This window comes from Schistocerca americana, chromosome 5 (assembly GCF_021461395.2).
Source record: "Schistocerca americana isolate TAMUIC-IGC-003095 chromosome 5, iqSchAmer2.1, whole genome shotgun sequence".
Classification (NCBI taxonomy): Eukaryota; Metazoa; Arthropoda; class Insecta; order Orthoptera; family Acrididae; genus Schistocerca; species Schistocerca americana.
Window position 1 is genome coordinate 573,191,670 of NC_060123.1, and position 144,179 is coordinate 573,335,848.

Genomic DNA, 144,179 nt, shown 5'->3' on the forward strand with positions numbered 1-144,179 from the left:
TGTAATTTGACACCATTGTTTTCACCGAGCGAGGTGGCGCAACGTTTAGCACAGTGGACTCGCATTTGTAAGGACGACGGTCCAAACCCGCGTCCGGCCATCCTGATTTAGGCTTTCTGTGATTTCCCTAAATCGCATCAGGCAAATGCCAGGATGGTTCCTTTGAAAGGGCATGGTAGACTTCCTTCCTCATCCTTCCCTGATCCTACAGGACCGATGACCTCGCTGTTTGGTCCCCTCCCCCAAACCAACCAACCAACCAATCATCATTGTTTTTCCGAAAAGTTTTACTAAAATATTTTACTGATTAGGACGTTGACTGTCAGGCTCTTTCGTCGTATGCAGCATACTTATCCCAGACATCAATGTCATCCATCCCTCCTCAAGCGACAAGGTGATGGAGACTGGTGCTATGGGAACGACTTTGCACTGTCCAAATGCAGTTCTACCTAATAACCCTCAGTGGACACTTCCCCAGTTTACAGGTCCACGCAAACGGCTGATTTGTCGGATCCATGTCAGTTTGTCCAACTGCAAACATGTTACTATCTGTCAGACGCACTATCAGGGTGCTGATGGACGGACAGTTGCAAAATTCCTGTTTAATCACGCCTTTGCCTTCTGTGCATGAACTGCAACGAGTTGTGATAAATTTGAGATTCTTTTCGGTGCTGCGATGATAATAATATAATATCTTCTTCTAGTTTACTTGCCGTCTCGTTCAGAAGTTTCACATTAGTTGTAGCGAACATTTTTGTTTGTTTGTTTTTTTTGTGCATCCACATCAAATAACTTTACGTTCTTGTATCACTACAGTCTGAAACTTCCCATAAATGCGAGCCTTAAAATGAGTTATTTAAGAAGGATGGTGGATGCGCAGTTACTTTAATGTGTTCCTTCCTCGTATCGAGTCATGACATTTCGTTTTCAAATCCAATCCGATAAAGCAGCTATAACTTACATTTTACGATGCACTTGCAAAAGATCTTTGTAGACCTTATTTCGTATGTCTGTTGTGATACTGAGGGTTGACTTGGTCTCAAAGCCACATATTTCTCAGGAAAGACATCTTATTTCAAGAAACACCTCTGAGCTCCGTTAAAAACTTTATTGTTTGACATGTTTCTGGCCCAGAACATCACTTTGGAGATTGACAGAGAAGAAAATACAAAAGAACAAATACCAAACAAGTGGAAAACTTTGCCTCTGACCTACTGCGATAGCAACTAAACATTGGTACAAGACTAACAAAACATGTTATCTATTCGATACGGATATTCATTACAGCTGAAATAAGATAGTCCTGAAATTCATGCAAGTCACGGAGCATGGTGACAGCAAATTGTTTGCATACGTATCCTTCCCGGCATTCAGTTACTGCATTCATTGCACTCTTACCATCAGATTCATCGGTATCCATCTTCATTAACTTTTATGAGAGACATATTAACTAAACGGGAAATAACCACGGGACTTCATCACTGCGTACGAGACAGGAGTGTGGCGAAGAACTTCAGAGGCTCGTGCAAACGGAAGCTCTTTCCAGCTCCGTCCGTCACTGCACATGGACATTTTTTGAGCTAGCGGCTCTACACATGTGCCAAACAACAGAGCGAAGTTGGGCCAACCGCACGGTATTGGAATCCAACGAGTCAGATCCGATATCAAGTATGACTAACCGTACCACCCGTCGGAGGCTTATAGTTAGTCCCTGCTGACTAGCGAAAGGTCACAGGTAATGTTTTCCCATTTGAAGATGAGCCATGTATGCCATCTGAACGTTGCTTATAAAAGTTGCAAATTGCTTAAAAGTTGATACGGTATCGGAGCATTCTGTTACAGACATGCGCATAGTGAACATAGCACCATATCAACAGTTTTTTACTTTCACTTAGGATAATAATCGGTGCTAGAAGCATGGGTCGCAGCATATCGGAGATTACACGAGAACCCTGTTTCCTGATAAGATCAGTGGTGTTAAGAGTGGATTCGACATATCGCAGACAATGTTTCCATAAGATTAGGCCGCTATGCGTAATGATGTACTGATACAGCAGTTGCGCAGTATCACAGATAACTTTTCCAGCTGCACCATATGTAGTCTAGTGTATACTTAACCTGATGAGTTTATTATAATAAGATTCTGTTTAAAGCAAACAATTCAGTGTTTTGTTTCTTTTTACTTGTTACGTCGCCAGATATGATAGTCAGATGGTCGACACCCATCCACCGCAACGAGAATCCTGAGGCTGTACCACATCTGCTGCGACACTTAAGATCTAATAATGAAATAAAAGAATAAATTGAAATATGATGAATGACAGTAAAAATGTATCCATTCTTTTCTTTACCCCTATTAGTTCATTTTTGTGGAATCAGTCAAGACCTTTTGTTACGTGGCCTGTTTCACACCGTAGGTGAAAATAAACGGAGTAAAAGTGTTTGGAAATAATTAATAGTCAATGAATGATATATACTACCCTATTTATCCAAGAAGAATACTATTTCAGTTTTGTCAAGTGCTGTGTTTCTGGCGGTAACTACATTTGTTTATATTAAAATGCAGAAAAGTCCATGAATGAGATGACTACCAAAAGCAGGTGACGATATTAGATTTTGTCTGTATCTGGATCTGGGACATTTGCAAATTGTATGTATGTTGGTATTCCTTTTAGGGGTTCTGACAGTCAGTCTCACAGCCTTTTCGAAACGTGACTGGAATATCAAGCTGCACAATATTATTGAAATCGTTCAACATGTAAATATTGAGAGCCACAGAAATAAACAGTAGTGTTATGCGGTCAGATTTCGAAATACGTTTTGAGAAGGCACTGCTTCCGTTGTTTTGCAGTGATCTAATATTGTTTGTTCATCTCCATATTCAGTGTTGAAGAGATTAAGGCGAAGTGTTAATTTTATTAGAGTTTTGGATTCAAAATGAATAGTAATATTATGCAGTATTCCTCATCCCCAGTGAATAAAAAGATGATGTAGATGAGAGTGACAATGAAAATGGCACAGGTGATGAAAGTAAGAAAAAGTGTGGAAATAAAATAGTGTGCCGGAAATCTGCCATACACGTGCGGGCCTACTTCTTTAAACAGTGTTGATTGTGTACCTTATAGTTTCTTACGTCAATAATTTTTTAAACATTATCCATAAGCAATAGGTCACTCGGAGAACCATTTAACTTTTTTCCAGAAAGTCTGCACTGATTTTATCCATTATGAAACTTAACCCAACCGATTAGATGCGTATAAAAATTGTTTAACACTTAAATGGGTTAAAAACCAGAAGTATATCTTTGGATTTATACTTCGACTATGAGTACTTACCAAAGAATATTTCGGAGTTTACAAGGAAAGAGATGAACGCTGGTTGGTATGAAAAGCTTACTTTCGGGTTACTTGGGAAAGAATAATATCGTCCGTTAATGATGGAAAATATTAATTTCAAGTATAAATTCTAGCAGAGGTACCAACAATCCGCCGATAATGTTGAATGCATGGAGTGTCTGTTTAAACAGACTCTCTGATTACAGACTCGCTAGAATTTCTTTCGCAAATGAGGCAAACCTTCAAATATTCACGAATTTCACGAAATACAGTCAAATTGTATCTCACCTCTCGATTACGTCGCATAAACATGCGATGGTATTCACGTCTGGAGAGCTGTGTCGTTCGAACTCTCCAGAATGTTCCTCAGGCCAATCGCGAACAGTTGCGGCCAGGTGACGTGATGTCGTTGTTTGTGAGTAAGAAGTCCTTTAATGGTCTCCAAATAGCGAGCATAGACATTTGCAGTGAATGATCTGTTCAGCTGGAACAGTGGACCCAGTCCATTCCACGTATACACAGCCAACATCATTATGGAGCCATGACTGGCTATCACAGTGCCTAACTGACAACTTGCGTCCATGGTTTCACGGGGTCTGCGCCACACTCCAACCCTACCATCAGCTCTTACCAACAGAAATCGGGACTCGTCTGACCAATCCATGGTTTTTCAGTCGTCTAGGATGTAATCGATATGATAATGAGTCCAGGAAAGTATCTGCAAGTGATGTTGTCCTGTTAGCAAAGGTACCTGCGCCGGTCGTCTGTTACGATAACCCATTAATACTAATTTTCGCACATCGATTTGCTCATTTCACGCGGTGTTGCTTGTCTGTTAGAACTGAAAAAATGGTTCAAATGGGTCTGAGCACTATGGGACTTAACTTCTGAGGTCATCAGTCTCCTAGATCTTAGAACTACTTAAACCTAACTAACCTAAGGACATCACACACATCCATCCCCGAGGCAGGATTCGAATCTGCGACCGTAGCGGTCGCGCGGTTCCAGACTGTAGCTCCTAGAACCGCTCGGCCACGCCGGCCAGCTAGAACTGACAACTCTAAGTAAACGGTCGTTAAGTGAAAATCTTCGGCCACTGCGTTGTCCGTGGTGAGACGTTACGTCTGAAATTGGGTATTCTCGACACACTCTTGAAACTGTGGATCTCGGAAAACTGAATTCCCTAACGATGTCCCAAATGGAATGTCCCATGTGTATACCTCCAACTGCCATTAAGTGTTCAAAGGCTGATAATTACTGTGGTGTAGCCATAATCATGTCCGAACCCTGTTGACATGAATACCTGAGTACAACTGACAGTTCCGCCAATGCACTGAATTTTTATACCCTGTGTATGGAATACTACCGCCGTCTGTATATGTGCATATCGCTATCCCATGACATTCCTTACCCCAGTGTTGTTTGTGTGAGATATTTTATTACAACAAAGCTCTTCTGACGCGACGACTCTGCACAAAATGTTACAGCTCTGCGTTCCTAGATCTGGGCGAGCTGTGAGCCGCGTTGGCTGGTCAAAACGTATGTAGCTCAAATACTGAATGTTGTGGCAGTGTGGCTTATGGGAATAGGATCCAGTGGGGTGGTTTCCGTTCTTTTTATGAACTGCATTTATCTCGCTACAGGGTTTACGAAGTCGATATTTCTGCACCAAACACACTGTCTTACATGATTTTTCAATGAACGCTGAAGAACTGATCTTCGTGTTCGTGTGGGAAAGACAGCACGTGTTTCATGTCACTTTAATCGATGTGGGCTATACAGATTAGTATATATGAGGTACAACAGTAATTCTGAATTTTTTTCAAATCCAAACGTTTATTCCGCTCAATGAACGTTTTTGGAGGCAACACGTGGGAGTAGCTACAAGGCCTTGTACAAATGCTTTGTGTGAGAGTAATGAACTAAATATTTTCGTGGCCAGTTCCATTGGAAATGGAAATGTCGTGTGGCTAGGGCCTCCCGTCGGGTAGACCGTTCGCCTGGTGCAGGTCTTTCGATTTGACGCCACTTCGGCGACCTGCGTGTCGATGGGGATGAAATGATTATGATTAGGACAACACAACACCCAGTCCCTGAGAGGAGAAAATTTCCGACGCAGCCGGGAATCGAACCCGGGCCCTTGTCATTGACAGTCTGTCACGCTGACCACTCAGCTACCAGGGCGAACGCCAGTTCCATTAATGTTTCATTCATTACTCTTGCTCGCAGCGAATATTCAGAAACAAGCTACTCACTGTATTATTAAGTTTCTTGCTGGTGATACACAGTAATTCACATCAAGAACATCGACAATGCAGCTGCATCATATTCTGATTACATGTCTTGTGATACGATGATATTACAAGCTCATCATAGAGGAAGATGGTCACGTTATAAACAGGGTGAATCAGCTGCCCCTACCTATGGGGTTTCTGCAACCAGCAATGCCTTCAAAAACGAAGCACGATCTTTTCATATTCTCACACTTGCTACGCACAAAAAGTTAGTCCTATAGAAAAAATGAACAGTAATTTTTTGTAAGAAATTTAATGTTAAATGTTGTACTGGGGTACGTTTTCACTGGGAGCAACTGTTTTCTAGTCGTTCAAGAAAAAATCCATTTCAGTGTTTTAATTTTAAAAAATCTCACGGGATAGATAAGGATGGTTCATTTATTAAGGATGATAATATACAGTCACATCTCCTTGTACCTTAATATATTTTGTTAACACACCATCAATCTTAACCCAAATATTAATTCTCTCATTAGCATTAACAAGTCTTCTGTATCTTGTATACAAAGAAAACGGTTTATCTGTCAATACAACAGCTGTACCATAATTCCTATCGCCCTTAACTCCAATAGAGAAGGTACGATAAGCAACAATGTCTCTGTCATAATAAGCCTCCAAACCTTCTAAAGGCTTATCACTGCCTCTTACAATAGCAATAGTTAACCAACTATTACCAGTAACAACCTCTGTTGTCGTACATGAAAAATTAATCTTAGCTCCAACAAAAGTAATTGGGCCTGTAAGTAGCTCTTCTTGTGCAACATTATTAGCAGTCATAGAAAAAGTATCAATAATTAGAAAACTACGGCCTCTAGCGAAGACATATCCCTCTACAGAATTTAATTACATTACATTTCCTACAAAGAGGTCCTGTTCATTTTTGCTGTAGGATTAGTAGTACACACGTAGAGATTGAGAGAATATGAATATCTTCCTGGCGGTATTTGAAGTCATTGTGGGTTGCATAAAAACTATAGATATTTACAGATGTCTGAATGCACGAATTTGGACCACATGTTATTAATCAGAGAAAAGCTAAACACTAGAAAGATTCAATTTAGTTTTGTAAAAGTAACTTAACCAATGGGCAATATGAATTTATTTCAGATGTGAAACATAATGTCCATTGTGCTACTTAAGTGTAGATGCCTGAGAAGCGTAATTGAGAGTAGTCAGACTGAATTTTATTTATTGAGGCTAATTCATTTTTGTAGGAAGAGCAAAATACATCTGGGACTCAGTCACCACCGAGTGTTGCTATGTTAAGTACTCTGAGGTGACAAAATTCATCCGATAGCGATCTGCGAATATACAGATGGTGGTAGTATTGCGTACATAAGGTGTAAAAGGGCAGTGCATTGGTTGAGCTGTCATTTGTACTCAGGTGATTCATGTGAAAAGGTTTCCGACGTGTTTATGACTACACGACGGGAACTAACAGACTTTGCAAGCGATTTGGCAAATGGTGCTAGGCGCGTGGGACATTACATTTCGGAAATCGATAGGAATTTCAATATTTAGAGATCCACAGCGTCAAGATGTGGAGAGAATACCAAATTTCAGGCATTACCTCTCATCACAGACGATGCGGTGGCCGACGGCCTCCACTTAACGACCGAGAGCAGCGGCGTTTGCGTAGAAATTTCTGTGGCAACAGACAAACAGCACTGCGTGAAATAACCACAGAAATCAATGTGTAACGTAGACGAACGTCTGCATTAGGACAGTGAGGCAAAATTTGGCGTCGGGCTATGACAGCTGATGACCGACGCGAATGCCTTTGCTAATAGCATGACAGCACATGCAGCACCCCTCCTGGACTCATGGAATACCGTGGCCTGGTCAGGTGAGTCCCGATTTCAGTTGGTAAGAGCTGATGGCAGGTTTGGAGTGTGGCAGAGACCCCATGAGGCCATGGACGCAAGTTATGTACAAGACAATGTGTAAGCTAGTGGTGGCTCCATAATGACGTGGGCTGTGTTTACACGGAACAGAGTGAGTCTTCTGTTCCAACTAAACCGATTATAGACGGAAATGGTTATTTTCAGCTACAAACTTGGAGACCATCTGCAGCTATTCACGGACTTCACGCCCCCAAACAACGATGTCATGTCACTGCGCCGCAATTGTTCGTGATTGGTTTGAGAACATTCTGGACAAGTCTAGGGAATGATTTGGCCACCCAGACATGAATCCCTTCGAACATTTACGGTGCATAATCGACAGGCCACTTGGTGCACAAAATCCTTCACTGACAACATTTTCGAAATTATGGATGACTATAGAGGCACCATGGCTCAGTATTTCTGAAGGGTACTTCCAACGACTTGTTGAGTCCATGCCACGTCGCTTTGCTGCGCTGTGTTGCGAAAAAGGAGTTCCGAAAAGATATTTTGAGGTATTCCATGACTTTTGCCACCTCAATCTATGTCACTATACAGACACCATGCAGGCCGAAGGTGTCATCCCTACTACATAAAGAGGGGGATTGCGTGGTGACGTTAAAAAATTTTCATGGACGATGGAGAAGGATAAATTTATCGATCTGAGATAAGGAACCTTCATCCGGAAATGACCCAGTCGTAAAGTATAAGCGGAAATCGTTCTGACACCTCTGGCAGTGGAATATATACGTATACCGATACCGCTCTTGCTAAGGCTGAAGGCTCGGTAACTTCCTGAGGTCATTTTATGGACAGAAACAACAACAAAAATGTATAGTGTACGGGATCTAAAAGATATACTCCAAGATCTATTAGCACTTGTTCATCTTCAATATGGTGAAATGCATCTCTTCTACTGAACAACTGCCAGAGCTCTTACGGTACGCATTTTAGACACCAAGATTATTAAACACGTTGGTCCATATTACCATCTCCGAAAGTTGCCCACTCTACAGTCATAGCAACAACAGTAGCCGTACATGTTTTCCACTGTCAGAGGTATCAGAATGACTTTCGACTCTGTTTCTACCGGACCGGAGTCCCTAACCTCAGACTGATACTTTAACCCTTCTCCATCATCCGTAAAAGGTCGTAACATCATCACGGAATCATCCTCTACAGTAACAGGTGTCGTCTCATGACTCTCGAAAGATGTGCTAAGTAGGCGGGAAGTCTCTGTACCTCTTCAACACCTGTTTAGTATCAAGTGTTATTAGGCCGATCGATGACTGTTACTTATCAGTTGTTGGAATTTATGTTTACATGTTTATGCAGTGGGCAGTCGAGCTTTAATCTGTGGTCATGGTGGATGTGAGCGGTCATAATTACATTACTGAGGAGCGCTTAGTGACAAGTGTGTTGGTGCACGAATCGGTTCTAGGCGCTTCAGTCGGGAGCCGCGCAGCTCCTACGGTCGCAGATTCGAATCCTGCCTCGGGCATGGATGTGTGTGATGTCCTTAGGTTAGTTAGATTTAAGTAGTCCTACGTCTAGTGGACTGATGACCCCAGATCTTACACCCATAGTGCTTAGAGCCATTTGTACCATTTGGTGCACGAATGGCAACACACAGGGCAGACAATGGGACAGGTTACGGGCGAATTCCAGGAATTATTTAATATGTCTCCACCACGAAAGGTAACAATTCTAGATTGATTGGTTGATTTGGAGGAGGGGACCAAGCAGCGAGGTCATGGCTCCCATCGGATTAGGGAAGGATGGGGAAGGAAGACGGCTGTACCCTTTCAAAGGAACCATCCCGGCATTTGCCTGAATCGATTTAGGGAACTCACGGAAAACCTAAATCAGATGGCCGGACGCGGGTTTGAACAGTCGTCCTCCCGAATGCTCGTCCAGTGTGCTAACCACTGCGCCACTCCACTCGGTTTCTAAAGTGGGAAAGACGTGGTTTGGCAATATTAAAGACATGCCGCACAGTGCAAGCAAGAAGAAACGAGAAAAAACGTGCCGGAGTCTGCTTCGATTAAACAACCTCCTATGAAGTCGACACGCAAACGTGCTTCGAAGCTCGGTATACCTAGGATATCACTGCGAGATCACACGAAAAAAGACCTTAAGGTCAGATTCTTAAAACAAGTTATCAGATACAGACCAGAATGAGCGCGTTTTAGCATGCCGTGCTTCGTTAACTCAATTTCGAAATGCAGCGAACCGTGCGAATGTTGTTTTCAGATGGATGTGCTATTGATCGCAGTTCACCCGGTAGGTATAGTGTTGTTTGGACCAAAAAGAATCGATGGTACAGTCGAGGTAGGCAGGATCCCATCTCAGGTAATGTTAACGACAGCGATGACATCACAACATCTATTTGGTCCGTACTTTCTTGAAAAGACTGTGAATGGCCCAAATTATTTACACATGTTACATACATTATTAATATATCAGCTTGAAGGGCCTCACAGAACGCATAGGCTGGATTAAAACGGAGCACCTCCTCACTATGCCTTCACAGTAAGCGAGTTCCTAAATGAACACTTTAGACGGCGTTGGATAGGTCTTGGTTCGTCAGCGACCCTTGAAATGGCCACCGGGAAGTTTTCATCACACCACACGTGAAAACTATTTATACAGAGACATTGACGCGCGTGTACAAAGTGACAATCAATGAAATAAAATCGTCATAGCTTCTGAACGGTTTGTGTGAGGACGTTCAAAGTGAACGGTTGGGCCACTTTAATTTAGATGAGTTCGTCAATAAGCAAAACTAGCGCATTTGGGGGACTTAGAATCCGCACTTTGCGATCTAGAAGTCTCTTCAGCCTCAACGGGTGACTGTGTGCAGTGTCCAGTCACGGAATAATCGGTGCGATATTCCTTGATGGCACAGTGACTATCGAACTCTACGTGAAGGTTTTGGAAGATGATTTCATCCCCATTTTCCAAAGTGATCCTGATTGCGGCAAGATTTGGTTCGTGTTAGACGGAGGTCGACCCCATCGAAACAGGAAAGTGTTTGATGTCCTGGAGCAGCACTTTGGAGACCGCATTCTGACTTTGGGGTACCCAAAGGCCACTGTTATGGTCCACGATTGGCCGCCATATTCTCCGGATCCGAATACATGCGACTCCTTTTTGAGGGGCTACATTAAAGACAAAGTGTACAGCGATAATCCCAAAACCATTGCTGAGATGAAAAGAGCCATTTCTCAGATAATCGACAACATCGATGTTCCGACACTTCAACGGGTCACGCAGAATTTCGCTATTCGTCTGCGCCACATTATCGCCAACGAAGACAGGCATATCGAACACGTCATAACTTGAGTCTGAATGTGTGTGGTGACGTCAACATGCTGAATAAAGTGAGTGCCAGCCGTAGTGTGTGACTAATCTATGTTTTTTTCACGTACTTCAATAGTTGTCACCCTGTCGTTATGTTACAAACAATGAACTACGCAACGATGTTGGGGATATATTTCTCTTTACAACACCGGACATGCTCAAGAATATGTTAAAGTGGCTCTGAGCACTATGGAACTTAACTTGAGAGGTCATCAGTCCCCTAGAACGTAGAACTACTTAAACCTAACTAACATAAGAACATCACACACATCCATGCCCGAGGCAGGATTCGAACCTGCGACCGTGGCGGTCGCGCGGTTCCAGACTGAAGCGCCTAGAACCGCTCAGCCATACTGGCCGGCAAAAAAAATATGTCAAGAAGAACATGGAGGCAAATGGTAATGTGTTTTCAGCATGATGGGGAACATACCGATGTATTGGACACTTAATACGTAAGTAAGTATTTGTTTTAAAACAAATCAAATCAATTAGCTTTCGATACTAGGAGGTACGAGGATTTGTCGCCCACCCTGTGCGTACATACACTACTGGCCATTAAAATTGGTACACCACGAAGATGACGTGCTACAGACGCGAAATTTAACCGACAGGAAGAATGGCTCAAATGGTTCAAATGGTTCAAATGGCTCTGAGCACTATGGGACTTAACATCTGTGGTCATGAGTCCCCTAGAACTTAGAACTACTTAAACCTAACCAACCTAAGGACATCACACACAACCATGCCCGAGGCAGGATTCGAACCTGCGACCGTAGCAGTCGCGCGGTTCCGGACTGAGCGCCTAGAACCGAGAGACCACCACGGCCGGCGACAGGAAGAAGATGTTGTGATATGCAAATTGTTGGCTTTTTAGAGCATTCACACAAGGTTGGCGCCGGCGGCGACACCTACAATGTCCTGACATGAGGGATGTTTCCAAACGATTTCTCATACACATACAGCAGTTGACCGGCGTTGCCTGGTGAAACGTTGTTGTGATGCCTCGTGTAAGTAGGAGAAATGCGTACCATCACGTTTCCGACTTTGATAAAGGTCGGATTGTAGCCTATCGTGATTGCGGTTTATCGTTTCTTGACATTGCTACTCGCGTTGGTTGATATCCAGTGACTGTTAGTAGAATATGGAATCGGTGGGTTCAGGAGGGTAATACGGAACGCCGTGCTGGATCCCAACGGCCTCGTATCACTAGCAGTTGAGATGACAGGCATCTTATACACATGGCTGTAACGGATCGTGCAGTCACATATCGATTCCTGAGTCAACAAATGGGGACGTTTGCAAGACAACAACCATCTGCACGAACAGTTCGACGACGTTTGCAGCAGCACGGACTATCAGCTCTGAGACCATGGCTGCGGTTACCCTTGACGCTGCATCACAGATAGGAGTGCCTGCGATGGTGTATTCACCGAAGAACCTGGGTGCACGAATAGTAAAACGTCATTTTTTGGGATGAATCCAGGTTCTGTTTACAGCATCATGATGGTCGCATCCGTGTTTGGCGACATCGCGGTGAACGCACATTGGAAGCGTGTATTCGTCATCGCCATAGTGCCGTATCACCCGGCGTGATGGTATGGGGTGCCATTGGTTGTTCGCATTGACGGCTCTTCGAAAAGTGGACGTTACATTTCAGATGTGTTACGTGGCTCTACCCTTCATTCGATCTATCCGAAACACTACATTTGAGCAGGATAATGCACGACCGCATGTTGCACGTCCTGTAGGTGTCTTTCTGGCTACAGAAAATGTTCGACTGTTGCCCTAGCCAGCTCATTCTCCGGATCTCTCACCAACTGAAAACGTCTGGTCAATGGTGGCCGAGCAACTGGCTCGTCAAAATACGCCAGTCATTACTCTTGATGAACTGTGGTATCGTGTTGAAGCTACATGGGCATCTGTACCTGTACAGGCCATCCAAGCTGTGTTTGACTCAATACCCAGGCGTATCAAGGGGTACTGATTTCTCAGGATACATGCACCCAAATTGCGTGAAAATGTAATCACATGTCAGTTCTAGTATAATATATTTGTCCAAGGAATACCCGTTTGTCATCTGCATTTAATCTTGGTGTAGCAATTTTAATGGCCAGTATTGTAATATACTACACTACATATCTTGCAGCTGGCAAAGTTGTCTGTGATACTGTACGTCCGTTCGTCCGTTTATCTTCTGCATTTCATCTTGGTGTAGCAATTTTAATGGCCAGTAGTGTAATTGGTACGGGTTGCCTTAGGTGCGTGGCAGACTACTTGGGATTAAACCGGAGCAGAACGGAGTTTCGGGATATCTGCAAAGCGTTACCCTCGTACGAGCGTCCGCGCGCCTGAAGTGAAGAGCACGGTGGTGAGGGTATTTACGGGTGTGTGGCGAGCGCAGCGCCTGGCGAGTGGCAGGCAGCGTTCGCGGGCGATGCTATCTGCGCCGCTGTGCGAGCGGCGTGGCGCCGCGGCGGCGGCCTTGCGTTACGTAAGCTCCAGCGCGGCCAGCCACAGCAGGTGTCTCTCGGGCACACCGCAGCCCAGATGCCTCCCCGAGATAGCCGCGACGTGGGCGGCGCCAGTTCTGAGCTCACACGTAAACCAACACGTGCCGCTCTCGCCGCCGCCGGTCTGCACCGTATAAATACGACGAAGCTTAAAACACCCTCTGTGTTCTTTGCCAGATGAAATATTCCGAGTATGCGTATGTAACATGGACACCAAATATCTGAGGAAAACTACAACATTTGACGCAGTAATTACGTTTCAAAAACAACTCTGGTTATTAAGATTGCAACATCATGAAGATTGCATGCAATTAACGTCAAAATTTGCATACATGATCTGATATGGAAGTGATTAGCATTTCAACGTACCACACAAAGTAGATAGGAGTAAAACTTCCTGGCAGATTAAAGCAGTATGCCGGTCAGAGACTCGAACTCGGGACCTTTGCCTTTCGCGGGAAGACTGGAAGGTAGGAGAACAGGTAATGGCGGAAGTACAGCTGGGAGGACGGGTCGTTAGTCGCGCTTAGGGTACCTCGGCACTTGCTGTTGAAAAGAAAAGGTCCCGAGTTCGAGTCTCGGTCTGCCTCACACTTTTAATTTGCCAGGAAGTTTCATAATGGCGCACACTCCGCGTCAGAGTCGAAACATATATTCTAGGCACGACCAATTCCATTATGATACTTGTGGTGTGCGTACTGTAAGACCTTCGGTACACACACCATCAGATTATTTGAATTGTCGCTCTAACGAAGTAGGCGAGTGTCAGTAATATGTCTCGTGGTCTTATCGTGGCGTGTTTATCTTCTGCCGTTAGGTCAGATGACAGAAATGCCACTTGCACGCTTAGAGTAGCAGATTGACGGTGACCCAGTTTAAACAGAACTTGATTAATTTTCACACACATTTATTAAAATAATAACAAGCATAAAAATAACTTAAATTGGTTCTGGAGGCTATTTACAATTGACAATCTGAAGTTCCTTTGGTCTTGGTACGTTAATCTTATTCTCACATATCTCTGATACTTGAGAAAGTGTCTATTCATTTATCTTCATGGCTATGTACAGGAATATGATAATCTTATTAGGCGCAGACTGAAACTTGACTATAGACTGGTACAGACTAATGCAGACTGATTCATACTGACTAATCGGAGGTCTCTGCACTCGTTATAATACCTCGCGCGTTCAGGTATCACTGCGCGAGTATGATCCGCGAGGAGAAAAGGTTCTACGTTAGCAGCAATCTCATTGGCTGCGTGACATATTAATACGCGGATCGGCGGAAGCAGAATTTGGTCTGTCTCTAAGACAGCGCCATTTCGTAGTGCGGAGACGGACGAGCGCTGCACCTGCGCTGTTGTGCTTAGCGGGCGCGCTCTAGTGGGAAAGTTGTGTACGCGCTGACTACGCGGAACTATGTACACAACAATACTGCCTATATTATATCAGAGAACTGAGCTACAAATTGAAATAAAAACCCAGAATCCCTCTGTTCTGTGTATCCCTGACACGACAGTGAGACGTTTATTACTTAACATCATTCTCTCTGTACTACGTCTTCAGGCCACGAGTGGCCTACCGGGACCATCCGACCGCCGTGTCATCCTCAGTGGAGGATGCGGACAGGAGGAGCGTGGGATCAGCACACTGCTCTCCCGGTCGTTATGATGGTATTCTTGGCCGAAGTCGCTACTATTCGGTCGAGTAGCTCCTCAATTGGCATCACGAGGCTGATTGCACCACGAAAAATGGCACAGCGCATGGTGGCCTGGATGATCACCCATCCAAGTGCCGACCACGCCCAACAGCGTTTAACTTCGGTCATCTCACGGGAACTGGTGTATCCACCGCGGCAAGGCCGTTGCCATCATTCTCTCTGTACAGAAGTAATTTTGGGCCGCGATTTTGAAGCAACGCCTTTCGAACAGTAACTATTGGTGGTCACGCACAAAGTGGTATCCATCAGAGACGTTCCATGGTTTATAGAAGGACGCCAGGAGCGCACGGATACATTCCCAGGACACAGCCGGCAGCTAGGACCAGCCAGGTAATACCAACCCAACAGATAGGGAGCGTTCTCTCAGAACTCTCACAGTACCCGTGTCCTGGAGCAGTCAACACGTACCATTGCATAGGACCTCATGAACAACTGCCAGCCACCCTCGGCACAACAAGGCTAGATGCTACAGCCTACCGGCTAGGTATCCAACCATCATAATCCTCCACTGCTCCACCCACACTGTTAGCATCTCTTACTGATTACATTTTTTGAAGTTTCGTTATAATTGATGCTTGAAAACATATGAAATTGATATTGAACACTAGAGCATTCTTTTCTCCCATTCCCCTTCTCTGTGGTGTCATCATTACGTAAACTAACAAATCAGATGTCATCCTCTGGGTAAAAAAGTAGAAACCTGGCCAATTTCGTGCCTGAGAGACTTCTCTCCAGACAATAATGGTGGACGCTATCATCGTAAACCTTCTGATTTAATCTGAATCGGGCGCGGCGAGTAATCCGAGAAGATTTTATTCAAGACTAGGCCGCGGTAGTGTTCTAGATAGGTTAAAGGTGGCACCAAATCGAATACAGAAGTTTTCGCTGAACCAACGGGGTTAGTTCCATTATTAAACAGACCACGACCAGATGACATTAGTTTTCACACTAGTAGTCGCTGGGCCAAAGCATGTTTGTCTGCCTTACGTTTCGTCCCCTACTGTAGTTATCATAAAGACAGATTATTTTCATTCGTATATTTGTTCAGATTCGCAAAACTGCCAAATTATTTATTGATACGTGGGAACGATCAAGTTGTGACGTAATCCTACCCTCCCAATATCGTGGATTGGTGTTCACGCCTTCATGGAGTTCGTACAGTGAACACTGAGCACTGTTTGCTTTATTTAGCACACCTTCCGCACCATCAGGTTTTCTTCTTGTCTGTTGAAGTTGTGTTTTAATTCCTGGCACAAAGTCTACAGGAAGCCCTTATCATACAGAGAGATGCTGTCACGAAAACTGAGAGGGGCTGTCTCCTCTCATTTTTCTCAATTTCTTTTGATTTGATACCATTTTATTAATGTGTTTCAGTGGGGACAAACCGATAAAGGTCATTCCTGTAAATGAAACCGGTAATGATGCCCATCATTTTTATTCGTGGTATTTCAACAGTTATTGAGACATTACCTGCTCTTCTGTCCTTGTGCGGGTGATCTGAAGCTGTACGAGGCACCTGCGTTAAGTCTGGCAGAAAAACGTGACCTCTAGCTGGGCCGGCTTTCCTGCGAATACGATTGGGAATGGGAAAAACTGTAACTAGATAAAAGAATCGGTACTTCAATATCTGAATGAGGAGCTTGAAACTTTCAGCACATGGCAGGAGCATGTAGAGGAATTGTGGCTTATGGTTCAAGTTTAAAAGCATAGTTGACTATGCACTGGATTGATATGCACCAAGTAGAAGAGTTCATAGTGGGAAGGAACTTCCATGTTACACAGTCACTGTAAAGAGGCTTCTAAAGGAACAGAGACTACTGCATAATAAGTATAAAACAAAGCGTAGGGCTATAGATACAAAGACGCTGAATGAAACGCGTTTGGCTGTCAAGAGAGCAATCGTGATGACTTCCATGACTACCGTAGCAGAATGTTGTCAAATAATGTTTCACAAAAAAGCAAAGAAATACTGGTCGTGCGTAAAGGCTGTTAGTAGCACCAGCGTTGGTGTCCAGTCCCTAGCCAATGAGACAGAAATTAAAATTGAGGACAGAAAAGCAAAAGCTGAAATAACTAACTCGGTTTTCAAACGTTCCTTTACAAAGAAAACCTCTGGAGGGTTGCACCAATTTAATCTTTGTACCACTGGAAAGACGAACGAAATAAGTATTAGTATCAGTGGTGTTGAGAAACAGCTGAAATCGTTAAAATTGATCGAAGCTCCAGGGCCCGGTGGTATCCCTGTCATATTCTACACTGAATTTGCGGTTGAGTTAGCCCCTCTTCTAACTATAATATTTCGTGGATTCCTCGAAGAAACATCCGTGCCCAGTTCGTGAAAAAAAAACACAGGTCATACCCGTCTACATGAAGGATAGTAGAAGTGATCCACCAAACTACTGTCCAATATCCATGACATCGATTTGTTGTAGAATCTTAGAACATATTTTGAAGTCAAAGATAATGAGGTGTTTTGAACAGAATGACTTCCTCTATTCAATCAGCATCGATTCCGAAAACATCAGTCATGTGAGACCCAATTCTCAGTTTCCTCACATGACGTACTGAAAGCTTTGGATCAAGGCAGTATTCCTTGATTTCAGAATAACATTGGTCTCAGTGCCACACCTATGTCTGTTGTCAAAAGCACGACCCTATGGGGAATCAAGTGAAATTTGTCACTAGATAGAGGACTTATTAGCGGGTAGGGCGCATCTTCGATGGAGAGTCATCGTCAGGTGTACAATTAACTTAAAATGTGCCCCAGGGAAACATGTTGAGACCCTTGCCGTTCACGTTGTGTATTAATCATCATGGAGACAGTATTAATAGTAACTTTATATTTTTTGTAGATGAGGCAGATATCTATGATGAAGTGTTGTCTGAAAGAAGCTGCATATAAATTGTCAGGTCTTGATAGGATGTCAAAGTGGTGCAGAGATTGGCAACTTGCTCTAAATGTTCAGAAATGTAAAACTGTGCACTTCACGAAACGAAAAACTTAGTATTCTATGATTATAATAACAATGAGTCAGTTCGAATCGGCCAACTCATACAAATACCTGGATGTAACACTTTGTAATGACATGAAATGGAATGATCATATAGGCTCAGTTGTGGGTAAGGAAGGTGGTAGTCTTGGATTTATTGCTGGAATACTGGGGAAGCGCAATCAGTTTACAAAGGAGATAGCTTACAATTCAGTCGTGCGACCAGTTCTAGAATATTTCTTAAGTGTGGAACTTCTTCCAAATAGGACTAATGGCGGGTATTAAACGTATACAGAGAAGGGCAGCACGAATGGTCAAAGGTTTGTTTGATCCATGGGAGAGTGTCACAGAGATTCTGAAAGTACTGAACTGGAAGAATCTTGAAGATAAACGTAAACCATACCGAGAAAGTCTATCAACAAAGTTACAAGAACCGGCTTTAAATGATAACTCTTAGTATATACAACCCCCTACATATCGCTCACACTAGGATCATGAGGATAAGATTAAAATAATTACTGTACGTACACAGGCATTCAAACAATCATTCTTCCTTTAAAGTCAGTACCACCATTAGACTGTTGTTTATTTACAGTGTTACATTTACACTTACACAATCATGATTTCGGCTTCAAAGTGCCATTATCAAGTGTTTTAAGTATTATAAATTGCGTAAGATGGCATTTTGTCATAGTAGCCAACTGCGATTTAGTCAAGATGGTGTACTTAGTAATGAAACAAAGCAGTAGGCTCTGCCAGAAATATCGACTCTTAGACAAGTATCTAAAAGTTTATTTCAATACGACAGTATGCCATCTTAGGCAATTTATAACACTTAAAACACTTGATAATGGCACTTTGAATCCGAAATAATCATTGTGTAAGTGTAAATGTAACACTGTAAATAAACAACAATCTAATGGCGGTACTAACTTTAAAGAAATATATTATGACTGTGGCCCCGCATTATGAAAAAATTATTAAATCTTTCTTCCCGTACTCCATACGTGAATGGAATAGAAAGAAACCTTAAAAACTGGTGCAATTCGACGTACCCTCTGCCATGCACCTTACGATGTTTGCAGAGCACAGATGTAGATGTAGATGTGTGTGCGGCGGCTCCTCAGGGTGGCCAACCTGCTCTTGGCTATCATATTAGGTATGAAGCGACGGCGAGTGCGACTTTCTGGAGTCAGTGTTAAACTTTTATTGACGTCACGCGTCCCGCAAAATGCTGGGAGTTGATTGGACGACTCAAGAAGACGTCGTGTGACGTCAGAGAGGCCCACTGAAAATTTGCAGTGACGACCACGATGGGCACAAAAATTTATTTTGCAATCCAACTTGGTGGGATTTTGCGGAGTGTACTGAAGACAAGTGATTGGCGTATTTTTCCGCGTTCAGCTGTAACTGAAAACATTCAAGTGTGGTGGGCTCGCGAAGCTCTAGTATTCGGTGTCGGTATGCTGTGCACGAGATAGTCTCCTCTGGACCACCAGAGAGAATAGATGTATTAAATGTGTCTCCCTGGAGGCACTCACGCACAGATTTATGAGAAAGTTGGTCACATCGATCCGGACAGAAGATTATTTTCATAATTTATGACACCAGGTATTAATATGGAGGTCAACGGCTGCACCACACGTCTTACGTTTGATGTATACACACTGGTGGTAAACGTATTTGCAGCGCCGATGTCATAGTGACCTGTAATTCTTCCCTGACGCCCTTAGCATCGTATGCTCTCGTTTCGGCGCTACAGTAGCCACGAATTTGCAAGTGGATTTTTCACAGATTTCTTATTTTCGATCGGCATTCCATCGCACAATCGGGTTTTATCATTACCGTATTCAGTATTTAGGGGTTGGCGCCTCTTTAAAAAAATCTACCAACTAGTTATTCTCAACAACGTCATTTTGTGTCCTTGTTCTATTAAAGCATGGTTCAGTGAATCGCATATTTACATATTTATCAGATAAAATAAATCTCTTTTGAAATTAAATTATAGCGTTTGTGCAAACCTTTTCACTACTCATCTACAGGGTCATTTTTTTAATTCTCTTAGCATCCATTTCTCCATTGTGCGTATGTTAAGGTGGTAGTTAAGGGGAGACGGGCTGAGTGTTTGAGCAGCTTATACAAATTCAGTTGAATCCAAGTGTTATACACACTTGTCCACACTGGCACCTCGCAAAATTTCAGTCGCCGCGCGGGATTAGCCGAGCGGGCTAGGGCGCTGCAGTCGTGGACTGTGCGGCTGGTCCCGGCGGAGGTTCGAGTCCTCCCTCGGGCATGGGTGTGTGTGTTTGTCCTTAGGATAATTTAGCTTAAGTAGTGTGTAAGCTTAGGGACTGATGACCTTAGCAGTTAAGTCCCATAAGATCTCACACACATTTGAACATTTTTGAACAAAATTTCAATCGCCGTGCCTAACAGGAAGAAGCACAGATGTCACTGGTGGACCTGGCTAAACAATATTTGAGCGACAGTACTTGGAGGAACGCCTCAAACATTTAAGACTTCTTTATGACAATGAGATAAAGAGGAATCTAGAGCTTAAAAGACTTAGAGCTTCTGGCGCAAAAAGGAATCAGCTAAAGGTACTGTTTTCCCCCCGTTCCTGATAAGTCACAGATCGAGTGAGCAGAGTGATAAGAAAGCGTGAAACTGGCATCGTAAAGAAGGGTGTATGAATAATTCAACACCGCAAAGGACCTACACATCCCATTTGCCACCTCTGTAACATACAAAATCTCTAGCACATAAATCAAGTAAACAAAAGAATTACTAAATGAGGCATCAGCTTCCAATTAATGGAAATCAAGAGCAGTTGTTGTCTGGACAACATGAATAAATCGTCAGTAGCAGATCATACCTTGGGAACAGGGAACTATGAAATTAGATTCTTCGACCTAAGTTTTTGCCAAGATCGAATCGTTAGAGTGCTAAGATATTTAATGTGACCACAGAAATCCAAAACATGAAAACAAATTTAACAAAAACGAAGAAGGATCAACGTTACACAAGTTTTTGGCCTTAACGATAAGTAAAGCAAACGGAGCCAGTGTTCTCCAGTGTATACTCAATAGCACACGCTTTCGAACTCTGCGATCTTTAGCACGATCGGATGACATCTCAACTCGACCGTTCCGCGGTTCTCAATAAAGAGTTTGGCAGGCTTGGAAAGCTAAATATGTTCACGTTTGAAAATTACGAAGGCTATAAATACCAGTCGGGAAAGCTTACATTGTACGATCAACAGTTCCTTTTCTTCGCCTAACACATCTACATGCTAGCTTTTGCCCAAATCAAGCAACACGAGCAGGCCGTTGTGGCCATTGTGGCCGAGCGGTTCTAGGCGCTTCAGTCTGGAACCGCGCGACCGCTACGGTCGCAGGTTCGAATCCTGCCTCGGGCATGGAAGTGTGTGGTGTCCTTAGATTAATTAGGTTTAAGTAGTTTTGAGTTCTAGGGTACTGATGGCCTCAGATGTTAAGTCCCATAGTGCTCAGAGTCATTTGAGCCATTTGAAGCAACAAGGAATCGCGGTGTAAGTTGTGCAGGCCTAGGCTAAACCACCATTCTTGCCACGAATTTCAGAGTTGCTAATAAAGACATGCCCTTACAAGGCAATGTAATATCAACACCTGTGTCTGCTGTTCCCTGTGGGCCACCAGTGCCGACTTAGAAAAATAAGAAACTTCCGAAAACGACCACTTCTCGTCGTTACGTCCTGAAGGCTTCCAATCTGCTCTCCCCCTTATTTAGGCATACTCATTTCGTGAGCCACGAGCAAACAGCAGAAGTTTATGTAATCTTTGATGTTACGACAAGTCAGGACTGTGGTTACATATTGATTGCAATTTAACTCACTAATGGCCAGTCACAACGGCTCTGTCCCCTCCCCCCCCCCCCCGCCCCAAATTACTGACCACACTTGTGCGGAATGTGCTGTCGACTTCAAGGCTCACCGAGCGAGGTGGCGCAGTGGTTACCACACTGGACTCGCATTCGGGAGGACGACGGTTCAATCCCGTCTCCGGCCATCCTGATTTAGGTTTTCCGTGATTTCCCTAAATCGTTTCAGGCGAATGCCGAGATGGTTCCTTTGAAAGGGCACGGCCGATTTCCTTCCCAATCCTTCCCTAACCCGAGCTTGCGCTCCGTCTCTAATGACCTCGTTGTCGACGGGACGTTAAACACTAACCACCACCACCACCACCACCACCACTTCAAGGAACTCTAGCTATGATAATTTTGGTAATGACAAAAAGGTAATTCGCCTGATAGAACGGGACACCTGTAACCCTAGTCTGCTCAAACAACATAATATTTAATATAAAAATTTTGGAGCCTCAGTAACTGCTTACTCTTGTATTGCATAACGTAAGCTTAACTAATTTGCAATTTTGAGTGTTAACTTCACTCACTTAAAATAACGTAAAATTTCACTGCCGAAACTAGTAATTAGAGATACAGCACAAATCAAGAATGTACAGTTTCATTTATTCTGTATTTAGCTTAGCGAGTGACTTCTCCGACTTGGTAGGTATTTCATTGATGTTATGTTAAAAGTAAATCGGTTGCTCTTTTGCTTACAGTAAATTCAATTCAGTAGTTCAAGAATTAAAGGTAAATTGCATTTCCTTTTCCAAATTTTGCATTACGTTACGCTGAGGCTTCTGAAAGTCATTTTTTGCATTACAGTTTCAGTTAATGTCAGTCAATTGTTTAACCAGCAACTTCATTTAACTTTGCTTTCAAAATTTAGAATTTCACAATAAGTATCTGCAAAGCCGTGGTTTGTGGTTCATTTATTTTCTCATGAATTGTTGTGTAAATGCAAACAACCTTCTGTTACCAATCCAGTGGTTATTTGCTTAGGACAACTGTACTAAATTCCACCCACTTCAGAATTATTTTCTGTATTTAGAACTGCAGCTTCCTCCGCCTGTCCACTCCGACCGAGCTCTCAATACTCCCCGCTTAGTAAAATAAGTGCGCCTACACTGGCACGATTATAACTGCACGACGCGTCTACAGAAGAGCCCAACAAACACTTTAGCACTCTTTCAAGTTTCAAGCTCCTGTTTCTTCTCTCTTCTTTCTGCTCACAGCGCGACAGAGACTCTTCTTAAACAAGGATAAAAAACGGCACAGCTACTGCCGTTGCGATCGATACATTCAAACCAAGCTCCCTTCGTGATTACCCAACAATTTACAATATTTAAATTATAATTACAATCAGTTATATACATTCACAAATAAATGCACCATTACATCCATTACGTATTTAATAAAGTTTTTGTAATACAGATTACAGGTTCAGAGGTAGTCGTAGATTACAAGTTATCAACAGATATTAACGGTGAACAATTTTGGATGGTGCAGGAGGTATTTTACCTGCATTTTCGGTGTTACAACAGTAAAAGCAGTTGGACGGTATGAGATAACCAAACAGTTCCATGCAGATTTTGTGAAAGGATTTGTTTTCCTTCTATCCGCAGTTTATGGTAGTTCGCTGGAGCAACGAAGATTTCCTAGCGATTGCAAACATAGGTGCAGCTCATTCCTGTTTTCCAGAACGGTCGTAGGACAAATGCATATTATAATAAGGACTATATCTCTGAACTCATTCTCTTGTAGAATTAAAAAACATGCTTAAAGTTCAAGAGTTATGACCTTTCTCAGGAACGAGAATCTCATCTATAAAAATCGATGAATAGTTCGCTCGCTTCGTTCGCTACATAAAGAGAGTGGTACATAATGGTACGTAGTTTTGGTGCCGTGTCCTTTGAATTCCGGAAGGCGTTCGATGCTGTCCGATGTTACGTCTAGTGATCGCTATCCTGGCTTACGTAATGACAGACAAGTTTTATGACCGGATTCAGAACTTGCTACTAGATAGAACTGAAAATCATGCTCCATACGGGGAGAAACCGTTAGCCGTAAAATAACTTCAGGAGTAACCCACTGTTCAACGTATATACTGGGTAATTATGAAGTCCATGAACTATTTTAAAAAGTTGCTGTATGGGTAAATGGCGAGACATAGCGTAAAAAATGATACTGTGTGTGAAAGACAAACTTCATAGTTTTCTGACGTGGCACTGACAAATTAGTTTGGAAAACCACCGACAAGGAGCCATCGATCGTAGTTGCTGAAAATGGTGGCGAACCAGAGAGAGGAATCATTCAGCGTGCCAGAATTTGCCCGTTCCCAATCTGAGCGAGTGTGTAAAGAGCTTTTCGTGGCAAGTTTCACAAGGCACCACTTACAACAACTTAGTGAAGGGGTACAAGAAATTCGAGGAGGATAGTTCTTTGTGCGATGCAAAATGTTCGGGTCAATCGGTCGTATCAGAACAGAAAGCGAACCGCGTGAGTGACGTGATGTTGCGATGTCCCACAAAGTGTACCCGTCAAGCAAGTGCAGAACTGAACATCCCTCGGCTAACAAAGTGGAAAATCCTTCGTAAATAATTAAGAGTGAAACGTATAAATTGCAGCTCCTAAAAGCCAGAAGAGTCAGCAATTATGTATTAATATGTAGAACCGTCTCTAAAATGACGACTCCGCAAGCCAATTAATCGTAAGTGACTCAGCCACTTTTCACCTTTCGGGAAAGGTCAAATGACACGACACACGCATGTGGTGGACAGAGAATCCACGAGCAGCTGTTGAACACGTCCAGGATTCCGGGAAAGTTAACATGTTCTGCGTCGTGTCCAACTAGAAAGAGTAAGATCCTTCTCCTTCGTTGAGAAAATTGTAAAGAGTATCACCTATCTCGATATGACAGAATTGTGGCTTATGTCAGAACATGAAACTGATAGCAGGGATATTTTCTTTTAGCAAGACAGCGCCCCTCTACGTTCCCAAAACTGCATACGAGGCTACGTGAACGAGACATTGTTAACGTTACTGGATAGGGCATATTGCGCCCGCTCACCTGGCACTGCTCTAGGGCCACCATGGTTGCCGAAATTGTCCCTTTGCTATTGTTCTTGGGAAGTGGCGGAGGGGTGTACATCAAGGATAGAGGTTACTTCCCACGTCTGCCACAGAACCTCAAAGACTTGTGCTATCGCATCGCAGTAGCTACTCATACGATCCCACCTAATTTGATAGGTCGCCTACGGGCAGAACTAGACTATCGATCAGATGTGTGCTCTGTGAAGAAGATGGAAACCTAGAACATTTACATTTTGTAAATAGAAACCGCCTTTTCTTGATGCAATGTATGTTATTTGTTCCAGACGCGTTTCACTTTATATTTTGAGGCATCTTCAGTAGAATCTAGAACGATGCAGTTTTGATTCGATATGCGTTACATGTGGATTATCACACAGTTCACTACTTGCTTTTTGCGTAAGTGATTACTTACAGTTATTTGAGTTTTCGGCTGGAACCTGTGTTTCGCATCATCTGGTCACATTCTGGAGGTCGCACTTTAACTTCATTACGGAACATAAGCACTTTTTCTGCACACGAACTTTTTACTTCATAATTTTCAGTTAGCGGGAACAACATGAAAAGTGGGAAGAAAAACTTTCGTACGTGAAAATGTGCATACGTTTCATAAGCGAAGTTAAAGTGCAACCTCCAGAATGCGGCCAGATCAGAGGAAAAGCAGATGCCAGCCAAAAACTCGAATAACTGTAACTAATCACTTATTTACGCAAAAAAATAGGCGAACTGTTTTATGATCTACAAATCTCGCATATCAAAACAAAACTGTATGCTTCTACGTACATTACACTGAGGATGCCTTAAAGCAGAGGCGGGCAGAAATCGGCTTAATGAGCAGCGCTCCAGCTCAGGCAGGAAAAAGAGGAGAGTTTGCGCTCTGACGGAAGTTAACCTTGTAGCCGCTTGCACAGATTGCCGTAACGACTGGAGAAAGGACGCGTATCAAACTAGACGTAAACTTGTTACATTGTTGTGCTGTCTAATGTCTCATTCTATTCAATGCATTAGATTATGATGCTAAATCAATAAGTTTAATTATATTCCTGTCATTTGATTATGCATAAGAAACAAAAGTAATTACTGTGACATACGACAAGTAAATACTGCTTCGACTGCTACCTGTAGTCATCCAAATACAGTAGGCCAACATAAAAGCATGTTTAGAATACGGCATAAGCAATGAACGACAAACTAACCCTAGGTTAAGCACAGAAATAAATTAATGAATAAATATAATTCACCATAAACAAAACATAGACTTGTATGTTCTTATGTATCTCAAACGTCACTCAGCAGATGATGTGGAGGTGTACATCTCTTTTCGCTGAAGAAGACGATTTACGAGCGTCTTTCAATACGTATTGAGCCACAGTCTTTTAAAAAGCCATTAATATACATAGACAAACGTCCTTGTTGATGCTTCACATTTGATGTTTGTTCTGCGCGTCGGTGAAGTTTCGAAGCGTTCTGGCAGATGGCAGAGCCGTAGTGCAGCGTCAAAATGGCGTCTACATACAACTCACGTTACAAGCAGCGTGCTGTTATTGAATTCTGGTTTGCAGAAAAAGAAACCGTCGTGAACATACATAAACGTTTGTGTGCAGTGTATGGCGATGCTGCAGTAGATAGGAGTACAGTTGGGCGATGGGTGAAGAAAGTTACAGCCTCAGGAAATACAGAGACAGAGCTCCATGATCAGCTACGCTCGGCACGTCCTGTCACAGCCACTGCTCCAGACATTCTGAATCGTGCGGACGCCATTATTCGTGCCGAGCAGCGCGTCACAGCTCGACAATTGGCTCTACAGTTGTCGGTCAGCATTGGAAGTGCGTCTGCAATGACCGAGACTCTCGGATATTCAAAGAGGTGCTCACGATCGGTTCCACGAATGCTCATAGCGGGCCACAAGATTCAAAGACAGGCCATTTCGTCTGAAGTGTCGGAGCGTTCTGAGACCGACGGAGAGGCTTTTCTGTCACGGATCGTTACGGGGGACGAAAGCTGGGTCCACAACTTTGCGCTGGAAACAAAAAGGCAGTCCATGGAGCGGCATAATCGTCATTCACCACAAAACAAGAAATTCAAGACTACCCCCTCTGAAAGAAAAGTCAGGGTGACAGTCTTCTGGGATTTTGATGGCGTCATTCTCGTGGATGTGATGCCACGAGGGTCCACCATCAATACAGAGACATACGTGAAGACTCTGAATAAACTGAAGAACCGTTACCGTCGTGTTCGATCGGACAAGAATCCTGTAGAAATCTTGTTCCAACACGATAATGCACCAGTCTGAGAACCCAGGAGCCGGCCGAAGTGGCCGTGCGGTTAAAGGCGCTGCAGTCTGGAACCGCAAGACCACTACGGTCGCAGGTTCGAATCCTGCCTCGGGCATGGATGTTTGTGATGTCCATAGGTTAGTTAGGTTTAACTAGTTCTAAGTTCTAGGGGACTGATGACCTCAGCAGTTGAGTCCCATAGTGCTCAGAGCCATTTGAGAACCCAGGAACACATCGCCAAATTGGATGGACATCATTGCCTCATCCACTCTACAGTCCAGACCTGGCACCCCCGTACTTCCATCTCTTTGGGCTGCTTAAATATTCTATACAGGGAACACACCTTCAAGATGACGAGAGTGTCAGCCATGCAGTGAAAACATGGCACCATACAACGTGATAAAGACTAAGTGGAAAAATAGGACATGGACAAGGCATGTTAATGCATTTTGTTACCAAATCCTGACTCTTAACAATAAATATGTTCTGAGAAAAAAATGTGGGGCATTACTTATTGGACGACCCTTGTATGTTTGGTGCGATCGATCTCGCACATTTAATTAGCAGGACTGCAGTGAGATGCGTGTCTGAGTGGCTGTTCGTGGACGTTTGTTTAAATTCATTAGATAGAACAGTTTTTCACACACATGTGTTGAGCCGAACATTGATAGCAGTTTGGCAGCCATTTTGTGCATATTTGGGAAATCTGTTTGCGAAGAATGTTCGTAAGAATGTGATGGACTTGTTCGTGATTCATATTTAGCCTTAAATTCACTATCACATCGAATTGTGAGTAACTCGCTTTGTGGAACAGACGGAACGTCATCTATTATTACAGTAACAGAAAAGGGCGCAGAAAACCGTTTCAGATCCATCGATTTATAGTCCAGATCTCTCAATCGAGTGGAAAATTTCTTTACAACACTCGCGAGTGTACCTGGAAACGTCTGCAAATGGTCTTGAGTTGAACTAGATTTCCGCATTGATAATCTGGTAAAATGAGCCAACTCAGCTTTCAACATCTGACGCTGTCAAAACTCCAACATTTGCTTGAAAGTAGTATTTCCGTCTGCAAAATGAGTAATAGGTATGTCGCTTTCCTATAGCTGAAGATTAAGTTTATTCATGTAGGATGTTATGTCGGTCAGAAATGCTAATTCTTTAAAAGATACAGTATCAGTGAAATGATGGACGGGACGTCCCTTCATTTCCATAAATAAAACTATTTCGTTCAACAAATAAAAAAAGCGATTCAAGATATGACCTCTATTGGGCCAACAAACTTCGCAAAAGTACGAAATATCACCAAATTCACTCAATATGATTCAAGAGAACTGTAAATTGCCTATGGTTCAGTCCATGTCTCTTAACAAATTTAACTTTTCTCACTACTACAGTCGTTACGTTTTCCATTGTGATGCTTTTCGTGCACAGTTTTTGTTGATGAATTAAACAATTCACAGGTATGAACCTCACTTCGTGTTGCAGCAGCTTGCTTCTCAGACGACCTATAAGCCCTGCTCTGCATACGACCGTGCAGGGTGCTCCATCAGTGGCAACTGAAACAACCTTTTCCGACGGCGGACCAAACCTGATAAATACATTTTCCACGCACTGCAGTATGTCACCACCTGTCGTGGTGCCTTTGAAAGGACATAAATCAAAGAGTTCCTCCCTTACTATGAAGTTTGTGTCAACAGCTCTAATAAATATTGCTAGCTGGGCTGTGTCCGATAAGTCGGTACTCTCGTCGAATCCAATAGAAAGCACCTAGACGTTCGTGATATCACCTGACAAACGGTCGATACCACGAGTTGAAGTGCGCCGCGACAGACCCAAACTTGCGAAAGAACGTGATAATTGTGTACAAAGTTCGTCTGCTACGACTTCTGAACTCTGTTTCACAAATCCGCCGTCACAAAATGGTTGGGAAGAACGGGAGATCAGCGAAGATATTCTGTAAGTAGCACGAACAACTGCATCGTAAAATTGACGACTTTGTCATTTCAAAGGAAAATTTGGTTTATAAGGCACCGTAATTAAGTTATATCGTATGTAGATACCACATTATAATACATATCTCTGCTTTACTTCCTTCTTCGCGGCAGATTAAGTCGTATTTCACTCCATGCGCTGCCAATCGAAGTGATGTGTTCTGTAGTGACGTTCGAAACTGTACTTCTTTATGCCTAATATTTTACCAGATACCAAACATTGTGTCTTCCTTCGCTTTCGCTGAACAAGTAATCACATTCCCAACTACAATCGTAAAATACACTACTGCCCATTAAAATTGCTACGCCACGAAGATGACGTGCTACAGATGCGAAATTTAACCGACAGGAAGAAGATGCTGTGATATGCAAATGATTAGCTTTTCAGAGCAATCACACAAGGTGGCGCCGGTGGCGACACCTACAACGTGCTGACATGAGGAAAGTTTTCAACCGATTTCTCATTCACAAACCGCACTTGACTGGCGTTGCCTGGGGAAACGTTGTTGAGCTGCCTCGTCTAAGGAGGAGAAATGCGTACCATCACGTTTCCGACTTTGATAAAGGTCAGATTGTAGCGTATCGCGATTGAGGTTTATCGTATCGCGACATTGATGCTCGCATTGGTCGGGGTCCAATGACTGTTAGCAGGATATGGAATCAGTGGGTTCACGAGGGCAATACGGAACGCCGTGCTGGATCCCAACGGCCTCGTATCACTGGCAGTCGAGATGACAGGCATCTTATCCACATGGCTGTAACGGATCGTGCAGTCACATCTCGATCCCTGAGTCAACAGATGGGGACGTTTGCAAGACAACCATCTGCACGAACAGTTCGACGACGTTTGCAGCAGCATAGACTATCATGGACTATCAGCTTGGAGACCGTGGCTGCGGTTACCCTTAACGCTGCATCACAGACAGGAGCGCCTGCGGTGGTGTACTCAACGACGAACCTGGGTGCACGAATGGCAAAACGTCATTTTTTCGGATGAATCCAGGTTCAGTTTGCAGCATCATGATGGTCGCATCCGTGTTTGGCGACATCGCGGTGAACGCACCTTGGAAGCGTGTATTCGTCATCGCCATACTGGCGTATCACCCGGCGTGATGGTATGGGGTGCCATTGATTACGCGTCTCGGTCACCTCTTGTTCGCATTGACAGCACTTTGAACAGTGGACGTTACATTTCAGATGTGTTACGACCCGTGGCTCTACTCTTCATTCGATCCCTGCAAAACCCTACATTTCAGCAGGATAATGCACGACCGCGTGTTGCAGGTCCTGTACGGGCCTTTCTGGCTATAGAAAATGTTCGACTGCTGCCCTGTCCTGCACATTCTCCAGATCTCTCACCAATTTAAAACGTCTGGTCAATGGTGGCCGAGCAACTGTCTCGTCACAATACGCCAGTCACTACTCTTGATGAAATGTGGTATCGTGTTGAAGCTGCATGGGCAGCTGTGCCTGTACACGCCATCCAAGCTCTGTTTGACTCAATGCCGAGGCATATTAAGGCCGTTATTATGGCCAGAGGTGGTTGTTTTGGGTGCTGATTTCTCAGGATCTATGCACCCAAATTGCTTAAAAATGTAATCACATGTCAGTCCTAGTTTAATACATTTATCCAATAAATAGCCGTTTATCATCTGCATTTCTTCTTGGTGTAGCAATTTTAATGGCCAGTAGTGTAGAGCACCGGTTTACCGCATTGCTTTGACTATCCATTTCAATTACATAACGCTCTGTAATGTAACGTAATATACTCAGTCAGGAACATTACTGTGGCTGTGCTTGCGCCTTGACTAGGCATATCGCCATTTAGTGCTTACGGCACAAACTACTAGATAGACGTGAGCTGCTCTCGGCTCACTGGCTCCTCGACTCTGCCCGCACTCATGCAAGCGGCTCCGGGAGCGCGGATCTCTCATTGCCTACCTGTGCCTTGAAGTATAAGACCAAACGCGTCTACAACAAATTACGCTGCAACAAGAAAAAGGCAGTTTTATTTACAAAACGAATATTTCTATGGTTTCTGTTATAGTAAAATAAAGTTTTGGGAGTTGGTCTTATACGTAGTGTATCGTCTGTTAGGTTGTTCATGGCCATTCACCTGTACCGATTTTTTTAAATGTTTCGTGGACTTCATAATTACTCTGTACAAATGACTGGATAATGTCGGAAGCTCCTAGGGACCTCTCGCGGACGCTGCTGTTGCGTATATAAGCGTTGCAAATGCCAGAATGCTTTAGGAAAGTGCAGAAAGATCTTTAGAGGAACGACTGTTAGTGAACGAATTAGTAGTTGTCAGTGAACATAAATGAATGTTATCGTATTGCGCGTAAATATACGGAAAGATCTGTTGCTGTTTGATTACACGCCTACTGATGAATCACTCGAAACAATAATTGTAAAATAGCTAGTGATCGGTACTAGAGAGGAGCTGCGAGCGGAAGAAAAGCACAATTTCCCAAAAGAAACTAAAATTTTATTTACTTGGGCGAGCACTGCATTAATCATGTAAGAAGCACTAATGATTTCCGAAAGGCTTACAATAAAGAAAGATGTATAATCCATACTACCTGGACCTGGCACCTGTACTGGATGTGAATTCTGCCCGGCTCTCTGGATAAGTTTCCGCAGTAACTGACCGTACTGTAACTTTACAAAACAGTTCATTAAAACCTAGGCATTATAGTTCTACACAAAATAAACAGGACGAACATCTTCATGAACTCTTAAGCATCGGAAGTACGTAAAACTTAATAAAACATCAGCAAATGTCACTCAGACCGTTTTATCTTACTTAATATAATCAGTATATTGCCTGACCCTTGGGAATAACCACCAAAATTAATGAAATTACGATTTCGAGCTTTGGAAGAAAAACACCTAATCATCTTGTTAAGTTCCAAAATACCAATCAGAATTAATGAAATAACTATCTTGAACTTAAGAAAAAACGTAGGCAGAAATTAATTAGCTTATGAAGCTCCAAAACACATAATTTTGTCAATTAATCCAAGTTCTGAGGCATCTAATGCGACAAGAAGCAAGGCCGTGCAAGGCAACAGATTCAGTATCCGCAACGGTCGCTCGAGTGACTTGGCGAAGCGTAGCAGCCCAATCATGGCCAGAATGCGTGTTAACAGGCACGCTTTGCAGAAGGCAGAAACGTCGGAAGCAATCGTGCTCACCAGTTTTAATTCCCCTGGTGGTGGCAGCTGACACGTGAGATGGAGTCAGCAGCAGCAAGTTTCTCTATTCAGCGAAAGCCTACCGCTAGCCTGCGCTCTCAGAAGCCCATACATTTTCGCAGAATAGAGTCCTGTCAACTTTCCGCTTCCTCTCGCTAAGTGTGCACAACAACGGCGCGCTACCCCGGCAGGTGGTGCCTTGCTCACCCGCACCACTTCGAACACCAAAACAACGAAGTGTGAGGTGAGCCCTCGCAGACCGACAGGTCGCGACCTTTCGCGGACGCAGCCGAACCCATTGCTCAGTACCTGCCACAGGAATTAATCGAAAACCACTTCGGCTACGTGCCGGCAAAGTTCATCTACAATTACAAAATGGCTCTGAGCACTGAGAGACTTAACATCTGAGGCCATCAGTCCCCTACAACTTAGAACTACTTAAACCTAACTAACCTAAGGACATCACACACATCCATGCCCGAGGCAGGATTCGAACCTGCGACCGTAGCAGTCGCGCGGGTCCGGACTGAAGCTCCTAGAACCGCTCACTCACCGGAGCCGGCCAACAATTACACATTCTAGGAAAAGAGTAGTGAAAGTACCACATACGTAGAAGAAGCCGATGCCAACTGCGTTTCTTTGGCAGTATCCTAAGTAAAATTTTGGCATTCACTGAGGAAGTGGTTTACAAAACAATCGATCCAACGGTTCTTAAGTAATGCTCGACAATCCGGAAATCTTATGGGTAGAGTTACAGACGAGATCACGAAGGTCCAAAGAACATCGATGAGGATCCTTTAGCAAGCAGCAGAGCATCAAAAATATTCTTACAAACTCCATGGGCATATACAGGGTGTTACAAAAAGGTACGGCCAAACTTTCAGGAAACATTCCTCACACACAAAGAAAGAAAAGATGTTATGTGGACATGTGTCCGGAAACGCTTAATTTCCATGTTAGAGCTCATTTTAGTTTCGTCAGTATGTACTGTACTTCCTCGATTCACTGCCAGTTGGCCCAATTGAAGGAAGGTGATGTTGACTCCGATGCTTGTGTTGACATGCGACCCATTGCTCTACGTTTGGGCAGGCATTGTTGGTGATGTCTTGATTGGGCCCCATGTTCTTCCACCCACGCTCAGTTGAGCACGTTATCATGGTTTCATACGGGATACTCTACCTGTGCAGCTAGAACATGTGCCTTTACAAGTACGACACAACTTGTGGTTCATGCACGATGGAGCTCCTGCACATTTCAGTCGAAGTGTTCGTATGCTTCTCAACAAGAGATTCGGTGACCGATGGATTGATAGAGGCGGACCAATTCCATGGCCTCCACGCTCTCCTGACCTCAACCCTCTTGACTTTCATTTATGGGAGCATTTGAAAGCTCTTGTCTACGCAAACCCCGTACCAAATGTAGAGCCTCTTCGTGCTCGTATTGTGGACGGCTGTGATACAATACGCCATCCTCCAGGGCTGCATCAGCGCATCAGGGATTCCATGCGACGGAGAGTGGATGCATGTATCCTCGCTAGCGGAGGACATTTTGAACATTTCCTGTGACAAAGTGAAGTCACGCTGGTACGTTCTGTTGCTGTGTGCTTCCATTTCATGATTAATGTGATTTGAAGAGAAGTAATAAAATGAGCTTTAACATGGAAAGTAAGCGTTTCCGGACACATGTCCACATAAGATATTTTCTTTCTTTGTGTGTGAGGAATGTTTCCTGAAAGTTTGGCCGTATCTTTTTGTAACACCCTGTATAGACGACAGCCTCTGCGCATCTAAGAGAGGCTTACTGTTGATATTCCTTGCGTGTACATCCTAAGAGGACTTGGGCAACATATTACTTCCAAATACGTCTCGTAAAATGCGAGAAAATTAGAGCTCATGCAAACAAGTTCCGTTCTTCCCCTGCACCATTCTTGAGGGGGATGGCGCAGGCGGGAATTGGTATTGGTATCACAAGTATTCTTGCCACCCACCATAAGTTAACGCTTCACTGTTTTTTAATCAAGGATCAGTTCTGCTTTACACCTTTATTCTTTCGTATTTAGACATGACCACAGACGATGGTTTTTAATTCAACTGATGATGTTTTATCAATTGAGGAGGGCTGAGAACTTTGCTTAGCCTCACCAAATGTTACTCTGCGACATTCTGTAACTACTCCCCACACCATATGACATAGCATTTTTAAGTAAAATTCTTTTCGTACGAAATTACAAACTGTATTTATTAAATATGTTTGGACCCGTTCTTTGTGAGGAGTGTGTCATCCATCAATGGTTTCAAAAAAAAAAATACACTCCTGGAAATGGAATAAAGAACACATTGACACCGGTGTGTCAGACCCACCATACTTGCTCCGGACACTGCGAGAGGGCTGTACAAGCAATGATCACACGCACGGAACAGCGGACACACCAGGAACCGCGGTGTTGGCCGTCGAATGGCGGTAGCTGCGCAGCATTTGTGCACCGCCGCCGTCAGTGTCAGCCAGTTTGCCGTGGCATACGGAGCTCCATCGCAGTCTTTAACACTGGTAGCATGCCGCGACAGCGTGGACGTGAACCGTATGTGCAGCTGACGGACTTTGAGCGAGGGAGTATAGTGGGCATGCGGGAGGCCGGGTGGACGTACCGCCGAATTGCTCAACACGTGGGGCGTGAGGTCTCCACAGTACATCGATGTTGTCGCCAGTGGTCGGCGGAAGGTGCACGTGCCCGTCGACCTGGGACCGGACCGCAGCGACGCGCGGATGCACGCCAAGACCGTAGGATCCTACGCAGTGCCGTAGGGGACCGCACCGCCACTTCCCAGCAAATTAGGGACACTGTTGCTCCTGGGGTATCGGCGAGGACTATTCGCAACCGTCTCCATGAAGCTGGGCTACGGTCCCGCACACCGTTAGGCCGTCTTCCGCTCACGCCCCAACATCGTGCAGCCCGCCTCCAGTGGTGTCGCGACAGGCGTGAATGGAGGGACGAATGGAGACGTGTCGTCTTCAGCGATGAGAGTCGCTTCTGCCTTGGTGCCAATGATGGTCGTATGCGTGTTTGGCGCCGTGCAGGTGAGCGCCACAATCAGGACTGCATACGACCGAGGCACACAGGGACAACACCCGGCATCATGGTGTGGGGAGCGATCTCCTACACTGGCCGTACACCACTGGTGATCGTCGAGGGGACACTGAATAGTGCACGGTACATCCAAACCGTCATCGAACCCATCGTTCTACCATTCCTAGACCGGCAAGGGAACTTGCTGTTCCAACAGGACAATGCACGTCCGCATGTATCCCGTGCCACCCAACGTGCTCTAGAAGGTGTAAGTCAACTACCCTGGCCAGCAAGATCTCCGGATCTGTCCCCCATTGAGCATGTTTGGGACTGGATGAAGCGTCGTCTCACGCGGTCTGCACGTCCAGCACGATCGCTGGTCCAACTGAGGCGCCAGGTGGAAATGGCATGGCAAGCCGTTCCACAGGACTACATCCAGCATCTCTACGATCGTCTCCATGGGAGAATAGCAGCCTGCATTGCTGCGAAAGGTGGATATACACTGTACTAGTGCCGACATTGTGCATGCTCTGTTGCCTGTGTCTATGTGCCTGTGGTTCTGTCAGTGTGATCATGTGATGTTTCTGACCCCAGGAACGTGTCAATAAAGTTTCCCCTTCCTGGGACAATGAATTCACGGTGTTCCTATTTCAATTTCCAGGAGTGTATATAAAATAAAATAAAATAAAAAAATAAAAAAAATGATTCAAATGGCTCTGAGAACTATGGGACTTAACAACTGTGGTCATCAGTCCTCTAGAACTTAGAACTACTTAAACCTAACTAACCTAAGGACATCACATACATCCATGCCCGAGGCATTTCAAGAGAAATCTGCAACGACGTACTAAACTGTGCTGTTTAAGTTTGCAGTCAAAGTAGATAGTTTTGTCGCGTATGTGTGGTCTGATAACAGTAGTTGTCGCATCCAAAAACTGCCTGGGCTTCATGTATCTCTGTATTGTTTCCCCTGCATTAGATGCAAAACGTGTCTTTTTTTGTCCCAGATATATATCGCTAGTCTCCCCATAGCTCCACAAAGCGTTGTGAGGGTACAGCTGAGCTTTTGACATACCCAATAGATGTCAGAATTACCTGTATCTCTTGGACTGACTGACAGTCAAGTCACTTCCCATGTGCTCATATGCATCTAAGAAAAGGTGTCACACCACGGATAACCAATAGGACGGCGGTGGCCTTCACAACCTTGGGACATGGTTGCTACCACTCACAAGAGACGACAAGCAGGCTTATTATATAACGATGAAATGAAACAGCTTTCTTGCACCTCTGTCCCTCACTGGGGCCGGATTTGGCGTGGTTAGTTTAAGGGGGCGGCTGGGTGCTCTTTCTGTCATCAGAAAATTCCCTGCTAACATGTTCATGAATAAAAAATTATTAGAGGATCTATATGATCTGAAGAAATGCCGAAAAAAAGAAAGCTGACAGTTATTTACATGGTACAGTACAAATCAAACACTTGAATGTCCCAACAAAGATTGGTTCGTTCCTCTGAATGGGATAAAAAAAATGGTTCAAATGGCTCTGAGCACTATGAGTCTTAACGTCTGAGGTCATCAGTCCCCTAGGCCTTAGAACTACTTAAACCTAACTAAACTAACGACATCACATACATCCATGCCCGAGGCAGCACTTGAACCTGCGACCGTAGCAGTCAGGCGGTTCTGGAGCGTCTAGAACCGCTCGGCCACCGCGGCCAGCTACCTAACTTGATGTGTAATATTTTCTTCTATGTTTAAACCTAGTCATTCAGACCTTTAAGATACTCAGATATCTTCAGTTTCTCATTATCAAAGCATTAATTTAAAAAATTATTCTGTACAGATATACACCAGAAGATGCAACTTAAAAGTTGGAAAACAGGTTGTGTGTGTGTCTACAACCGACTTGAGTAAATGCAGTTGTTGCGGGCTACTGTACGCTTCTTTCGGTTTTATATTTAATAGTTTTAGCACCTGTATTTAAAAAAAAACTGTCTACTGTATGAATTGTGAAACAGTCATGTACACTATGAGATAGTTTGCGAAGTACAGATACAGACATAGATATAGGTGTGTTTCGGTGTTGACCATTGTAGTGCACTCATCTCCACCACAAATCCCTCAGTCTCAACGCAAAGAAATTCTGCCTATTTTGTTATGACCTTGGCACCACATTTCACGCAAAACCGTTACACAAAACATCATGAGTGAAGTACTCCAACTTGCAGGGTTACTTTAGGCCCAATCGACGCAACAGGCTGCTGGGGGCACCAAGCTGAGAAGAGGTCCACAGAGGCCCCAAGTACAGAAATTGTATAGAAGTAGTATCGTAATTAGTTGTGAAAACAGACACAGTATGTAATAACGAAAATTTTGTTACAATATTTATAGGTAAAGAAATAATAAATCTCTTGTGGCTCGAAGCTTATTGCAAATTTCGTCCTTTCACGCCATCTCAGTGACGGGCGTGTCAGTTTAAGTTGGTGTTGTCATCTGCAATCGAAACCACGTCCATAGCGCGAAAAGCGTGAACGTTACCATCCCATTATGGCATGAGTAAAATGCTTCAATTTGAATACCTAGTAAATTGCAGGTTCTCTTCACAGAATAATGCTGGGAACTGGGCCAGTTCTCATTCATGAGGAATAAACTGTTAACGACATAGAAAGACGCACCCTAACCAACTGTGACGCCTTCCTCATCTCGTTTCCCCTCCATAGTCGACAGTGACATCCAACCAATGTGGTCGCCATACTATATTCCAGACTACAGTGTTACTATTGTGCTCTTTTTTTTTTCGCTTACGCCATAGTCCGCAGCGGTCGCAGGGTCGGCGCGGTTACAACGGATCTGGCAGCGTTAGTGTTAGGGGCGGCTGGATGCTGGATGCCCTTCCTGCCGCCACCCCGTACCCCGCCCCCCCCCCCCCCCCCAGGACGGAATAAGTGTACCCCAACTGTCTGCGTCGAGTGTAAATCGTGAAATAGTGCGGACGTGTTTCAAATGTCAGCGGCGCGTGTAACTGAAGCGGAACGTGGGGACCAGCCCGGTATTCACCTAGCGGAATGTGGAAAACCGCCTAAAAACCACATCCAGGCCCTCGTTGTTAATCCGCCGGGCGGATTCGATCGGGGACCGGCGCGCCTACACGAGTCCAGGAAGCAGCGTTCGGCTACACTGGTGGCTTACAGTGCTTTTGTTCCACAGTAATTACTAGAATGCTATTCAGTGTATGGTTGTCCAGCAATTTGGTGATGTTACTCTGTATTTTAACTGTCCTCATAACGACGAACCAACTATAATTGAAAAAGGAACTGTCTGCCGTATGTGTTAAAAAAGAAAAAAATGAACGACAATCAAAAGCAAACTGAGGTTCTTTAAAAGCGCCGTCTTCAAACAGCGAAAATCCTCTAAAGACGTTATTTCTCAAAATAAGAATAGTGTGAGCTTTGGTGATGTCCTCACTACATCTACAACTGTCGCTTCAACATCCGAACCTTCATTTGTGCAGGCAAGAGACTGTTTTATTTACGTGTGACCAAATTTAGTTTCTTCTTTCAAAAAATTATAGTTTTTGTAACTGAACTGAACTAGTTCAGTTCCTCGGTACTGCAATCAGCAATTAGGTTTGTAATCAAAGAAGTAAAAGTAATGCGAACTATTATAAAATTACGTATACAGCAGAGAATTCACTATTCAGCCTTCCACACTCGACAGCTTTCACAAAACCGCAGCTTTGTGAATGCACTGCAAGCGGGCGACTTTTAACATTTAGCTCTGGAATAAGAGCCAGAAATGTATTTTGTCACGGAAGAATGACCTTGTAGCACTTACCTCAATCAGCAGTATCAGATTTATATTTAGAGGTCTTACCAAGAGTCCAAGGAAAGGTAAGTAATGTCTTTGTGAGGAAGGATAGGGGCGAGACACCATATACTGATCCTGGTATTATGACAGTTAACATCTTAACAGTGAGCTTTACAGTACTTTTGAGTCCCGCTTACTGTGGGTGTAAAATACTGTCAGAGAGAATGAATGTAAATGTGTGCATGGACAAAAAGTTGGATACAATGGATAGGATGGATAATGGGGAATTAAATAAACTGTTGTTGAATTTGAGGTTGAAACTTCAACGGTATCAGACTGAAAGAATAACCGGAATGACATTGATGACTTTTCTTTCAAAATGGTGGCCTATGATGAAATTTTCGACGCTTGTTCTTCTGCAGAAAATGACAACTGCGATGATGGATTATTAGATGAAGTTTGCGTTTAATCTGGAGACAATATGACAGGAACAGAAGAAACAACACAAATTGACGTAAATAATGGTTAATTTGGAACTTTAGCGGAAACAACTTCGGCAGAACTGATACTGGCGGGACTCCTGCTCTATCGTGGTGTACATAGGCGACGTATTAATCTGGCTCAAAGTAAGCTCACCAATTATTTCAGAGTGTAACATTCACTGTGCTTTTCTATCAACGTCTGGTCAAAATCAAGTATTAAAATGTCTTCACAAGTCTTTTTCTATTCTGAATTGCCATCATAGCAGTAATTTCTTGTTAAGAGAAACGATGAATAGTACTTGTTTCGATATCAGAATTTACTTTACACTAAATTGCCGTTGTGTGCCATTACGAAACCCTATGTGTTTTGCTAGATAATTCAGGGTGCAAAATTAATAATAGATTTTTGAGCACTATCTTCTTATTGAAACTACATGTGAAATGATTAGTGAAGCGTCGTGTTCAACTATGAACTCTATTCCGACAGCTCACATGGATAGGACCGCCAATAAAAGAGAACGGAGTTCGATGCCAGGTCTGACACATGCCCGCCCACAGTATTTATTCGAAGCCTAGAATTAAATTTTCACTCATACACGTGGCTGCAGACCTTAAAATACCGAGTTCATAAAGTCGAAATTAAGTTTTTCAGTTGTTACGAACTTGTTATGTCGGTAATAAGAAATTTGATGGCTCTGAGCACTATGGGACTTAACATCTATGGTCATCAATCCCCGAGAACTTAGAACTACTTAAACCTAACTAACCTAAGGACAGCACACAACACCCAGCCATCACGAGGCAGATAAAATCCCTGACCCCGCCGGGAATCGAACCCGGGAACCCGGGCGTGGGAAGCGAGAACGTTACCGCACGACCACGAGAGGCGGGCAAGAAATTTGAGATCTTGTTCATAATTACAAGTGAATCCAGGTGAGAAATTTCTTTATTATTCGAGCATCAATACAGCATTTTCATTCTTGGCCTTCGTGCTAGATCTTTAATTCCGTTATAACAAAAGTGTGCATCTGTAAAGTGGTGGGTGAGATAACGGTCGGAACGGACGGTAATTTTTGTCAGTCTGTCGTAGGTAAAACACGCTGTTTGATGGATAGATTAAGTGTTATATTTCAGATACAGATTTTTCTTACGATATTAGATGGTTAAAGTATAAACAACGAAATTAAATAATTAACTTTGTGGCAGGTAAGGTTTTCACCAAAACTTATTTTTTTTTTCAGAGCAACTGTGATTGTACAGTCCATGGAGCGATGAGGAATGATGCCGACGAATTGACACCTTGGGCTCCATGTGGATATTATTAACAGATCTGTTGTGCAAGCAATTTATTTATACGCCTGGAAAAAAATCTGTTGTTATTCTATTTAAGATTCAAAATTACCGCGATGATAATACAGCACACAAATTCGAATCTTTTCGACACAATTTATGTTTTATTGCAGCCCATTTCCGCAATGACAGCTCGTAGACTGTAAAATCACAGTTTCTCTGAATATAATAATTTTTGGTGAAAGCCTTACCTGCCGAAAAGTTAATTATTTAATTACGTTTCCTATATTTTAACCAACTAATATCGCAACAAAAACCCGTATCTGAAATGGAAAACATTTGTTATATCTCTCAAACAGCGTGTTTTACCTATGCCGAACTGACAAGTTACCGTTACGGAGATAAACATTTATTTGGAAAGTTCAGTGACGTAACGTTTAGTCCCTGTTGGAAAATAAAAAATATACACATTAATGCGCTATTTTCTGCTTCACACTGTTTTTTCACTTCATTAAACATGCACGGGACACTCACTGCAAAGGTATGTTACTACTTCGCTATCGGAAAATCAAGTAACTTATATAAGGGGGAGTTAAATGAAAACGAGATAGATTGAAAAAGGTAAGTGAAGAGAAGAAATGAAACATTTGTCGAACGTCTCCTCCTGACGGCAGAACAGCGGTTTGCGGTGGTGTTATCTTCATACTGTTTGATCAAGCCCCATACGTGCTGTGGCGTTGAAGTTACCTTACAAGCTTCTATCAAATGTCACAAAAAAGTATGTATTTCCATTAGGAAAAAACAAATTCGGCGACTATAAACGAAAAAAAAACTTGTGAACGTGAGGAAATTCGCCATATTATCCACTATAACTTGGCAAAAACCGCACCTCGATATATTTTTATTCTTTCTGGATATCGGGGTGGCCTGCCTTAGTTGCCTCACCCTGTACAGACATACAAATGACAGTCACAGAATAACTGGATAATTTATTCAGGATAAAGGGCTTCACAAATTGAGCACGTCAATAACACAATGGACCATCTTTGGCCCTTATGCAAGCAGTTATTCGGTTTGGCGTTGATTGATAGAGTTGTTGGATATCGTGCCAAATTCCACCCAGCTAGAGTTGGTTGGAGGGCCCTGTCCATAATGCTCCGAATCTTTTCAATCGCGGAGATATCCGGCGATTTTGCTGGTCCCAAGCACGAAGACAAGCACCACAAATGCTCGCAAGTGTTCTGACGGGCATTATCTTGCTCAAATGTAACCCCATGAGGCCTAGTTATGAAGGGCAATATAACGGGGCGCAGAATATCGTCGACATACCGCTGTGCTGTAAGGGTGCCGTGAATGACAACCAAAGGGGTCCTACTATGAAAAGAAATGTCATTCCATACCATTATCCCTGGTTGTCGAGCCATACGGCGTGTGACAGTCGGGTTGGTATGGCACCAAGTCGGGGTGTGAAATGTCAGCTCGAAAGAAAGAAGCTAAGAAATCTGGAAAGGGAAATACTGAGGCTCAATCTAGACACAGTGGGCTCAGTGAGTGAAATGGAAGAAACGCCATTGTATTTGGTCAGATGAGTATAAGGCAATATGAACGGCAGCAGAAAATGTTATAAAGAGAGTAGGATTCGTTATGAGTAGGAAGATAGGCTGAGAGTGAGTTAATGTAAACGGTTCTGTGATAGTTATATCCATCAGAATCAACAGCAAATCAACACCGACGTCGCAAGCTGAAGCTGAAGAGATAGAAAAGGTATATGAGGATGTATCGAACGGATAATTCAGTACGTAAAGGGACAAGAAAATCTAATAGTCCTGGGGTTAGAATGCAGTTGTAGGGGAAGGAGTAGAAGAAAGGATTACGGGAGAGTATGGGCTTGTTGGATTGGAACGTTGTTGTAGGAGAACGGACAGAGGAAACGGTTACGGGAGAAAATGAGCTTTATAGTAGGAATGAGAGAGGTGAACGACTAATTGAGTTCTGCAATAAATTTCACTAAGTAATAGCGTATTTTGTGTTCAATAATCGCAAGAGGAGGAGATACACTTAGAAAAGGCCGGGAGATAAGGGAAGATTCCAGTTAGATTACAACAAGGTTAGCCAGAGATTCCGAAATCGGACAATGGATTGTAAGCCGTACCCAAGAGCATATGTAGACTCAGATCACAATTAAGTAGTGATGAAGAGTAGGCTACAGTTTAAGAGAGTAGTTCGGTAAAATCAATGTGCAAAGAAGTGGAATACGGAAGTACTAAGGAATGAAGAAATACACTTTGAGTTTCCTGAAGCTATAGATACTGCGATGATGAATAGCAATTCAGGAATATAGAAATACAAATCACTTAAGAATGAAATAAATGGGAAGCGCACGTAAGCTAAGGCGAATAATGTGAAGATATCGAAAAAGGTATGATTGTCGGAAGGACAGACGCAACATACAGGAAAGTCAAAATAACCTTCGGTGAAATTAAAAGCAGGGGTAGAACATTAAGAGCGCAATGGGAACCGCACTGATAAATGCAGAGAAGAGAGTGGATAGGTAGAAAGTGTACACTGAATCACTGAAGGCTTCTGTGAAGGGAAGACTTAGTGACGTGATAAAGAAGAAACAGCAGTAGATATAGAAGAGACAGGGGATCCAGTACTAGTCTGCATTTAAGAGAGCTTTGGGAAACTCAAGAAAGAATAGGGCAGAAGGGATGGATAACATTCAATCGCAATTTGTAAAATCATTGTGGGAAGTGGCAACAAAACGTCTTTTCATACTTTTCATGTTGCTGTGTAGAATCTATGAGACTGGTGATATAACACCTGACTTTCGGACAAAAATACTATCCACACAATTCCAAAAACTGCACGAGCCGACAAGTACGAGAATTACTGCACAATTAGCTTAACGGCGCACCAATCCAAGCTGCTAACAACAACAATACACAGAAGAAACGAAACGAAAATTGAGGCTCTGTTAGATAGCGATCAGCCCGGTTTTAGGAATGGTAAAGGCACCAGAGAGGCAATTCTGACGTTGCACTTGCTAATGGAAACAAGACTAAAGAAAATCGAAACACGTCGATAGAATTGGAAAGAGCTTCCGCTGTGTCAAATGGTGCAAGATGTTCGAAAGTCTGAGAAAAGTAGGGATAAGCTTGCGGGAAAGACGGGTAATATACAATAATTACAAAAACCTAGAGGGAACGACAAGTGTGGGAGACCAAGAACGAAGTGCTCGGATTGAAAAGGGTATAGGACCAGGGATTTAGTCTTTCGCTCGAACTGTTCAGTCTGTACATCGAAGAAGCAATGATGGAAAGAAAAGAAAAATTGAAGAGCGGAATTAAAATCCAAGATGAAAGGATATCAGTGATAAGATTCGCTGATGACATTGCTATCCTTAGTGAAAATGTGTATCACAGGAAGCGTTGAATAGAATGAAAAATCTAATACGTAAAGAATATGGATTGGGATAAATCGAAGAAAGACGAAAGTAGTGAGAAGTAGTAGAAATGGAAACAGCGAGAAACAGTATTAGGACTGGTGATCAAAAACCAGATGAAGTTAAGGAATTCTGCTACCTAGGTTGGAAAATAACCCATGACGGACGGAGGAGCAGACTAGTAGTGGCAAAAAGAGCATTCCTGGCCAAGAAAAGTCTTATACTATGAAGCATAGGCCTTAATTTGAGGAAGAAATTTCTGAGAATGTACGTTTGGAGCACAACGTTGCGTGGTAATGAAACATGGACAGTGGGAAAACCAGAAAAGAAGAGAATCGAAGCATTTGTGAATGTTGAAAGTTAGATGGACAGATAAGGTAAAGAATGAGGAGATTCAACGGATAATCTGTGAGGAAAGGAATACGTGGAAAACACTGTGAAGAAGAAGGGACAGGCTGGTAGGACACTTGTTAAAACATCAGGGAATAACTTCCATGGTACTAAAGGGATCTGTAGAGGGTAAAAACTGCAGTGGAAAACAGAGATTGGCGGGCAGAGTCTAACGACTCTCTGTCATGCTTCATGTCTTCCAACCCAAGATGTTAGCGTCCGGAAAAACTTCAAGGCCACCATAGTCTGCGTGGTTGCCACATACAACTGCCAAAGTAAGCCATGTACTACCTCCAAAGGCAGCATAAACATCACAGGTGAACTACATTCGTCGTCCACGAAACACATTAGGACCTTCCATCAATTGTTGCTTATTAAACTGTCCAGCGAGATCAAAATCAATCGCCCTATGAATCTTGCAAATAGAAACACTGCACCGCCAGCGACGACGATATCCACGTCGCAGAGGCATTGCTGAGGTACTATCTGGGACATCTCTAGATACGATCGGCCTGCAATCTAAGTGACTAGAGAACTGTCTCCAGTGATCAGTCCCTGAGTCCCGATTCGAACCGAGCCCCGATGACCAGCGGAAACGTTTCGGGAGACACATCGGACAGCGGTGGGATACCAACCTGATTGTCGCACGCCATGCTGCACAACGAGCAGGAGTACTGGATCTGGGCCCGCTTGGTTGTCATCCGCGGAATCCTTACAGCACAGTGGTACGTCGACGATGTTCTACGCCCCTTCTAGTTGCCCGCCGTGGCAAGTCATCCTGGGCTTATTTTTCTGAAAGATAAAGCCCGCTCTCACAGCAAGAGTTTCTAATGAATGTATTCGTGCTTGCCAAATCCTATCTTGCCCAGCGAGATTGTCAGATCTGTCCCCAGCTGAGAACGTTTGAAGCATTATGGGCAGGGCCCTCCAACCATCTTGGGATTTTGACCTAATGCGCCAGTTGGACAGAATTTGGCATCATACACATGACGAGGACATCCAACTACTCTGTCAATCAATGTCAGGCAGAATAGCTCCTTGCAGAAGGGACCAAAGGTGGATCAACGCATTATTGACTTGCGATGAATTCGTGAACCCTTTCTCTTGAATGAATCATTTATTTTAATTTTAAACTGTAATCGTTTGTATGTCTGCACATGTATATCACATCTACCAGTTTCCGTCCAATTGGGATAATTCCTTCGGGGTGAGTCGATTTCTTCTTTTTTTTGTCTTACAGTGCGTGTGTATATATATATATATATCACACGACTCGATCCATTCCATGTAAAACCAGCCGACACCAGACACCATTATGGAGTCACCAACAGCTTGCACCGTGCCTTATCGAGAATTTGGATCCTTGGTTTCGCAAGGTCTGCACCACAATAGGACTCGGAAAAACTTAAAGAATTTTCATTGACCTCACTCAGGTTCCTGTTCACATCATACTGTGTGGCAGCTGTATCTACGCAAAGAATGTTCTGGGCTCAGTAAAGACGTACCATAACGTTCTACAGTAGTCGTTGGTGATCTTCGTGCAGCCTTTCTTAGACAGGGACCGCACCATAGTATATGTACACACGTTTGTGAGATATATTATTATTAACAGGGACTCACACGAAATACATTGTACCAGTCACTCAGTTAACACACTAATAGACAAACAGTTTGCATTCGGACAAAACTTGCGCCGCGCGGGATAAGCCGAGCAGTCTCAGCGCTGCAATCATGGACTGTGCGGCTGGTCCCGGCGGAGGTTCGAGTCCTCCCTCGGGCATGGGTGTGTGTTTATCCTTAGGATAATTTCGGTTAAGTAGTGTGTAAACTTAGGGACTGATGACCTCAGCAGTTAAGTCCCATAAGATTTCACACACACACACAAAACTTACGAAGTCAGTGTAAAGAACGTAAACAATATTTTACAGCTGATAATTTCCGTAATCTTCCATCAGAACCGAAGAAAGTGAATGATAAACCCTAGATCTTCGATTCAAAGTTGTGGTACCCCCACACTTTTTCACAGAGATAGATGATTTAAAATTAATACCTGCAAATGAGGAACTGATCGACAGAAATGAATATTCACTTCTTTATTTACCTGTACGTAAATAAATTATACCATGTATTAACAACTTGGCATACTCCAACAGTTCAAAGTAACGTCTGTCAATACCACGCTGAATTACAACAGCACACTTCCTCAAATATCAGTTTTTAACTAAATGACATACGACCAATCAGCTCCTCATCAGATTTCTTAAACTAAGGACTACATGTAGACCCGTACGAAAAACCCACTGTCACCACATAACAGCTAACTGAGTATAGTTCTGAATTTTTCGATGCAGATACATAGTGCATAAATAACTACATGTCCACTGCTCATTTAAACCGTAATTCCAAAAATATTAATATTCGACCATTGGTTCCTTATACTAAAATCCTCTAACATCCTCACCGTTTGCATGCATAACTTGACTCTCTCTCTCTCTCTCTCTCTCTCTCTATATATATATATATATATATATATATATATATATATATATATATATATATATATATAGGTTGGTCGATTAATCGTGACCGGGCCAAATATCTCACAAAAAAAAGCGTCAAACGAAAAAACTACAAGGAACGAAACTTGTCTAGCTTAAAGGGGGAAACCAGATGGCGCTATGGTTGGCCCGCTAGATGGCGCTGCCATAGATGAAACGGATATCAACTGGGTTTTTTTTATTGGAACCCCCATTTTTTATTACATATTCGTGTAGTACGTGAGGAAATATGAATTTTTTAGTTGGACCACTTTTTTCGCTTTGTGGTAGATGGCGCTGTAATAGTCACAAACACATGGCTCACAATTTTAGACGGACAGATGGTAACAGGTAGGTTTTTTAAATTAAAATGCAGAACGTAGGTACATTTGAACATTTTATTTCGGTTGTTCCAGTGTGAATCATGTACCTTCGTGAACTTATCATTTCTGAGAACGCATGCTGTTACAGCGTGATTACCTGCAAATACCACATTAATGCAATAAATGCTCAAAATGATGTCCGTCAACCTCAAAGCATTTGGAAATACGTGTAACGACATTCCTCTCACCAGCGAGTAGTTCGCCTTCCCTAATGTTCGCACATGCATTGACAATGCGCTGACGCATGTTGTCAGACGTTGTCAGTGGATCACGATAGCAAATATCCTTCAACTTTCCCCATAGAAAGAAATCCGGGGACGTCAGATCTGGTGAACGTGCGGGCCATGGTATGGTGCTTCGACGACCAATCCACCTGCCATGAAATATGGTATCCAATATCGCTTCAACCGCAAGCAAGCTATGTGCCGGACATCCATCATGTTGGAAGTACATCGCCATTCTGTCATGCAGTGAAACATCTTGTAGTAACATCGGTAGAACATTACGTAGGAAATGAGCATACATTGCACCATTTAGATTGCCATCGATAAAATGGGGGCCAATTGTCCTTCTTCCCATAATGCCGCACCATACATTAACCAGCCAAGGTCGCTGATGTTCCACTTGTCGCAGCCATCGTGGATTTTCCGTTGCCCAATAGTGAATATTATGCCGGTTTGCGTTACCGCTGTTGGTAAATGACGCTTCGTTGCTAAACAGAACGCGTGCAAAAAATGTGTCATCGTCCCGTAATTTCTCTTGTGCCCAGTGGCAGAACTGTACACTACGTTCAAAGTAGTCGCCATGCAAATTGTTAACGTGTGTGAAAACTTATGGGACTTAATTGCTAAGGTCATCAGTCCCTAAGCTTACACGCTACTTAACCTAAATTATCCTAAGGACAAACACACACACCTATGCCCGAGGGAGGACTCGAACCTCCGCCGGGATCAGCCGCACAGTCCGTGACGCCATGCAATTCCTGGTGAATAGAAATATGGTACGGGTGCATTCGATGTTGATGTAGCATTCTCAACACCGACGTTTCTGAGATGCCCGATTCTCGCGCAATTTGTCTGCTACTGATGTGCTGATTAGCCGCGACAGCAGCTAAAACACTTACTTGCGCATCATCATTTGTCGCAGGTCGTGGTTGACGTTTCACATGTGGCTGAAGACTTCCTGTTCCTTAAATAACGTAACTATCCGGCGAACGGTCCGGACACTTGGATGATGTCGTCCAGGATACCGAGCGGCATTCATAGCACACATCCGTTGGGCATTTAGATCACAATAGCCATACATCAACACGATATCGACCTTTTCCGTAATTGGTAAACGGTCCATTTTAACACGGGTAATGTATCACGAAGCAAATACCGTCCGCACTGGTGGAATGTTACGTGATACCACGTACTTATATGTTTGTGACTACTACAGCGCCATCTATCACAAAGCGAAAAAAATGGTCCAACTAAAACATTCATATTTCTTTAAGTACTACACAAATATGTAATAAAAAATGGGGGTTCCTGTTTAAAAAAACGCAGCTGATATCCGTTTGACCTATGGCAGCGCCATCTAGCGGGCCAACCATAGCGCTATCTGGTTTCCCGCTCCACGCTAGACGAGTTTCTTTCTTTGGAGTTTTTTCGTTTGATGCTTATTTCATGAGATATTTGGCCCAGTCACTATCAATAGACCACCCTGTACAGTTTCCTCCCTTCTTTATTTATATTTAACGAATGTACGAGTACACGTTGTAGACACGTGCGTGAGCACTTACGGAAGTTTGGGTGTGGTCGTAAGTAGTGCTCAGATAGCCTAATGGTAAAGCGACCGATCGCTATGAGTGGGCAATTCGGGTTCGAGTCCCGGTCCGGCACGAATCTTCATTGCCGTCATTCCACTATACGTCTAACCGTAGCCCATGTTCGCAGTTGCAAATGCATTTCATGTACTTCTTAACGGCTGTGGTGGCCGCAGTGCCTGGTCCTTCAGACATGCATGCATGTCGGAATAACACAGATACTGCAGTATCATATAGTCCAGTACACGTTTACTTCGATGTTAATGTTCTCGTACATGAGGATAACCATTCTTTTTCTTGACGACTAAAAACAGCAGGTAATGTAAATAACGTAAAACTACCTTATACTGCAGGAGGAGTACCTGATTAACTAGACATGGCCACAAACCGCAAACATCCGGCAATAAAAGGCCGAGACTAGGGCAACGCGTCCACTTGTGAGGCGGTCAGTGCTTCCAGTTCTCCTACTTTAACGACCGCCGCTGGCTGTAACCCGCCTCCCTGCGCGAGGTCAGCAGCTGTAAGACGTGCTCCTGAGGGAATTACGAGGACCAGATTTATAGTCCCAGAGGTCACTTCACATAATCTGTTTTGCTTTCCTGTTTTATTGTCAGATTGTGCAGATAAAAAGTTTTACTGTCACTCCTCACGCATGATACTGGATTACTGAACAGCTGTCATTTAGTTTGCGTCGTGTGGAAACTACTTTCACGTCAAATCACCTTCAGTCATTTCTCCGAATTGCTCAACTTTCATGGCAGTGAAGATATGTAGCCTGAAAAAATAGGGGAACATTTAATTGACTACTGTTACTTCCACTACCAGTGACAGTAATCTAAAATACTATTATTTGAAAACTGTAATCTGTGGGCAGCGTGCACTTAAGTGTGCTTTCGTTCTGCCGTTTGGGGTTCGCCATGGATCAACGCAGCGTAACAAGTAACGCTCGATCATACTTGACTTGCATTCGTTGTATTATGTTACTCAATGTTTTCGACGCAGTCTTTAATCCATACTATAGGGGCTATTCCACAAAAAAACTGGTTTATTTCTAATAGTGTGTGCAGAATCAGCCACTACAAAAAACTCTATCAACATCAAGAGCGAAAATGGCGGCTGTGGTCATACAGCCAGGATGGACAACAGGAGATTCACGTCAAGGTTCTTCAGCACTGCCTGTAAAGGGAAGGCAATTGGAAATTGACCACAGCGACATTCACAACAGATATCAGAACATAATACACTCTACGGAAGAAAACGACGTACCACGAAAGTACACACATCAAAAAAAGTTTTGTATCACCTCGGTTCCGAGATTTCTACAACCTGTACAGAAAATTGGAATGGAGATCAACAGAAACAGCATTTCCTCCCTTTTATTCATAATTAAAACCACACACCGCATGTTGTACCACCATACAGCGAGACCTTCAGAGGACGTGGTCCAGATTGCTGTACGTACCCGTACCTTTAATACCCAGTTGCACGTCCTCTTGCATTGATGCATGCCTGTATTCGTCGTGGCGCACTATCCACGAGTTCACAAGGCAGTATTGGTCCAAATTGTCCCATTCTTCAAGGGCGATTCCTCAGAGTGGTCGGTGGGTCACGTCGTCCGTAATAGCCCTTTTTCAATCTATCCCAGGCATTTTCGATAGGGTTCATATCTGGAAAACATGCTGGCCACTCTAGTCGAGCGATGTCGTTATCCAGAAGGAAGTGATTCACAAGATGTGCACGATGGGGGCGCGAATCGTCGTCCATGAAGACGAATGCCTCGCCAATATGCTACCGATGTGGTTGCATTACTGGTAGGAGGATGGCATTCACGTAGCGTACAGCCATTACGGCACCTTCCATGACCACCAGCGGCGACCCCAAAACAGCAGGGTACCTCCACCTTGCTGCACTCGGTCTCCGACGATTGTCTGGTTGAAGGCATATGCAACACTCATCGGTGAAGAGAGCTTTAAGCCAATCCTGAGTGGTCCAGTTGGCATGTTGTTGGGCCCGTCTGTACTGCGCTGCATGGTGTCGTGGTTACAAAGATGGACCTCACCATGGACGCCGGGAGTGATTTGCGCATCATGCAGCCTATTGCGCACAGTTTGAGTCCTAACACGACGTCCTGCGTCCACACGAAAAGCACTGTTCATCATGGTAGCGTTGCTGTCAGGGTTCCTCCGAGCCCTAATCCGTAGGTAGCGGTCATCCACTGCAGTAGTAGCCCTTGGGAGGCCTGAGCGAGGCATTTCATCGACAGTCCTTGTCTCACTGTATCTCCTCCATGTCCGAACAATATCGCTTTGGTTCACTCCGAGACCCCTGGACACGTCACATTTTTGAGAGCCTTGTCTCGCACAAAGTAACGATGAGGACGCGATTCAACCGCGGTATTGACCATCTAGACATGATCGGAACTGCAGACAACACAAAGCTTGTACCACGTTCCTGATGGAATGACTGGAACTGATCGTCTGTCGGATCCCCTGCATTTAATAGGTGCTTCTCATGCACGTTTGTTTACATTTTTGGGCGGGTTTATTGACATCTCTGAACAGTCAAAGGGACTGTCTCCGTGATGCAGTATCCACAGACAACGTCTATCATCAGGAGCTCTGGGAACTGTGGTGTTGCAAACCTTTTTGTGATGTGTGTATTATCCGAATGGGACGGGAACTAGTACAGTTCATGTACATGTAATAAGAAACAGATGATTACAACTTTCACAAAAATTGCATTTATTCAGGGGAAAGAGTTTCACAAATTAAGCACGCGATGGCGGTCCACCTTTGGCCCTTATGCATGCACTTATTCAGCTTGGCATTGACTGAGTGACTGGATGTCCTCCTGATGGACACCGTGCCAAATTCTGTCCAACTGGTCAGTTAGATCGTCAAAATCCCGATATGATTGGAGGGCCCTGCCCACTATACTCCAAACGTTGTCAACCGGGGAGAGATATAGCGACCTTGCTGGTCGAGGTAGTGTCTGGCAAGACAAAGAAGTGCGCTAGAAACTCTCACCGCGTACAGGCGGGCATTATCATGCAGAAACGTAAGCCAAGGGTGGCTCGCCAGGAGGGCAACAACACGGGATGTAGAATACCATCGACGTACCGCAAAGCTATAAGGGTGCCGCGGCTGACAACATGTGGGGTCCTGCTATGGAAAGAAATGGCACCCAAGACCATCTCTCCCTGTTGTCCGGCCATATGGCTGGCGACAGTCAGGCTGGTATCCCATCGCTGTCCGGGGCGGCTCGAAACCCTACCTTGGCCAAAAAGGTCGCCGGATCTCTCGCCAGTTGAGAACATTGGAGTATTATGGTCGGAGCTCTTCAACCAGCTCGGGATTTTGATGATCTAACGCACCATTTGGAAAGAATTCGGCACGATATGCATCGGATGACATTCAACAACTCTATCAATGTCACACCGAGTAAGTGCATGCATAAGGGAGAGAGGTGGACCAACGTCTTACTGACTTGCTCAATTTGTCAAGTTCCTTCCCTTGAATAAATCATCTAATGATCCTGAAATCTTTATCACTTGTTTCTTTGTACATTTTCAGCACATCTAACGATTTCAATCCCAAGTGGATGATTCCTTAGAGTTTCTTTTTTTTTTCTCTCTTCCAGTATATTTATCAGATTATCTGATTCTCTCTAGCAACCAACAGCAGTGAAAGTGCACCCGGAGATGAGCGTGAAATGATTCCTCAACGATAAAACAATCGTAGCACCAATGTAAGCCTAAAAGAAATATAATAACAAAATAAAAGAGACAATGATTGATTTCCAAGATCATGCAGGTGGAAGATATGGCACATAATCTTGAGATAACTCTACAGTTTTTCCACAGTTACTATCAACTGTCTTGCGTGCCTGATGCGTATAATCTCTCGTTTTAACTAGACTTCGTGAAGATGTGGAAAACTGCAGCACCTCAACAAACAAAGTGAGAGTCATTGCTATCCGCTACTTATTTTTAATCAAATAATTTGAAAATTGAGTTTATTCGAAACATAAATCGTATCAAATTAAACTTTGAGATTAATACACCAGTGGCATTATCATAACAAAGCTGCGGGGTATATCAAATAACGAAATTTTATTTATCGTGCCTATTCAGTATGCTACGCAAATATATGGCGAAAAAGTAGGTGATTTTTGGGTTATATATTAGTGCTAAATTGACTACACAGAGATTTAGCACACAGAATTGCAATCTCTGGGAGTATGAATGGTACCAACAGCAGCTTGCACTTCGAGGGTGGTAAGTAATCGCCACTTGCCCATACGAATTTTGAAAATGAAAAGTGAAAAAGAACTCAAATTTTACTATTATTCATGGCCCTATTTTCTGAAAACATAGAGGTTCCTTCCGCAATTAGCGTTACTGCAATGCAAAAGCTGTAGCTCTTAATGCTGATCTGAGAGCTGCTTAGTCGGCCGCTGTGGCCGCTCGGTTCTAGGAGCTTCAGTCCAGAACCGCGCTGCTGCTACGGTCGCAGATTCGAATCCTGCCTCGGGCATGAATGTGTGTGATGTCCCTAGGTTAGTTAGGTTTATGTAGTTCAAAGTTCAGGGGACTGATGACCTCAGATGTTAAATCCCATAGTGCTTAGAGCCATTTGAACCATTTTGAAAGCTGCTTGTCGTGCGATATACGTGGTGGAGCGCGTGGGCCGTAGGCATGGTAATCAGCGACGCTGAAAAGCTGCGAGTCTTCGGCTGGCCAGCTGGTTAGCTTACGCATGGTGAAACATTTTTTTAAATGAAATTGAAGTTTCAACTACAATTATTGTTTTCGGACGTTCCAAGTTTGTATTACAATATCAGTAAATGTAAGTATGGTATTTATTTATTTTACATTTCATTGCCCTGATTTCTTGATTATAATACGATCAACAGCTACATTCTTCTTTATTCACTGTAGCAGTATGATAGAGTAGGAGTGTGCAGTAGAACAATTGTTACAAAAATCGTTTCGTTTAAAGAGCCTAAATGAAAACTTGTGCAATTTGGTAGACCCTGTCCAGAATTGCTTGAACTCAAGGCAGCTCATAAAGACAAAAGTCAAGAATACGTTCGACGTTTCCATGCGCCTCAGTATAGCAGGACAGAATGGATCGCAGGGAGTTCGAAACCTAAGAAACATTTTTACTTGCCATGTTTATTGTTGGCAAAAGAACAAAGTGTATGGTCAAACACAGGATGTAATAATCTGAACAATTTACACAATGCCGTAAGGAAATACGAGAAATCTCAATGTCACATTTTTTCCTTGCTGTAGCTGAAAATTTTCAGCACTACTCAAATAGACGTTCACCTTCATACACAGCTACGCACAGATATTGCACATCATAACTAAAATGTTAGGAGTTTGTGGCACAACTTGACAAGAAGAAGGGATCGGTTGGTAGGACATGTTCTGAGGCATCAAGGGATCACCAATTTAGTATTGGAGGACAGCGTGGAGGGTAAAAATCGTAGAGAAAGACCAAGAGATGAATACACTAAACAGATTCAGAAGGATGTAGGCTGCAGTACGTATTGGGAGATGAAGAAGCTTGCACAGGATAGAGTAGCATGGAGAGCTGCATCAAACCAGTCTCAGGACTGAAGACCACAACAGCAACAACTAAAATGTTAGAAAAAATAGAGAAGTGCTGGAGAGATTAATTAAGGTTGTCTGTGTGACTGCTGTTGACGAGTTTCCCTTTAGCGGATTTGATGAGGGAGAAGATTGTCTCAGAAATGGTGTTTACGTGGACCTTAAGGAGCTGATATCGCAGTGCGATTCAATATTAAGTAATCATCTTGACATGTCCACAATACTTTGCGGAACTTCAAACGAAACTCAAAATGACATAATACTTGCCGTCAGTGAGATACTTTTAAGAAAAGATTAAAGAAGAAATTACATGATCAACATTTGTTACTTTGTTATTAGACGGCACATCAGATATAATGAATTCTACTGTATGGTACGTCGATTCTGAAACTATAAAAGTTCATGATATGTTCATCTAAATTTCTGATGTGAGTGGAGATAGAACATCCAATGAGTTGGTTGAACAGTCGACCGGTGTAGTGCCGGTTCATAGTGTCCAATGAGGTGCACCCGTGGACTATTCGATCAACAAATACGCCGGGAGAATGGAAAGAATCACGGCCAATGAGTTGCTTCAGCACGTTGTCCAGATTGTTGACGAATTCGGTCAAACTTGGTTGCGCAAATATCTGGCAGTGTAGCAGTGATGGCAGGCCATTTGGGTGGACTAAGAGCTAAAGTTGAAGAATTATTTCCAAGGGCTGTAACTCTTCATTGTTTTAGCCGCAGTTATAATCTAATTCTATCTCAGTCCAGTTCTTGCGTAAGAAATGCAGAATTTTTTTCAGACGTTAACAAGTTTGGGTTCATTTTTCCACAGATCCCCAAAAAGTACACATGCACTAAATACATTTACAGTGAAAAGTCTGCCCTAAAGCGATGTAATTTTTCATCCGTTTGTTTTACACTGTAGGTCACCGAGCCTCTTTTGTTGAATTCTTCCATCACGTGCTGAATGAAAGTTCAAATTCAGACCGTGAAACTGCAATTGCAGTTTAAGGTTTTCTTAAATTTCTGGCTATCCTGAAACAACTATTTTGATACTGACATTCAGCAGAGTTTTCTTGCTTCAGGGATGTACGTTTCAGTATCATTCAGTGCTAACATCTAGATATTCCGTGTTGTACATAAAATATTAAAGATACCAAAAGAGAAAAGCTGAACCTCAGAACCCAGTACGATTTGAAGTGAGACACAGACACAACATGCTCCTGCTAACTGGCAGATCCATTTTAAAAGTTCTGTCTACAGCGATATTGTTATAATATAGTTGCCGAAAACAACACCTTTTATCAATTAAATAACAAAGAGCAAACTTCTGTCTCTTATGAAATACTTTGAAAGTGCTTCTTAACTGGCTTGAGGAAGGACTTTCAAGTGAACTCTGTAGAAAATGTTTACATTGACCACAGTGAGAACGAAAAGTTAACAGCATCGGGTCTAAACTCAAAAAGCTGTATCAGAATGACCTTCGCCACTGGTTGTCGGAGTGCAGCACCAAGCAAGGGAGATATTCAGGTTCCTAGAATTAGATAACCACCTGAAATATGGGCACTTCACTCTACAGTTCTGCCTAAAGTGTATAGACTAGGTTTACTTATTGTTACTGTCCCAAGCAAAACTGCATCAGCGGCAGCATCTTTCTCTGTACTAAGAAGAATTAAATAGCACCAAAGGGTTATACAAAATCAACAATGTCTTTCGGGTTTGCACTTCTGTCCATACAAGCGCATGTTCTTCACAATCTAAGGGATAGACATGGCTTCTACCATGACGTAATCACTGAGTTCATCAGGCAAGAAAGAAGAACGGAGTTTATGTAGAAATAAGCCCCACTATGGTATAGGCGTATAAGAAGGAACTGTGCGCACGCGAATGGGCTATAGTTATGCACGCTGATTAAACATTAATAATTACTAATGGTGATGGAGACTGTCAGCCACTGTAATGAAGCAAGGTTTGCAAGTCATGCGCGTTTATCGGTTGTGGAACCAATGACAGCTCAGAACAAATGGAGATCAAAGGTTCATATCTGGAGAATGAGTGCATATACAAGCATGAACGTGTTATAACTGTGACTCTTGAGAGGGGATGGAGTGGAAAAGTTCTTATCAAATTGGTGAACGAACAATAAATCGTGTTAACTGACTGTTAATCGCGAAATGGAAGTGTTGGTGATAACTGTATCAGAAGATTAGTGAGTAGCGAGAAATAGAACCCTAAAGAGTGAAATCAAGGTCGAAAGGTTAGCACATGTTAACCAACGTGCCTATCATCCCGTGAAAACTTCGTATGCCCTTGAGCCGTGTGCGGCTCGTGTTTGTGCCATTATTGCTTGACATTTTGTCTTGGCAGTACTGCCGTCTCGTTTTTTTTATTCGATTTACTGGCGTCACTAAGTTGCTGGCTTGCCTACTCATGAGTAGCAGCAGTAGCGCTTATCGATAAGAGCACTGTTGTACTATCTTTGGGGTGACGGATAGTATTTCTGGGTCTTCGTGTGTCGGGAGTTTAGTGGGAACGCAGCAGCGGTGAGGTGCAGACAGCCATGACTCGTCCGACCGATGCTGGCACACATGACTTGAGTGGGGACGACCTTGGTTTGTCGTTCGGTCAGTCGTCTCTTCCGACGACGTGCATTTGGTTGCCGACCAAAAAAAAAAAAAAAAAAGGCTCTGAGCACTATGGGACTCAACATCTTAGGTCATAAGTCCCCTAGAACTTAGAACTACTTAAACCTGACTAACCTAAGGACATCACACACACCCATGCCCGAGGCAGGATTCGAACCTGCGACCGTAGCAGTCCCGCGGTTCCGGACTGCAGCGCCAGAACCGCTAGACCACCGCGGCCGGGTTGCCGACCGCTCCTGGGTTCTCTGTGTGTGGTGACTCGTGATTCCACCTAATCGCTGTGCAGTGACTGGTTGTAGTCTTGTTCGAGTTTTTTGTGGAAGTGTTTTTGCGGAACCATATGTAGCATGCGTGGTTTTGACTGAGCAGCTACACTCCTGGAAGTTGAAATAAGAACACCGTGAATTCATTGTCCCAGGAAGGGGAAACTTTATTGAAACATTCCTGGGGTCAGATACATCACATGATCACACTGACAGAACCACAGGCACATAGACACAGGCAACATAGCATGCACAATGTCGGCACTAGTACAGTGTATATCCACCTTTCGCAGCAATGCAGGCTGCTGTTCTCCCATGGAGACGATCGTAGAGATGCTGGATGTAGTCCTGTGGAACGGCTTGCCATGCCATTTCCACCTGGCGCCTCAGTTGGACCAGCGTTCGTGCTGGACGTGCAGACCGCGTGAGACGACGCTTCATCCAGTCCCAAACATGCTCAATGGGGGACAGATCCGGAGATCTTGCTGGCCAGGGTAGTTGACTTACACCTTCTAGAGCACGTTGGGTGGCACGGGATACATGCGGACGTGCATTGTCCTGTTGGAACAGCAAGTTCCCTTGCCGGTCTAGGAATAGTAGAACGATGGGTTCGATGACGGTCTGGATGTACCGTGCACTATTCAATGTCCCCGCGACGATCACCAGTGGTGTACGGCCAGTGTAGGAGATAGCTCCCCACACCATGATGCCGGGTGTTGGCCCTGTGTGCCTCGGTCATATGCAGTCCTGATTGTGGCGCTCACCTGCACGGCGCCAAACACGCATACGACCATCATTGGCACCAAGGCAGAAGCGACTCTCATCGCTGAAGACGACACGTCTCCATTCGTCCCTCCATTCACGCCTGTCGCGACACCACTGGAGGCGGGCTGCACGATGTTGGGGCGTGAGCGGAAGACGGCCTAACGGTGTGCGGGACCGTAGCCCAGCTTCATGGAGACGGTTGCGAATGGTCCTCGCCGATACCCCAGGAGCAACAGTGTCCCTAATTTGCTGGAAAGTGGCGGTGCGGTCCCCTACGGCACTGCGTAGGATCCTACGGTCTTGGCGTGCATCCGTGCGTCGCTGCGGTCCGGTCCCAGGTCGACGGGCACGTGCACCTTCCGCCGACCACTGGCGACAACATCGATGTACTGTGGAGACCTCACGCGCCACGTGTTGAGCAATTCGGCGGTACGTCCACCCGGCCTCCCGCATGCCCACTATACGCCCTCGCTCAAAGTCCGTCAACTGCACATACGGTTCACGTCCACGCTGTCGCGGCATGCTACCAGTGTTAAAGACTGCGATGGAGCTCCGTATGCCACGGCAAACTGGCTGACACTGACGGCGGCGGTGCACAAATGCTGCGCAGCTAGCGCCATTCGACGGCCAACACCGCGGTTCCTGCTGTGTCCGCTGTGCCGTGCGTGTGATCATTGCTTGTACAGCCGTCTCGCAGTGTCCGGAGCAAGTATGGTGGGTCTGACACACCGGTGTCAATGTGTTCTTTTTTCCATTTCTAGGAGTGTATTTTAATGATGTCTGCCTGCTGGATAGAGGCAGTTGGTTGGTTGGGACAGAGCAGCGAGGAAGCCTCTGCGGCGCGAGGTCAGGGCCAGAACTGCTGGCGGCGTGCACACGCAGTCGGATTGTGAGGCGCTAGCTGCGAGAGTGACAAAGTTTGTTGCCCACCGACCCTGGACACTGAAGTTGAGTGATCAATTAACCTATTATGAAACCTCAACTGCTGTGACGTCTCTTCATTCATTGCCGGTTGTTGCTTCCCGTGCCGTTCCAGCAAGCAGCAATGTATGGTGTGTTGGAGTCGGCGAAATTTTGCAGCCGTCTTCCTGTATGGTTTTTAACTGTTAAATTGGTTGTTACTTTATCAGTGAAGTGCACCACCGGTATTTTCTGCCTTGTGGCCGTTAACGCCCCAGTTACCTGCCCTGTTCGTTAGCGTAGTTTTCTGGCAGTGTGTTTTTCCTCGCTATGTTGATGCTGTCCTTCATGGCAGCCTTTTAGTTGTTTGTTCATAGTTTTCCTAAAGAGTGGTTATTGTGCTGTTTTTAGATGCCAGTTTTGAAGATATAGTCCGGCTGGTATCTTCGTCCTCGGCTGATAATTTTTGCTGTCGTACTGTTGGTCAGGCGGAAGGGAATTGATTAGGTTGCTGGTCAGTCCTTGAGCCATCCCTGAGTTGGGTTGCCATCCGATTATTTAGCCTTACTCTTGGTTGTGTGTGTCTCGCCTCACCTTATGCGAGAGCTGCCTCCTCAGGCCGAACCCTGGGGCCACTTCTAGGCACCACTTTTCTGTTGGTTTTAGTTTGTGATTTTCATTTTAGTCTGATGTACGGCGCGAGGCCTTCAGTCGTCTATTAATTTAGTTTGTTTTAATTTTAAAATAAGGCCTTCAGCCATCTTAAATTAAAATTTTGAAAATTGATTTGTTTGAAACTAATTTTTTTTTTTTTTTTAATTTGCTCTGTCTGAAATTCTTGTTATTCACGCCCTAGGCCCTGAGTTGTTCAATGTCTTGTGTGTGGCATTCCGCTGAGTGTTTTTTTTAAGAAGGACTTCAGCCGCGTGTATTCTTTAAAGCAATTTTTATAACTTGTGTTCAGGCGTTCAGCCGTTCTTGTTTCTGGTGTGGTTATGGGCTTTCAGCCCAGGAGGTATTGCAGGTTTTCTTAACTAGGCCTTCATCCGTAATTGTTTTAATTTGATCCTTTTGAGGCAATGTGTAATTAAGTGGTACTTAGGAAAGTACATTTTGTGTGTTTTTTGCAACTAACAGTAACTGATTACGGCCCGCTCCACAACCACAACCTGATCCGGTATACCCTGTGAAACCAGATTTCATTGCTGCGACACTTACTCGTACAGCATTTGTGGGAGACGAGGCGCTGTGAGGTCGCAGGCGGCGATGGACTCTGTAATGGTGCTCTTTGTCTGCTCGTGCATCGAATGCTCCTCTCCAAGTCTGTTCTTCTCGCGCGGCGACCAAGAGTCTTCCCTCTACGCTTCGCGGTGAAGAAGCCTATTCTCTACGCCTCGGAACGAGAAAGTGCTCGTTACTTTTCTCTCGTGGTTCTTCAGGGTGTGAGCCAGCCAAAACGGCCCTTTTGGCCAATCTGAAACTGTGTACATTATTTCGGTAATCCGAAAGCTCCTAACAAGTTTGTTCTGGAAGGTTCTGCGTCGAGTTTTGGAAGATACTGAACGCCGACCTATCGCAACTCCTCTTTCCAAAAACTTGCGTGTGCCGCCCTACGGCACATCGCCATTCCCAAAGATTACGAGTTCCGATCTATCAAAGAGCACCAGGTCAAAACCTTACCGTAACTTCGCCTTCTCAGTGTTCATGCTGAAGGCGTCTGTGGCCAGTCAGCACTTGACAACACACTCGCTTGTGGAGGAGCCCCGTGGCTACTGCATAACATTTCAATTTTGTGTCCATTATAATTATCCGGGCTGTTATGCCGTGGTCGGTTGATGAATTCTGTGTCGATTCCCAACGTTTCGTCTCCGACTGCGGGAGACATCTTCAAGGGGGTCCGTAGCTCGATGGAAGGTCCAACACACCCACTGGCTCGCTACTGACTGCCTTGGACTTTCCATCGAGCTACGGACCCCCTTGAAGATGTCTCCCGCAGTCGGAGACGAAACGTTGGGAATCGACACAGAATTCATCAACCGACCACGGCATAACAGCCCGGATAATTATAATGGACATGATATTTCCGGTCGTGAAAGTCTACATTTCAATTTTACCCTAAGGGACACGCCATTTGCGTTGCTGGTCTATCCTTCGGGGAAACCCTTTGTATTCATATTCGCTAACTGAGGTGGACAAGGCGAGACCGCTGAATACAGCACGCAAGTGTATTCTTCCCCAAGTATTACTAACCCTGTCCAAGTCGCCCGCCGTGAATGCGACAGCGGTCGAACGCTGACCCAGGACCCAGGTGGCAGGGCTCAGGAACACCCCTCCTCCCTGCCCATCCCCGCGTCGTCCACCTCATCCGCTGAGGGTGGCAAGGCAAGGCCAACTTAAACTTCCCACTAACCACCAGAATGAGTTAAACAGCCCGCATCTCGTGGTCGTGCGGTAGCGTTCTCGCTTCCCACGCCCGGGTTCCCGGGTTCGATTCCCGGCGGGGTCAGGGATTTTCTCTGCCTCGTGATGGCTGGGTGTTGTGTGCTGTCCTTAGGTTAGTTAGGTTTAAGTAGTTCTAAGTTCTAGGGGACTTATGACCACAGCAGTTGAGTCCCATAGTGCTCAGAGCCATTTGAACCATTTTTTTTTGAGTTAAACATGTACTTTAGAATCAAGATAAACTAAAGGAAATCCTCTACAATCACCACCCACTCCCAGGGGTAATACCGCTCTCCTGCATATACATCGGAATTTATTGATTAATTAGACCTATTATGTCGCTAGACTAAGTGTGCTGAGAACAAAAAAAAAAAAAAAAAAAAAAAAAATATGAAAGACGAGAATGAATAAAGCCCGGCGCGTTTCAACGTCAAGTATGTATCAATAAATGCGATCTTAACTGTGATTAACTGAACCTTTATTGCGATACCTTCAATAAGTTTATACCGTAATCAGCATTGCATACCACTGTACGCCCTGGATTCTAACACAGCTGGTCAACGAATCGAACTGAGGATTAGCAGACAGCGGTATGCCATTCCACACAGTTCCAGCTCTACGCCAGAGTTCATCAGCCATAGTGAGTGACAAGTGGTGGTGTGCCAGTCTCAGGGTCAAACCACGAGCCAATGTCGTAGTGAGGCATGCTGTAAACATGCTGAACCAAGGAACATCGGAACACCGTCTGCGTTGGGGATAGCATGGGCTGTGGTGTCACCGCCAGACACCACACTTGCTAGGTGGTAGCCTTTAAATCGGCCGCGGTCCGTTAGTATACGTCGGACCCGCGTGTCGCCACTATCAGTGATTGCAGACCGAGCGCCGCCCCACGGCAGGTCTAGTCCAGAGAGACTCCCTAGCACTCGCCCCAGTTGTACAGCCTACTTTGCTAGCGTTGGTTCACTGTCTACATACGTTCTCATTTGCAGAGACGACATTTTAGCATAGCCTGCAGCTACGTTATTTGCTACGACCTAGCAAGGCGCCATATTCAGTTACTAGAATGAATTCTGAACAGATAATATTGTGAATCATGTACCGTCAAGAGCGACGTTCATCATTAATGGATTAAAGTTAAGTATCAGACTAATTCCGTCCGCTTTCTGAATTCTAATTCCTTGTCATGTTCCAGACCTCACGTCAGTACAGTCCTTCCCTCCTCACGCCAGCCTGCGTGAGCTAAAACGCGTGCATTTCGGCCTCCATTCATAACACGGTGTTGGCTCTTCAGCCAACACAACACGGGCAACATTCGGCCTTGCTTTATGTTGCTGAAAGGTAACGCCTCGGAGACCTTAACATACGAGAAATGCAACGACTGGTGTCCACGTTACTGGTTATGCGAACCAGTGGTGGTCGTGCGGTGTACCCAGTGGCACCTCTAACCATTTCGCTGTGTGCCGGCTCATATGAGGCTGACGAATGCAGTCCGTCAACCGTGGTTCTCGTCGGATCCTCCACACACGGATACCTCTAACGCGACGTTGTATACTGGACATGTGACGTGCAGGCATTCTTTGTCGAGTCTTATTGGCGCACCGCTCTCTCATGCCGCGTCAAGGGAAACGTGGCTCATATAACGTCACATGATACACAATCATTCGATAGTGACGAGCCATTCTGAGATGATCTTTACATTTTAACACAGGCTGCCGCAGTCCAGCTACATAATTCCATGTTTTTACGTACTTGTGTCTTCAAATACGATGGCCATTCAGTAAGCAATGCAACACTTTTTTTGCGGAAGGAGGGTTAATTTTATGCGAGATTCCAAGACACTACATTATTCCCCACTCTTCTGGCTACAAAACCGTACTTTTCAACATAATCTCCGTTCAATCTGAACCCCACCATATTGGGAGGGCTTGTATGTCCGCAGTGTACTAAATCTTCAAATGTGTGTGAAACCTTATGGGACTTAACTGCTAAGATCATCAGTCCCTAAGCTTACACACTACTTAACCTAAATTAGCCTAAGGACAAACAGACACACACATGCCCGAAGAAGGACTCGAACCTCCGCCGGGATCAGCCGCACAGTCCATGATTGCAGCGCCTAAGACCGCTCGGCTAATCCCGTGCGGCCGGCATTGTACTACTCTACTGGTCGATGTCGGAGCTAACGTATTGCTGCCGCAATAACCTCGCCATCAACCACGTACTGCTTCCCGCGGAGTGCATCCTTAATTGGGCCAAACAGATGCGAGTCGGAAGGTGCGAGGTCCGGGCTGTAGAGTGCATGAGGAAAGACAGTCCAATAATTTTTTGTGGGTTCCTCTCGGATGCGCAGAGTTGTAGAGGAGAAGGAGTAGATGGTTTGCATTTTTGTGGCTACGAACTCGCTGAAGTCGTTTTTTCAATTTCAAGATGGTGGAACAACACACTTCCGAGCTGATCGTTGCACCATAAGGGAGGTCATAAAACAGAATAACATCATCAGAGTCCCGGAAAGCCGTCGCGATGACTTTTACCGGCTGAGGGAGCGGCTTTGAAATTCTTTCTTCCAAGGAGAGGTGATGTAGTGCCACTCCATGGATTGCTGTTTTGTTTCCGTTGCGAAGGCATGAACCCACGTTTCATCGCCTGTGATGATGATCGATAGATAATTGTTACGATCAGCCTCGTAAAGCGCAAACGCTTCCGCACAGGCAGTCCTTCGGTATAGATGACCCTGTAGTTTGGTCTCTTTCTCTCCAAACCAGCCAACCAACCAAGAAATATGGAATTACAATGAAATGCAGATCTTTAGCTGCATACAGGCGTTGATAAATACCAACGGGGACATGTTGAAAAGTTCGCAGCTCGTGGTCGTGGTAGCGTTCTCGCTTCCCGCGCCCGGGTTCCCGGGTTCGATTCCCGGCGGGGTCACGGATTTTCTCTGCCTCGTGATGACTGGGTGTTGTGTGATGTACTTAGGTTAGTTAGGTTTAAGTAGTTCTAAGTTCTAGAGGACTGATGACCATAGATGTGAAGTCCCATAGTGCTCAGAGCCATTTTGAACCATGTTGAAAATGTGTGCCCCGAAAGGGCCTCGACCCGGGACCTCCTGCTTACATGGCAGACACTATCCGTCTGAGCCACCGAGGACATTGGGGATAGTGCGACTGCAGGGTCATACCTCTGTCACGCTCTCAGTGAGACCCACATTTCTCAACTTACTGGCCACACACTACATTTGTAGTGCCCCTGCCCACTACATTCATTACTCGCGGCAGTCAATGTACCGATTCCTGTAAGAGTTCGGGCAATGTGAGAGCACTGAAGAAGATCATTGGCCGGTAAGCCTTATCTGTCAGAAAGAACAGATACCATCTTCATATAACCAACAAATAGTCCTTCATTACTCGTATCGCCGAGTAACCCACCAGGCGTACATCACTTAGTATCCTAAGTGGGGGACGTCCAGTTGTGCAGCGAGGTGTTTGATTGCTATCCGTGGATCACCTCGAACGACAGTGTCCGCTCGCTCCAACTTCGCAGGAATCACACCCTTGTGCGGCGGGCCGGCACGCGGGAGATTGAACAAGGTTTGATCGACATTGTTGGGATGTTGACAGATGCCTCGCCCAACGACTCACCGTGCTTTTGTTCAATGCCAGGTCTCCGTACACAGTCTCCAAGCGCCTATGAAAATCTGTGACGGTCTGGTTTTGTGCCAAAAGAAACTGGACGGCGGCTCTCTACTTGGAACTCATCTCCGTTACAGACGCCATTCTGAAGGCTATCGGAACTTCATGAAACTATATGCGCTGAATGTGAGTATTCCACGATGCCCCACAAAGAGTTTCACATATTTTCAACCGAAACTGGACGAGAAAGAAAATGTGCTGCATTACTAATTCAAAACGCCTCTCCAGCCCTGAAATTTTGTGTAGGTTGTTCCTCAAACATTTTACAGCTTGCTGGAGTCGAATGACGTGTGCACCTCCTGGTCGTTCAGAGACGACCTGTCTGTGTCAGATTAAAGATCACTCCTCTCACTGCTTCTTTTTTAGCGAATGTCTGCTGGCGTTAGCTGCACAGATCCTGTTCTCTGGTCAGGGTCCGCTTCTGGATGCGTCAGCTACGTCCTGACTTGCAGAGCACTTGTATTTCGGCACCGAAAACGGGACCGAGCTAGTGCTGTTCCGCTACGTACAGCAGGCTGGGCGTTCGGCAGTTCGTTAAGTTGATTAGGTCGCGTCTTGAAGGAGACGGGAAGTGAGTGACGGGGCGGGTTTGCATAGCGGGCCACAAGTTGAAATACTCGGGACAATAGGAGTCCACGATCAAAACCGTTAAAAGTCTGTCTTGAAGCCCGACAGTAAAAACATTTCAGTACGTATCCATACGCATAGCGTTAAAAGATGCTTCTTTCAAAAATGTTCAAATGTGTGTGAAATCTTATGGGATTTAACTGCTAAGGTCATCAGTCCCTAAGTTTACGCACTACTTAACCTAAATTATCCTAAGAACAAACAGACACACCCATGCCCGAGGGAGGACTCGAACCTCCGCCGGGAGATGCTTCTTTAAAAGGCAATAAAAGTGCACTCTGTTCCTCATAATCAGCACTTTGCGTTATTGTTCTTATTACCTTGGAAAGATCTAGTGGACGGAGTTTACCACTAGATGCATCCGTTTCGATATTACCTGAACAGATACAGTTTTAGTCTAGATACAAATATTCAGCTGTGACAACCAATTGATCAAAAGATAATGTACTCTGCACCTTGGGTACCATTCACAATAAATTAAAAAAAATGAGTGACGGCGTTTAATAATTAAGTCGAAAACGGTAATATATACTCAAACTTTTTGACGTAGTCTGCGCTTACGAAGTTTCGCTGACTGAAAGTCTTCCGAAAACAATACGCATCATGCCTGAATTGAAGCCTGGCTTTCGCTGTTATTCACCATCTTCATAGCCAGGAGCAGACTGCTGAGATTGCACGTTTTCATTATACAGACTGTTTGACTATTATAGGTATAAACAAAAGAGCTGACTACAGGAAAATGAAAGAAAATCATCCGAGAAACCTACGACCGAAATCAAGTGGTTTCCACGACACAGCGCATGCACAGGTGCAGTCACGCCAGTACACTTGGGTGGCAAAAGTATAGGGATAGCGACGTGCACTCAGATGAGTCATGTTAAGAGATTTATTAACGATTCTGTCAACAGTTGCAGTATTTATACCAGGCGATTAGTTTCGAACCTTAGAGATTCATTTTCAAGCCTGGCCTACTGAGGCTGCAATGACAGTGCCTGGCCATAATTCGGGGTGTTCAAAACGTCTCTCCGCAGTGCCGTATGATTGTTAACCACGCGTGCCGTATGATTAGACGAATTGAATTGGGTACTCAACAACAAGGGGGGGGGGGGGGGGACACTTTCAACATATAATGTGAAAATTTGTAAGTAAAAATGAATATTCAATAAATTAATAACTTGTATTTCACTGAGTTTCATTTCAGTATATTCACTGCGGCATACGGCACGCGCGGCTAACAGTCATACGGCACTGCGGAGAGACTTTTTGAACGCCCCGTATTAAACAGCAACGTGGCAACACATGCTTTATACATATTTGCAGAATGAATGTCACAATACAAGCTTAAAAATGAACCTCTAAGTTTCGAAATTAGTCACCCGATATAAATACTGCAGCTGTGGAAAGAATTGTTAGTAAACGCTTTTCACATGACTCACCTGAGTGCATTTCGCTATTCCTATATTTTTGTCCCCACAGTGTATTATCATGACTGCGCTTGTGCATGCGCCGTATCGCTGAAACCACTGGTTTAATGAACACTTTGAGAAATTTAATAAAGTTGCTGGTTCCCTGTCAACAAAATGTTGAAACTGTAGAATCATGCCGAAAGGTATACGACGTGATTAAGGCCGCAAGACGGGAATAAACAGACTTTGAACGCGGAATGGCAGTTGGAGCTAAGCGCATGGGACGTTCCACTTCGGAAATGATTAGCAAATTCAGTATTACGACATTCAGAGTATCAAGAGTGTGCTAAGAATACCAAATTTCAGGCATTACGTCTCAGGAGCAGGAGAGTTTCCACAGAGTTGTCAGCGCTAACAGGCAAGCAACACTGCCTGAAATAACAGCAGATGCCAATGTGAGATGTACGACGGACGAGCGTTTGACCAGTGCGGCGAAATCTGGCATTAATGGACTGTGGCAGCAGACGACCGACGCGAGTAGATTTGCTAAGACCACGACATCGCCTGCAACGCCTCCTGACCTTACTGGCTGGAACCCAGACGATTGGAAAGCCGTAGCCTGGCCAGATGAGTCACGATTTTAGTTGGTAAGAGCTGATAGTAGGGTTCGAGTATGGCGCAGACTCTACAAAGCCTTGCGCCTAAGTTGTCAGCAAGGCAAAGCGCAAGCCTTTGATGGCTTAATAACGGTTTGGGCTGTGTTTGCGTGGAAACAACTGTGTACTCTGGCCTAACTGAACCGATCACTGACTAGAAATAGTTATATTCGGCTACTTGGAGAGCATTCGCAGACTTTCATGGACTTCATGTTCATATAAGAATGTGCCATGTCACCGAGCAACAATTGTTAGTGATTGGCTTGAAGAACATTCTGGACAGTTCGCCCGAATGATTTGGCAACTCGATTCCCCCGATATGAATACCATCGAACATTTATGGTACATAATCGAGAAGTCAGTTCATGCACAAAACCCTGAACTAGCAACGCTTTCGCAATTATGGACGGCTATTGAGTCAGCATGCCTCAGCATTTCTGTAGGGAACTTTCGACTTGTTGAGTCCATGCCACGTGGAGTTGCTGGACTATGAGATCCGACATGATAGTATACGATTGTGTATTACCATACCGCTAATCTCCAGGCTAAGTTTATTTCGAAGCACGCAAGTAGAAAGAATTTTACGAAGTGATAAATCACACTCGTTTGGTTTCATCATCATTCCAGACACCAAACTACTGGTAAATAACTTTTCGATAAGTGTATCGGTCGTGGCTCTCCAAAACGACAGCATCTCACGTTCAGCAGATAGAAATCCATGTGGATATGTAAAAATCTTGGGCTTATTCCAGTCTTGTTGCCGGCCGCGGTGGCCGTGTGGTTCTAGGCGATTTAGTCCGGAACCGCGAGACTGCTACCGTCGCAATGGTTCAAATGGCTCTGAGCACTATGGGACTTAACATCTATGGTCATCAGTCCCCTAGAACTTAGAACTACTTAAACCTAACTAACCTAAGGACAGCACACAACGCCCAGTCATCACGAGGCAGAGAAAATCCCTGACCCCGCCGGTAATCGAACCCGGGAACCCGGGCGAGGGAAGCGAGAACGCTACCTCACGACCACGAGCTGCGGACAACTACGGTCGCAGGTTCGAATCCTGCCTCGGGCATGGATGTGTGTGATGTCCTTAGGTTAGTTAGGTTTAAGTAGTTCTAAGTTCTAGGGGACTGATGACCTCAGATGTTAAGTCCCATAGTGCTCAGAGCTAGCCAGTCCTGTTGATAGTGTTGACCAACGGCAGTAACGCAACGTGGACGGTTGTCAATGCACTCGGAACACGACTGGAATTTTTGGACATGTAAGGACATCGATGAGGGGACACGCTGAAACCTGCCTTCACATCAGCGGTGGTCATGCGGAACACTTCCTGTAATGTTTTTGTCCTCAAGTGTATGTCTGCTGTTCGTATCCTCAGCGAATCTTTTATAAAGTGTTTATGTACTCAGTCGTAATACGTCGTGTCGGGGGAAGGAACCATTAGTTTCCGACTCCACAATTATTAAAATTATTTGCTTGTTTAATTGTCCGGTCTTCATCTCCTTTGGTCTGTACCTGTAATAGCCAAACACCCTCTATCGTCGTGGTTTGAAATACTCTTGGTGAAGTGACGTCACCACTTAGAAGGGATTTGCATGAATAGATACAAGGAATGGATATTCAGGAGAGTACACGCTCTCCTCCTCCCCTATCCCCAAGGATAAAATTATGGTGCAGAAGAGGTGCCGAGAACACCCCGAGCACAACCGCTTCCCTTGAATTCAACGAGTCTCTGCAATAAGAAAGCTCCTGACTATGAAGATGGCGAGTATCTTCGAAAGCTCTAATTTAAATTGATACGACGGCTTGAACATCAAGAAAATTTTATTCATACATGTCACCACGAAAAACTCCAATGCCAATATGTACAAATCATGAACATTTGGCAGATAGGAGGACAAAAGTGGTAAAACTCGAAGCTGTTAGTCGGACTGAAGACCGAAGATGGCATTTCACATTCAGAAAGGAGGTCATGTTCAAATAGTTTCTATTCCTAGAGTGATCACTTTAATTATAAATCATTACTAGTAACACAGAAGTCATAACAAAATTTTAAAAAATTATTAGTATCGACAAAATGTCGAAAAACACCATGTTATTAACAGTTTTCCACGGAGCACTTAATCAAAAACCCTGCTTTCGATTAATTCAAGATTGAGACTTTACCAGAAAGCGATCCGCCCTAAAGCGTTAGACGCAGCAGAAAGGTTGAACCTTGTAAGAACAGAGCATCCTAGAAACCTATAGCTCATGAAACGACCGATTCTCGGGAAGATAATGCGACATCGAAGAACAGGAGCCGGTCAGTATAGAAGACAAACGAACCACTTTATAGTCAAATACAGAGGACCTTACCCTAGAATGGAAGACGGAAGATTTTCACATCAGATATTCAAGTTTGTTGTGAACTAGAGAACCGAAGTGTGCTGGAACCAAGAAGTAGAAATGAATATGGAAGAAATGCAAGTACAGGAAGCAGCGTGACTTTCAAATCGACAACTGCCGCTGCCATAAGTTCCCGAAGACATCAAGAATTTTCTAGATTTCACTTTGTTTATCCACTTCAACTGCAAATTATGCGAATATGTAGACTGTACAAGTACTGTCATGCTTATGATTCAGCACAAAATTTGACGATGTATTCCGTAAAGATTATTTCTTCTTGCATCTGATGACGGCAGACTGACGAAACGCGCTGTTTTCAGTTAATATGATTAAATATTTTTTAAGCGTATGTGATCGCTGACTTCTTTGAACACTCTGTCTTTGATGATCAAATGGCCATTCGACACCGGCAGCTACTCCCAAAATTCAGCAATGGAATGAGAGGTAGCTGCAACTTAATTTTGTTCAGCAGCCGCGCGGGATTAGCCGATACTTGGGGTGTGCCGGGTGCGCACAGATGAGCGGCGGCGTTGTTGTTGTGAAACCGACAAAGTAAAGTGATCAACTAAGAACTACTATGCGAGTATGCGACCTAGAAAAAACTAACGCTTGCGCAGTTAGCAATGGGATGTACTTCAAATGTTGTTTTCTTTAGGGTCCGGAGGTGGCCCCACTCTGACTTTGTTATTTCACGCTGCATGGTAGGACAGCAGCGAGGTTTCTTCCAGGGCAGTTATAATGTGTAAGGACGTACTGTGTTTATTTTGTGCATAACAAAGGTTACTGTTTCTACTACTTTCCTTAAAAAAAAAAAAAAAACGGTCTAAGGCGCTGCAGTCATGGGCTGTGCGGCTGGTCCCGGCGGAGGTTCGAGTCCTCCCTCGGGCATGGGTGTATGTGTTTGTCCTTAGGATAATTTAGGTTAAGTAGTGTGTAAGCTTAGGGACTGATGACCTTAGCAGTTTAGTCCCATAAGATTTCACATAATTTTTTGTTCATCAGAAGCGTTTAAGTTAGTTTTCAGTTATTATACAGAACAATGAAAGGATTTGTAATTAAAGGAGACTTTAGCTCCTATACAGTATGCAAAGGAGTATAGACCTTATTATCAGAAACAAGGGAGCACAACACTGACTACAAAGATAAGACTCTGAAAAAGAGTTTTTACGAGGCCGTGCTGGAAAGCAATGTATCCCAGATTTTTATATGAGAAGACTTAAAGTATTTTAAATAACACAAACGTTATTAGCATTCTACATCTTAATTCTTCATGTCTAGATTTTCATTTCTGTAGACAGTCACCCTGGCGCTGGACACATTTCTCTCAACGAGAGATGAATTTGTTGACACCATTACTGTAGAAAGTTGAAATCTGTGGACGGAGTCAAAACCACTCATCTGCTTCCACCGCTTTATTACTGTCAAAGCGAAATTCTCGAAGGTGTTTTTTACCTTTCGGAAACAGACGAAAATCAGGTGGGGGCCAAGTCGAGACAGTAGGGAGGATGATCGATGGCGGTGAACCCATGGTGTGTGTTTGTTTCAGATGTCGCAGCGCTCGTGTGTGGTGTGGCATTGTCGTGCCGAATTAGAGGGTGCTCCATGTGTGGACGAACTCTTCTGCAATTAGAAAGTCTATTAAAGCACGCTGTTCCTCACGCACCGACATAGTTACGTCACACACCACAACGTTACGTGCTACAGTTCGGAGACCTCTAGCGGCAGAGGTCTGCAGGAATGTAGACATCAAGGATAAAGGTTTAGAACAGTCACAGCCAACCCGGTCCCTATCGCCCACTAGTGGGCGCTCCATCTTTCCTGGTGGACGGCAGGCGATAGGGATTTTAAAAACACTGTCATTAGTACACTACTGGACATTAACATTGCTACACCAAGAAGAAATGCAGATGATAAACGGGTATTCATTGGACAATATACTAGAACTGACATGTGATTACATTTTCACGCAATTTGGGTGCATAGATCCTGAGAAATCAGTACCTAGAACAACCACCTTTGGCCGTAATAACGGCCTTGATACACCTGGGCATTGAGTCAAACTGAGCTTGGATGGCTTGTTCAGGTACAGCTACCCATGCAGCTTCAACACGATACCACAGACCATCAAGAGAAGTGACTGACGTATTGTGACGAGCCAGTTGCTCGGCCACCATTGACCAGACGTTTTCAGTTGGTGAGATATCTGGAGAATGTGCTGGCCAGGGCAGCAGTAGAACATTTTCTGTATCCAGAAAGGCCCGTACAGGACCTGCACATCCGGTCGTGCATTATCCGGCTGAAATGTAGGGTTTCGCAGGGATCGAATAAAGGATAGAGCCACGGGTCGTAACACATCTGAAATGTAACGTCCACTGTTCAGAGTGCCGTCAATGCGAACAAGAGGTGACCGAGACGTGTAACCAATGGTACCCCATACCATCACGCCGAGTGATACGCCAGTATGGCGATGACGAATACACGCTTTCAATGTGCGTTGACCGCGATGTCGCCAAACACGGATGCGACCATCATGATGCTGTAAACAAAACCTGGATTCATCCGAAAAAATGACGTTTTACCATTCGTGCACCCAGGTTCGTCGTTGAGTACACCATTGCAGGCGCTCCTGTCTGTGATGCAGCGTCAAGGGTAGCCGCAGCCACGGTCTCCGAGCTGATAGTCCATGTTGCTGCAAACGTCGTCCAACTGTTCGTGCAGATGGTTGTTGTCTTGCAAACGTGCCCATCTGTTGACTCAGGGATCGAGACGTGGCTGCACGATCCGTTACAGCCATGCGGATAAGATGCCTGTCATCTCGACTGCTAGTGATACGAGGCCGTTGGGATCCAGCACGGCGTTCCGTACTACCCTCCTGAACCCACTGATTCCATATTCTGCTAACAGTCATTGGACCTCGACCAACGCGAGCAGCAATGTCGCGATACGATAAACCGCAATCGCGATTGGCTACAATCCGACCTTTATCAAAGTCGGAAACGTGATGGTACGCATTTCTGCTCCTTACACGAGATATCACAACAACGTTTCACCAGGCAACGCCGGTCAACTGCAGTTTGTGTATGAGAAATCGGTTGGAGTCTTTCCTCATGTCAGCACGTTGTAGGTGTCGCCACCGGCGCCAACCTTGTGGGAATGCTCTGAAAAGCTAATCATTTACATATCACAGCATCTTCTTCCTGTCGGTTAAATTTCGCGTCTGTAGCATGTCATCTTCGTGGTGTAGCAAATTTAATGGCCAGTAGTGTAATAAAGAATTAAGAAAGGATCCGTCTTTTTGCAAGTACGTAAATTATTGTTTTATCACTCAAACATGTTTCACAACAGTTGTGGCATCCTCGGTAGCTTGTTTTCTTTTGTTTGCCTAAAATACATACATACAGATTCTGTTTAGGTTATGGACTATCATTCACCAGATTTTGTTGTTATTTAATTTATATATGCGATATACGTATCATTTTAATTTTGGCTAGCCAATTACTGCAGTGGTGAGGCCAAAAACGGGCGTATGACGACGAATTCTATGAGAACACATATACTTTAAAGATTGGATAATAAACAAAAATTCAATGCAGACGATTTTCTAACCTGCCTCGTGTTTTGCAGATGCCATGGTGCATGGTGTACTAATTTAGATCTTAGGCTGATTCTGGTTGGCAGCCACAGGACACTCACAATGTAAAATAAAAAATAACTTGCGTACCTCCAGTAAGGCACACCCATCCTCCATTCATTGTTATGTTTCTTATAGCATTAGAACTGGTTCCAAAAGTCCAGCATGAGATTATCATTATTTTTTCCGTAAAGGTTTGACACAGCATTTGGTAAGTAATTATAACTTTACCTTGCTGTTATTCTGCTTTATAAATTTTATCAAGTAATCTCGCTTCCCTACTTTATAAATCAACATTTCTTTGTAACTGGTGGGGGTTTACAAAATTTTACTACCAACAGAGATACAAAAGTGGGTGGTAGGTAGAAAAAGTTTGGCTATCACTGATGTAGAATGTTAATAGCTTTTGTTCTATTTTAAAAATGTTCAAATGTGTGTGAAATCCGATGGGACTTAACTGCTAAGGTCATTAGTCCCTAAGCTTACACACTACTTAACCTAAATTGTCCTAAGGACAAACACACACACCCATGCCCGAGGAAGGACTCGAACCTCTGTCGGGATCAGCCGCACAGTAGCGCCTTATACCGCTATTTTTTTTTTTTTTTAATCTCATTTAGTTCGTTTTCGTTCGTTGTATCTGCTCGGGGCGGACGTGGCAAGACACCCTTTCCAGTTCATCGTTCATCAATTAACTCAGTTAAAGTTCGTTTGTTGGTCCATTGACTCAGGTTTTTTATTACAGAGGCTAGTCGGCTCACTGGCGGAATACGCTGAGCTAGCGCGCCGGCGCCGGCTAATCCCGCGCGGCTCTATTTTAAAAGCCTGAAGCGTTTTAGCGCATAATTCGAAGGCAATGCCCTCGTAATTAAAGAATGATTTAGAGTAAGCCTAAATATTTTTTTCGTAGCAACATGGTGACTACACCAAAAACCAATGTGTGTGTTGGAATTTATGTGAAGTCTATCCACAGTTCAAATACAAAAGCGTTCCTCCGCCGATTCAGCAAGAAGCCGCCTTAGTACAAGCATATTTACGACTGGTACACAAAATTATTGAAAGTTGGTTGTATATGTAAAGGTAACGCACGTTTGATGAAAATGTCGAGTGTATCCGAGATGCGTTCACACCGAACCCTCGGAAGTCCACAAGACGGGCAGGCCATAAACTTCAATTTCCTGAAACAACGGTGTGGCGTATTCTGAAACGACGCCCGCATGTAAAGCCTTACAAGTTGCAATTACTACAGCAACTCCATCCCGGCGACCATAACAGAAGGAAAGAATTTTCCATTTCAGTCCTCCAAGGTATGGCAGAGGACACTGTTTCCGAACGACCCATCTTTTCGGAGGAGTCGACGTTTCATATATCTGGTAAAGCAAACCGCCATGGTGTAAGAATTTAGGGTTACAAATTGCCGTCGTCGCCGAACATGAGAGAGAGTCATCGAAATTGAAAGTTTTTTGTGCTGTTTCTGTTTAGGGACTACTTTTTTGGCGGAGAAAACTCTAACAGGAATGTCATAACTGGACATGCTGCAAAACTGGTTGGTTCACGAAGGCTTCAGTGACTTCATTTTTTTCCCATGACGGCGCCGCCTCACTTTCAACTTGAGGAGCGGCGTTACCTTAACAGTAACATCCCACAATGTTGGATTGGAAGAGGTGGAAAACTAGATCTTCTTTATTGCATTTTTCCTCACAGGTCACCAGACCTCACACTTTAAGACATTTTCCTGTGTTGGTATATAAAAGACAGAGTCTTTCTCCCACCTATGGCTACTGTTCTACAACTGAGAAATTGAATTCTAGAAGCTCTCGATTCAATAAACAGGGACCTGTTGATTCCAGTATGGAATGAAATGGAGTGCCGTTTCGATATATCTCGAGCAACGCATGGTGCAAAAGTTGAGTGTATGGCATAGTGTCTGTGTGGACACCTTTCTGTACCCAGCAACATGTGTAACGTTTCTATTTTCCATAGTTTATATGTAATAAACAATTGTAACCTGTTATTTCTTATTGAATCACTCTGTTTGTACTGGTACAGGATTCGAACCAAGAGCCTTGCCTCCCGCGGCAACCGCAGATCTACGATACTTCCGAACCAATAACTTGATAGTGGCGCCCCCCTCCCTCCTCGAGTGTTTGAGATAGGACGTAAAAAATTTAATAAAAAGCGATTTTTCAAAAATATGTTCATTTTATAGGGCACATCTTTCTGAAGGGTTTGATATATAAAACATACATGTTTGAGAAAATTTAAGACATGTAATTTATTCTTAAGTGTGCCAAAGTACAGTGCCACACCTCTTCACATGATATTCTTCTATCGCACCTCACTGTATTTCACTCTGTGGAATTCAAACGAGTGTATTTTGTAATGGAAACCATCAAACCTGTATCCAGTACAGTGGAAATTAAAATGTTTTGTGGTGCCTTTCCTGTTCCCAGTCGGCCGGTTTGACTGTACAACTGGCCCTTAGTAGTGTAGCCTTGTGGCAAACATTTTCTGTCAAAAATTTCACTTTCTTGTATACAAATTTCATTTTTTTGTAGTCTTTTTTACCTGTTATTCCTGTTAGTCGTTCCTTTTTACCCGGGTAGTCTGAATCTATGGATTTGCTGGTAATTGTAACAACGTTAATCACTCGCACACCCAGTCAGTGACATAAACAAAGAGCTCTTACAGCCCCGTCCCCTTTTGTCTGCAGTAAAGTTCTTTATTTCTAGATGCTATGGGGATTACCCTAGCAGAGACGTCACGTACACTGGGCACGCATTCAAAAATCAACTTATCATTCGTTCAGAAATCAACATAGAATGTGTTTAGAAATGTGCAAAAACCAACAGGCATGCGTTTCAAAATCATATGAATAATCGATAGACCAACGTACGCTGGATAATAGGCGCTGTGTGAAAGAATTTTTTTTTTTTTCGAGAATACGAGTCTGGTGCCCCCTGAAGTTGTCACCCAGAGCATGCGCTTTACAAGCTGGATGCTGGAAAAGTCTCGCTCTCAGAGTGTAAAGTAATATAGTTTGTGTGGAACTGTGTGGAGAGATACAACAACTGGACATCAAAATGGAGGCAGACAGATGGACAATAACCGAAAAAAGCCGCCTATACTGTCGCAAGCCAGCACGCAGCATTATGCTAGCAATAATGATGTAACTTCCTGAAACCATCTGAAGATGAACCTAAAAAGGTTCGAAAACCGGTTCATGAAATAAAACATAATTATTCAAAAAAGTGACTGGTTGCAATTTTGTATAACTTATTTACATTCAATATACAGTCACGGTTCTAAAATATCCATAATGGATAAGCATAATCTATTATCCTGTCTCCTCATTTCTCGTCGCTTAACGGGAAACTGCTGCCATAATTCCTAGTTAATACCATAGCTCTGCTTTAAGTTCAATCTCTTCTCTTGTCTCTGGATCCCTCTCACTTCCCTGCGATTTGCCCTTTGCATGTATAACGTCCTCTTCGTTGTTCGCTGCTCTGGGATTTCTGTCACGAAGTCGTACCCTATTACTTCAAAATCATTCTTAACCGAAGGTTACCTGGATTCGGTTAAGAATGATTTTGAAGTAATAGGCTTAACATCAAAAGAGGCACCAATGTTAGCTCTGAATAGGGGATCATGGAGGAATTTTATAAGGGGGACTATGCTCCAGACTGAACGCTGAAAGGCATAATCAGTTTTAAATGATGATGATGATGATGATGATCATGATGATGATGAGTCGTACTCTCGATTAAGGAAGCTACCTAGCTCCTCTGAATAGATTTGGGAAATAGACGTTTTTTCCTTTCGTGAACTCTTCTTTGCCTGGTTCAGAGTCCACTGTACTTGCAACCTTGAGTCATCCGGAGCTCCACGTTGGTGCTCGTGCTAAAAGAGCACTGTAGAATCCTTTGGTTTTAGCTTTCCTCGGCAATGCTTCTCTTTCTGTTTTGTACAGCGCCAAATCACAGTCCCATCTTCCTTCGTTTTCATCACTGTGTAAGAATAACCTTCATAGTGGCAACTAGGCTTACCACGAATTGTTGTTGAAACTTCCACATCACAACTACTGAGATGGTAATATACAAGTGGCACGATGTGAAGTCTACGAAAACCAGAGCGGTACTAACGGACAGACGGGACTGTGCGGGCGGAGTTAGGGCGAATATAGGGAACAGGTAGAGAAAGGTGATTAGGACGGTCCTGCTAGAGGTAGGACGGGACATAATGGACGAAACCGAGCGAGGTGGCGCAGTAGTTAGCACACTGGACTCGCATTCGGGAGGACGACGGTTCAATCCCGCCTCCGGCCATCCTGATTTAGGTTTTCCGTGATTTCCCTAAATCGCTCCATGCAAATGGTTCCTTTGAAAGGTTCAAAATGGTTCAAATGGCTCTGAGCACTATGCGACTTAACTTCTAAGGTCATCAGTCGCCTAGAAATTAGAACTAATGAAACCTAACTAACATAAGGACATCACACACATCCATGCCCAAGGTAGGATTCGAACCTGCGACCGTAGCGGTCACTCGGCTCCAGACTGTAGTACCTAGAACCACACGGCCACTCCGGCCGGCCCTTTGAAAGGGAACGGTCGACTTCCTTCCCCGTCCTTCAATAATCCGATGAGACCGATGACCTCGCTGTTTGGTCTCTTCCCCCAAAAAATTCAATTCAATCCATAATGGACGAAGGTACGAGGCGGAGAGTTCGCAGATTTCTAGTGGGGCGGAAAGTTCACAGGGCGGAAAATTCATCTATTCGTAGATCTGGGCCTGTTACGCGGGCTACATAGCACCTGTCTGCCAGTACCTCCCTCGAGGGATTCCTATTCCTGTTCATATGTGATACACAGTCTGGGTCTGTCAGAACGGAACGGTTTAGAAATGACTCAAGGACCTGCTGAACACGAATCCAGTTCCTGATGCACTGCGCCACTTGCCACAGAACCGGCATGGAACTTGTCACCTGCCGGACCAGGCAGCACACACACGGCAGTCAAATGTGAGCAGGGCACGTAGCAATGTAGTTGGCCAAATCTGGAGAGCAGGTCCAGGATGCGGCGCGCAAAGTTGCTCCGATATTTGGGTCGCTCATCTGCATGTGAACAGAAGTAACGGGAGCGAAATTTGGTACCGCGACAAGTGAAGATGAGAAATACGTCTCGCCCCGACCGGATGCAGTGGACGGTGAAGTTGTGTAGGCGCCACGGTAGCTCAGAGGGGGTCGCTCACCCGTGCGCTGGCCAGCTACCTGCAGCGCGCAGAAACTTTTTGTTCGCAGCTCCAGATATTTGGTGTACCGGTCACGCCTGCAACGGTACCGCGGAGGGCGCGCAGCGGCTGCCGGCCTGGGAAAGCGCGGCGCGCCAGCGGCCAGCGCCCGGCCTCCACGTACACACGCATTGCGGCTCAGCTCTCTCTCACGGAGCCGGACCGCCGGATTTGTGTCCCCTTGTAACGTCAACTTCTTGCGGCGCAGATCGTGAACGGCCAAGACTTACTGCCTCGCCCGTACCGAGAAGGGAGAGAGGAGAGGCGGAAGCTTTTTTGGGGGGCCGCGACGGCGGTGGGCCTCGAACTCGAGCCCGCGGCGGCCGCACGCTTTGTGCAGCGGCGGCGGCAGCGCATAAATTTGGTTGCGACCAACAAAAGGAACGCGCACAGAGCGCCGTTCTTGCGGGGGCCGACCGGGGCAATGCTAGGGATGCACAAAACGCTGCAGGCCGCAGCTGCATCTCCCGCTCTCACCAATTTCGTGCTTCTTCTCTTGCAGTCGTGGAGCGGTGCACAGTCTGAAGTATTCGGATACTCTTATTTAATGCACAATTGACCACTATATGTCACGAGATGCGTATCCATCGTATAAAAGAAGGTAGATAGTATTGTGTTGCCAGTAGAGCAGAAGTAAGCGGAATTGGTCGGTCATGAGAGCTCAGTGTCTTCGAACACAGACAAGTTATTGAATATCACATGAGTAACGAGTCCATTACGGACGCTTAAACCCTTCTAAATCTGCTCACGTCTATTGTTAGTGATGTGACTGTGAAATGGAAACATGATCAAACAACCACAGCGAAACCAAGTCCAGGAGGCCTCACGTACCAATGAACAGGGCCCGTCGAGCACTGCGAAGTGTGATTGTGAAGAACTGCGTGAAATCAGCGGAAGGAACCTGTTACGACCTGGAGCTGGCTGATCGGAAATACAACATATGAAATAAATGGCTCAAATGGCTCTGAGCTCTATGGGACTTAACTGCTGAGGTCATCAGTCCCCTAGAACTTACAACTACTTAAACCTAACTAACCTAAGGGCATCACACACATCCATGCCCGAGACAGGATTCGAAACTGCGACTGTAGCAGTAGCGCGGTTCCGAACTGAAGCTCCTAGAACCGCTCGGCCACCGCGACTGTCTATCGAAAAACCTCCAATGAACTTCCTTTCCTAATCCAAATGCGCTCTAAACATGGCTCAACGTGTTTTCCGCAGCAAAATCATGTAATTTCTGCCGTCGCGGAATCGAAAATTAGACATTAGTGATTCCCCACGTTTAGGAAGACAATTGGTGTGTGATGAAGATCCTTTAAACGCATTAATCCACAATGCAGCTGTGTACTCGAGAACTGGCAAATGTGATGAACTGTGATTATTCCGCCGGCCGCGGTGGTCTCGTGGTTCTAGGCGCGCAGTCCGGAACCGCGCGACTGCTACGGTCGCAGGTTCGAATCCTGCCTCGGGCATGGTTGTGTGCGATGTCCTTAGGTTAGTTAGGTTTAAGTAGTTCTAAGTTCTAGGGGACTGATGACCACAGCTGTTAAGTCCCATAGTGCTCAGAGCCATTTGAACCATTTGTGATTATTCCGTCATAGTGCAACATTTGCATGCTATTGGAATAGCACCCCAGGTTTTTACGTAATGGGGAAACCCTACTGACCTCAGGGGTAGTTGATCTGTTGATCTGATGGATTGTTTATATTAGGGAGGATACTGAGCTAGCATGATCTGTGCAGTTGTGTTAGCTACAAGGACAGAGTTGTCTAGTGGATATCATATCTGCCTGCCGACACTGTAGCTCAGCGTCTTCGGTCAGAGGGTTAGCTGCCCTCTGTAATAAATTGAGTCAACGGCTCAACACTGAACTTGAACGCGTGCAACAAAAAATATATCGAACAAAATGAGATCAAAGAAAAAAAAATAAGCAGAAGACCTGGGTTCACGTCGTTGCCTTGATACAAATTTTAATTCATTGCTTCAGCTTCTCTCCTAATGGAAGATAAAGCTGAGACTCAAAATCTCTCCGGAAAAATGTAATTATCTCAGATTTGCAGCTGTCTTTGAGTCTTAAAGCGTCACTTGACACACATATATACAGAACTTTTCTCTTGAATTACGAAGTTCACAACGTCAGTTCAGTCTAGACGATTTCTTAATCGGAGGGCACGAACTGGGCAGAGCCTTTCTCTGCTCGACTGTATATCGGCCTCTGTGCGGTGACGCTGCGGAACTGGGAACGAGGGTGTGGACAGCCAAAACCTCCATTTCATCGGCGCGGATTGCAGCGAGACATCGATAACTTCTGTGGTATCCACCCGACTGGCCGACTTACGTATGGCACAGAGCTTTTTCAACGATACCACAGAATCACTTATCACTCCCAAAGTACTACCAGCAGTCCAGTTAGCAATGACTGTGGTGTGGGAGTCACAAGGAACGATATAAAATGGTCGAACGGTTCCTCATAAGCCACGCATTTCTGTAATCAGCGCTATGCCACACTTGATGTGGTGCAACGAGAATCTGGAGAACGTTTCCTGCCATCAAATGTAGTGCCAACAGTAAAGTGCAGAGGAGGTGTTGGTGTTACAGTATGGAGTCGTTTTTCGTGGTTATAGTGTGATCGTTGTATTTAAGAAAATGCTAAACGTGGGATGATAAAATCCCAATTTTCGGTATTAATACCGAGTGCAGCAGAGGAACAGTTTGGAGACGGTGACTGCACCAGCAGGAAATGCACATGTAAGGGAATAGGTTTTGGGCCATAAAATTCCAGAAAGGGAGTGGTATCCGCTGGGTTCCGATATAAACTCAACATAATACATTTGGGATCAGTTAGAACGTTACTACCACCTTTTTGTTTCGGCTCTTGAGGAAGAGTAGTTGACATTCTTCCACAGATATGCAAACTTCACAGAAAGTTTTCACAGCAGAGCTGAAGCCGTCGTAAGGGCGAGTGCTGGGTGTTATTTCATATTAACCTCCACTAATAGATGTGCAGATACTTTTGATCACATAGTGAACATTTCGAAACCCGACGTAGCCCCTATCCAATAAAGTTGCAACGGATGAACGTCGGTCCCAGCCAAGAATCCGCATCCCCGGACAAAAATGGCTCTGAGCATTATGGGTCTTAACATCTGAGGTCATCAGTCGCCTAGAACTTAGAACTAACCTAAGGACATCACAAACATCCATGCCCGAGGCAGGATTCGAACCTGCGACCGTAGTAGTCGCCCGGTTTCGGACTGAAGGGCCTAGAACCGCTCGGCCACCGCGGCCGGCGAACAGACAAAAAAGAATGACAAACAACATACAAAGTTCCAAAGTTCCATTTTGATTTAACAGCAGTGGGCAGACCTAGACAGAATACTGATTCTAGTATTATGAGGAGATGCTAGAGAAAGGCCTTATAGATCAGCACACATACTAAACGTAACAATGACACTACATCTCCATCTACATCTACATCTACTTGGTTACTCTGCAATTCACAGTTAAGGGCCTGGCAGAGGGTTCATCGAGCCATTTTCATACTATTTCTCTACCATTAAACACTAAATCACAGCAGTACTGACACGGAAAACGAAACATCTTATAGTGATACTGCAACAGAACATGAAACAAACACTCACTAAAATAATGTTACACTAAAGGCGAAGGTAGCTACTAAACAGCGTAAATGCGTATAATATTTGTAATAAAAGATGTAGAAATACTTTTAAACACAGATACGCAGCGACTTTTTTTATAGAGAAACTAATGCTCATAAATCCATAACTCGATGACTCCATTCCGAGATGTGCCTCTCTGACAAGTCCCGTAAAGCTAAGACAGCACCAACGACTGTGATACATGTTTTCCAACGTTAACAGTCTTTATACAGTCACAAGCTATTTTTGCCTAACGATAACTTAAAAAGTGTGACTAAATTAGGAAACTAACAATACAAGCAACATACACAACTTAGTACATGTAATAATAAAAAATTATCCTCAATATGTCGTCTGACTACACGAAACTTGTCAAATCGAAAGGTAAAGGGTCGATGCAGTTCCGAGACTTTCCTTTCGATCATTAACGGTGTAGGGAAACCATATTATCTACCTATTCTCAAGTTTTTTCTACCCTCTTCTAAGTTACTAGCATGTTTACATACCACCTTAGGTTTAGTTTGACTAATTTACAGCTTACGTTTTTCTTAACTTTGTAATTTTTATTTTTATTTTCTTTGCTGAAAACAAAACTTGCTTTCAATATGGAAGAGTTTTCGTTATTGTGTGATGCCAATCTTTAAAACACAAGGTAATAATAGTTCTGTGATTACCAATAAATGAACGTAGTACACACAGTTCTTCATAATAATAACCTTACATATTAGCGAAAGAAAGTTGCTTTTAGCGTCAGCAAGTATGCATTTTGTGTTTACACTCAAATATCGCAAACTGTTCTCGATAGATGTAATGGCTCTGAGCACTATGAGACTTAACTTCTGAGGTCATCAGTCCCCTAGAACTTAGAACAAACCTAACTAACCTAAGGACATCACACACATCCATGCCCGGGGCAGGATTCGAAACTGCGACCGTAGTGGTCTCGCGGTTCCAGACTGTAGCGCCTAGAACCGCTCGGCCACCCTGGCCGGCCGATAGATGCAGTTTACGTACATAAGCGTGTAGCAGTAATTGAATAATGGAATTCGTCTGAATTCAGTCGCTTTGGATAAAACGATGTGAACAGAATTATATTAACTAACGGTAGTAAAATCCGTACCGTAAGCCGAACCACAGACGTATACTGAACGCAGTGTGTTTTAAACAAATTCAACCATATTCAAAAAACTGTATCACTTACAAGAATGAGTGTAGAAACGTAGAGTGAATTTGAGCTTACGGACGGGACAAGGTAGTTTTTGTCGATACAAACACGCATGCTTGGCGCAACGGATATTCTTTGGCCTCTGAAACGAAGGACATGTATCATGTCGTGGAGTCAATCACGATTTATAACACTTGACTGTTCGCAGCTGGAAACACATCATTCCCACAAAACTTTGTATCAGTACGGCGAACAACCGCTGGTCTGTAATTTTCGAGGCAAACGTCGGCACACAGATCGTGCGTTCGAACGTCAATGTTGAGCGTGCCATTTTTCTGACTCATAGCGTAGAAAAACGACTTTGGTAAGTCTTTGTGAATCTACTGAGCTGCATCATGCATGACAGATACTCTGAACGAGGGTTTAAACTTAGACCAGTGAGCTGCCAGAATGCCACATACTAAACATATGCATGATCCCTCTCTCCCGTACAAAGCTGGGAGACGCGTTGTTAGCTTCCAGTTGAAGCACATATTTTTCTGGTGGGTTTTATAACTCACTTTCTAAGAATGTATACCACTTAAAAGCAACAGCAAATTGAGGATCTTTTGACAGCCCATCATTTATTGATACGACTTGTTGCGGTGTGCCAGCAGCCTTGCCACACCTATTCCGGTTAGATCACCAAACTTAAGCGCGATCGGCTTTGGCTAGCACTTGGATGGGTGATCATCCGGTCCGCCGAGCGCTGTTGGCGGGTGGGGTGTACTCAGCCCTTCTGAGGCAAATTAAGGAGCTACTTGACTGACAAGTAACGCCTCCGGTCACAAGAACTGAGTGTTGCGCCGACCTCCCGCCCCTCCTTATCCGCACCCACTGACTAACTGACTACTACTGGCTGAAGATAACACAGCGCTCGGTTGGTGCCGTTGGGTCCCCAGACCTACTCGGACGGAGTTTAGTTTGTTGCGGTAAAATGACTTTAAACTCTACATTGGTGGTTAAAGAGTTTTCGTATTGTAAATTGCCTGTTAAGGAAGTATGCCGTTTCAAGACAACGCCACACTGAACACCGATCAAAAACTTCTTGGTACAATTTGTTATAATTAAATTTCGGTTAATAATATATTTGCGAGTAAAGCGTTCAGAATGTATTAATACACAGACATGGTCACATGTTAGACGGGTTCAGCATAGCATAATGACTGAGGTATTGGTATGGGTGAAATGTTGAAGATTCGCGTCTCACTACATCCAATTTTTCTCACTCTACTTCGTATTCTCTAGTAGGTTTTGAGACTTTCATATTAATATATCACAAATATGTTCTATAATTTTCAATGTTATGTCAATAGAAGTGTGCTGTGTCACAGGAGTGCGTTCTATTGGCTTTATCTTCAAGAGAGTTTGCACTACTTGCAGCAAGATATTTTGCACTCACTTTTTTGTAGTTTTGTATTTTATGTGTTCTAAAGACGTTGCAAGTGAATAGAAACAACGATCAATTAAGAATGACCCTAGGGTTTTAGTAAGAATTGAGAATGCTGAAATAATTTTTACCTTACGTGGAAGACTATCGTGAATTTGTATCGCACTGTTTGTAATGAATCTTTTATAAGCTGATGTCCTAACTGGCTGCACAAGGAATTTACCCTTTTGCCTTATAACATGTTCATGACTATTGAAGTTTTTCTTTATGTGTACTGCAGACAGAACATGTATGGCGTATGGACAAGGGAGGAAATGGATTTAGTAGAGCTAACGTAGGAATTTTATGCCCGCCCATTTTGTTAACAAACCGTGAGATTTGCGAGCCAAACTTGGGCTACAACAGCCACTGGAGCACGCTGCGATCGCATATACCACGCTGAGGCGCGCGTACCGTTTGCTCAAGCCACATAGTTTCTGTGCGTTCAGCAGCACCATTTTTCCAGGGGGCGCAAGAAACGCTGTGCTGAAGCAAACGCGATTCTACCATTGTGCGCATGACGTCAGAGAAAAACATTTTACGCCCGTATTTGTGCGTATGTTGGTGGCTGTGTGATTTTATGGCTATTGTTGTTTTCTCTTTAGTTACTTTCGTGTAGAGAGTGATCTGCTATTGAAGTGTGTGCAAGCAATGCCAGGTTGTGCTATTCTCAGCTTTAATTCTCACAATCGCAACACTGAAGGGATTGAAATAGTGGTTCATGCTTTCTCAATTTTGCTGTCGGAATGTTGCAGAGAAAACTCCGTGTATGTTGAAAATGCTAGAATATGCTCTCGTCATTTCAAAGAAAGTGATTATATCGGAGATTTACGTTCGAAGCTGCTAAATTTATCGCAGAAACGAGTACTAAAGAGCGATGTATTTCCATAATGTAACTTGCCTTGTAGTAGCACAGACAGTGATGGCACACCGCGTGCAACATAAGCAAGATAGAAATGTTTCTACAAACATGAGATGCATAAAATAGGCGTAGAAGACTTCGAAAAGCTTTCACCATGGGGGGAGGGTGCTGTCAAATGTGCATTTACAGATGAATTTGTTCATGATTCACATAAAGCCAGTTTACAGAATTCCGTAGAGGTATTAGAGGAGAAATGACCGTATCAAAAACACATGCATGAAATTCCGAGCGTGTAGTAAAGATCTAAGAAGTCACTCGTCGTCAACGAAACGGCGTCTGTACGATAAATAAAGTTAATAAAATGCACTTCGGCCTCGTGAAATTACTCGAATACTGGGCAAAATATTTTCCCCAATTAAATCAGAAGTTTTATTATATGGACCGAAACGGGTTTGATGGGTCAAGAATGACATTTACAAATCGATTATATTGCAAGTCATTTCGCTTTTCTTTTTTTCAGCGAAAAGCACGTATATCTTCTATCTGTATTATCAACCTCGCGTTGTTGAATCAACTGCAATTTCACTTGCCCGCCAGATATTTTGATAGATGTTTCAGTCAGATTAGTTAATCCATTTGCTTTCTACAAATAAGGCACTTACATAATTTATTGAGTGAAAACGACAATGCGCACCTATTAGCTGAAGTTCAAAAGAACTTTGCTTTCTACAAATAAGGCACTTACATAATTTATTGAGTGAAAACGACAATGCGCACCTATTAGCTGAAGTTCAAAAGAACTTGTGATGAATGAAAAACAAGAATGAATATTATATAGATCTTGTTTACTCGCTGAAACTTTTCGCAGAGTCAGCTCAGAAAGTTGCATGCCCATTTCGAACATTTACTGTGACAAAAAAAAAAAAAAAAAAAAAAAAAAAAAAAAAAAAAAAAAAAAAAAAAACTGCGAAAACTGACCACACTTAGTCCTTTTTTATTCGCGCATCGATGAAACAGATGCATGATTAAAAAAAAATACAGCAACGTCTGTTTGAACGCTGGACAAGTTACAGACAATAGTAACAACATTCTAGCAATAGCAGAACAGCAATTTGCATTGATTATATCAGTAGGTATTTAATGTAACACAAATAAATTGCATAAATTTGTAGCTCACATGTGGTGCTGGTCCCAAGACAGATGCTGTTCCTTAGTGACGTCACAGCGCACAGTGGGACAGAATCTTGAGAACGTGGCCAAAAAGGAAAAAAAAAGTTTAAAGATGGGGATTTTGGACTATCAGGTTGGCAGCAGCAATGCTGGGACAACTGAATGCCGGCTGTGCGGACGACCAGATGTTCATTTGTTCGGTAATATCTCAGGTCAAATGCGGCAGTTCATTGTTAGCGTGCGCGCAGCTGGCCAGGCTACAAAAGCAGTCGTGTTGTTGAAGGAAGTTATTTATGTTTCGTGCAAGTGAAACCAATACTTTCAATATCGAATGTATTCCAGGAGGTATGTACTAGTGAAAAAACACTTACATCATCAATTATGCACGTTTACATTTCAATTAACGTACGACAGGGAAATGAATGACAAAATCGTAAAATGCGCTTAAAAAATAGAGATAAGTTACGAATTCCACGACATTCCGCTTTCTTTTCCGCTGTGTGCGCAGGTATATATTATTACCTTTGTAAATTAAGCTTCAAATCCTGCGACTAGTTGCGACTTTGGCTTTGAGACACGTTTTAAGCGACACTTGCAAAATGTCATTGTTCAGACATCTTCAAAAATGACAGTAGAATCAATTAATTACGAGTTTTCTTTGTACAATTTAAATTACAATCGACACGTGGAAGCATTGTAAAGAATAAAATAATTAGAAGGATTTTCGAGGAAGATATTTTTCTAATATCAAAAGAGTATTTGTCAAATGATTGGGAAGGGGTCATAGAACATTTGGAAAGATCGTTGACAGAAAAAAGTGGACATACATTTAAAATTCCCTATGATATGAGTATGATATGAGGCCTACCATTTCGATTTTGTTAACAAAGTTAAGAAGCAAGTATAAGGAAGCAACTCGGCGACAAGGATATTTTTTCAAGAAGAACGAAACCTGGTTAAATACAATAGTACATATTCCGATTGATTCGAAACCTGCAAGTGTGACTAAATCAACAGGCCGACCTGCCACAAAATTTGAAACATTATCTCATAGGTCTAAAAGAAGGAGAACTGAGGAGATTCGTACGAAGTTCAGTCCTGTCGAATTATCGTTCGCCGCGCAAATGAGTCTTCGATCTTCGGGGCACCGAGATGCTGCGAAGATTGTGAAAGACGTCACACTCTCAAGTCCATCCAAGGTGAAAAAATACAAGGCAGGCTTGCGATTTTCAACATCATCCCCATCCTCATATGATGCAAATGAAGGTCTAGCACTCCTTTTCGACTTGAAATTGTCAAAAGAATCTTACCAGCATTTGAGAAATGGGGCTAAAGGAAAAGGCTTAAACACACTATATCCACCGTATTCAGCTGTTCTGGTAGCAAAAAAAGCTTGCTGCCCTCCAGACGTAATCCTCACTTTTACCGAATCAAAAGCTGAGGTACGGTTGCAAGCTTTGTTAGACCACACTGTTCAACGTGTTCTACTGCTGAAATGAGACGATATTTTACATATGAGTGATTCGGAAATGTCTAATATAACCCTTATTTGTAAGTGGGGCTTTGACGGAACCTCCGGGCAAAGCATGTATAAAATGAAGTTTTCAGATTCGAGTATTTCAGATGCAACTTTATTTTTCGCTTCGCTTGTTCCACTGAAACCTGCAGGTGTAAATGAAGAAGCTAAAGAAGAAAAGATCTTATGGATTAATCCGAAGCCGTCTTCAACCCTCTTTTGCAGACCACTGAAGTTAGAATTTACAAAGGAAACAGAGCAAACGTCTTTAAATGAGAAAGCGTATTACGACAAACAGATCGAACAACTCCAGTCATTCGAAACAGTTATTCATGGGAAAGACATTTCCATTAAATACAATTTAAGCATGACCATGGTAGATGGTAGAGTGTGCAATGGTATCACCAACACGAAATCTGCGCAACGTTGCTATCTCTGCAAGGCTATGTCTGCCCAATTTAATAACATTGACGATGTTTTGAAAAAAAAACAAGTTACCGCCGATTATCTGCAGTACGGACTATCAACTCTTCACGCCTGGATTCGATGTTTAGAATGTTGTATTCATTTGGCATACCAAATGAAAACAAAAAAGTGGCAGGCACGTAAAGCAGAAGATAAAGAGGAAAAAGCAATACTGAAAGCCAACATTCAAAAAGCTTTCAAAGAGTAGCTTGGGATTGTAATTGACATGCCGAAACAAGGGTTTGGCAGTACGAATTACGGAAACACCGCTCGACGTGTTTTTGAAAACACTCCAACGTCAGCGCTGATAACTGGAGTTTCCGAAGAACTAATCCACGGTTTCCATATAATTTTGCAGACGATTTCGCGCGGACGTCAGATCGACGTTGAAAAGTTTCGAGCATACGCCTTAGCAACTGCCAGGCACTACGTGAAAGAATACCCCTGGTACAACATGCCAACAGCAGTCTATAGATTGTTGATTCACGGTCCAGACATTATTTCTTCGGCCATTTTACCCATCGGTCAACTATCGGAGGATGCTCAGGAATCAACCAATAAGTTGATAAAGCAATATCGCCTGAGTTTTTCTCGAAAGTTTTCAAGAGTTAAGTCTATGGAAGACGTGTTCAGGAGATTGTTGGCAACGACAGACCCCTACGTTTCTTCCTTACGCAAATCTTCGCCGAAGAAACTGAAGAGTTTGTCGCCAGAAGCCGTTGCCCCCTTAGTTCCTGTGGCGGAAGACTATGAAGATTCAGATGCAGATGCAGATAATGAGGAAACAGTGTTTGAGGATGATGACGATTCAGTTGAAGCAGAAGATGAAAAAGAATAAGAAAATGAAAACTTTAAAATAAGTTATAAAAAATTTACAAAATAAATAATTGTAATTAAAATGAAATTTTTTGTAATATTTTACACCATCTTGTAACCTATATTTGGTCCTTTCTTCGAGTTTTCCACTTTTTTGGTTTGTTTTTTAAGCATTAACTACAATAACCCCTAAATACTGATTTTTATATGAATAAAATTATATAAATATAAATAAATAAAAAGACATAGATTTTGACCGCCATCTTGGATCCACCATTTTTAAATTTTTTGAACTCTGTCATCATCAGTAACCTCGATAATTCCCTAAAAATTACTTTTATACGTAAAAAATGATAGTAGTGTACATAGAGCCTGCCATCTTGGGTCCGCCATTTTGTTTTTTTTCACTTTTTGATATCATATTCTTAATCAGAAACTCCGTAAACCCTTATATACTAAGTTTGGTACAAATTGAACAATTACTTATATTTTGACCAGCTTTTTGGGATTCTGACCCACTGTGCAGAGCCAGCCAATAGCAGCATAGAACGCTTACTGTCCAACTTTATTCTTCTACGGACCTGGAGCGGCGCGGTGAACTCGCGCGTTGAAAGCAGACATTCGGGTGCACGGTCCGTGTGTGGACGGCTTAAGGGAGAGAGGTAGTTTGCGCTATGTTGCCAATCGTGTAAACTTTGTTCAGTTGCTTTACCTTTCAGTTGTTCGTGATCGTATTCCCTGAGACGAAATTTGTGGACCAACGCATCACTTGACTAAACGAGAGTGGAAAACCGCCTAAAAACCACTGTCAGCCATTAAGCCGCCGTGCGAACTCAATCCGTGTCTGACTCGCATCAATTTCTGGCAAGCTGGCGCGCTGAGTTTTACGCTACACGAGTAGGTCTTTAGACTAACATTCCAAATGCTACCGTTCGCTTTTTGTGAGTACTGTTTATGGTCTAAGTTTCATTGTCTTACAGGGCAAGACTCCAGGAAAATACTTTCTGAAAACACTTCTCAGCTCCGGCGTTGTTAACGTACACCCCATTTTCAAGACAAGCTTTTCTTGCAATTAACTTCGCATTTTATTTATTTTTTACTTCCATTGCCCTCATTTACGTTGTTGGCAAGGTCGCAAAAATCTCCTATCCTCAGCAACTTATAATTGGCATTCAATAAGTGATGTAACGTTATTCTCTACTCTTTTGGCTACACAATCCCCATTTTCAACTTAATCTCCATTCAACGCGACGGCCTTACGCCACCTTACTGGGGGGATCTGTATGCCCGCGTGGTACCACTCTACCGTTTGACGTCAGAACCGACGTCTCGCTGCACCAATAACATCCCGATCACCCACGTACTGCTTCCCCCCAGACCGAGGGAAGTCTGAAGGTGCGAGACGCGGGCTTTAGGAAGGATGAGCAAGTACAGTCCCGTAAAGTTTTGTGAACTCTCAGGTGGGCAGATTTGAGAGGGGGCTAGCCTTCTTACATTACTGACCATTAAAATTGCTACACCAAGAAGAAGTGTAGATGATAAACGGGTATTCATTGGACAAATATATTATACTAGAACAGACATGTGATTACATTTTCACGCAGTTTGGGTGCATAGATCCTGAGAAATCAGTACCCAGAACAACCACCTCTGGCCGTAATAACGGCCTTGATACGCCTGGGCATTCAGTCAAACACAGCTTGGATGGCGTGTACAGGTACAACTGCCCATGCAGCTTCAACATGATACCATAGTTCATCAAGAGTAGTGACTGGCATATTGTGACGAGCCAGTTGCTCGGCATCCATTGACCAGACGTTTTCAATTGGTGAGAGATCTGGAGAATGTGCTAGCCAGGGCAGCAGTCAAACATTTTTCGTATCCAGAAAGGCCCGTACAGGACCTGCAACATGCGGTCGTATATTATCCTTATGAATAGGGTTTCACAGGGATAAAAGGAAGGGTAGAAATGGTTCTGAATACTATGGGACTTAACAAAAATGGTTCAAATGGCTCAGAGCACTATGGGACTTAACTTCTGAGGTCATCAGTCCCCTACAACTTAGAACTACTTAAACCGAACTAACCTAAGGACCTAAGGACATCACACACATCCATGCCCGAGTCAGGATTCGAACCAGCGACCGTAGCGGTCGCTCTGTTCCAGACTGCAGCGCCTAGAACCACTCGGTCACCCCGGACGGAAATGAAGAGTAGAGCCACGGGGCGTAACATATCTGAAATGGAACGTCCACTGTTCAACGTGCCGTCAAAGCGAACAAGAGGTGACCGAGATGTGTAACCAATGGCACCCTATAGCATCACGTCGGGTGATACGCGATGACGAATACACGCGATGACGAATACACGCTTCCAATGTGCGTTCACCGCGATGTCGCCAAACATGGAACCGACCATCATGATGCTGTAAACAGAACCTGGATTCATCCGAAAAAATGACGTTTTGCCATTCGTGCAACCAGGTTCGTCGTTGAGTACACCATCGCAGGCGCTCCTGTCTGTGATGCAGCGTCAAGGGTAACCGTAACCATGGTCTCCGAGCTGATAGTCCATGCTGCTGCAAACGTCGTCGAACTGTTCGTGCAGATGGTTGTTGTCTTGCAAACGTCCCCATCCGTTGACTCAGGGATCGAGACGTGGCTGCACGATCCGTTACAGCCATGCGGATAAGATGCCTGTCATCTCGACTGCTAGTGATACGAGGCCGTTGGGATCCAGAACGGCGTTCCGTATTACCCTCCTGAACCCACCGATTCCTTATTCTGCTAACAGTCGTTGGATCTCGACCACCGCGAGGAGCAATGGCGTGATACGATAAACCTCAATCGCGATAAGTTACAATCCGACCTTTATCAAAGTCGGAAATGTGATGGTACACATTTCTCCTCCTTACACGAGGCATCACAACAACGTTTCACCAGGCAACGCCGGTCAACTGCTGTTTGTGTATGAGAAATCGGTTGGAAACTGTTCTCATGTCAGCACGTTGTAGATGTCGCCACCGGCGCCAACGTGTGAATGCTCTGAAAAGCTAATCATTTGCATATCTCAGCACCTTCTTCCTGTCGGTTAAATTTCGCGTTTGTAGCACGTCATCTTTGTGGTGTAGCAATTTTAATGGCCAGTAGTGTATTTTGTGACGACGAACACATTGAATTTTCTGAGGGTAGCGCAGTACCCTTGAGGGTATATCGTTGCACACTGAGGAAAGATATCAGAATAGCCCCTTCAAGGTCTCAGAAAACGTCGCCACAACTTTACCGGCTGGGGATGCGACATTGGAACTTTTTCTTTCTAGGAGTGGTGATGTAACGCCTCTCCATGGACTGCCGTTTTGTTTCCTGTTGGACGTAATGAACCCATGCTTTATCGCCTGTGACGGTGTTTGACAAAACATTGTAACGAGCAGCCTCGTAACGCGCAAGCAATTCGGCACAGATGATCCTTTGTTACTCTGTATGGTCTTCTGTTAGGTGGCGAGGAACCCAGCGGCTACATACCTTTCAGTACGCCAACTGGTGGACAAGAGTGTCAGCAATACCAACAGAGGTGTCGAGTTGTGCAGCGATGAGTTTGATTGTGATCTGTTCGATCAACCTCGAATGATAGTGTCCGCCAGTTCCAATATTGCAGGAGTTACATCTGTGAGCCGACGGCCGGCACTCTGGAGATCGGACAGGTTTGAGCGAGCTTGTTGCGATGATGACAAACGCCTCGCCCAACGACTCAGCGCCCTTTTGTTCGTTGCCAAGTCTCCGTACACATTCTGCAAGTTCCTATCAATATTTGCGATGCTCCAGTTTCCCGCTCAATTAAACTCAGTGAGAGCTCTCTGCTCTGAACGCACCTTCGTTATGGAAGCCATTTTGAAGGCTACATATAGCGTAGCCACCTATCGGAACTCCATGAAACCACAGGGGCTGGAGCGAGAATACTCCACGGTGTCCCACAACAAATTCCACAGTTTTTCAACCGAAAATGGCCGAGAAAAAAATGTGTCTGCATTACTTGTTGAATGCGTCTTGAATTTTCTAATCTAATGCCACCACATTATCCGACTTTGAATCTGACTTCACAGTATTACCGTTCTTTCACCTTCGTTGGTTGGTTGATTTGGGGGAGGGTACCAAACTTCAAGGTCATTGGTCCCATCGGACTGAGGATGGACGGGGAAGGAAATCGGCCGTGCCCTTTCGAAGAAAGCATCCCAGCATTTGTCTGAAACGATTTAGATAAGTCACGGAAAACCTAAATCAGGATGGTCGGATGCGGGCTTGAACCGTCGTCCTCCCGAATGCGAGTCCAGTTTGCTAACCACCGCGCCACCTCGCTCGGTCCAGTTTTGTTGCTACTGATCTTACAGTCACATTTCACGAGACTATCCAATCTGTTCAACTGATCGCCGGCTGGAGTGGCCGAGCGGTTCTAGGCGCTACAGTCTATCCGCTGCAGATCTTCCTGAATTTCGCTGCAGTTTTCTAATGCTGCAACTTCTCTGTATACTACAGCATCATCCGCAAAAAGCCGCATTGAACTTCCGACACTATCTACTAAGTCATTTATGTATATTGAGAAAAGCAATGGTCCCATAACACTCCCCTGTGGCACGCCAGAGGTTACTTTAACATCTGTAGACGTCTCTCCATTGGGAACAACATGTTGTGTTCTGTTTGCTAAGAACTGTTCAATCCAGCCACACAGCTGGTCTGATATTCCGTAGGCTCTTACTCTGTTTATCAGGCGACAGTGCGGAACTGTATCGAACGCCTTCCGGAAGTCAAGGAAAATGGCATCCATCTGTGAGCCTGTATCTAATATTTTCTGGGTCTCATGAACAAATAAAGCTAGTTGGGTCTCACACGATCGCTGTTTTCAGAATCCATGTTGATTCCTACAGAGTAGATTCTGGGTTTCCAGAAATGACATGATACGCGAGTAAAAATCATGTTCTAAATTTCTACAACAGATCGATGTCAGAGATAAAGGCCTATAGTTTTTCGCATCTGCTCGACGTCGCTTCTTGAAAACTGGAACTACCTGTGCTCTTTTCCAATCATTTGGAACCTTCGTGCTGCTGGTCCCCGTTTAGTTAAGTCATCCCGCATAAGGGTTCAATGCCTATGAACAACTTTGTATGTGACAGAGCGCCGTACTGAGGTGAGCTTCGCTCCTCCATATTCAGCGGCAGCAGGTCGCAGAACTCCTCCCTAGGTCCGCCCTGGTGCCGCTATTCAGCCGATGAGCCCGACGAGAAAATAAAAGCGAGGCGCAGCCGCCCTTCGGTGTCCAATCGCTCATGGGCGTTCAGCGCAGGAATTAATCTACATCGGGCCGATTACTGATGCGCGGCGTTCTGTCGGACACGGCTCATGCCGGCGGCAGTTAATCTGATAAGTGGGAGCGGCTACACGTCGGGAAATAAAACAAGGAAACGGAAAGTAAAAAAAAGTGCTGCGTGTCACTCAGGAGTCGGCAGCAGGTGGGCGGGGACGGAGCGGCCACCTCTCGATGCGCAGCTGCCGCCCGTGGTCTGCCGGGCAATCCACTCGTACAGCGTAGTTCCATTATAACGATTACAGCTGTTACTGCGATAAAAATTCAGCGCCAGCTTGCGATGTAGGACCAGGTACAGTACAAGCCATCACTCTCCTATCCACAAAAGATTTGCCTCGTCCGACGATTATGCGAGTGTCATTTCATAAGTCATGACAACTATGGTATATCCTGCAATAGTGCCAAGAGAATTCTACGATGTGCACTGAACCGGTATACTGTTGTCTATCTGAATGTCGACATAAAACAGGGTGCCATTACAGGATGTCACGGTAAAGGTTGAAATAAAGCACACGTATTGGAACTCTGCGTAAAATTATTGTGTATAAGTAGAACGAAAATTAGAATCAACTTCTGTGCTTCAAAATAGTCCCTCAGTACATACACACGGCGTTACCAAAGATGGGGAAGGCGTTGAATGACATTGGCGTTGCCACCAATGAGTGCCACCTGTCCCAAAATGCCATGAGGATATTCCTCCTCTCTGCAAAGCGCCTCTAACGCAGGGGTTTCCTCAGATATGGAATGAGATAAAAGTCGCATGGACTGATGTCTGGCGAGTAGGGTGGTTGGGAGAGGATCTATCTTGTAGCACGACCAACCCCTCGCTGAATGTTTCAGGCGCTGGTACAGAGCGATTCTAGCAGATGGTCGCGATCTGTCGGTTGATTTCAGTGATGTTTGCCTCAGTCTTTCGACTATATTTTCTGTCATAACAATGATGCCACACCTTCGCGCGAAATATCATAGTTGCCATGACTTATGGAATGACCTGCCGGAGTGGCCGTGCGGTTCTAGGCGCTTCAGTTTGGAACCGCGTGACAGCTACGGTCGCAGGTTCGAATCCTGCCTTGGGCATGGATGTGTGTGATGTCTTTAGGTTAGTCAGATTTAAGTAGTTCTAAGTTCTAGGGGACTGATGACCTCAGAAGTTAAGTCCCATAGTGTTCAAGGAAAAAAAAAAAAGAAAAACAAACTTATGGAATGTCTCTTTTACGAGGGATAGTCAAAGGATAACAAGACAGATCGCGAAAAATAAGTAAACTTTACTATTTTTCAAACATAATCGCCATAATTGTTAATACAGTTATTGCACTGTGAGGCTAAACATTCAGTGCCTTAATGGAAAAATGTTTGCAGTTGCCTACAGATCCATGATTGCTCCCAAGAGTGAAGCTTTTCGTCCGAAGCAAATGTTGCCAAGTTCGTTTCGACTACGTTGCAGAAGGTTCACACGAAAGCCCTTACACGTCCTCCATATTGTTCTGGTCTGCCCCCCCCCCACTCCCTCCCCCCCCCCCTCCCCCCCCCCCCCTCATGCGATTTCCGTACTTTTGGAGCCCTGAAGACATTCGTGGCCTGGCCATCAATTTGGTTTGGGCGAACAGGTGGATGCCTGGAACTATCATGGTTCCGTAGGCAACCGCAAATATTTTTCCATGAAGACATTGACCGTCTTGTATAAAACATTCTTGGACTTCTTGTCGCACCAATTCAGGATAAAGTTTCGAACACTCGATGATTACCTGCATCGTCTTCTTCGAGAGCCACTGAATGTCTAAACTGCCACTGTTTTTACCTTAAGTAGCCGTTATACGGTTTGTGATTGGTCGAAAATTACGTCACCGCTCCCGTAGTAGAGTAAACACTGTAACGAGTAACTCTGCCTCTTCTCGTCGCAGTGTTTACGCTACTACGGGAGCGCAGGTGCCAAGGAGTTAAAATTTTGAGTGGCTGACATACTAGTTACAGCGCTCCTAGCGGCAACCAACGCTAACTCGGCCGCCATGTTCTCCTTAGTCAAAACATTAGGAAAGCGTTACTATTGTTTGTGTTGGAAGTGTGTCAGCTGTCGTGATATTACTGCAATATTTAACTTTTCTAGTTGACTTTTTTGTTACAAAATATAAAGTCAACATGCCTGCAGTGTGTTCAGCGTTCAACTGCACAAATCGCAGCAATAAAACAACAAATATTTCAAATCATAAGTAAGTATATTAGTACCGAAATACGACACACGTTTTTTAATGTTTATTAAAAAGTCATTTGCATTGGAACTGTAATTATGCTTAAGACAAATGCAGGAAAGTAATTTGTTTATCGTTGATTACAGATTTCATTTAAAAGATAAGGAAATTACAAAAAGATGGGTTATAAATATGAAGCGAGGAAACTGGTTTCCTACTACAGCCAGTTACCTCTGTTCAGTTCGCAGCCCGTGGTCTTGCGGTAGCGTTCTCGGTTCCTGCGCACGGGGTCCCGGGTTCGATTCCCGGCGGGGTCACGGATTTTCTCTGCCTCGTGATGACTGGGTGTTGAGTGTTCATCGTCATCATTTCATCATCATTGACTGGCAAGTCGCCGAAGTGGCGTCAAATAAAAAGGACTTCCAATACGACGGCCGAACTTCCCCGCATGGGGCCTCCCGGTCAACAATGCCATATGATCATTTCATTTTTACCTCTGTTCAGCTCATTTTGAAGAGAAATATATGTACCACACAAATGTCCAGAGGCGCCTTTTGTCAAAAGCAGTACCTACTATCTTTAACTTTCCACCACATTTACAAAAGCAAGATAAAGTATTACGACCACAACCCAGAAAGCGATCTTTCGACAATTTGCAAGATAGTGCTGTTACAGTGACATCATTAGCACATTACTTTTCTCGTAGATGATTATTATTATTATTGAATTACTATGCTTGCGTTCCCCCCATGAACCATGAACCTTGCCGTTGGTGGGGAGGCTTGCGTGCCTCAGCGATACAGATGGCTGTACTGTAGGTGCAACCACATCGGAGGGGTATCTGTTGAGAGGCCAGACAAACGTGTGGTTCCTGAAGAGGGGCAGCAGCCTTTTCAGTAGTTGCAGGGGCAACAGTCTGGATGATTGACTGATCTGGCCTTGTAACATTAACCAAAACGGCCTTGCTGTGCTGGTACTGCGAACGGCTGAAAGCAAGGGGAAAGTACAGCCATAATTTTTCCCGAGGACATGCAGCTTTACTGTATGATTAAATGATGATGGCGTCCTCTTGGGTAAAATATTCCGGAGGTAAAATAGTCCCCCATTCGGATCTCCGGGCGGGGACTACTCAAGAGGACGTCGTTATCAGGAGAACGAAAACTGGCGTTCTACGGATCGGAGCGTGGAATGTCAGATCCCTTAATCGGGCAGGTAGGTTAGAAAATTTAAAAAGGGAAATGGATAGGTTAAAGTTAGATATAGTGGGAATTAGTGAAGTTTGGTGGCAGGAGGAACAAGACTTTTGGTCAGGTGATTACAGGGTTATAAATTCAAAATCAAATAGGGGTAATGCAGGAGTAGGTTTAATAATGAATAAAAAAATAGGAGTGCGGGTAAGCTACTACAAACAGCATAGTGAACGCATTATTGTGGCCAAGATAGACACAAAGCCCATGCCTACTACAGTAGTACAAGTTTATATGCCAACTAGCTCTGCAGATGATGAAGAAATTGGTGAAATGTATGATGAGATAAAAGACATTATCCAGGTAGTGAAGGGAGACGAAAATTTGATAGTCATGGGTGACTGGAACTCGAGATTAGGAAAAGGGAGAGAAGGAAACATAGTAGGTGAATATGGATTGGGGGTAAGAAATGAAAGAGGAAGCCGTCTCGTAGAATTTTGCACAGAGCATAACTTAATCATAGCTAACACTTGGTTCAAGAATCATAAAAGAAGGTTGTATACATGGAAGAATCCTGGAGATACTAGAAGGTATCAGATAGATTATATAATGGTAAGACAGAGATTTAGGAACCAGGTTTTAAATTGTAAGACATTTGCAGGGGCAGATGTGGACTCTGACCACAATCTATTGGTTATGAACTGTAGATTAAAACTGAAGAAACTGCAAAAAGGTGGGAATTTAAGGACATGGGACCTGGATAAACTGACTAAACTGGAGGTCGTACAGAGTTTCAGGAAGAGCATAAGGGAAGAATTGACAGGAATGGGGCAAAGAAATACAGTAGAAGAAGAATGGGTAGCTCTGAGGGATGAAGTAGTGAAGGCAGCAGAGGATCTAGTAGGTAAAAAGACGAGGGCTTGGGTAACAGAAGAAATATTGAATTTAATTGATGAAAGGAGAAAATATAAAAATGCAGTAAATGAAGCAGGCAAAAAGGAATACAAACGTCTCAAAAATGAGATCGACAGGAAGTGCAAAATGGCTAAGCAGGGATGGCTAGAGGAAAAATGTAAGGATGTAGAGCCTTGTCTCACTAGGGGTAAGATAGATACTGCCTACAGGAAAATTAAAGAGAGAAGAGAACCACTTGTATGAATATCAAGAGCTCAGATGGCAACCCAGTTCTAAGCAAAGAAGGGAAGGCAGAAAGGTTGTAACCTCCCTGGAGAATTTTTAAAGACAATATTATTTATGAATGCTAATGGTCATTGAACTAAGTGTAAGCTCCCCAGAGAAATTTTAAAAGACAATATTTAATAGAAATGGGAACCAAACGTAACCTCCCTAGCAATTAAATTTAATGACAATAAAAAATGAGAATCGCAATCTGACTCAAGGTGTAAACTCTCACGAAAATAATGAGAGACAATTTAATGCTAATGAAACTTCAGTGATAATGATAATTCAATTAAACCGAAATATCGGTCTTTGGCCCTGTGCAAAAATCATAATTAATTTCTTACCTCATTGAAAGTGCATGTCAAATTTCTGCTCTCATTGTTGGCCACGGCTTGGAGGAAATGCATTGCAAATATTATTTTTTTTATATTTTTTTTTAAATTTAATTGAGACTTTTCTTTAAAGGAAATGGAAGGAAATCGTTGGTTCAATTAACTGGTTCTTTTGTTGAAAATTGCTTTGAAATCAAAATTATTATTGGGGCGATTATTGCACAAATTAGTTACAGTTAATTTACATTATTAGCTGAGCGCATTTAAAAATAATATACCTCGTCCTGTATCTTGACCAGAATGTCATGTCGACGCCCGCCGACTAGTCACACACAACTGCACTGGGCTGCTACTACCGACATACTGTCCACTGACAGACTGCTCGCAACTGTACTGAACGACTACTACCGACCGACTACTGGACGCAACTGAACTGAGCTACTGCTATCGACAGAGTATACTGCACGACGACTACTGACCGACTGCTCGTAACACTCGCGCGGTCAAGCGCAGACTAACCACGATAAAAGGCTCTCTGGTCAAAGATTTTATCATGCCTCACCATCGCTGCTACGTTACATACGTGTTTCATAACCCTCCACTGGGGGGGGCAAAAATTTGGCAGCGATGGTGAGTCATTTGGACTTGCCATCGCAAGAAATTTTTACAATTTACAGAATACTCAAATGTAGTACATAAATTAAATGTGGTGCACACGCACCAAGTACAAAATATATCAGACAAAGACAATATGTGAGTACAAAACATAGTAGCAAATCAGAAAAATGTATATACAAATTATTTGACAGATAACAAAGTGCACACACACTGAAAAAAACAAATAAACAGAATGGCAGAAAATCATGTTGACAAGTGACATGAGTGTACTTAATGAACATATCAGGAAATCATAAAAGGTATACAGAATGAGTACAAATCATATTGAAAAATGAGAAAAGTGCACAGGCACTGAAGTTCAGTAGAAAACATATTAACACATAACCTAAGTGCACATGCACTGTAGTTCAGAACATATCATCAAAATAAAAATGTATATACAATATAAAAGTCAAGAGTGGACATATACTGTACTTCAGAACAAATCGAAAAAATGTCTTTAGCATTTTCACAATAAATAAACATAATGGCAAAAAAAAATCATGTCGACAAGTGACATAAGTGTACTCGCACTGGAGTTCAGCAAAGCGAAAAAATGTATAACCCATGAACATAAATGATGTTAGCAAAAAATGATCTTCACTATGTGACAAGAATTAGGATAGGAAAGGGAAGGATTGCACCATGGTTGTAGCACTTTAGATTGCACATAGCTGCTCTTGAAAGTCCATATCTTTCCACAGAAGTACAACACCAAGTGACACAATTTGAAGTTCTTTTCCCATCAGAATTTATCAGCGTAGCCAAGACACTGAACTGTCGCAGTAATGTTCCATGTTTTCATTTTGGCAGTACACTAGGTACACCAAACAGTGGGACCATAATAACGTCTTCATCGCTCACGGTGGTGGACAGCATGTCGTGTCAACACCATGCTCTTACAAGGCACACCAACGCAGAATTGGTGCAAAAACCAAATATAGTGCTCCATGATCAGGAGGATGGACAGGACAAATGGACATTGCAGTAATTCAGGGTAGTTAGCTCATAAGATGAAGGACATTAAGTCACATAATATTGAGAATTACAGTAGTAGTTTGCGGCATTCATAGCCCAGTTATTGAACATTTCTGTACCAAGTATGTAGTATTACGGAATAATGTTCATAAAAATAAATTATTGGCATCATGGGTAATCGTATTACAATAAACAGTGGCAGTCCTTGGCCAGTTACAAAGCTTATTTAGTATGACAGAATAATGTTCATCAGAAGTCTTAATCGAAAAGGAGAGTCAATTATTGGCCTAGCATTAACATAATACATTGAGTGATACAAATTATTGGCACTCATTGGCCATTTACCAAAATATGAAAAGTCAACATTGAAAACAAGAGCTAATTAATGGCATAACTAATAACATAATTCATTTAGTGACATTAATTATTGGCACTCAGTGGCCAGTAATAGAACATGAAAAATCATCATTGAAAACAGGAGCTAATTAAAGGCATAATTAATAACGTAATTCATTTAGTGACATTAATTATTGGCACTCAGTGGCCAGTTATTATAACATGAAAAGTCATAATTGAAAACAGGAGCTAATTGATGACATAATTAATATATAATTCATTAAGTGACATTAATTATTGGCACTCAGTGGCCATCAAGTATCGAATAGTATAAAACATTGTTCCTCATTCAGTATTATTCAGATCATTAAGAAGTCATTATTAAAAATCAGTTAATTACAGTCATATCATTATTAATCATGGACATTATAAGTAGTCTCATTACAATAAAACATTGTTCCTCATTCAGTATTATTCAGATCATTAAGAAGTCATTATTAAAAATCAGCTAATTACAATAGCATTAATAATCACGGGCATTATAAGTAGTCTCATTACAATAAACAGTGGCAGTTATTAGCCAGTTACAAAGGATTAATTTATATATGAATTTTTTTTGTCTCATTAAGAAGTCATTACTCAAGTGACATACTATTCAGAGCTAATCAGTATTATTCAGAATTATCATAAACTAGTGACATTACGTGGGACTGGTAATACATTTTTTTGTTAGCAATGCATTGCGTTGGGATCGATAATTAATTGCTGAGGCATAACACTATTTGCTTTTGACCTATTGCTGCAAATGAGGATAGGTAACGTCATTCGTCATGAGTCAGCTGTAGCAAGGTTATGTAACAAGGCAGTATGTGTGATCACATTTATAAATGATAGACACAAATGGGTAAAAAAAAATAAAAATGCAAGTACTAGAACAGGTATAATAAGTAACAGGTTTAGTAAGTATCATGAAAAGCTTCTCCTGAAAAAAATACAAAATGGACTATTGACCTGAAAGAAGAAACACATACTATGCTGAAAAGTAGTGAACTCGAATTAATAGGTAGTGAAATGTGTATAAAAATGTGTTCCATAGCTGTCCTTTCCAAAACTTTCCGTCATCCTACTATGCAATATAACACCTGCTGTCAAAGCAAACTGCAACAAATACTTAAATAACTACATAGCATAAATACATAACTTCAACATTATCCTCATCTGTAAAGAAAAAAAACTTCATTATCAATCACTTCATTATCCATATTATCATAACTTCATTATTATCATCACCTGTAAAGAAAAACTTCAGTATTCATAACAGCATATCCTTCATCATTATTCATCATTATCATTATCATCTGCAAAAAATCACTTCATTACTCATTATACAACTATTCCTTATCTCTAGCATATTTCATCACTAAAACTAAGATGTGTAGTTCTGTCTGACAGCCTGCATCAATCACCTTGTATTCTGAAAGAAAAAATTAGTTAAGACTGCTATTCTACGATGAGTATAGTATATTCTTGTTAATGCTTGTTAATCCTGATCCATTTACTCTTCCTCATAAAGTTATTGCATCTTCTTTCGTTTATTCCGTAGGTGAAATTCCCATTTCTGTTGAATTTATTTCTTACACGCATCATTTCTTTCTGAAATTGATGAACAAAGATTAATGTCTTGCATTTAAATCATATACCCACTAAATAATGACTGGTTAATGGTGACATAATTAACCATACAGCATAACATGACAGAAAACGTAATATGTCAAAAGCATAGACAGTGTTCAAAGGCAAAATGTACAGAGAATATCACAATGCAGCAGCAAAAAAATGTAAAACAGTCACGATGTTGAGATATCATAGGGCAACAAAAATGTCAAAGTCAACTGGTGTGTGTCATATCTTAACTATTTCACAGTGCATATAAACAAAACTGGAATACAATAATAATACACACAAAAAAAAGGAAAATGTGCACGGTCTAATGTGTAACGACAAGAAAAGCGACCTGCTAACCTTACCTTGTCGGGCACTTGCCAAGAAAAAATACGATAATCATCAGTAATTAGTCATGTGAATATAATTGCATAAGTGGGCATAAAAAAATTAGTAAATGGCATCATAGTGTGTCGAATCATAAAGTGTCTTCATTCAATAAAGGGTTTAATATTTGACCAATGGTGGTTGCCTTTCGATTTTCTGGTTCTCAAAGTTTCGACGTGTACAACATTGGGGTGAGGGATGCTGCGAATCCGATATGGACCTGCGTATAGAAGTTCAAATTTACTGCACTTACCTTTTAATTTGCTGGATAAATAGTGTGTACGCACTAATATCTTCTGTCTAATGTGAAAGTCGCGGCGTGTACAAACCTGTTTTTGCCGTCTTCTCCGGCGCTCTGCGGCACGTTTGATGTTGTTCAGCGCAATGTCAATTATTTCGTGGTGTCTTAGTCGACGACATTTAGGGAAGTTTACTAATTCTTTAATTTTGTTTGGTGGTTCAACGTTTTTCAGTATAACAGACGGAGATAGCATAGTGGATTCATTTGGAATGGAATTAATTACATCTTGGAAAGAGAGTATGTGTGTATCCCAATCAATATGTCTTTTGTGGCAGTATATTCGGCACAGCTTACCAATTTCTTTCATTAACCGTTCACAAGGGTTCGAAGAAGCATGGTACTTGGATATATAAATCGGAGAAATGTTTCTAGCTCGTAACATGCGTGTCCATATGCTAGAACGAAATTGAGATCCATTGTCAGAAATTACTTTCATCACATGCCCTACATGATGCTTTCGAAACAGTTTTAGCAGTAGCTTTGCGTAACGGAGTGAAAGTAACAAATTTTGAAGTGAGCTCAACAGCGACAAAGATGTAACAAAAACCTCTGTTAGTTCTCGGAATTGGACCAAAAAGTCTACTGCGGCCATATGTCTTAATTTAACAGGTACAATGGGATATAAAGGAGGAATATGTGAAGTGGTGTCTGATTTAGCTTTCTGGCAAATTTTACAAGACGCTAAAACTCGTCGTATACGTTTCTCCATGTTGGTAAAATAACTGTTCTGGCTCAGTATAAGAAAACATTTTCGTGCTCCGTAATGTGCGTAACTTAAATGAGTGTACCAGATTAATTTGTTAACCAGTTCGTCAGGAATGCATAATAACCAATTGTTGCTGTCAGGATGAGAGCGGCGAAACAGAATGTCATTGCGTACAGTGTAATGGTTTCTAATCGTAACATTATTCTTATCTCGCCAAAGGTGTTTAATTTCTTTCCACACGTTGTCTTTATTTTGTTCTTGTGCTATGTCCTGTAATGACGATGAAATAAAGTTTTCAAATGCAACTTGCTGAATGTACATGACACTGAAATTTGCTTTGCAGAAGTTGGTTGCTACGTCTTGCTGATTATTGCTCAGGGAACGCGATAGTGCGTCTGCTATAACATTTTGTGTGCCGGGAATGTGAACTATTGTAAAATTAAATTCCTGTAAATAAAGTTTCCATCTGCTTAATCTGTCGTGAGTGAATTTAGCCGAAAGTAAAAATTGTATAGCTCTGTGGTCTGTGTAAACGGTGGTATGTCTGCCATAAAGAAAGTGCCTAAATCTCGTGAAAGCCCATACAACACATAATGTTTCCAATTCTGTAACGGATTAATTTCGTTCAGCAGGTGACAAAATGCGACTTGCAAATGCGATGTTTTTAATTACTGTAGAGCCATCTTCTTCAATTTCCTGCAAAATATGTACGCCTAAAGCGGTGTTGGAACTGTCGGTGGCAATGGAAAAATTTCTGGTAAGATCTGGGTGCGATAAAAGTGGAGCATTCAACAAAGCATGTTTCAAATAACATTCTCGTGAACAAAATTCTGCGTGTCAAAAGTAATGTTTGCGTTACTGGAATCTGCAATCTGTGCTGTGTCTGGTTAAATTCTATCGTACGTGCTGTTATTTACGGGAGGATGCTGTGGCATATCCACTATATGAACTGTTCTGTTATTTCTTACTGACGTGTTACGCTATCGATGACACCTATTGTCTGTTTCATTCATGATAATATGTTATTGCTGATGTTGTTGCTGCTCATAAGATCGACTGTTATTAAATGTACGCTGAAAATTGTGCTCATTATGTTTACGTTGGTCATGATAGTCACTTCTATACGGTGTATTGCGATAGGAATTCAAATACTGTGTTTTCTATACGTAGTTATTTCCTTGCTGCTGTGCGTTACTATTTGTTGGATATGGGACTATACATGCACGCGGCGAAACATTAAAGTTTGGTTGACCTTGTAGACTGCATTGTTGGTTAGGTATGCTTAGCGGCTGACTTTCATGCTATTGTGGTGAAAAACGTCTATTGTTACCAAAATGTGCTTGCTGTTGATTTTACACATACTGATGATTACGATTTTTATCTGTTATTAATATTACGCTGGTTCTGGAGTGCCTAAAGAATGTTGTCACTTTCAGTAAAATATTTGTCATATCCGGTTTTCATTACTTATTCTTAATACTAGGTAGAGCAATAGTTAAAGAGCAGTTTTGATAGATGTAAAGGATAGTAGAAGAGAAGGCAGCAGTGCAGAAAACTAAAGATGGAACAGCACTACTACAGCTCGGGGCCCTATGCTCGCTACGGCACATATTCATTAAAGCGTAATGAACCCCCTGAGGTCTATTACGCACTGCAAATCAATTTTAGCTTTTGCGTTGCAGGCAATGGCGGTAAAATTCCAAAGCCAAATTGTTGTATCCGTGCTAATTCAAATTTCTGCATTATAGGCAATGCTGTTGTAAATACAAAAATAAATTGTCGCATCTGGTTCAAAGCTAGCTTCTGCATTACAGGCAATAGCGGTGAAAGCATAAAAATAAATTGTCTTATACAGTGCAAATAGTGTACCTGTACGCTGTCATTATTAAAGTCTTTACATTTTCTTGCGGATAAAAATTGCTCGTAACCTACGTTCTCGTCATTGAATTTGAAAACACGTTCGGGTTTGTGTGTGAATCTGTTCGTCTGTGACATTTCGTACTTCAAGTTGCGTAGCTTTTCAGATTTTATGTCGCGTGGCTTTTCGGATTTTAAGTCGCGTAGTCTCTGTAGATTGTTCACATTATACGCGCTGCGTGAGTCAGACAAATGTTCGCAAAGTGGCGGATTCTGTGACGTATTGGTGACTGAAATAGTTTTCAACTCTGTTACTGCAACACTTTCGTCAATTTGGTAGATCTGTCGTGCAAATTTCTCGTCAACTTCCGTATTCGGAGTGTGTGAAACTTCCACTGACACTAAATTAACTTCGTCGCGAATCTGTACTGCGTTTTTAGGGCATTGTTCGGTGACTGCATTAATTTCGTGTGCCTGTGTTGCGTTTGCTGAACATTGTTCAGTGACTACATTAACTTCGTCTTTATGTAATTCTGTTGTGCTTACACGTGTACTATTTAATTCTTGTGCAACAGTGCCAACTTCTTCATTACTGTTATTAGCACAAGCCTTAGTATCCTCACGTAATTGTTCTTTACTGTCCTGACATTGCACGGTAACAGCTGTAATCTGCTCACTAACTTGTTTGTTCTGTTCTTTAAGGTCGTCTTGTTTTTCGTTTGCGAGTTTGAAACTTTCATTAATTGCTTCGCTAAGTTGTTTGAAATGGTTGTCTTGTCTTTCATTCTGTTGTTTGAAAATCTCATTAAGGTCGTTCTTAAACTGTAGCATTACTGCCATAAATTGATTCAAATCAAAAGTAGCTGTTGCATTCTCAGTGCTGTGTGGTGGTATATGTGCAATTGTCACGTTTTGTGCAACCATTTGGTCATTCTGCATTTTACCAAAAGGTCTACCAGTCGAATGTACACTGTCAGTCACTATTTCGGAGTTAAATGAATCCGTCCTACTTTGTGTACCCTGTTCATTTTCATTAGACAAATTTGTCTGTACATCACTTGAATTTTCCGAACCGGGTGTGTTAAGCTGGGTAGCGCTCATTACAATAGAGCGTCCCGCGTCATCAATTGTCGTCAAATTAACAGAAGAGACAATTGAGTTCGTTTGTTCATCATTAAGATAAAAGTCATCATTAGTGGTTGGAATGCACTGATTGTTAGTGAACGCAGAATTGTCATCATTACACTGCGTGTCACAATTACTATCGATCACGTTGTTTAAGTCGGTAATTTCGTTCATAATACCTCGCGATACACTATTCACAGTCTTTCGCGACATTTTTACAATAGTCAAAATTATTCACAAAATAAATAAGCGCAATGCAAAAGCAACACACAAATACAACAGAGCAACGAATTGCCGTTGACCTGTAGAAAGAAAGTCACAAGATTAGTAAAAGCGTTGCGCCAAATCCTAATTATTATATCTAAGCAAATAAGAGCAGATATCTGACTGTTTTTCAAAAGACTCTCAACGAAATTCGATCCTGGACTAGGTGTCGCCAAGTGTAACCTCCCTGGAGAATTTTTAAAGACAATATTATTTATGAATGCTAATGGTCATTGAGCTAAGTGTAAGCTCCCCAGAGAAATTTTAAAAGACAATATTTAATAGAAATGGGAACCAAACGTAACCTCCCTAGCAATTAAATTTAATGACAATAAAAAATGAGAATCGCAATCTGACTCAAGGTGTAAACTCTCACGAAAATAATGAGAGACAATTTAATGCTAATGAAACTTCAGTGATAATGATAACTCAATTAAACCGAAATATCGGTCTTTGGCCCTGTGCAAAAATCATAATTAATTTCTTACCTCATTGAAAGTGCATGTCAAATTTCTGCTCTCATTGTTGGCCACGGCTTGGAGGAAATGCATTGCAAATATTATTTTTTTTATATTTTTTTTTAAATTTAATTGAGACTTTTCTTTAAAGGAAATGGAAGGGAATCGTTGGTTCAATTAACTGGTTCTTTTGTTGAAAATCGCTTTGAAATCAAAATTATTATTGGGGCGATTATTGCACAAATTAGTTACAGTTAGTTTACATTATTAGCTGAGCGCATTTAAAAATAATATACCTCGTCCTGTATCTTGACCAGAATGCCATGTCGACGCCCGCCGACTGGTCACACACAACTGCACTGGGCTGCTACTACCGACATACTGTCCACTGACAGACTGCTCGCAACTGTACTGAACGACTACTACCGACCGACTACTGGACGCAACTGAACTGAGCTACTGCTACCGACAGAGTATACTGCACGACGACTACTGACCGACTGCTCGTAACACTCGCGCGGTCAAGCGCAGACTAACCACGATAAAGATTTTATCATGCCTCACCATCGCTGCTACGTTACATACGTGTTTCAAGGTGGAAGGAGTATATAGAGGGTTTATACAAGGGCGATGTACTTGAGGACAATATTATGGACATGGAAGAGGATGTAGATGAAGACGAAATGGGAGATAAGATACTGCGTGAAGAGTTTGACAGAGCACTGAAAGACCTGAGTCGAAACAAGGCCCCGGGAATAGACAACATTCCATTAGAACTACTGATGGCCTTGGGAGAGCCAGTCATGACAAAACTCTACCATCTGGTGAGCAAGATGTATGAGACAGGCGAAATACCCTCAGACTTCAAGAAGAATATAATAATTCCAATTCCAAATTCAGTTTAATAAGTCACAGCTCCAAAATACTAACGCGAATTCTTTACAGACGAATGGAAAAACTGGTAGAAGCGGACCTCGGGGAAGATCAGTTTGGATTCCGTAGAAATGTTGGAACACGTGAGGCAATACTAACCTTACGACTTATCTTAGAAGAAAGATTAAGAAAAGGCATTTCCTACGTTTCTAGCATTTGTAGACATAGAGAAAGCTTTTGACAATGTTAACTGGAATACTCTCTTTCAAATCTGAAGGTGGCAGGGGTAAAATACAGGGAGCGAAAGGCTATTTACGATTTGTACAGAAACCAGATGGCAGTTATAAGAGTCGAGGGGCATGAAAGGGAAGCAGTGGTTGGGAAAGAAGTGAGACAGGGTTGTAGCCTGACCCCGATGTTATTCAATCTGTATATTGAGCAAGCAGTAAAGGAAACAAAAGAAAAATTCGGAGTAGGTATTAAAATTCATGGAGAAGAAGTAAAAACTTTGAGGTTCGCCGATGACATTGTAATTCTGTCAGAGACAGCAAAGGACTTGGAAGAGCAGTTGAACGGAATGAATAGTGTCTTGAAAGGAGGATATAAGATGAACATCAGCAAAAGCAAAACAAGGATAATGGAATGTAGTCAAATTAAATCGGGTGATGCTGAGGGAATTAGATTAGGAAATGAGACACTTAAAGTAGTAAAGGAGTTTTGGTATTTAGGGAGTAAAATAACTGATGATGGTCGAAGTAGAGAGGAAATAAAATGTAGACCGGCAATGGCAAGGAAATCGTTTCTGAAGAAGGGAAATTTGTTAACATCGAGTATAGATTTAAGTGTCAGGAAGTCGTTTCTGAAAGTATTTGTATGGAGTGTAGCCATGTATGGAAGTGAAACATGGACGAAAACTAGTTTGGACAAGAAGAGAATAGAAGCTTTCGAAATGTGGTGCTACAGAAGAATGCTGAAGATTAGGTGGGTAGATCACGTAACTAATGAGGAGGTATTGAATAGGATTGGGGAGAAGAGAAGTTTGTGGCACAACTTGACTAGAAGAAGGGATCGGTTGGTAGGACATGTTTTGAGGCATCAAGGGATCACAAATTTAGCACTGGAGGGCAGCGTGGAGGGTAAAAATCGTAGAGGGAGACCAAGAGATGAATACACTAAGCAGATTCAGAAGGATGTAGGTTGCAGTAGGTACTGGGAGATGAAGAAGCTTGCACAGGATAGAGTAGCATGGACAGCTGCATCAAACCAGTCTCAGGACTGAAGACCACAACAACATGCTTGTGTTAACTACTTGTAACACATATTTCGAATAAATTCTCGTTCACAGTGTACTGGTTTTTGAGGCTTTGACTGTTTACTTTGAAATAGCGACAAAAATATCGCATTTCTGCGCCCGTTACTGTTTCTAATAGTTAACCACAGCATGTTTAGAAGTTTTACCGTAATATTCTGGTGGTACCTGCTCTAATTGCATTAATTTATGGGCAACAAGTAACGTTATAGTGGATGGACAGACTTATTTGAGTTGTCTTGTAGTGTTATCTACATCGAAAAGTTTAGCCATATTTCGACAAAAACATCCCCTTTTGCTGTCAGTGTACACTGAAATCACTGCTGTCTATTGCTTGTTTCAGAAAAAATAAAGCTAGTATGGGCTATTTCAAGTAAGTCAAACGCAGTTACAAGGGGGCGGGACACAGCAGACGAATGCCTTGACTAAAGAAAACATGGCGGCCAAAACTTCAATTTGCTTCAAACATGGCGGACCTATAGCCACTCTACGAAATTTTAACTCGTTGGCAGGTGCCACCAGCGCAAACGGAGCCGCCATCTGTGACATCATTACGTAATTGCCGACCAATGACAAGCCGTCTATGGGCTCTACAAGGCCACCACAGCAGCGGCTTAGATTGTCAGTTACTCCTGATGGAGCCGATGGAGTTAATTATCGAAACCTCGTGGTTTTACCCTCAACTGACTCGGCAAGAAGTCCGATAATATTTTATGCGACAGTGCTGTCGTGATATATTTCGTTCTCACTGACGATCTTGTCTCACAGTGGGATACATTTATTAAGGGGAGGTTTACCATCTTTGGCCCGAAGAAAGAATATCCTTTCAGAATTTTCTTCTCGGGATATGTTATAGATATCAATGTCAAATGTGGTCAAAGTGTTTATTGATATTTCCTCTACAAACTGGAATTTTTTCGGCCGGAAATGTCGAAGAGGAAACGCGGACGTGACATCGGAACGAAACAAAATTTCCATGCAGACCTCCACGCGCGGAATGTCACAGGTCACCCGGCTCGTCTGAAATCAAAATTGAGTTGACGTTTGCGAAGTATACAAGGTTCTTTATGATATGTACCTCGCTTAAGTTATTTGGACCATAGGAAAAAAATGGCGGCCATTTGAAAAAAATAGGGCTTTTTTTAATCGATTTTTCGACTTCGTCGGCCAAGCAAAAATATTTATAGTTAATGGATCGGAATAAAAGTCGTACAACTCCTAGAAAATTTAGTTAGCTTCGTCGGAAACAAAGAATCATGTCAATCGGTCCAGTAGATTTGAAGTTACCATACCGCGCGATAAAAAAAAGTCATTTCGAGAAAAACGTTTTTACTACATATAAATGCACTATTATGAAACTTACGTTCTGTCTGCTATTCCGGGTCCATAAACTAGTCATTCCTCTTCCTCATAGAGGGCGTTCTGCTCGATTTGGGCTGCGCTGCTCCAGAGCCGCTCGTACGGCCGGTGACAAGCGGTTTTCGGCCGCTCGAATCCGGTGGTCGTCAGAATGCTTGGCGAACTGAGTCGAATAGAGTCCCAGGGGGACGTCCACCGTTGTCACGGTCTTCAGAATTGCTGAATACCCTTCGTTGAAGCTGCTCACTGCCAGGAAAGTCGCAATCTCCACAGTCTTCGCACCAGAATGCAAATGCTTGTGGGCTAACTTCCAAACACACGCCTTCAAACTTTCATTTGAATTTTGTGCGTTTCCTCCCAAGCACCGGTACAATAACACGTCCTCTGAAAGAAAAAAAAACTGGTGCTTGAAAAAGGCCGATTTCAGGCAGGTGAATTTTTTTGTTCAACGGCGAATAACAAACATTTCCGTTCCGTATTCGGGAAAACCGTTTCAGGAGTAGATTCTAAACACTTTTATGGATCCCAAAATGCAATTTAAAAAATTCTATTTTTTGAACCGAAAGACAGTAAACCTCCTCTTAACAGTTACGGCGAATACTTTTGAAATAATAAGCAGTTTTTTTACCTGCCTCGTTTTCATTTGACATCTCCGTTATACACTGCCGCAATAAAAGTCCACCTCCCTCAAGGACTGTGATCAGTGGAACCTGGTCTAATACACTATGTGATCAAAAGTATCCGGACACCCCCCAAAACAAACGTTTTTCATTTAAGGTAGATTGTGCTGCCACCTACTTCCAGGTACTTCATATCGGCGACCTCATTAGTCATTAGACGTCATGAGAGAGCAGAACTCCACGGCTCACGGACTTCGAAAGTGGTCAGGCGATTGGGTGTCACTTGTGTCATATGTCTGTATGCGAGATTTCCACACTCCTAAACATCCATAGGTCCACTGTTTACAGTTTGATAGTGAAGTGGGAACGTGAAGGGACACGTGCAGCAAAAAAGGCTTCAGGCCGACCTCGTCTGTTGACTGACAGAGACCGCTGACAGTTGAAGAGGGTCATAACGTGTAATAGGCAAACGTCGAACCAGACCATCACTAAGGAATTCCAAATTGCATCAGGATCCACTACAAGTCTATGACAGTTATGTTGGAGGTGAGAAAACGGATTTCATGGTCGAGCGGCTGCTCATAAGCCACACACCCTGCCGGTAAGTGCCAAACGACGCCTCGATTGGTTTAAGTAGCGTAAACAGCGGACGATTGAACAGTGGAAGAACGTTGTGTGGAGTGACGAATCACGGTACACAATGTGTCGATTCGATGGCAGGGTGTCGGTATAGAGAATGCCCGGTGAACGTCATCTGCCAGCATGTGTAGTACCAACAGTAAAATCCGGAGGTGGTGGTGTTATGGTGTAGCCGTGCATTTCATGGAGGGGTCTTGCACCCCATGTTGTTTTGCGTGGCACTATCACTGCACAGACCTACAATGATATTTTAATCACCTTCTTGCTTCCCACTGTTGAAGAGGAATTTGGGAATGGTGACTGCATCTTTCAACACGATGAAGCACCTGTTCATAACGCACGGCCTGTGGCGGAGTAGTTACACGACAATAACATCCCTGTAATGGACTGGCGTGCACAGAGTCTTACCCTGAATGCTGTAGAATATCTTTGGGACTTAGTGCCAGGCCTCACCGAGCGACATCGGTACCTCTCCTCAGTGCAACACTCCCTGAAGAATGGTCTGCCATTCCTCATGAAACCTCCCAGCACCTAATTTGAAAGTACGCCTGCGAGAGTGGAAACCATCATCAAGGCTAAGGATGGGCCAACGCCGTACTGAATTCCAGCATTATCGATGTAGGGCGCCACGAACTTTTAAGTCATTTTCAGCGAGGTGTCCGGATACTTTTTATCACATAGTGTATGTGCATACTGAGGGGTTATAGTACTTCATTTGACACGACCATCGGCGATCATGTGGTGCTCAGTAAGCCTGTCTGTCGACCCTCTGTTTGACTTTGCAGTAACAGTGCTGAGTTTAGAGATGAACACTATGCGCAACATTCATTCTAGGGTAGAATCATGCCTCACTGAAGAGTAGTTACTCCTGCTGAACAGCTTCAGCCATTTGAACGGGATCACGCTGTGAGCCTGTGGGAAGCTGGGTGGACGCATCGACAAATCGCTGCACATGTTGGGCGCAATGTAACTGTGGTATGGCGTTTCTCTCAAGAGTGGTCAGCGAAACGTTCCCCCACCGATAGACCAGGTACTGAACGTCCGCATCGTGGAGACGCACGTCCAGATCGATGCAATGTGCGAGCGGCGTTGGCCGACGGAACACCATCCATGGTCGATAGCCAGGCATATGTAGCACCTGACATTTTGAAACGTCCCCTTTGAACTATTTATACAAGACTGAGCTTAAACTGACACACAATATTTTTTAGCGCAACCCAATCTGACTTTCAAAATTCCCTACAAAAGAATGGCACTGACTAACATTAACCTATACCTTTCACAAATCACTTACCTCACAAAAATCTTCGTTACTCTAGCTACAGCAATACAGCGAGCGCCACTACTGCCAGCTAAATAAAAGATTCAAACTACCGAAGGCACTAACTACTGATATGCATAGTTAGCAAACGAATGATTTTGATAGAGAGCAAACAATGTATTTACCATAATAGTCATAATATACATAGCAGTTCATGACAAATTTCAAAACTCCGCCATCTCTCTCCCCACATCCACCACTGCTGGCGGCTCACCTCCAACTGCGCAACGCTACGCGCTGTTCGCATCCAGCTGCCTAACACTACAATGGCGAGTCTTACAACAATGCAAAGCAGCCACAGACTGCACACGGCACAGCCAGTGATTTTCATACAGATGTGGCGTTACCAATAAAAAAAACCTAAACAGCCTACTTACATAGCCCCTATGCTCCACACAAAAATTTTACAAATTGTTTTGGGCAGTGGTCAATAATGATTTGATGAAATTTTTCATAATTACAATAACAAAGATATCAAATGCACACACTTATTGATACAATGTTGGTCAAAAGTTAAAATTTTCTCACAGTCCATAAAGACAGTCCTGATCGTTCATCACAATAAAATAGCACTGTTTTTCTCAAAGTCTGAGCAGTAAAAGAAATGCACACGGAAGTAGTGGATTTCCATGCATTCTTGAAGAAGTAGTGTTGTCCTTCCAACGGAAAGACAGTGCTGACTCTTGACATGCAGACAGGTAATGGGCCACATCAGAGCAAACCCACAGCAGAGTCAGTCGAAGTTTTGGAGAATATTGGTAGGTAGGTCATCACAGAGCAGACCCACTGTAGTCCTGGTAAAGTGTATGGTATTGGTGGGCCACCAGAGGTGCAGACCCACTGCAGTCCTTGTAGAAATAATGGTGTTGGTGAGTCATCAAAGATGCAGACCCACTGTAGTCCCTGTAGAGATAATGGTAATGGTAGGCCATCAAAGATGCAGACCCACTATAGTCCTTGTAGAGACGGCCAGCAGCCATCTGTTCCGACTGTGCAGATGCACAATCACCATCGAAGAGTCTTGCGGTGAATATAGCAAGTCCATAAACCACCACTTGTCCACTCACAAAGAATTTGTTTGAAATGTCCTTAGAACCAGCATTACTGTTACCCAGTCCCTTGCTGAATTATTAACACACGTGCAAACACGATCAGTCCCTACTTCTCACATATTGTCCATATACTATGAGCAACAGAATTGTGTGCAGTGAAATGTAACGTACAAGTTAATAATATGATGAACTGGTGACAATTACAATTTTATAACATGAAAATACAATTACAAAGATACAGAAAACATCATTAAAAACATAATAATACAGATAACATTTGTAGTAATACAGGCTTTACAAAAGAATCAAAATAACATATACATCAGTGTTACAGGAATTATAAGTACCTACATAAAAGATCAGAATAACTTTTGAAACATCAACTTCACACATGAGCAACAAAACAGAACAGATAAATAATATCTAAACATCTTTACAAAGTAAATAACATATTATTAATGCCTATTATATTTGAGGATAACAGTATTCCTCATCATAGTGAATGTAGCTTAGTATTAGAAGAGAAAAAAATTTTATGAAACAGTAGACAGAGACAGGAAGAAAACAAATATGCAAGGGTACACAAACACATAGCATAATAATACAAAAGGAAAGGACAGGGTTTGTTTTACTGCAGTATTTTGCAAACAAAACCTTCTTTACTTCTTGGAGATCTCCCTTCATTCATCATTAATCCCAAAAAGTCCTATCTATACCTGCTTTCTGTATTCTATTCATATTTCTTTCAAAATAATTATTTCTCAGTGCACAATACTCATTTTTGCCAAATCTGTTTCTTATATCTTCTCAATGCATTAGTGTCTGGAATCTGTTCCTGTACGCTTTTCGGCAGTGCATTTGCACCGGCAACATTCACATTTTGACAAGCAGAAAATGTGTCTTGACTTATTTGAGAAAACGGTGAGGACACAAAACCTGAATCTACAGTATTTGCAAAATTGTGTCCTCTCATTTCGGATTCCTGAGGCGAGCTGTTGCCGAGCGATCGATCGATAATGCTTCCCTGTTCACTAATTGTTTCACTGCCTACGCCATTGTTTGCCACCCGCACCATTTCCCTATGCACAGTTACCAAATTACTACTTTCAACATTAGTTAATTCATTACTCTGCGAAGCTAACACACTGCTTTTGTCTTCACTGTCATTTCTCAGTTTACTTTGAAGCCTAGTATTACGTTTTTCACACGCCATTATTGTCACAATATTTCACATGACAACACAGAAAAACACAATTCGAAGAGCAAATATAGGGGAACACATTAACATAGCACTGAAAATAATATCTAGTTAATTGCAAATGCAGCTGCGAAATACTTGCTGCAAATCTACATTCATGCCACAACTGTTTTACTGTACAACAATGAAAAACTACAACTACAAAGGAAATTCTCTCTATAATTACGCACTAGCAATAAACAAAAGCTACACTAATTACACAAACTACAAGGAAAAATCAGAAGATTCCAGTGAGGTATCCTGGCAGGGTCGCCATATGAAAGGTCCCCCTTGAACTATTTATACAAGACTGAGCTTAAACTGACACACAATATTTTTTAGCGCAACCCAATCTGACTTTCAAAAATCCCTACAAAAGAATGGCCCTGACTAACATTAACCTATACCTTTCACAAATCACTTACCTCACAAAAATCTTCGTTACTCTAGCTACAGCAATACAGCGAGCTTCACTACTGCCAGCTAAATAAAAGATTCAAACTACCGAAGGCACTATCTACTGATATGCATTGTTAGCAAATGAAAGATTTTGATAGAGAACAAACAATGTATTTACCATAATAGTCATAATATATATAGCAGTTCATGACAAATTTCAAAACTCCGCCATCTCTCTCCCCACATCCACCACTGCTGGCGGCTTACCTCCAACTGCGCAACGCTATGCGCTGTTCGCATCCAGCTGCCTAACACTACAATGGCGAGTATTACAACAATGCAAAGCAGCCACATACTGCACACAGCACAGCCAGTGATTTTCATACAGAGGTGGCATTACCAATAAAAAAACCTAAACAGCCTACTTACAATGTCATCAGGTATCATTGGGAACTGTCTGTCTGCAGCAGGATTAAAGTGTGCCTCTGGCCAGACTACTACTGACACTACCATTTCGTCAAGCATGGCTCTTCGGGTGTGGCGGAAGAGTTGACGGTAAAGTGGAAGGGTGTTCTGTTGTCCTAATGGGCGAGAGTAAGTATGCGAGTATGCGACTGATTGATGTAGACATGTGCAGCATACACCTGGTGAGTTGCCTATTCCGTAGTGTGTTCGTCCTTCATACACAGACCCCATCCCAAGCTTCTTGGTGCGCGAGGGGTGGGGGGGGGGGGGTTGGCATCAGTTGCAACTCGCAGTCACACTTGGTGTCTCTGCAGGGTAAATTAACCACTGTCCACTACATTGCACATGCTGTTATCCCCGCGCTACTGCCAATTCTTCAACAGCCAGGTGATGTGGTTTCTCGGCAAGACAGTGCATGCCCACATAGGCTGCTGCGACACAACGCATTATTGTGGTGTATAACAGCTGCCCTGGCCAGCAACATTACAACATCCTCTTGCCAGTTGAACTCGTATAGGACATGACGGAGAGGAAACTTTTTCGCTCTCGAGGACCTGCCAGAACCATCGCCGAATCGCAACAAAATGCTCAAGATGCCTGGGACATTTTATCGCAGGACACCATTCGGCACCCTAATGATCGTTTACGTGCGACAATACTCAGCGTTGCCGTCAGAGTGGTGGGGGGAGGTGGGTGGGGGGGGGGGGGGGGTGTACATGGTGAATTGACGCGACTGTCTGAAAACGCTTTACTGAGACATATGCGTTTCATTTCGTCTGAATTTGTTGTCATATACTCGTACAATGGTGAAGTTTCTTATCACATCACATGTCAATAAAATGATCTCTCCCTTGAGGGTGCAGCATTTTTCCCAACAGTGTATATTTATTTTTATATCCACTTAAACTTCAACAAGGATTGGATAAAATTTTTATACGGTCTTGAAAATCATTTAAGAATGCACCAACATAATTTACATTGCGAATCCGAACTTCACCAACAAGTTTTACCAGTTTATTCAGGGACATTTCCTTAATACTTTGGCTTAACGGCACTGTTGTTTCCGGCGTATGTTTACACAGTAATAAACTAATTATGATTTATTCCATTCTTTCCACAATTACCTTTCTTTCTGTGGAAATACCTTCACATTAATAAGAAAGCCAGCAATAAGAAATCACCATAAGTGTGAGTGAATGGAACACGTTTGTTTTCAAACAAGACTCAGCGTATACCGCGGCATGTCAAGTTGTCTAGATATTTTCAGTGAAATGCACGTTCAAAGGTACATTCGGGTAAGAAGTAAATCAAAATGAAATTATTCTCTAAATAGCCACCAGATACCTCGGGTCCCTCGCGCCAATCAGACTGAGCTTAACTGGAAGAATCCTCATGAAGTGTAGTCCACCAACAAAGGAAGTACCTTACAAAACACTCGTTGATCAATACTTGAATACTGTTCGTCAGTGTAGGATCTGTACCAGATAGTACTGATAGAGGAAGTAGTGCAGATACAGGTTGATTCACTAAATACGAAAGCGTCACAGAGATGATCGATAAGTACCAATGGCAAACGCTGAAAGAGGGGAATTCTGTATCATGGTAACGTTTAGTGTCAAAGTCCTGAGAGGGTACGTTCTTAGAAGATTGAGCAAATCAATGAAGCGCCAAAGGAACTGGTATAGGCATGCGTATACAAATACAGAGATAAGTAAACAGGCAGAATACGGCGCTGCGGTCGGCAACGCCTACGTAAGAGAAGTGTCTGGCGCAGTTGCTACATCATTCACTGCTGCTGGAATGTCAGCAAGATTTAAGTGAGTTTGAACGTGGTGTTATAGATGGCACACGAGCAATGGAACACAGCATCTCCGAGGTAGCGATGAAGTCGGGATTTTCTCGTAGGACCATTTCACCAGTGTACTGTGAATATCAGGAATCCGGTAAAATATCAAATCTCCGTCATCGCAGCGGCCAGAAAAATATCCTGCAAGAACGGGACCAGCGACGACTAAAGAGAATCATTCAACGTAACAGAAGAGCAACCATTCCGCAAATTACAGCAGATTTCAGTGCTGGGCCATCAACAAGTGTCAGCTTACCCCTGATGACTGCACGACACAAAGCTTTACGCCTCGCCTGGGCCCGTCAACACCGACATTGGACTGTTGATGATTGGAAACGTTTTTTCTGGTCGGACGAGTCTCGTTTCAAATTGTTTCGTGCAGATGGACGTGTACGGGTATGGAGACAAGCTCACGAATCCAAAGACCCTACATGTCAGCAGAAGACTGCTCAAGCTGGCGGAGGCTCTCTAATGGTGTGGGGCGTGTGCAGTTGGAGTGATGTGAGACCCCCTGGTACGTCTAGATACGAATCTGACTGGTGACACGCACGTAAGAATCCTGTTTGATCATCTGCATCCACTCATGATTCATGTCAATTGTGCACTCCGACGGAGTTGCGTGATTCCAGCAGGACAGTGCGACACCCCACATGTACAGAATTGTTACAGAGTGGCTCCAGGAACACTCTTCTGAGTTTAAACATTTCCGCTGGCCAGCAAACTCCCCAGACAGCGTGCTGTTCGGAAGAGCTCTCCACCCGCTCGTACTCTTACAGATTTATGGAAAACCCTGCAGGATTCATGTTGTCACATGGGGCCTCGAGCCCGGATATATTGCTAAAGCTTTAATTGCTTCGGCCATCCGAGCACACTTTCGGTTCCACCAGCTGCGACATAGTCGAGGGTATGAACAGTGATCCAATTCTGTCAAACGCTTTTTTATTCCAGTCTTTCTTCACAATATCAATCAATTCTTTTGACGATGACCGGTTTCAGTCAGTAATGACCATCCTCAGATCTTTTCCACACCATGTCCGAAAGTGATAAGGCCGTACAGGCATCGTCAAAACATATAAACATACTCAGCACAGGATCCTCACATAGATCTATCAAAAGGTGTAAAATAGGCCACATCGTCCACACAATCATTTTTGCAACAGTTCCATTCACATTGCCAACCTTTTACACGCTACTAGCGTAGACCCACCAGCCGTTTCTGCTTCCCGCAAAAGATTGGGCTTGGCATGCGTCCGCATTGAAGGAATGCATCTTTGGTCGTCTATGAGCAACTAATAGCATTTAGCAGAAAACCCCCATTCAGACTGTGCATTAGACAAAATCAGGGATATATGATAAACTTTTGGCACTTGATGACTGTGCAACGCCTCAAGTATATTTGGTGAAGCAAGGATTTCCTGAAAAAAAAGTCCTATGTGCTCAAGTGGCAAAAGACGTGGTGTCTTATTTTGGTCTGACTCAACGACTTAGTACTTTCTCACAAGTGTCCTGTTGGGGAACAAGGATCTTACATTGTATAGAACTCTCCGAAAGACCAAACTGGAAATTCCTTGTGGACTTCAACTAGTAGGGAACGCAACTGTACTGTCGCCTACCTTTGACTTTCAAATGGACACTAGTTTTTTTGTGCCCAAAAAGAGCAAATCTGTGTATCTATTGCCTACTGAACATCACAACGACAAAACTGACAGCTGCACATGTAAGTCAGAAACAATACCTCATTGCGACTTAATAGACGGTGCCGTAGATACACTCAAATGGTTCAAATGGCTCTGAGCACTATGCGACTTAACTTCTGAGGTCATCAATCGCCTAGAACCTAGAACTAATTGAACCTAATGAACCTAAGGACATCACACACATCCATGCCCGAGGCAGGATTCGAACCTGCGACCGTAACGGTCGCTCGGTTCCAGACTGTATCGCCTAGAACCGCACCGGTCACTCCGGCCGGCAGATACACTTAATCAGCTCGGAAAACAAAATCCAGTTCAGAGAAAAATTAATGACTGCTTGATCTATTCTACCACATCATCAATAGTGCACCAAACAGTTCATACATTTTATAAACCACTTTGAATACGAGCCACAAAAATTTCAATGCTGCAAGGCACAAATATCTTTATTGATGGTTACAATGTCTTTGTTTATACAGTGTCTGTGTCTTCACGTTACAATGTCCTTCAGACAGGCACGCATTTATGAATAAAAATACTGTTCTGACGACGGTTATGGTAAATTATACGAAATGTACTCACATTTTGCGAATCTGAGTTGACGTCAGCTGTTCGGGACATGTGAAAATTTGTAGCGCAGGAATCAAGAAATGTGCAAGCGTAAGGATTGTGGACTACGTGACGTATGGAAGTTTGGGTCGGTCCTGGAGGGGTGCTTGGATAGTTGAAGTTGTCAAGGTGACCGCTCATGATAATCGGGAAATCCGAATTCCAGTCCCTGTCTAGCACAAACTTTCATGATTCGTAAACAGCTGATGTTGATCCAGATTTGCAAAATGCAAATCCATTGCGTAGACTTCTCAGGAAGCTTGGACGAGAGATGATAAAACCATAACTCAGACAAGGCAAGGAAATTCCAGGAATGCAAGCTCACATCTGTGCAGCAATAAGAATGTTTGGAGAGGTGCTGAAGACGTCACACCGTGAAGTCAACATTCAGAAAGCCAAATGGAGACGATGAATTTAGTCCCAGAATCAGAGATAAGAAAACTAGAACAACATGTAATGACTACAGTAGTTTCGCGTACAATGAGCATAGTTTTGCCAAACTAGGGGTGAGAGATGTGAAGAATCGGTGTAACTAAATTGAATGATTATTTTTCAAATTTTTCAGCTTGCTTTTTAACGCATAACTATTTAACTTACGAGATTATTTCCGCATAAACTATTCAATTCTAAGGAATATCTGAAAACAGACTGGATTGGTACAGAAACTTATACTTCTGCAATGTTCTTTAAACTATACAGTAAGTGCATAGAATTACTACAGTAAATTTATAAATAGTAATGACGAAATATCGTCAAAATAATTGAGGTTTGAAACGACACCACTATTTAACTTTTGTCCGGTGGTTATCAAAGAATTAACTGGAAGTCAGCGGCGAGTTTTAGGTCATTTTTTCCGACTGTGTGTTGTAATATAGACCACATCTTGAACTAGTTGTTTTTTTTTCGTTTATTTCAATCTTCCATTCACCATGGAGAATGACACTTTGCGAACTTGGAGTTAAAAAAATATATTGGAAGGCATAGACATTTTGGTTGCTTTCTCTACAAGACACAGCCTTTGTAATATATGGGAGATACTAGCACAATAAAGCTGGGTAACGCACAGCATATTAAACTTACTCGTATCGTTCCAATTAGAGCGTATGAGCTGCTGAAGCGACATGGTGCTGCAGTCGACGATAAGTTCGACTCTTTCGACAAAAGGATCCTTTCCCCATCTTGCCCTTGGATATGAGTTGTAGGTGGGCAAGGCTTTCTTCTGGAAACAAGTTACGGCTATCTCGCGTTACGGGGTCCTGTCATGCCACCGAATGTCCCACAACTGGGGAGAAATACCTGATTTTCCTGTCGCGCCGGGCCCTAGCCGCCTATAAAAGGCCCTGTAGAAGGCGCACACGCCAAGTTTCGGTGTGTCTCAAGCAGTGTTAACTCTGTGCTTACTTCTTATGTATACTGCACCTGTCTAGTATAGATCGAGGAATCTTACACGGACGTTTCTATGAATATTTTCATTATTGATTGGCGTCTCTACAATACTGGATTACACTGCGCCCTTGCAAACGGAACCGTTCCTGGAACGCGGACAGTGAGCTCTAATGGAAGAAAGCGGAGTTGTGTGCTAAAAAAATATGTGAAGGTGGAAACAGATTCGAAGAAACATGCAGAATTCAGCAACGCTAGAGCTTGTTATAGTGGCTAAAGTTCGTCGTGCATGAATGCTTTCCGTGAGTGGTTAAGTGTACAGTGAAATCAGATGGACAGTTAAATACTGAATGGTGAAATGGAAGGAAAGGAAGCTAAAAATATCGTCGTCACCGATGTCGACAGAGACGAAGTATTAGCTCATCTGCGCAAAAGCAGCGCACGAATTCAGCCCTGACCTCAAATAGTCCGTCTGAGTGATTTAGACAAATTAAGACGACTCTGAATCAGGACGGCCTATCGAAGATGTGACCACACTGTTGCCGGATACCATGCCAATATCTTAAAAAGTGGGACACATCGCTCAGTGACGGAATGACTTTCAAACCTTTAACAACTCACCGTTTTATAGCTCCCCGACGAAAGGACGAACTTCAAGAAACATATGCAGTTGACAGTCCTCTATAGATATCTACACAGGTCGCTGAAGAGCCAGGACGAGTCAAGGAGTAGATTTCGTTGGGCTTCCTGACTTGACTACACGAGTATGCTACACCTTGAGAATCAATTTTCATTCTGCAGCTAAATGTGCGCTGATGTGAAACTTCTTGTCAGATTAAAACCGTACAGCGGGCTGGGAGTCAAACATTAGACCTCTGCCTTTCGTGGGCAATTGTTCTACCCACTGAGCTATCCATGCACGACTCATGACCCACCCATTACACCTTTAGTTCCGTCATTACCTCATCTGCTACCTTCCAGACTTCAAAGAAGATACCTTGCATGCCTTGCGGGACTAGAGTCCCAGTGTGTCACACAATTTTAATCTGCCCAGAAGTTTCAAATCGGTGAACACTCCGCTACAGAGTAAAATTCTTTCTGGAAACAATGTGTGGTTAAGCCATGTCTCCGCAATATTCTTTCTTCCAAGAGTACTAGCCCAGCAGGGTGCGGAGGAGAGCTTCGATGAAGTATGGAAGATAGATGTACTGCCAGTAGTCTTTCTGTGAGGGAGTGAGGCTCAAAGGACCCAGGTTCGAATCCCTGTCTAGCAACTACTTTTAATCCGCCAGAAAGTTTCATTTCATAACTTTCTTTGAGAGTCTGCAAATGGACCATAAAATAATAATTTCAGTAACGATGGTCAGTTTCGAAAAATGCATTAAATATATTACTTACAATTTGAGTACCCCCACTGTGCGTATACGGCATTTAGCCTCCTTGGTAACAATATGTCGGTAAATACAAAGGAAGTCGGCCCGGCTCAAAGAAATCACATTTCCCGCTTTCATCTGTTATGTGCTACAATTGCGAGCTCACTGATATGAAAGGGAAGACTGGTTCACAAACGATGAAAATATACGCTCTGTATTAGAGGGCCTGATGTTCCCCTTTTTCGCTTCTTTCTGTCAGAGAAGGTAGTATTCCACTCGTAACTTACAGTCACTTGTGTTTCATTCACACTGTTTCAAATATCTAATAAACGCATCAGATGTGCAGTTGGTGCAATTGATTGATGTCTTGGCTCCTTACGTTAGTCCGGATTCCGGGGGTAGAATTCCGGCTGCTCCCCACCCGCTCCCCCCTCCCCTCCCTCCTCCTCCCCCTACCTCCGCATCATCCACCCTAATATATGAAACATGGCAAAGGAACAGTCTGCATGAAAGACAAATACATATTTCAGCGCATGTCTAAACATAATCCCTGTTTGTCGTCTCGAGACTCATTAAGGTACTGGAAAAGTTATAGGACTTGCTACAAGCTGGTTGGAATTCGAAGTTTTACACTCTCATGTGTAAATAGGTACGACGTTCCCATTAGCGCGATAAACTTCACTTAAAATAAGACACACAGTTAAAGAAAAAATCTCACAATTAGAAAAACGATTAAATAAAGGAGATTGTCACACAGTGGTTTCTTTAGTGGAGTGGGACTGAACCGCAGCATGTGTTTTATGATCTGAGGATGGCTGGTGACGGAGAAGCAGCTAATTTGTGATTGTGACAGAAAATAAATTATTTTCAGATGTAGAAGAATTTCCAGAATGCCAGAAACCAGAACTCCATGTTGTTTCTATGTCTTAAAAAATGGTTCAAATGGGTCTGAGCACTATGGGACTTAACTTATGAGGTCATCAGTCCCATAGAACTTAGAACTACTTAATCCTAACTAACGTAAGGATATCACACACATCCATGCCCGAGGCAGGATTCGAACCTGCGTCCGTAGTCTATGTCCTAACATAAGAGTAAATAAATAGCTAGTTGGTTCAGTGAGGTGGCATTTATTAATATTAGTTACATCGATCCTCTTTAAGAAATCGATTTTAGTACTCACGTTAGAATTGTAACGAGGGTTTCTAATGACCCGAAAAAGTCTGTAGCAAACTGATATAAAAAGAATTCGGTTTCTTCCATTAAATTTCTTCTTTCCTTTTAGTTTTCTGATATGATGTCATTCACGAAGGAAACCGTTACCCACAAGTGGTTGGTATACGAGGCTAGTGGTAAAACACATAACACCCCTTTTGCTTTGTGAACTATTAAAGATATTGAAACGTGGTTTCGATCAAATGAAAGTACACAGAGCGACGCGTAATTTTTGATCTTTGTTTAATCCCTCTGAACTCTGCTATCAACCAAATTAGTGAAGCTTGTATTGGTTTTGTAAATAGTACGATACACTTTTTAAAAGGTTTCGCAAGCTCTTGAAAATTCAAATACAGCGATTAAACAGTGGTTGATGGTGACGTTTGTAAGTTTCACAAAACTATAGTAGAAATGTGATAAAATTGAGAGACAAAATGGCCGAAATTGGCTGGTGCAATGTATAGCGGGGCTTTCATATCAGGCCTTTCGACTGGTGAATTCTGATCACTTACACATGAGTGCGCACACTCATCTGAAGTTGTTGTCCTTAGCCCCATCTGGGGCAGTATAGGTTACCATATAGTGGTCGCCTGCAAAATTCGTGCCAAGAGGACCCCCGTTTTATCGAAGTAGCGTAGCCTTGTTCCTTGTTGATTATGACGACGAAGTCTGGCATGAGGGCCCCATTTGGAGGCATTCACACTGAAATAACTTATTCCAGCGGCAAGATTTTCAATTTTAGTGCATTTCTCGAATACTTTTGCGAAATTTTTCAGCTTCAAACTAAGCAACCGTTATATTACTTAAACTCTATCTCTTAATAGCACCATACTGAAAGAATCGGATTAAAATAATAATAATAATATACGAGAACGTTGAGGAGGTAAGTGACACGATTCGGAAAATGAAATTTGCCTTTTATGATTACGTGACACGAGTGATTCACCAAAGCTGAGAAATGTATGTGGGCACTGGACATTCCTTCTAAAGATATGGGGGAAAGGCCGAATCTGAAAACAGGGGCCCCAAAAAGATCAGAACAACTCTGGAAACGAATGTAGAAGACTTCGCAGCAGTTAAGGATGAGAAAAAGAGACAACTGCATTGATGTGGACACTAGTTGGCTGAAAAAAGTAATTATAATTGCAAATCTAATTTAAACATTGAAACTTCCAATCACGTAACAAAATAAAATAATGTTTGTAATTTTCTCGAACGAACTTCATTCGACTGCAGATGACATTTTTCTTGTAGTACACTTCCATGAATATACACATACTGGTTTTAGATGACATTTAAGTTACGAATAGTAAAGTGGAAAGAAGTTATGCATGAGGCTTCAGTAGATCACGATGTAAATTAAATAAGCGTATCTTGTTCTTTACTAAGATCTGTACCCAAAGACTGGAAAGTTGCACATGTTACACCAACATTCAAGAAAGGTAGTAGGAGTAATACACTAAATTGCAGACCCATGTTATTAACATCGATATGCAACTTCTGCAAATTCTGAAGGTGGCAGGGGTAAAATACAGGGAGCGAAAGGCTATTTACAATTTGTACAGAAACCAGATGGCAGTTATAAGAGTCGAGGGACATGAAAGGGAAGCAGTGGTTGGGAAGGGAGTAAGACAGGGTTGTAGCTTCTCCCCGATGTTGTTCAATCTGCATATTGAGCAAGCAGTAAAGGAAACAAAAGAAAAATTCGGAGTAGGTATTAAAATTCATGGAGAAGAAATAAAAACTTTGAGGTTCGCCTATGACATTGTAATTCTGTCAGAGACAGCAAAGGACTTGGAAGAGCAGTTGAATGGAATGGACAGTGTCTTGAAAGGAGGATATAAGATGAACATCAACAAAAGCAAAACAATGATAATGGAATGTAGTCTAATGAAATCGGGTGATGCCGAGGGAATTAGATTAGGAAATGAGGCACTTAAAGTAGTAAAGGAGTTTTGCTATTTGGGGAGCAAAATAACTGATGATGGTCGAAGTAGAGAGGATATAAAATGTAGGCTGGCAATGGCAAGGAAAGCGTTTCTGAAGAAGAGAAATTTGTTAACATCCAGTATTGATTTACGTGTCAGGAAGTCATTTCTGAAAGTATTCGTATGGAGTGTAGCCATGTATGGAAGTGAAACATGGACGATAAATAGTTTGGACAAGAAGTGAATAGAAGCTTTCGAAATGTGGTGCTACAGAAGAATGCTGAAGATTAGATGGGTAGATCACATAGCTAATGAGGAAGTATTGAATAGGATTGGGGAGAAGAGAAGTTTGTGGCACAACTTGACCAGAAGAAGGGATCGGTTGGTAGCACATGTTCTGAGGCATCAAGGGATCACCAATTTAGTGTAGGAGGGCAGCGTGGAGGGTAAAAATCGTAGAGGGAGACCAAGAGATGAATACACTAAGCAGATTCAGAAGGATGTAGGTTGCAGTAGGTACTGGGAGATGAAAAAGCTTGCACAGGATAGAGTAGCATGGAGAGCTGCATCAAACCAGTCTCAGGACTGAAGACCACAACAACAACATGCAGCAGGATTTTGGAGCATATTTTGTGTTCGAACATTATGAATTACCTCGAAGAAAACGGTCTATTGACACAGTACATGGATTTAGGAAACATCCTTCTTGTGAAATACAACTAGGTCTTTACTCGCATGACATGCTGACTGATATTGACAAGGGATTTCAGATTGAATCCGTATTTCTGGATTTCCGGAAGGCTGTTGACACTTTACAACACAAGCGACTTGTAGTGAAATTGCGTACTTACGTAATATCGGCTAAGTTACGTGGCTGTCAGAGAGGTCACAGTTCGTAATTGACGGAAAATCACCGAGTAAGACAGAAGTGATTTCTGGCGTTATATAGTGGAGTGGGACTGAACCGAAGCATGTGTTTTATGATCTGAGGATGGCTGGTGACGGCCGAAACAGCCACTTTCGCTCTGAAACTGTTGTGATTGTGACATCAAATTAATTATTTTCAGATTTAGGACAATTTCCAGAATGCCAAAAACCAAAACTCTATGTTGTTACCTATGTCTTGTAGTGCAATAGGCCCTTTGCTGTTCCTTATCTATATAAACGATTTGGGTGACAATCAGAGCAGTCGTCTTAGGTTGTTTGCAAATGACGCTGTCAGTTTTTGACTAGTAAAATACTTGGAAGTTCAAAAAAATTGCAAAACGATTTAGAAAAGATATCTGTATGGTGCGAAAATTGGCAATTGAGCCTAAATAACGGAAAGTATGAGGTCATCCACATGAGTGCTAAAAGGAGTCCGTTAAACTTCGGTTACACGATAAATCACTCAAATCTAAAAGCCGTAAATTGAACTAGATACCCAGTAAGGAACACATAGAAAATGTTGTGGGGAAGGCTGACCAAAGACTGCGTTTTATTGCCAGGACATTTACAAAATGTATCAGATCCACTAAGGAGAATGCCTACACTACTCTTGTCCATCCTCTTTTAGAATACTGCTGCGCGGTGTCGGATGCTTACCAGATAGTATTGACGGAGTATGTCGAAAAAGTTCAAAGAGGGGCAGCATAATTTACTATCGCGAAATAGAAGAGAGAGTGTCACAGAAATGATACAGGATTTGGGGTGGACATCGTTAAAACAAAGGCGTTTTTCGTTGCGGTGGAATCTTCTCTAGAAATCCCAATCAGCATCTTTCTCCTCCGAATACGAACATATTTTATTGACGACGACGTACATAGGGAGAAACGATCACCATGATAATTAATGGAAATCAGAACTCGTACGGGAAGATATAGGTGTTCGTTCTTTCCGCGCCATGCGAGATTGGAATAATGGTGAATTGTGAAGTGATTCGATGGACTCTCTGCCATGCACTTATTTGTGATTCGCAGAGTATCCGTGTAGATGTATATGTAGAAACAGCAAACGTGTACCAGTGACCAGTTTCATAGCACACTATACTTGTCTTTATAAGAGCTTTCGGATGAAGTTAAGAGAGTACATAAAAAACCTATTTGCTTTAGTATCTGGGTTGATAAGAGAGTTACAGGGAGAAAGTCACTTGCACTTTTGCCTGCTGTCGTTTGCCAAAAACCACGTTCGATACCTTGAATGGTTCATGAAATGAAAGAGGTTTTACGTCTTACGCCACTCACCCTGTACACAATGTAACAAAAATATACGGCACAAATTGCAGGACACGTCCGTGCTGCAGCGTCAAGGGTAACCGCAACCATTGTCTCCGAGCTGATAGTCCATGCTGCTCCAAACGTCGTCGAACTGTTCCTGCAGATGATTATTGTCTTGCAAACGTTCCCATCTGTTGACTCAGGGATCGTTCCGTATTACCCCCCTGAACCCACCGATTCCATATTCTGCTAACAGTCCATGGATCTCGACCAACACGAGCAGCAATGTCGAAATACGATAAACCGCAGTCGCGATAGGCTACAATCCGACATTTATCAAAGCCAGAAACGTGATGGTACGCATTTCTCCTGCAAATACGAAGCATCACAACAACGTTTCACCAGGCAACGCCGGTCAACTGCTGTTTGTGTCTAACATTCTGCGTGGTGTCTGTTTGTTCTATATCGTGTCTCCCTACCACTTTCGCGCAACGACGCTCTAAGCATGTTTTTTAGGGAATTGACTAGTTTGAACCTGGGACCTGTTGCTGGTAAGGAGACGTCAGACCTCACATGACATGTAGAGTTCAGAATAGTTCAGTGAGACTAGCGATGATATAACCAAATACTTTATGATTTCAGCGTCAGCTCCACTGCACTCCCTGTAAAAGAATCTTAATACTAACTAAATTTAGAGGAAGGGGTTCAAGGCTTTTCTATTTTTAGTTAGCTGGTAAAATAACGTTGAAAAAGCAGTTAAGTTTACCATTGGAAATTTTATTCTACTCACAAAACATTGTTTATAAATTGCACTATTGATAAAAGGAAATGTTTTAATACAGGATGGTAAAAACCAACTGCGTTCAACAAAAATGTGAACGAATATTCCCTGAATGGGTCTCCAAGTTCTACAATGGATCGAAGGATGACCTAGGCCATGTCACATCTATACTCTATGTTTAAATTAAGTTTCACAAAAGAGAAAACTATCAAAATGGTATACAGTGACCCTCAATTATCTTTAATTACTTGTCGTAAATTACAGTGGTTGATGTGGCTTCTCAATAGCTATATAACAGAAAGATCACCACGTTTCAGTTTTTTACTTCAAGTGGCAAATGTGAACACCATGAGCTTTAATTGACGATCGACACTAGTATTACGCAAAAAGCGGGTGTAACAGATGAGACTTCTGCAGTTCTGAGTGAAGCTTTATGCGCTGATATGCGGCATCGCGTGCGTTCATCACCTTGTCGGTGTTCGTCAGGGGGCGGCGGACAGCACAGCTCCGCTCAACTCGCTGTCTCGGAAGCAACTCTCTCTAACTTCTCCTTACTACAATTTACCGAAGTTGGTTTAAAAAAACTATCTGGCTGTGTTTTCATCTGACCAATCAGGGTCTCAATGTTAACCTTAAGCTCCACCTACAAAAATTCTGTCCATCCAATGAGAAACGTTATACTTTTCGTGGTGGGGCAATGTTTTTAAAGTTTGCAACGTAACAGAGACGCGAAAAAGTCTCATGCTAAAACTTGCAGCTGGTGTGGTCCTTTTAGTGTTATCGTAAGATCTATACTGTTCTTGTGGAGGGCTCTATCTTTTAACATGGGCTGGGGGGTGTTCCTGACGCAACAGAGACGCGAAAAAGTCTCACGCTAAAACTTGCGACTGGCGTGGTCCTAGCGGTTAGCAGGCGACGTGGGAGTCCGTCCCTTATCATAGGGCCTTCCAGCTTAACACGGTTCTGCTCTCAGCTTTTGTTCTCGTTTCTCCCCTCGGAACTGCGTCTGTCTCACGGTGGGAAGGTATGACATGCATTTAGGCATTCTTGTGTTAGTCTGTGGTATTCCATTTGCTCGCACGTTACTCGTATTACTTTGGTTAATTTAATGTCACGATTTATTCGGAGCTATGTGACATACTACTGGATTTGCTTATCATGTCAGGGTTTTCATGGAAGGTGTTGGATTGGCCTGACACCTTACATGTGTATGAGAAATCCGTTGGAAACTTTCCTCATGTCAGCACGTTGAGGGTGTCGCAAATGTGCGCCAACCTTGTGTGAATGCTCTGAAAAGCTAATCATTTGCATATCACAGCATATTCTTCCTGTCGGTTAAATTTCGCGTCTGTAGCACGTCATCTTTGTGGTGTAGCAATTTTGACGGCCAGTAGTGTATTTTTTTTTTATTGGAGTGAGTGACCGGTTTCGACTCTATGAAAGAGTCATCTTCAGACTCTGTAAAGATATATTGCCAAAACAGTATAGACGTTACAGTAAGCATTTGAAAAATATTTAAAAATAAGATAGTTTTTTTTTTTTTTTTTTTTTTTTTTGGTCATCAGTCTACTGACTGGTTTGATGCGGCCCATCACGAATTCCTTTCCTGTGCTAACCTCTTCATCTCAGAGTAGGACTTGCAACCTACATTCTCAATTATTTGCTTGACGTATTCCAATCTCTGTGTTCCTCTACAGTTTTTGCCCTCTACAGCTCCCTCTAGTACCATGGACGTCATTCCCTCATGTCTTAGGATGTGTCCTATCATCCTGTCCCTTCTCCTTATCAGTGTTTTCCACATATTCCTTTCCTCTCCGATTCTGCGTAGAACCTCCTCATTCCTTACCTTATCAGTCCACCTAATTTCCAACATTCGTCTATAGCACCACATCTCAAATGCTTCGATTCTCTTCTGTTCCGGTTTTCCCACAGTCCATGTTTCACTACCATACAATGCTGTACTCAAGACGTACATCCTCAGAAATTTCGTCCTCAAACTAAGGCTGGCATTTGATATTAGTAGACTTCTCTTGGCCAGAAATGCCTTTCTTGCCATAGCGAGTCTGCTTTTGATGTCCTCCTTGCTCCGTCCGTCATTGGTTATTTTACTGCCTAGGTAGCAGAATTCCTTAACTTCATTGACTTCGTGACCATCAATCCTGGTGTTAAGTTCTCGCTGTTCTCATTTCTACTGCTTCTCATTACCTTCGTCTTTCTCCGATTTACTCTCAAACCATACTGTGTACTCATTAGACTGTTCATTCCGTTCAGCAGATCATTTAATTCTTCTTCACTTTCACTCAGGATAGCAATGTCATCAGCGAATCGTATCATTGATATCCTTTCACCTTGTATTTTAATTCCACTCCTGAACCTTTCTTTTATTTCCATCATTGCTTCCTCGATGTACATATTGAAGAGTAGGGACGAAAGGCTACAGCCTTGTCTTACACCCTTCTTAATACGAGCACTTCGTTCTTGATCGTCCACTCTTATTATTCCCTCTTGGTTGTTGTACATATTGTATATGACCCGTCTCTCCCTATAGCTTACCCCTACTTTTTTCAGAATCTCGAACAGCTTGCACCATTTTATATTGTCGAACGCTTCTTCCAGGTCGACAAATCCTATGAAAGTGTATTGAACTTTCTTTAGCCTTGCTTCCATTATTAGCCGTAACGTCAGAATTGCCTCTCTCGTCCCTTTACTTTTCCTAAAGCCAAACTGATCGTCACCTAGCGCATTCTGAATTTTCTTTTCCATTCTTCTGTATATTATTCTTGTAAGCAGCTTCGATGCATGAGCTGTTAAGCTGATTGTGCGATAATTCTCGCACTTGTCAGCTCTTGCCGTCTTCGGAATTGTGTGGATGATGCTTTTCCGAAAGTCAGATGGTATATCGCCAGACTCATATATTCTACACACCAACGTGAATAGTCGTTTTGTTGCCACTTCCCCCAATGATTTTAGAAATTCTGATGGAATGTTATCTATCCCTTCTGCCTTACTTGACCGTAAGTCCTCCAAAGCTCTTTTAAATTCCGATTCTAATACTGGATCCCCTATCTCTTCTAAATCGACTCCTGTTTCTTCTTCTATCACATCAGACAAATCCTCACCCTCATAGAGGCTTTCAATGTATTCTTTCCACCTATCTGCTCTCTCCTGGCCGGCCGCGGTGGTCTCGTGGTTCTAGGCGCGCAGTCCGGAACCGCGCGACTGCTACGGTCGCAGGTTCGAATCCTGCCTCGGGCGTGGATGTGTGTGATGTCCTTAGGTTAGTTAGGTTTAAGTAGTTCTAAGTTCTAGGGGACTGATGACCACAGCTGTTAAGTCCCATAGTGCTCAGAGCCATTTGAACCATTTTGCTCTCTCCTCTGCATTTAACAGTGGAATTCCCGTTGCACTCTTAATGTAACCACCGTTGCTTTTAATGTCACCAAAGGTTGTTTTGACTTTCCTGTATGCTGAGTCTGTCCTTCCGACATCATATCTTTTTCGATGCCTTCACATTTTTCCTGCAGCCATTTCGTCTTAGATTCCCTGCACTTCCTGTTTATTTCATTCCTCAGCGACTTGTGTTTCTGTATTCCTGATTTTCCCGGAACATGTTTGTACTTCCTCCTTTCATCAATCAACTGAAGTATTTCTTCTGTTACCCATGGTTTCTTCGCAGCTACCTTCTTTGTACCTATGTTTTCCTTCCCAGCTTCTGTGATGGCCCTTTTTAGAGATGTCCATTTCTCTTCAACTGTACTGCCTACTGCGCTATTCCTTATTGCTGTATCTATAGCGTTAGAGAACTTCAAACGTATCTCGTCATTCCTTAGTACTTCTGTATCCCACTTCTTTGCGTATTGATTCTTCCTGACTAGTGTCTTGAACTTCAGCCTACTCTTCATCACTACTACATTGTGATCTGAGTCTATATCTGCTCCTGGGTACGCCTTACAATCCAGTATCTGATTTCGGAATCTCTGTCTGACCAAGATGTAATCTAATTGAAATCTTCCCGTATCTCCCGGCTTTTTCCAAGTATACCTCCTCCTCTTGTGATTCTTGAACAGGGTATTCGCTATTACTAGCTGAAACTTGTTACAGAACTCAATTAGTCTTTCTCCTCTTTCATTCCTAGTCCCAAGCCCATATTCTCCTGTATCCTTTTCTTCTACTCCTTCCCCTACAACTGCATTCCAGTCGCCCATGACTATTACATTTTCGTCCCCCTTTACATACCGCATTACCCTTTCAATATCCTCATACACTTTCTCTATCTGTTCATCTTCAGCTTGCGACGTCGGCATGTATACCTGAACTATCGTTGTCGGTGTTGGTCTGCTGTCGATTCTGATTAGAACAACCCGGTCACTGAACGGTTCACAGTAACACACCCTCTGCCCTACCTTCCTATTCATAACGAATCCTACACCTGTTATACCATTTTCTGCTGCTGTTGATATTACCCGATACTCATCTGACCAGAAATCCTTTTCTTCCTTCCACTTCACTTCACTGACCCCTACTATATCTAGATTGAGCCTTTGCATTTCACTTTTCAGATTTTCTAGTTTCCCTACCACGTTCAAGCTTCTGACATTCCACGCCCCGACTCGTAGTGATCTTCCATCAACTTGGTCAAATATTGAAAGCGACGAATTATTTAGGTTTTACACGTATCTCTACAGTGAAAACGTGCACTCCATGCATGAAGAAGAACGTATGTAGATGAAACAGTTTTCATTTAAAAAAAGCGTTTCTTTACGGTGCAACAGTCAACTCTATTGAAGGAGAAATGTACAGTTTTTTATTTCATTTGCCACTGAGAAAGAAACCAAAACAAAATGGACAGATTATGTAATGACGATTCCAAAAATGCTTCTACGTCAGGTCGCTACAACACGCCAACTTCGGCAAACAGCCCTCGTCAGGTTATCTGTAGGTAAATGGTACATAATTGTGGTACAATATTTCTAACATTACAGGTAAATTTTAATCAGGAAACATTATTATAAAATTTCGTACATACGTCAGATGGGTTTGAGATCCACACGTTATCTTGATTCTGTCGCTGTCTGTTTGTTCTAGTTACACCACATTAGTATTCTTGGCGTAACAACGGTTGGCTGTACTGGATACAACTTGGTATCTGATATAATTTTCGGATTGTCTTCCTTTTCTTTAGAGCAACAGTTATGTGGCAGCTTATTTGACAGATGTGCCAGCGATATTGTATGATTACAATCAGTTTTGTTTATCATGCTCATTCACCTCCAAGGTCGTTCTGTAATTTCGGTAATCTTTGCTAGTGTATCGTTCGTGGTCTTCTGTAACCTCCCGTTGTTTCGCATTACTTTGTGCCTCTATTCGAGTTCTAGGCCGCTAATTTCGATTAAGTTTTCGATGTAATTTTTGAAATAACGCCTAGAGACACAAGACATTACGAAACAATCGAGATTACACAAGACCACCAACGATATACTAGCAAAGATTGCCGAAATTACAGCATTATATTGGAGGTAAATTAGCATAATAAAGAAAACTGATTGTAGCCGTACAATATCGTTGGTACATCTGTCAAGTAGGCTGTAAAGTTATTATTTCTCTAAAGAAAAGGAAGACAGTCTGAAAATTGTATCCAATACCTAGTCGTATATAGTATAACCAACCGTTATTACTGCAAGAACACTATAGAGTAAAATTAAAACAAAGAGACAACGACAGAATCACGGTAATATATGGATTTCAAATCCATCTGACGTATGCAAGAAATTTTATAATAATGTTCTCTAATTAATATCTACCTATAATTTTAGAAATATTGTATAAAAGTTATGCACCATTTACCTAAAGATAATCTGATGATGGATATTTGCCAAAATAGGTCTACCGTAACGTATAAATCGACCTGACTTTGAAGCGTGTTTGGAATCTTAATTACATTATGTCCTTAAAAGAGATCTACAACGCAGTGGGCCCAAAAGACTAAAACGGATAACGTAAAATCAGCATGTCTTGCCTTCCAAGTACTGACTGACGTGGATCACAGCAACTTCCTTATTTAAATCGCTAATATCGGTCGGTTTCTGTCACAGACCAACTTCACGGATTACGGTTGAAACAGTTCAGGCCACAACATCACATCTGTCATTACATAATAATGGCCACGTCCAATATGTAGAGCATGCCTTGAATTCCGGTATGACATACATGATTTTTAAATGCAAACATACTAACAACATGTTACGCATGTTATTAGAATGTTTGCCTTTAAATGTCCTATACATTACATATGAGACGCGGCCATTATTTAAGTAATTACAAATGTGGCCTAAACTGTTTTAACCGTAATGAAGATGGTCTGTGACTGAAACCGATAGATATTTGGGTTTTAAATAACAAAGCAACTGATGATTAAATATGTATTTTATACAACACTTTTGTTCTCCATTCACTTCCCAGCAATGGCGAAAATTTGCAGTACAATATTTGTCACGAATTATGCATTGCTAGATCAGTTTAGTTCCATTGTACATAGAGGAAGGAACGGCGAACGTAAAAGAAAGTTTCAGGAGAGGTATTGCAATTTCAGGAGAATGGATATCGATGATAAGATAATCTGATGACATTTATAACCTCAGTGTAGTGAGGAAGAATTACAGGACCCTTTGAATGGCTTGAGCAGTCTACTCAGCACAGAATATGGATTGAGAGTAAACTGAGCAAAGACGAGAATATTATCGATCATCAAAAACGACATCAACAAAATTTGCAAGATAATCGAGGACTGTGTGGTAGATAAATTGAAGTAATTCTGCCGCCTTGGAAGCAATGTAACACGGGATGGACGAAGGAATCAGGATATTATAGAACAAGAAACCGTTCATCGTTAAAAGAAATCTACCAGTCTCACAGGCCTCAACCTGAGGGGAAACTTCCTGTGAATTTCCACTTCGAGTACATCACTCAGTGAAAGCGAATCGTGAACTGATTAAAAACTTGAGAAGATGAGAATCTTAGCATTTAATATGTTGTGCGATTGAAGGACCCAGAGAATGAAATGGACAAATAAGGTAAGAAATGAGGAATTTCTACGCAGAATCGGTAGGGAAAGGAATACACGGAAAACACTGTATACGAGGGTCACTCCAAAAGAAATGCACACTATTTTTTTTTAAATCCATCGTTTAGTCTACATGTTTGAAAGTCTTACAGTGTGTAGATACATCCTTTAGGAACAATATTTTCATTTCTCCATGTAATTTCCATCCCTCTCAACTGCCTTACGCCATCTTGGAACCAGCGCCTGTATACCCGAACGGTAAATACTGGACCAACCTGTTGGAGCCACCGTTTGGCAGCGCGCACCAGGGAGTCATCATCTTCAAACATTGTTCCACGAAAAGAGTCTTTCAGTTTCCCAAAGAGATGATAGTCACATGGAGCCAGGGCAGGACTGTAAGGCGGGTGTTTCAGTGTTGTCCATCGGAGTTTTGTGAGCGCTTCCATGGTGTTTTGACAGACATGCGGCCGTGCATTGTCGTCCAACAGCAAAACATCCTGCTTTTGCCGATGTGGTAGAACACGACTCAGTCGAGCTTGAAGTTTCTTCAGTGTCGTCACATATGCATCAGAATTTATGGTGGTTCCACTTGGCATGATGTCCACAAGCAAGAGTCCTTCGGAATCGAAAAACACCGTAGCCATAACTTTTCCAGCAGAAGGTGTGGTTTTGAATTTTTTTTTTTCTTGAGTGAATTTGCATGATGCCACTCCATTGATTGCCTCTTCGTCTCTGGTGAAAAATGATAGAGCCATGTTTCATCACCTGTCACAATTCTTCCAAGAAATTCATCCCCACCATGCTGGTACTGTTCCAAAAGTTCGCTCCATACCGGTTTTCTTGTTCCTTTGTGAGCCACTGTCAACATCCTGGGAACCCCACCTGGCACAAACCTTTTTTTAACGCCAACGCTTTCAGTATTCTGCAAACACTTCCTTCCCCTCTCCCAATGTAGCGTGACAATTCGTTCACTGTGATGCGTCTGTCAGCAGTCACCAATTCGTTAACTTTCTGCACATTGTCTGGAGTGTGTGCAGTACGAGGCCTGCCGCTGCGAGGACAATCCTCAATATTGCCGTGCCCGCTTTCATCACGTAATCTGCTTGCCCACCGACTAACTGTACTGCGATCGACAGCAGCATCTCCATACACCTTTTTCAACCTCTTGTGGATGTTTCCCACTGCCTCGTTTTCACAGCACAGGAATTCTATGACAGCACGTTGCTTCTGACGAACGTCAAGTGTAGCAGCCATCTTGAAGACATCCTGTGACGGCGCCACTCACGGGAACAGGTTGAACAAAGGTTGAAGACAAGCGGGAAGGATGTATCTACGCACTATATAACTTTCACACATGCAGAATGAAAACTGTGTTTTTACAAAAATGGTTGTTGTTGTTGTGGTCTTCAGTCCTGAGACTGGTTTGATGCGCCTCTCCATGCTACTCTATCCTGTGCAAGCTTCTTATTCTCCTAGTACCTACTGCAACCTACATCCTTCTGAATTTGCTTAGTGTATTCATCTCTTGGTCTCCCTCTACGATTTTTACCCTCCACGCTGCCCTCCAATACTAAATTGGTGATCCCTTGATGCCTCAGAACATGTCCTACCAACCGATCCCTTCTTCTAGTCAAGTTGTGCCACAAACTTCACTTCTCCCCAATCCTATTCAATACTTCCTCATTAGTTATGTGATCTACCCATCTTATCTTCAGAATTCTTCTGTAGCACCACATTTCGAAAGCTTCTATTCTCTTCTTGTCCAAACTATTTATCGTCCATGTTTCACTTCCGTACATGGCTACACTCTATACAAATACTTTCAGAAACAACTTCCTGACACTTAAACCTATACTCGATGTTAACAAATTTCTCTTCTTCAGAAATGCTTTCCTTGCCATTGCCAGTCTACATTTTATATCCTCTCTACTTCGACCATCATCAGTTACTTTGCTCCCCAAATAGCAAAACTCCTTTACTACTTTAAGTGTCTCATTTCCTAATCCAATTCTCTCAGCATCACCCGAATTAATTCGACTACATTCCACTTTTTAGTGACCCTCGTAGATGGAGGGATAGGGTGGTAGGACATGGATTACCAGGGAATAACTCTCATGGTACTAGAGGGAGTCACAGAGGGCAGGAACTGCAAGAGAAATCAAATATTGGAATATGTCCAGGAAATCACTGAGGTCATTGCGTAGAAGTGCTAATCTGAGACGACAAGGTTGGTACAGGTGAGGAAATTGAGTTCGTGCCTCGCATCATATCTGTCATAAATCTAATAATCTCCTTCCCCTACCCCCCCCCCCCCCCACCCAAAAAAATCGCTCTTAGGTGTCGCTTAAAACTCCGCGCGGGGTGACCGATAGCTATGCATACAATTTGTAAGTCTCAGACTGCAGTCACGGTGCTGTTTTGACGTTAGTAACGGTTTCCAACCCTGCATGTCTGAGATCCTGTCACGCAAAATGTTCTGCACACCATCTGCAAACGCTACGGTCGCAGGTTCGAATCCTGCATCGGGCATGGATGTGTGTGATGTCCTTGGGTTAGTTAGGTTTAGGTGGTTCTAAGTTCTGGGGGACTGATGACCTCAGAAGTTAAGTCCCATAGTGCTCGGAGCCATTTGAATTTGAACCATCTGCAAAGACATCGTTGAACAAGCACGCAGCAACGGGTGTGAGACGCGAGCAGAGGTCTCGGTGAGCAGGCCGGCTCTGTCCTTGGGCGCATGCTAATGCCTTTATCTTAACAAGCGCGTGTAGCAGTACTCGCCTTTTAGATCCTAGCCGCTTTGATGTATAGCTGCCTCCTGACATTAAATACGCCACATGCTCTGTATTTTTTAAAAGGAGAAAAAATAAACATTTCAAGAGGCACTCCGGTAGCAAAACCAGCAACAGACCTAAGAATCCTGAGAGGTTTTTTTTGTGATTACTAATTAAGGCGTTGATTTACGCTCTTGTCCGGGAGTCCGCGTTTCACTTTCGTGACCCAATTAAAAATTTTACGACAACGCAGCTGGCGGAGATGCGTCCGGTAACATTTCCTGACTCCACACGCCTACCAAGGTACCGTTGTCTCGTCCACGGGCACATCGTGGGTTGGATCCCCCGTTTTATGATCTTCCCTTCCTATTTAACGAGCTGCTGCACATTTCCTGCGACATCCTATAAAATGAGAATCGTCACTGTTCCCAATTTCAGATCAGAAAGCTGTTTTTATGTGGTTCGTCAGGTAATTGTGTGTTGGAAACGCATGGTGATTATCAAAAGGACAAGTTGCTTCGTCTTCTAATAATGATGAAGTTCCTAGGAAGTCGTGTGGTGCCAGGTAACATCAGGATGGCGCTCGTCTTTATCTATAATGATGTGAAGATTTCTAAATGACGTGTTCAGCCGATGGTGGGAATCTGGAATTTGGTGACTAGCACAATAGGGAGTCGAATCGAATTGACGTACGTGTTTAATTGACTCAAGGTCTCTCACTCGGCTACATCAGACGCGTAGTGCGTTACGTTCTCACATATCACGGAAGTAACTTGCGCTGATAGATACTTAACGCCTTTGTTGTGATCCGCCGGCTGGAATGGCCGAGCGGTTCTAGGCGCTACAGTCTGGAGCCGCGCGACCGCTACGGTCGCAGTTTCGAATCCTGCCTCGGACATGGTTGTGTGTGATGTCCTTAGGTTAGTTAGGTTTAAGTAGTTCTGAGTTCTAGGGGACTGATGACCTCAGCAGTTAAGTCCCATAGTGCTCAGAGCCATTTGAACCATTTTGTTGTGATCGAAGGAATGGTCGCCATGTCCTGCTCGTCTTCTGATCTTACCCTACGCGATTTTTTTTTTTTTTTTTTTTTTGCTAAATAAAGCTTTATTTAAAGTCCCTCTTGTGGAAGAAATGTCATTAAGATTCAGAACACGGGATGCAAAATAATACAGTGTAATACGAGTAGAGCCTGGGATATGAGCGAAGATGCTCTACTTATGGGCCTACATTCAAGATTAAGACTGTACTGGACTGGGAATGGAACCCAGATTCATGTCTTTCACGGGTGTGACTTGTCGAACCAGTTATTCACGCATGCCTAATATTCACAGCATCAATTTTTCGGTACCCCTTTCACACTTTCCAATCTTCCCCGAAGTTCTCCTCCTGCAAGAAACAATATTGCTTAGCTAATGCCAAATTTTTGTGTCGAAATGAATTTTCCAGTTCTGCAGCATAGTGTGGCTATTGAGGAAAATCTTAAGCGTGAATCGCCCGAAAAAGACAATAATCCAGGTGGTGTGCCGTTTGAGCAGGTAATTTTTATCTGTGAAAGGTTTCAAAAGGACGTATACTCCTATTACACTTTGTCATAGACAAAAGAAAATGTCCGTCTTTTGCAAGTGCATGTTTTATTTGACGGTACAAACTTGTTTCCCCTATTCATGCTAGGCATCTTTCAGTAGTGTGTCGTGATTAATGGAGTAAACGATACAGCTGGGAGTACATGATACTAGAAGCAAAAAAGTCTCAGTGGGCTCTAAAAAGCATACCTTAAGAGCTATGACCACTTCCTCATCATCGATGCTGTGAAACAAATCTCTTCTGTTGCAGCCTCTCTGCTTCCCATTATTTTGGGAAGAGGTAGTATGCACCAAAATAAGAAAAAAAGTCCAGTAAACATGGGCTCT